This window comes from Astatotilapia calliptera, chromosome 1, assembly GCF_900246225.1.
Source record: "Astatotilapia calliptera chromosome 1, fAstCal1.2, whole genome shotgun sequence".
In the NCBI taxonomy this organism is placed as follows: Eukaryota; Metazoa; Chordata; class Actinopteri; order Cichliformes; family Cichlidae; genus Astatotilapia; species Astatotilapia calliptera.
This window is the reverse complement of record NC_039302.1, coordinates 22,217,712-22,361,890: the sequence shown is the minus strand read 5'-3', so window position 1 is coordinate 22,361,890 and position 144,179 is coordinate 22,217,712. Positions and strand designations below refer to the sequence as shown.

At 39.7% G+C, this 144,179-nt stretch overlaps 2 protein-coding genes across 3 annotated transcripts; both read left to right on the top strand.

Annotated features, from left to right (window-relative positions):
- The first annotated feature begins 29,149 nt into the window (after positions 1-29,149).
- Positions 29,150-103,694, top strand: mafa (MAF bZIP transcription factor a). Of its 2 annotated transcripts, XR_003272602.1 has the most exons (4): positions 29,150-30,678; positions 38,092-38,159; positions 93,045-93,086; positions 96,438-103,694. XR_003272602.1 is itself a non-coding variant. In XM_026169911.1 (3 exons), exons 1-2 carry the CDS (start codon positions 29,711-29,713, stop codon positions 38,117-38,119), a joined length of 996 nt encoding a protein of 331 aa, XP_026025696.1. In that variant the 5' UTR covers positions 29,151-29,710; the 3' UTR covers positions 38,120-38,159; positions 96,438-103,694. The 2 variants fall into 2 exon arrangements, 1 of the variants encoding a protein (XP_026025696.1); XM_026169911.1 differs by lacking the exon at positions 93,045-93,086 and having other exon boundaries at positions 29,151-30,678.
- A 19,357-nt stretch (positions 103,695-123,051) lies between these two features.
- On the top strand, positions 123,052-123,514 carry LOC113022381 (60S ribosomal protein L30). Its single transcript, XM_026167774.1, has one exon. It carries the CDS (start codon positions 123,122-123,124, stop codon positions 123,470-123,472), a length of 351 nt encoding a protein of 116 aa, XP_026023559.1. The 5' UTR covers positions 123,052-123,121; the 3' UTR covers positions 123,473-123,514.
- Positions 123,515-144,179: the final 20,665 nt, after the last annotated feature.

Below are 144,179 nucleotides of genomic sequence, written 5' to 3'. Positions count from 1 at the left end.
ACTTCAGTTGTAAATGCTGAAGAACATACAAAGGCTAACGATGGCTAATGACTGCTGACATCTCAGCATTGTAGACTGTTTTCTGCCACAGTACAGAATATGCCACAGAGGATTGTTGAAGTGTAGGTGTAGTGAAGGATATGTGTGCCTGTGGGAGGGGTGAAATCTGCAATGGAAGGCAGAAGTGTCCAAATGTGACCCCCTCAGCAGAACCATCCAACTCTAAAGGCTATCTAATTGACTGGACGGTGCTCTCCTGCCTCTGTCCATCCTCCCCCAGTCTCTGTGGATAGCCATCAGATGGATTGTGTGAACTTGCCCCTAATCAAGACCCATTCACCACTAATGAGAGGACGGTTAATGACCAAATAATGTGTGTACATTAGGTCAGTGTGTCAGTAAGGCAGAGGGATGCATAAAGCTTTAGACAAGCAGGAAGCTTGAAAATTAAAATAGTCAGATTTAGCTGATATGGGAAAAAAATCAGCTTTTGAAAATGAATAACAATAAACTGAAAATAAAGAAAATACTTGCTTACTTTTTGCTTTTTAAACATTTGGAACGCTGACTCGAAAAGTATTCTCTGTCTATGAAATTGGCTTGTTTTCCACTAAATTTATTTGGTAACACATTCAACATTATATTTGTTAGCTGTTATGAAAGCTCACTCATCAGAGAAACACTCTCTAAATAGCTGAACCCATTTGAGAACTCATATCAGTTGTCTCACGAAGATGCAGATAATTTTCTTGCCCACTGGCTAGGCCATAGTTGCACATCAGTCATTGCTCACAAATTTAGATATATTTTTATGTATCTAAATGTGCCATTTGTTTTAATACCATGATCACAATGTTACTGACGTCCCCACCATCAACACACTTTAAGCATGAGGAGGAAAAATGGATGTGTTAATGGTGTAAGTGGAACAATGGGATATAATTATTTTTATTACAGAGCAAGTATCTCCATGCCATCAACTGGAAGTAACACAAAGCTGATGCTCAAAAAAGGAACTTTATGCATGAATTTGTAATTAATTTGAATCGTAATTAATTAATCTGCATTCTGTTATTCTATCAGGTCATCTCTACAAAAGTTTAAGAAACAAAGCAAAGAAAATTACCAATTAGTAAAAGAAACAATATTACAAATGTAACTGATAAGCTTCCCTAGAGTTACCACCAAACTTGGTAGTGAGACCTACATTTGGTAGGGGGAAATGTTGATGGTTAAATGTAAAACAATAGCCTAAAAGCAGGCTCAACTATAGCTCTGTTGGTTGAGCAGGAAACATATATGCCAAAAACCTGCTGAAGCTTGGGTTCAACTCTGCTCTAGAACATTTCCTGTCTCCTGTGTTTCTACTCTGCTTGCACCATAATGCTAATAAAATCTAACTAAAAATTGTGTTTTTAGGCTCTAATATAACTCTCATTTTGGTCTCCCTCTTTATGAGTCCATAATATGACGTTAATAGATCTATTTAAAACTGGAAACCTGGAAGTAGTAGAAATAAGGTCAATGACAAGTTTAATGAATCTTGAAACATCTCTCTCCAACTCTTTGGGATGCTAGGTGTCCTCATGAGAATTTAGAACCAGACTACTATTTAAAAGGCCCTGGATGACCATTTTCCAGTCTCAAATACCCCTTTCAGAGTCCAGGTTAGTGTAATAAATGTCTATTTCTAGCTGATTGTGTGTCATCCTTGGACCGGATTAGTTAGCAGGCAGCGGGACCTCTGATGGACCAACATACCCTCTTCTGCCACAGGAGAGACAAGCATGAGGATTCATCCATCATTGCTTTTATGAAGACCTTCCTCAAGGGAATGAGCAACTACTGACTGCTTTGCTAGGGTTGGAGATGAACCTCTGGGGTACATCCTGGTCTTGTTTTCTTGAAACTGTGAACTGGATTTGATTTTGATTGCTTGATTAGCTAAATGCAAGGCAATTTCAAAAGCTATGCCTAAATAGATAAGAGCTGTAAGTGTTTGAGACTGTTGCTTTCACTTTCAGTAGCACACTATAGGGTTAAGCAGAGTGCTGCTCAGGCTGGATTGTATTCTCTTCCTCCACACTGTGCGGGGCCAAGGAGGGGGAAGGGAAACAGGAGATTTATGTCCTTCTGTGACACATGCTGCTCTAGGTCTCATGTTAGTGGAAAATTAGATGTTTAAGAGTCTGGCAGAGAAATACAGCTCTCTTTAAATCCTCTGCTTGTCAGCCAGTGTAACAGCATTATAACTAAAGTCCAGCATGATAATGCTTTTAATGACAGCAATATGTCACCTTTTCAGCAGATTTTCATGGTTCTTTTACTCTGTGTCCAAGTGAAGCCCTCAGCTGTTTAAAATACAGCTTATATGATGCTTTATGACTTGTCATGTTAGGCACCTACAAGAAAAAATGTAACTTGACTTGAAGATGAACTTAAAAAATAAAGGGTTTTTGTCACTTTGACCTGATTAATATTCAGACAGCAAGTTCACTGACAATGGAAGCCCAGTTTATCAACGTGCCTGCCCACTCTGCCTGTACACAGAAAGGTCTATGAGTGAAAGTGGCTCATAATGCTTTACCTAAGGTCTGTGGGAAAATGACTTGGGACATAATTTGGCAATCTTTTCCAAACAAGAAGTCACAATTCCATACTTTCCACCCATGACAGTTAGCCTTTGTCCATCCAATCTGACATTCCCATAATGCCCACGTGTTTCAGATGCCTCCCTCTTCCTTGTTTCTTCAATTCTGTGTCTGTTTACTTTCTAAAGGGCTCTCTCTGCCCTCTGTTCTCAGCCTTGCTGCCCACTCTTCTGTAGGAGAAGAATGGAGACTGTAGTAACTGCTGGACTTCTCGATGATGCTGAGGCTTGTGCCATAAGATACACGGTCCAGAAGCTTTTGAACCATCCATCCATCCATTCTCTTCTGCCTATCCTTTTTCCCATTACACAATTTTTGTTCTTCAAACTGAGTTTCATCACATTTATTTTGAATACAAAATGTAAATGTCATATTTAAATACCAAATACCAAAAAATGATCAAATATGCGATCCCCAGTGTTGTTTATCAGAAGGACGGCATTGGTTTGGGTTGTCTGGAAATAAACCGAGACCCTACTAAGGAAAATTGAAATTTTCAAGTTGTCGAAATGATCAAATTTATCTATAAATGTTCATGGCTGCCTCTTTTCAGTGATATACTAGTAGCCCAGCATGAAACCCACAACAACAAAAACTGAAAAAATTAGGGTTTTTTTTAACGAAAGGGTAGATTTAGTCTGTCAATCACAAAGGTTCTATGAATGTCAAAATTAATAAATGTATATGTGTAAAATAGGCTAAAATATCAACGGAAGCAGTAAAGTTAATGTAGCAGTACACTGAAAAAAATATGTTGTTGGATTTACTTAATTCAATGGTGGACATTTGTTGCACACAGATGTTTTGCTTTGGCAGCAACTTAAACAATTGAGTTAAATTAACACAATTTATTCATGTTCAATAAACCTGTGCAATTTGTGTTGATAAAATGTGACTTAAACATGTTTTGATGAAGTAATTTGAGCTCTTGGAATATTTTAATCCTTCACAATTTTCTCACGTTATCCCAACACGATTCAATAACTTTTACCCAATACTACTTGGTCACTTAAATACTACATGTTATCTTCAAATTACATTTTGCTATTATATTCTAGTATCAAATACACAATTTTCAAATGGAGGCCTTATAACAGATTGTATTGTTCTCTTCCAAGATGGTTGCTGGCATCCACCAGTAACCTTTCAAAACAACATGTCTAATTTCACTGCAGTAGGTAAAGAATTAAACTGACATTACTCCTCTACTGAATCTATATAAATCAACAGTTAAATAATGTCAGTTCTTCCGTGTTCTCTGGAATCAATCGCAGCAAAGAAATTAGACTGTTTCTTTTGAAAAATGTTGGGAAAGAACAATACAAAACATTCTATTTAAGGCCTCTGACATCAAGATTCAGTTAAACAACAATTATAACTAAACAATTTGAGGTAATGTTAGTTTCCATTAACATTAAATTAGGTTACTGAATTGGCAAACACCTTCCTATTAACACTACCCATTTTACCCCAATAACTAAAGAAATTAGCACTTGCAGGTCAAAAACTTTATTCAAGAGACGCAAAAATAACATTGATACAGTGACTGTCAAAAATTACAGCACTGATCATACTGTGACATCTTGGTTCAAAACAGCACACTTAGAAATATTCAACGTTCTTTACTTCAACTGAATGAAACTGAAAATACCATTTCACACGACCCATATGGGATATTTAGACTGTATAACTGTTCACGCTACATCTCTTCACTAGTAAAAGAAAGAAAAAATACAAAGAGAAATTTAAAAATGCTGCCAAACAGACAAACAGAACTTGTACAGAGCAAAAGGAAAAACAAACAACAACAAAAAACGGCTCGTCCTCATGGCAGTTGCAGAGTATATAAAAATGAACCCTGCGATCCGTTTCTGGAATTGAGCTTCAAAAATTCAGCAGAACAAGTGTGAGATTTAAATGTCCTCTCACCTAGAGCTGGTCACCTCACATGCATAACAGTGAGCTTCGTTACAGGAGCAGTTTTGTCTTAGTTGTGAGCTTTTCTTGAGAGCTGAGTTGCATCCAACTCCATTACCACCCATTGAATCACCTCAAAAGTGTAGCAAAGTTGTGATGGGTAACTCATATTGAAGGAATAAAAAAGGTCCAAACAGCATGGCTACTGCAAAGGTCACGTTATCCAGATCTTGAAGAACAACATCAGAAAAGTCATTGCCTGGAGCATCTCTGGAGACAGATGTTCATTGTGGTTTTCTCAATCTGTGCAGTGGCCTCAGTCAAGTCCTGGTTAAACACAAAACATTTCTTTAAGATTCCTTTTTAAACTCATCTCTTTTGAATCTACCAGTTCTAATGTTAGAGTAATTTAAACCAATGCAAGCAACATAGTAAATAGCTATAGCCAAAGAGTGGCCTGCCATGCTGCCATTCATGGTCTAACAGAGTTTCTAAGAGAGAGTGAAAAACATAATAATTTCAAATGCTTTACATTAGTTTTTGTTAGAAAGACACCGGCCCATCAGAAATCCAGGCTATGTCACTCAGAAGATGTTAGAATTTAGACTTTCAGCCCCACAATTTGGTTAGCTGTTGGTCAGTTGGTCTTTTTTTTTTTTTTTTTCAAACAAAAGCTAATGTAAATACTGGTGGGATTTTCCTTTGTTCATTAGAATGACAAATTTAAAGTTTTTTCACACTGATGTGACCCCTAATACAGGGGTGGGGGTGGGGCCTCAAGGGCCGGCGGCCGAGTTCACTACCAGGCCTCATGTGAACTTCAAATTATTAAAGAGGACTACTGGTCCTAACCAGTCCAATGAGGATCAAGTGGATAACTAAATGCATTTTTAAAGGTTGCAAATCCACAATCTACTCATAAAACACTCACCATGAACTCCTGCACCAAGATGTTGCAATTGTCTTTCACACAGATGCGGAGCACTTTGATGAGGGACTCCGAGCATTAATGTCATCCTTGACTATTATAACAAAGAAAACAGAGATTTGTGAACTTTTCAGTAGCACAGAAGAAAATGATCCCAGACAAAAACTCTTGACTTTTTAAACCAGTCAACATGCAACACCAGCATCTACAAAGCAATATCAAAAGTTCCTGTTTGACATCAACTTTATGGATATATAGTTTCCAGAACATTTATTTTTAAAAAAAGATAAATTTTTCTCAGTGGGCCAGTAAATGCATGACGAAAATTATGGCATCCTTTTAGTGGAATCAGTACTCACAGGTAATAGTTGACTGTTTCAATGGATGTAGCATAAAAATTTTACTGACCTAATGCAATACATATACACTTTGTAGTTAAAGAATTTTAAAGTTCTTACTGTCATAATGGCAGCTACATCCTTTAGCTTTGTGCCCTGTTCCCCCGATCACTTTGCAAACACTTTCAGCAGACTGTCAGAGAGAAACTCAGCTCCGTCAGAAACCTTGACTGTAAAGGCATGGTTGGGATGCACTGGAATGCTGCATTTTATCTGAAATGACATAAAATTATTTTGAAATAACAGCAGGCACTGTGCTTGGTTAATCAGTAATGTTTTGTTGAATAAAAACTGTGTTTCCAGATCTTATGGGATTAAAAAAAATCCAAAGATGTTTGTTTCTGATTTGCAACCCAACAACCCACAAGTTACAACCTCATTTCAGTTCAAGTGTGCATTAATGCGAGTCCAGTAATCACCTTTCTGGCAATACATACAGGTATAAGTTAAACCTATGGCAGATTTTGGATTTCTCAGTTGTATTAATAGGGTGAGTATGCATGCACCTAATAATTATAAAAAACCCATTATAATTAAGTTACAGAAACGAAAATAGAATATACTTTCTTACCATAACACCTTGAACCCACAATCCATCAGCTGACTCCTGGTGAAATGCAGAATAGAGGTCGTCTCTCAATGTGCAGCAAAAAAAACAAAAACAAAAACAAAAGGACAGCAGGTGAGGCCAGGAGGGGTAGGGATGTAAGCTAGCATAATGCCGCTGATGATATTAGCTAAAGCTGTTCAATGTCCAAAATCTCACTAACACCATGGTGCAGTAAATACACAATGTAACTGAAGAGTCAGTTGGCAAATCTATTCACACAGAAAACCAAATTATGTTATGAGTGCCTCGTAATTAGGTTTAATGTGATATTACGGCTCTTGTGCCAAAGACAAATTCAAATGAAAAAGCGCCAATTCTTTGACAACAGATAAAACAGCAAATAAGCTAACGGCTCTTTTTTTAGCATGTTACATGGCGACACTCTAGACGTTTAACTACATTTGGCTGAAATATGGTAAATATTAATTCAAAAAATCAAGACATACCAAAAACGTAGAGTTGGCTGCTCGACTTGACTGAGATGGATGCCTTTTTTAAACCACGATCCAAAGCCCGCGAGATGAAATCACGCGTGGTTTCACGAGATTTAACGTTGCTATCTTATTGACTTACTTCACCTGAACATGATATGAACAATTTAATACACCCTTTCTGCATATCATGTAGTTTTTACACTATATAGTTACATTTAACTTTAAAACATGAGGCAATTGTGTTAAATACATGCAAGATGCTTACATAAATCCAAGAGATGGCCAGTCCCTTTTTTTCAGTGTAGTTCAAGCAGAGTTTTTTTTTTCTTTTGCAAGAACATGTTCATACAATTACCAAGAAAAGCAGTTTCACTTCACAGCTGAGATGTGACTGCAGCAGAGGATATCTGTGACCTTATAAGGAAATCTGGATGTTGACATCTGCTCAATACTCTGAAGTTTGAGCTTTAGGGTACTTTCACAAATGGGTTTCCCAATTTTTCAGAATTCAGTTGAATTCAGTTCAGTTTAGTTCATTGTTATGTATATAGTATCACAACAACAGTTGCCTCAAGGCATTTTTTATATTATATATCTTATTATATATCTAATTGTTATAACCCAACAATCAGTATATCCCCTTATGAACAAGCGCTTGGAAACAGTGGGAAGCAAAAACTGCCTTTTAACAGGAAGAAACATCTGGCACAAACAGGATCAGGGAGGGGCAGCCATATGTGTGGTGAGTTAAGGGTGAGGGGAAAAGAAGCAAGCAGAATGAAGAGAAGTTATTATGGGAGAAATGTGGTCTCTCTTTCTAGTCCCTGTCAGATATCCTCACTACAGCATTTTGGATCAACTGAAAGCCCTTTAAGTAGTTTTTAGGACAACCCGATCATAAAGAATTACAATAGGCCAGCTTAGAAGTACTAAATGCATGAACTAGTTTTTCAGCTTCACTCTGAGCCAAGGTATTTCTAATTGATCAAATATTATGCAAATACAAGAAAGCATATTTGTTTAATATCCACATTAAAGGAAATGTCCAGGATTCCTTACAGTGTTACTGTAGGCCAAGGTAATACCATCCATACTAAGTATCTGGTTAGACACCATGTTTCTAAGATTCTTAGGGCCAGGTACAAAAATCTCAGTTTGATGGGTTTGTGTCATCTGGCTTCATGGACAAATAAAGTTGTGTATCATCTGCGTAGCAATAAAAACGCATGCTATGCCTTCTAAGAATAAATGATTGAACACGTAATGTTCTAATCTCTGTTGTACAAACTTTACAAACTTGCAGTCAATGGTGCACTGAGTGCACTGAGGTTTAGCGGGACAAGCATAGAAATTAGTCCACTATGAGAGGCCACAACAAGATCACTTTTTAACCTGCATTAGTGATGTTTCTATACTGTGATGACAGTTTTACAACTCATCTTTCAAGAATTTTTGAAAAAGAAGGAAAGTTGGAGATTGGCCTATAATTAGCTAACACAGCTGGATCAAGTGACAAGTAATCGTTTTTATTACCGCTCCTTAAAGGCCTGCAGTACACGGCCCATTAATAGACTTATACTGATCATATTTAAGACTGAAGCAGTAGTTAATATAAGGATTTCCTTGAGCAGTCTTGTATGAATTGGGTCTAAAAGACACATTGATGGGTTGCAGGAAGTGTTTATTGATGTTATTCCAGAAAAACTAATAAGAGAGAAAGAGTAAATATCATTAGTACTGTTAGTAGCTTTACATAATGATATATTTGTGAGGATTATTGTGAGGGATTACAAAAGTCACTGACAAAAAGTCATTGACAGAAAAAAGTTTTTCATAAAATATCCAAGACGATATTTATTTTTACTTCTTCTCTGTCAGCCCAATTTTATATTTTTATATTTTTAGAATAATGATTTATCTCTATAGAAGCATTGATCTAAAACTTTACTGTTTGCAATTGAAACACGAAAGACACTTCATCTCATTGCCTCATCTGTAATGGCTTCAGGACTATCATCAGACTTATACTGCCAGGAGATGGTTATCACCGCCGGACATCCCTGTTCAAAACTTCAAATCCAGCTCACCCTCATCAGTGAACCAATCCCTAAAACAACAATAGGGGAGATAAAAACAGTGCTATATAAACCACAGCAGCTTGTCTTCCTCTTGAGCACAAAACCTGTGACCACTGCTTCCTGGGTTAGAGATTGCAGCCGGATTTCATCCAGGAAAGGACGAGTATTCTCTTAGCTAATCCCAGTTCTATGGATGTTGTGAGAAAAGCTTGACCAAAGAAAAACACTGGACTACCATGAAAAGAACTGAATAGAAAAGCAGCTGAAATTTTTGTATAGTATATGTGGGTTTGTGCAATTACCAGTTATTTGACGCATAAAGGAGAAGACGGTGGAAAAATGTTCTTCAGATGGCATTTAATAAGTGATTTGTAACGCTATAGCCTAGAGATTATGCTGTTTGTATACCACACAAGGCCATCCTATTTAATCTCATCAAACATAACAACCCATATCATGTCTTCTCTGCCTGGCACTCCTTAGAGATATACACAGCCTCATTTATCTGGTCTGGACTGGGTCCAAAATCTTCCAGCAAAACCTAAATTTGTGTAACAAGATCTGGACCTTGAGATGCACGCCTGCCACAGCAAATTGGCCTCATGTAGAGAGAAAAAAAGAGGAGAAGTAGGGGAGGGCTGCAAAGCTAGTGAAGATGTAAGCTAGCAGGGGGAGGTAATCTTAGATCCTACATGGCCTGGAGTAGCGTGCCCCCTGATGCTAAACATTTGGCAGTGGACCAAACTGTGAGGACAAACACCATGTCTTCTACAATTAGACACAGTTCTCTCAACATAGTAACATGGTGCTACTTCAAATGCGTCTTTTTTTTTTTTTCAGAATTGTTGGTGTTTAATTTGGGTTTGCCACTGGAAGTGGCACTGGCTTAGTACATACAGTCAGTGAGCTGTAAATCCAGTAGGTAGGTACAGTTAGGGTTTTTTGTGCATGATAGAAATTCTTGCATTTATCATTGTTACAGTTATTTGTTTTGGAGTTTGCAATGCAAAATAAAAATTGCTTGATTTCAGACTGAGAAAGATTCTGTCATTCAATGATGTTTAGGACTGACTGTTTGAAAATCAAATATTCTCTCATGGGAACACTTTCTGTAGTCTCTCTTTGTTCTGTTTCCCTTTTTCTGTCTGACAGCAGATGTAGGTGTGAGATAAATGTGTTCTGGTAGTGTGTTGCATGGCTGGTTGCAAATTTAATGTATATCCTTTTTAATCTGAAGTTTCTCTTGGTTTAGGTCCAGTTCATATCCACAGCCTCTATGTACTGTTTTCATTTCCCTGGTCAAGTTTTTCTTTCCGTAAAGGTGCAAATGAAATCACTTTTCTACCTGCCAAAATATTTACAGCTGCTTAAACAGCAATATACCACGCCAACTTTATGTCAGTATTTCCTTATTACACATTTGTTTAATAATAATGAGTTGTTAATTACTACCAACTTCCTCTCCTTGTCCAGAAGTGATTAGTGAGGTCCTTAATCAACTCATAGACAGAGAGAGTTTAAGACACGCTAAGAGAAATCCACCAAAAATTCATCTGCTTGGATCGTATTGAGATGCAGCTTTTCTGGGGGTGAATGAAGCACTAGAAGTACTATCACTGTGTACTTGAAACAGTGCATTTCGGGTAGCTACTGAGCTTATAGAGTGCAACACTGTGACACTAGCGATAGTTCTCCCATATGGTGAGGTTTACATAGTACAGTAAAAGCACTTTGGTTTATGTTAGTCAAACACTGTGGTCATGGTTAGAGGCTGATAAATACAGGCAAAGTCACTGTGAACATTCATACATTAGAAATCTCACCAAGCCACACATTAACTAACCTAGGCCAACTGGGCCAGAGGCTAAACATAACCATAAAACATAATAATTTCACTCAAAAGGGTATTATACAGCAAAATCGGATCTTTTAGCAGAAGGCAAATCCATTCTCAAATATAATAAGTAGCATTTTTAGGAAATTTAATCGGTGTGCATTTACCTCCCTTTAAAAAACACTGGCTCTCAGGAGTGGATCAAAAATTCAAAGAACTTTATCAACTAGTTTGTTCAACTTTCTTTCATTTGTTATTCTATATTTGTAGCTCTCCTTTTAGTATATAATATAGATTTCCTACACTATTTCCACTGTATATTTTTTATGCACAGGCCTTTTTTTGTGCTGAATACAAGGCCAGTTCGTGCCACGAGCTGGAGAAAATGAAGAAACCTCAGCTCAGTTTATGCAGCCAACACTGTAAAATTAACCCTTTCCATTCCTCAAACTGGCTTTCCTTTGACCATTTCTTGTTGAAGAGTTATTGCATATGCATCACCCTCCGTTGTGCCTCCTGAACACAATGGGTTAACACAGACACTTCCTGTGTTGGCAGCAGTCCCAGATAAAACATGCCTCTGCACGTAGACGTGCAGACGATGAAACATCTGTGTTGCAGAATTGACACATGCATACAACATTTTACAGTTCTGCATGCGCACCCCCCACAAATCTTCTTTATTGTTTGCCTTTTATCATATTTTTAGATGAAAAGATAACAGTGTGTGATTCATGAGTTTATTTCAATTCAGATTTGGAAAAAGAAAAAGAAAGATACTTTATGTAGCAAACTGCCAAGTCATGTGAAAGACTCAAAACACTCATCTAATGTCACTTATTAACAAGATTTAATGCTACTTTTAAAAAACCAGTGATTGCAGTTGCCTTAAATGTTTGCATTTTAGTTTGTTAAAGAATCAGCTCTTTTGTGAAGTACTTATTTCCACCTTCCAGTACTTCATTACTTTGTTACTTCATAAACATTTTTGCTTTCTTTATCTGTTGCAGGATAACAGGGTCATATAGAATGCACAGACAAAGTCCTGTTAAGTAGAAGTCAGAAAAACCCAAAGGTTTACTCATGTTGCTGGCGGTGATTAGTGAATTTTAAATTATCCCTTGCTGTCTTTGTTACTGAACAATCATAATCACATTTTGAGTACTGGGAAGCTATTCAAACAAATCAAATCAACCTGTGTGTCCTCTGTAGATAAAAATGAGCGTCTGATTTGATCTTAATTTAAGTTATATGCTCATTATAACATGGGAGTCCAGCTTTTTTCTTTTGTCAAGTGTATGACATTGGTGACATTAACACTGAGCTTTGAATAATCCATGAACTTTAATAATACAGGGGTATTTTCCCCCGTCCTCCCCCATGTCTTCCAATTTGTAAACGTGAAGAATACATTGCACTTTCTACAACAGAGACCTTTTGTTTATTTAAAGGTTGCTATGCCAGACAGGCGGTATGCAACACTAGAGCTGCGGTGCCCTGAAGCAGTCACATTAATGAAAATCAAAACAATTGTGAGCAGCAGGAACAGCTGTCGTGCATACATGTTGGCGAAATGAAACTGAGAAAACTGAGAGGAGGTAGTCCCCCAGTCTCCATTGCAGTATTAATGTGAAGGAAATTTACACTACTACTTTTAGTTTCACTAGACTTTTCAACCAATCTCAGCTATATGTGCATAACTGTATCTCTCACTTGTTGCTTGTGTCTAGGTGCAGGGAGCTGGGTGTTTCTGCCCCAGGTGGAATTACTACCCTAACCATACCACTCGACTCGCTCATCTCCTGCTACAGGTGTGTTGTCTGATCTGGAAATCTATGGGAATCAGTTCTCTCTTTGTTCTGTTCCCCCATTATTTTCTGTCTTCCAGGAAAGGTACGCCTTACGATGCCAGTAAGGCATCTAGTGCAGATGTCACACCCCCATCCATCGACCCAGATCACGTCACTCACTAAACTGAAGATTCACTAAGATACAGAACTTCCGTTAATGACTTTATGCTACATCAGCACAACCACACAATGCTAAACCATGCTAAACCACACAAACTCAATTAAAACAATTAGTTATCCACAGTCCAGCTAGTGGTATAGCATGAGTTAGATTTATTTGAAAATACTTCATTTTCTTTGTTCCTCCATGCATCCTCTTGGGATTGCAGAGTAAGTTTCATGATGGGAATCCTTGAATTGGATCAGTGAGGTTTAAGACCTTCAGAGGAATAAAAGCTGTATCTTTTTATCAGACTTTTCCCCACAGATGACAGACAGTTACAGCAACACAGGAAACATTGTAGTGTTTTAACACGTACCAAGTCCGGGGTTCCCCAACATCTCAGGATGTTATATATGAACTTGCGGCATCACATCCTGCCTTCCTCTCACTGCTCTACCACATCACATTAAAGAGAACCTATGCACACACACACATATATATACAGACAAAACAGTACACAGTACACATACACTTGAAAATATTCCCACACTGTGGTGTTTCAGTTTTGTTTTCTTTGCCATTGTACTTCACCTACTTTCTAGGCTTTTTTTTAATCACTCATTGTTTGTAACTTAACCTCTTTAACCACCTTTGAAGTAGAATATTCTCTTATGTGAAAAATGTAGACCATGCTTTATTCGGCATGTAAAAAAGTTAAAAGATTGCTTAGCATGTCTGCTCCTGAATGTCCTACATTGTAATAAAAGGATGACAGACCTTGTGAATATTAAAATGTCTTTCAAATGGGTACTGAAGAGCGAAAATGGAAATGTTAATGCAGAGAAAGAGAGACAGATCCGTTTTGCACTGTCCATGTCTGACTCAGTGCTCAGTGTGCAATAATGACAGAAGTAAAGCACACCACAGTGATCAGTTGGGTAAGCTCCTAGACCTCCAATACACCCCTCTTCACTCTAATTGACGACTGTAATTTGATGGCACTCGTAACAGAGTTAGAAAGCAATTAGCGTCATGGCCCATCGGCACAAACAGTGCAGAGAGGCCACCTGTGGGTCACTTTTTAATTTGGTGAGTGCTTAGTGCTTAGCGCAGGACTATGCCTTTGATATACTCCGTAGATGGTAAATCCTGTTAGTGCTAACTTCACAAACTACCCCACCAACCAATATCCATCTAATCCACTGGTTAGGAGCTCACCAAGCCACACAGCAAATTATTAGGGTGTCATCTGGCCTAGGATTAAAATCCAGACTCCTTCGCAGAAAAAAAAAAAAGAGATGAAAAAGTGGAGACGAAAGGGAGGGGAGGGAAGAAGGACAAGGCAATGATGGGGGAGGGTGTTTAATTAAAGCGACTGATCCGTGCTGTTTGTTGAAGGACTAATTGTCTTTCCCCTGAGGAGGCTGTTTCCTCAAGGAGCCTCTCCAAATTATACTCTAGACGGTAAATCCTTCTTGGTGGTGAGGACTACAGCTCTAACTGGAAAGGAAAGAATAATTTAAGGAAATAAGTTTATTTCAAAACAGTAACAACATACAAGGAGATTTCCTTTGTTCCTTTTGTTCTATGTAAATACTGATGGTCCCGAGTGTCTGTGTTTGTTCTAATTAGGCCAACAGTGTTGATCTTGTCAGACACTGTGCTGTCCCTTTTTTGTTTTTTACCCTGGGGAGTGTGTTTAACATGTAGCCTGCAAGCAGGGTACTTGACCCAGAATGACCTTTAACCTCTAATTAAACCAGTTTGGGTTTTCCTCCCTAGCTGTTATCCTCTGGCCCAGATTTCTGACTTTCCTGCCTTTGACTGTAAACCTGCCTTTGAGCAAAACGCCACATGGTTCACCAGGACACAGTATAAGCTGTTTATGGCAGTCAGTACTCATTGTGTTTATGTGCATTGTAATGTGTTAATGAAAAATGCATTGTACCAGGTGTATAGTGGATAGAAAAAGAGAGTTTGGCATAGTCTGTTTCTCAGAAAGAACGTTCCCATCACATGTTTTTAGGGATCAGTGTTTTCTTGTTTACAAGACTTGACCCTGGTCTTGAGCAGGAGTCCAAATTATATTTTGTCTAATCTGGTCAGGTGGGGTTATGTTGCATTGCTGGATTTCAATATGACTAATTCCTTGATGGATCTAAACAGACTCCCTATTAGCGCTGATCAAGTGGTGCACCACTATCATCACATGTCGGTTTTCAGGTGGGACAGAGAGTGTGAACTGATGAGAATATGACATTTATTCCTACTCATTTTGACCACAGCTGCTCATTAATGAGTAGCACGTCATGCTGCTGCCAGTTTTAGTGTTCTTTAATTGGGTCTGTTTGGGTTTACCGCATTTTCAGATCTAATTATCCTCGTGTTCGACAGTCTTTGGGTACTATTTGGTTCAGGTCTGTTTTTTGAAAGCTAATTCAAGCACATCTGGTCCAGGGAAGTTCTTCGTGAGCTTATTTGAGACTGTTCTAAAATGTATTTTTCAGAACTTGAAATATTAATAAAATTGGCACCACAGCTTTTACTTTAGAATCTATAACCCTTCATTTAACAATTCTGATCAACTTCAGTTAACAGAAATCATGATTCACACAAAAATTATGATCTATCGGAGAGGAAAAATCCTCTAACTGTGGAAAGTTACTGCTTTCTGTTTTTTTCTTTGTTTTACACAAAAATCTAACTATGTAACTGAACTCACATAATCACCAAATCAATGTATTGAAGCATGACTGACCTTTGCTTTTTTTTGCTTTGCTTATTCAATTATCAGGAGGTAAGACTCTTACACTAGACGTAGGTGTTTCATTAGAAAAAAAAAATATTGCACAACCTTCAAAACATAATTATACATATGCTTTACATTCTCCATCAGTAGCTCAGCACTGATTGTGGGTTTTATGACTGAAGGTTAAATCATGGGTTTTTTGTTTGTTCTGTTTTTTAGAATATACATCCAACAGGTCCATAATAAATCACATGTTCAATTCCAGTATGGCTTCTGATTGGTGAAGAACACACTGTCACTAGGCAGTTTTAACCAGTTACATTTCTCAAAACTCCACCTACATAGACAAAGCCAAAGCTCTGGCCCCCACTTGACCAAACAAAAGAGGAGAAAAAGAAAAGAACTGAGAGATCCCACAGTGCTGGACAATGACACAGTGTAGACTGGACATGTGTGAAGTGTGGATGCTGTATCAGCTCTTTGTGCTACGACTGCTGAAAGCCTGAGTCACAGCAAAGTTCTCTGGGTTGATTTGTAACTGGTCATAGTAGAAAAATACTAGTTATTCTTTTCTAATAACAGGACTTGAGAGAAATATTCCAATAGACAGCACTATAATAAGTACTGGTAAAGACGTTTGAATGGCCCTTTTAAGCTAGTGCTGGATTACTGAAAATTCTTCATAATATAATATCAGAACACACTGTCCTCTTTTACATTTAGTTTCAAACGCCTGCAGACTAAATCAAGATACTCCACTGGGCATAAAATCACAATTGCATGCATATAAAATGTAGTGGTCTCTAATGCATCCGTTCTCCTGCAGTCTGGAGCTGAGGTTTGTCTATGAGGCCTGTGTGGACGCGTGAGTCTAACTGGCACTCTTGCAATATTTCCAGCCGGCGCTAATGTCTTTAACAGCCAACTGTGGTCTGAATGGGGTGCAACAGGAAACACATAGCTGTCATCAAAACACACTTTTCTGGTCAAGGGTCCTTACGATAAATAAAAACAGGTTTGATTCATGCACTGACTATATTTTCGTGATCCCAGATAAGCTTGCCAATTCACTGTCATAAACAGAGTGAATTTACAGTTCCTATTTTGCATTTTCTATGGAAGGGAGAAGGTTAAGTAAAATCCAATGGCAACATATTCTGCCTTGTACGAGAGTGAGCAGTGCTGTGTCTTCACTTCAACTGTGCATGGAGTGGGAGCAGCAGTCACAGATGGTGAACAAATGTTCTATTGAGGGAGTGTTGCACAAGAGTAGGTTCATGCACAGCCTAGCAGTGAGCTTTGCTGCTGATGGTGTGAAAAGCAGCCACCAACAAACACGACTTCTTCCATTGATCTATGGTGCAATTTCACTCGAAGAGTGGGAATACATGTTTGCTTTATAGCATGTTCCCCTTTGTTTGTGTCTGAGCCCTTGCCAAATCATTTTACTCATTGATCAGTATTGATCAGAGTAGCTTAGATATGGCCTAATCAGTCTTAAAAATTCTGTAAGAGCTGTTGTAGATTGGTTTTACATGCCATGTATTATTATTTAAAATAAATCAGCATCCTGTGTTGTCGGTCTGTAAGATATAGGTTGTAATGTAGCACCACTGAGTTTGGTTTTAAGAGAAATAATATTAAGACAAAAAATATTAAGACATTTCTTGAGATTTATGTAGGGCTAAAGCTATTTCCATTACATCTGGAATATTTCATCTCACACTGAATAACAAACCAGATTTTGCCCACAAAATTGCAGAGCAGGCCATTAACACATAATTACTTGGTGTGAATAATGGCTGCATATATGAAATGCAAGCATTTGGACAGCATTAACTTTTTTCAGGTTTATGTACCTTAAAGAAACTGAGAAAATTAACAAAATGTGTCAGGAAAGGGAGGCTGAGTGTAAGTATGGACACAATATGGTATTTAAATGATCTGGAAATGTGTATTCTCTTTAAATTTATGTTTTACACTGTTTTATTGGAGGGGCAACCTAGCATAAAGTAAATCAAATATAATTTGTTCAGGCCTCATATCTTTTATCACTGACATTTGTATTTTCTGTCTTAAAAAAGTAAATAAATAAATATTACACCCAGTTTTGTTTTTCATGGTACACCTAGATACCAGTGTACAGATTTCTAGGGAAGATGTCCCACTTGCAGATATTTTTTAATAATTTTTTTTTTAACACATCTGCTCTTTGGTGGAAAAGACAGACACACATACATGTTGCTCTATCTTTCTCTTTAGTGTTGAAAATGTTATATTTGATTCAAGTCACGTAGCATACTTGGCCAGGTCATAGTTTTCACTTATTTCTTCTTTAGAAAGCCTCTGTGTAATTTTGGCAGTATGCTTTAGATCGTTATCATGCTGGAATATTGCTCTTCTGTCAGACCTTTGGAGAGTCGGACTCGTCTCATCAGCCAAAATATTGGAATTATCCACAAGCATTCGCGGTGCCATCAATAAATTTCATCTCCCAAACACCTTTTGCACTCCATATGCATCACCATATTGTCATACTGTCACATCCCTGCTTCACTTGCAAAACTACACATTCACTTCAGCAGAGTTTGCCAGGCACATGCCAAACATGCTGGACACCATGTGCATTCATCTTTGTGAAGTTTCAGAATGAGATTTCTCCAGTTCCTCCGAGAATTCCTTTTCTGTGAAGCCTTCATGCAGACACAAGGATAGACACATCCCATAGATCCAAACCAACATACTTCTATTGCTCACATGTCATTATATAATCATGTTCATGAAATTAACCTAATTAATCATGGGTCACCATCAAAGTTTCAACAAACGTGTACTTTCGTGGAATTCATTTTCTTCTTAAAAAAAAATAATTTTATTGTTTATAAAAGGAATTTTTACTTTTCAAATTATGAAATACTTGATTGGTAACATAGCCTTCAATTGTTTCACAATTGAATAGATTATGTTGCACTGGGCGATAGTCTCTTTTTTGTGTAATGCATTTTCCAGGAGGACCCCTGATTTTGCAGTGACAAGACAGATGTGCATTGTGTTATGTATGTTGGTAAAACAAAAGGAAAACAAGGTCAAACAAATGTAGCGCTGTAGGGAAATCATAGATGAATTTGGAAACATTAATTGCTATTGGGCCTGACAGCAAACACACTACCAGGACTTGTTGTTATGGCCTTTACATTAATGTGAAAGCATGCAATGATTGAGGATTCTTCTAATGAATGAGTTAAGATTAATAACAAGATTGGACCAGGAGCAGAGGGGAAAGGCAGACAGGATAATGAGGGTTGCCCTTGTGTGTGAACAGTTATGCCATTGTCTCTGTGAGTAGGTGTTTTGGTCTGGATTGGTGGGCCCTGTGCTGTAATTGCGGCTTGGAATGTCAGTCTTGTTAGAGGATGTGCTTCGACTACTGGGTGTCATTGTCTGTGTGCAGTCCAATGACAGAGCTGTGGAGTCACAAACTACAATTTAGTTCATGACTTTTTATTAGCCAATTTAGTTCCTATGTCTCCATGGGAAGAGCATCTTGCACAGAAAGACATTTGACTAACTGCTTTGACAAGCCTGAATGTACAACAACAATGCCTAGCTTGAGTGTTAAGCATATTCTATGTAGTTTATATGCATAGTATAGACTGAATGTGTGTGTGTCTGTGAAAAGTACATGTGTGGTGGGTGGCAGAGTGCAGTAAGCATTAATACTGTATCCATACGCAGGTGCCACATTGGTTGCTAATTTACTGAAATAATGCATTAATGTGGCTGCCATATTGTTCTGAGGTAGGCCTCTTAATGCACGAATGCCTGTGGAAGGAGAGGTCAATTACAACTCATTACTTGGTGAGTTTTCTTTTCCATTTTTATTTATTATTTTACACCAGCAACCTTATCTGACATTTCTATAACATAAGGTTTTAAACTGCTTGTCACTGACTCTACAGTTTTAAAAAACTGATGGGATTAATCATTCATTTACAGTAGCTGTCTGTCCTGCCTGACTTTAAATGAAAGTTCCAAATTGGTAATTTTGTCTTCTCTTCGTAGCACTGTGGCCGATGAATATCGTCAAACTGTATCTTTTAGGAAAACTTGCGCAAAATACACAAAATAAATCCACCTGAAATTATTTGAATGTGTTATTAACTACAGTTCAGAGGCCGCTAGCTGTCACTAAAGGACATGTTAGTATCGTTAGCATTCAGAGAAATAGCTTACATAATTTAAAGTCACTTTAAACATTTACACATACTGTTGCAATGAAAAGTATTACTGATCAACTCACTCATTTCATCAGAACATGAAATCTCACAGAAATCTGGCATTTAGTCTTGTGGCAGTTGCAATACCTGATGAAGTTACATACCAAATTCAAACCTGTGACATTCTACTTTGAAGCTACCATTAAGGTACCAGCGTTCAGTACAAACAGCCTACAAATAATGGTGCTAAGTGTTTTGACCTCTACTGAGCATTAAGTCCTTAGCACCTCACTATAAGGTTGTCCTTTATTTAGGCATTCTTTTACTGAGTTGTTGTTGAGTATTTAGAAAAGTTATTCAAACCACTGCTAATAATGCTACTGCTGAGTATGATATACTCTAAAATTCCCTTCTTTCATCCTTTACTTTTCGTGGAGTACACTACAGTGGATCAATACATGGCCAGACTCCAAGCTGTTGGGGTAATAATCCTCACTTTCACCATGTTTTAGACAAAAACAAATGCTTAGCAATTATTCACTCTTTTGCAATAGCAATAATAATAAATGTACGACTTGTTTTTGTGTAAATTTTGGGTCAAACAGCCAAAAATGTAATGCATTTATTGGTATTCAGGATGCTAAACAGCATTTGGTAATGATAAGCCTGTGACATGCATTTTAGTATGACACCTACAGATCCATAGATACTTGCATTTATGTGTGTGTGTGTGTGTGTGTGTGTGTGTGTGTGTGTGTGTGTGTGTGTGTGTGTGTGTGTGTGTGTGTGTGTGTGTGTGTGTGTGTGTGTGTGTGTGTTTTTGTGCGTGCGTGTCAGGATGCAAAGGGAATTTTGATGCTTTGACACACTAATCACCACATTGACTGAATTATCATCATGTGCTGATTGCAAGAAAGCAATGTGAACTTTTATCAGTTTAGCTGCCAAGAGATATAAATGTACGCATTGTGCAATGGTGATCTATCTCTCTATCTCGCTGTTTTTCTCTCGCTCGCTTGCTCTCTCTGCCTATCTCCCTCTGTGTCTCTGTGTCTGTCAGACAAGCCCGGAGACTCATTGTTGCGCAGGAAATGCTCTCACGATACAGACTGCTAGCTTGTATACTCTAGATTTAACCCTATAATAGCAAGAGCGACATTTAACTAACCAGCTCCTGTTTGCCTATTGTTAAACCCTCATTCCAAAAACAAACTGGACAGACTACAACCAAATAGAGTTACCAAGAAAAACCTAGACAGAAGATGAAACTGAAAAAACAGGTGTTTTTTCAAATTATATTTGTATTTTTGATTGACATTATGCTTTGGAAATAGAAGATATATATATATATATATTTTTTTTTTGTTCATGAGGTCTTTACGTTTACAGACACTGACAATCTCAGTGTCTGTAAACTGCTTCTGCTTCTGCCACTCATAAAGACTGACAATTATTTACCTGCACGTCTTGTGTCTCTCACGTACAAATACAGTGGGGCACTAGTTGCCTTAGCTTAACAACATGTCTCCAGAGGAAGAGACTTTTACAGGCCAAACAGCCCTGTGAATATCTTATCGCCCCCCTCCTTACCTATGCCTCTTTTATATGAGTCCACACTCATCAATGTCCACACTAAAATCTCCATTAAAATGAATCATTAAAATAGAGTTTGCAAATGAACTAAAGCATATCTTTTGAAGAGTAGCAGGCCTTTGGCTCAGGATTGTTTAGCGCATTTTTTAGGCTCATTTAACAGTGATAGATTTATTTATCCAGAAGGTGCTTCTCTGATCTTTTTATCAGTCCTGTAGGCTGAGAATGGGCCTGACTTTCAGCCTGCCTCCTAAGCCTCGTCAGTATCTTCCCATTTCATTAGGAATCACTCAGCACTTCAGAGAAACATTCAATTACGCTCCAATGGTAATTAAATGTTCTTCAAATGAGTTCATTTAAATCATCGCCATTTGGGCTTCAGTTGGGTTTTTAATGCCGTGCTCAACACAGAGCTCAAATGAACGTTAAGCGCCTCACCCAGTGGGAATATTTGAACGGCCATGCTCACAATCACAGTCAGATGACTTTTAACCAGCTTAGCACCGTTAACAATTGAGAAGATATCATTACTAGGAAAAGATCAAGACTGCAGGATTTAAACATGCAACAACTCTGATAATATTGGTAACTCTCTAAAGCAGATGGTGTGTACTTGCAGGTCAGAAATGAGCCTCACAGTTTCAATGTCACAGTCAGTCTTATTGGAGAAGAGCAAGTGTGACATCGCCTGAAGTTGCTTTGCTCACCGTGTTAGATTATGTCTGATTTGACATGGGTAATAGAGGGGACAAAATTCATCCACTCACGTTTCATTGTGACGAAGGTTTCCACATTACAGGTTTGGAATGTATGACGATAAAAGGCTTAAATGTCATTGCAAATCCTGTGATTAGAAATGGCTGAAATCCAAGACCAGATTTTTAACATTATGGGACATTATGGAAAACGTTAAATATGACGAGGTAAAGCCCAGAATGACACTTTGTACTCTTTCTTTGGCAATAGTCTTTTTATTTAGTTAATCAGACAATCCATTATAAAGGGCACAGCTTTAGTTTTACAATAGCTAATGCACCACTATAAAAGCTGTAAAGTGTTTTGCTCTTTTGTTTTTTTACTGATGCTACCTTTAGAGCAGAACATAAGTACTGAGTACACTCGTAGAGAATAAACTTTTAATTGTTCATATTGTGTGTTAAAAGGACCACCTCCTACCACAATGGACCAGCCCTGTACAGTCCAGCATAATAAATGCAATAATTATGTGTTTCTGATATAACTGTAAATCATTTAATGACCCTACAAGCGAGAGTTATTTTTAAAAGGGGATTCATCAATATTCTCCAGGGGTGTATAAAGAAAGGTCAGAAAATCTCTCATTAGGCTTGAGCATGCGCATGGGTGTGTGCCTCTCTTTGCATTTGTATATGTCTGCATGTAGTTGGGAATAAGTTTGTGCAATTGTTTCTGCTTTCATGTATTTATTTAGATAGAAGAAATGTCCTTATCACCAGTTCACAAATATGTAGACGTATTTCATCACTTCATCACACAAGACTGATAAAAAATGAAGATCCTGCTTTTCTAAACATTATAATATTATGTGCCATAGCCCTGAGGCCACATCATTTATTGCATATGAGAAGTATTAGATTTATGTACCAACATACAACACACTGGATTTGAGAACCCTTCTAAAAACTCTGTGGATCTTATCAAACTGTTGTTTGTCATAAGCAGACTGTTTATCTTCACTAAGTCAATAGTCTGTATTGGCATATTTGACAAATACTGTGTTGAACATAATAAAGAGATAGTCTCATTAGGTTCACTGTAATGACCATGTAGAAGGTGACAAATGAATGGAAAAACAACATAAATAAGGACATGTCCAAATGCTAAACTAAAGCTAAAGCCCTTGTATAGAGTCACATGGAAAGGTATAACATTAGGTGGTATTATATCATATTATTATTTACCACTGCCATGATGATCAACTCAACAAAAATGACAGGAGTAAAAAAAGGTATCATAAAAAAATTTAGCTTAAAAAAAAGCAAATAATTATTGTTTTTTGATATTCATTGTGCATTTATTCATTTTTGCATTTGTGAAAATACACAGCAGGAGTTAGAGGCTGGATACTTTCCAGATGCTTCTGTACAACACAACAACTCCCCTGAACATTGCATGTTTGCAGCTTAAAATCTTGTAGCCTGGAAATTGAGAAATAGCTGCTTTATGGTAACGAACGTGCTACATCAGCACTGAACTGCTATATTGTATATTGTATGGAAAAACACCCCTTAATTGTTTGTAAAACAGCGAATGCAAACAATGAAGTAAACATATTTCATGTTCCATCCATCCATTCGCATCCGCTTATCCTTTTCAGGGTCGCGGGCGCTGGAGCCTGAAAAAAAGGGATTGGCCAGCTCTTGGATTTACGTAAGCATCTTGCGTGTATTTAACACAATTGCCTCATGCTTTAAAGTTAAGTGTAACTACATAGTGTAGAAACTACATGGTATGCAGAGAGGCTGTTCATATCATGTTCAAGTGAAGTAAGTCAATAATATATCAATGTTAAATCCCGCGACACCGTTTCAGACTCGCGCTCTTTAGATTGTGGTTTCAGGAACGCATCCATCTCAGTCAAGTCGAGCAGCCACCTCTACTTTTTTTAGTATACCAAAAAAAGTAAATTGGGTGGTTGTTACATTAAAAAAAGTCTAACTTGTAATTTGAACACAATAATTTCATGTTTCTATGAAATTTCTACGAAATTCAACAACTTAATTTGTTCTTGTTGACATGATACAATCTAGTAAGAGTGGTTAGTTGCTGAACTCATGAAATTCACAAGATCGCACAAGATTTCAAACTGCAGGAAAATCACTGGAGTTATAAGAGGCAGACAACTACACACGCACCACGTGCATGCTATTGCTATTTATTGTGTAATATTACAAAAAGAAAAAAATTCTGCATCAAATACAGGAAATCATAGCTTTCCTAAGGTCCTGTGTTCAAATCCACATTCTGGCTAGTTTGCAGGTATTCTGGTTTCCTCCCGCAGTTAAAAGTCATGCAGTTATTAGAGTTAGGGTTAACTGATGATTCTAAATTACCTGTGAATGTAAGTGTAAATGGTTGTTTGTTTCTATGTGATAGACTGGTCAGCTGTCCAAGGTGTACCCTGCCTTGTAACCTATCACTTCAGGGTTATTTCCCAGCCCTCCTGCAACCAGGATAAAGCTAGAAGGATGGTAGTTGTTGAAGACCCATTCAATTTTTATGGTAACCAGGATCTAGACTTTGTTGAAGATTATGTAATATGAAGACAGCATGTAGTATTTAAGTGACCAAGTAGTATTGGGGTAAAAGTTATTGAATAGTGTTAAAATAAAATGACAAAATTGTGAAGGATTAAAATATTCCAAGAGCTCAACTTACTTCATCTGAACATGTTTCAATCACGTTTAATGAACACAAAATGCACAGGTTTACTGAATATGAAAAAGTTGTGTTGATTTAACTCAGTTGTTTAAGTTTCTGCCAAAGCAAAACATTTGTGTGCAACCAATGTCCACTATTGAATCAAGTAAATCCAACATGGACTTTTTTTCAGTGTATCCCAGCTGTCATAGGGAAAGAGGCGGGGTACACCCTGGACAGGTCGCCACTCTGTTGCAGGGCTAGCACACAGAGACAGACTGTCATTCACACCTATGGGCAATTTAGATTTTTCAATTAACCTATTCCCACAAAGTGCACATCGTTGGGAAAGCTATCCACCAGTTAATATATCATTTAATTGTGATACACATTAACCTTACACATGACAGTAAACCAATACATTATGTTCATGTGAATGTAATTATGGCTAATATGCAAACCACTCTGCCAACTCTTGTACAATATTGACTAGTCTTCTTCGATTACTTAGCATGGGGTGAAGAGAATAGCATACATTTACTGGGCACATAGTATTAATTAGCAACCATGTCACTGAACTTGACAAATATTCAGCTGGGGGGGAGGGAAAGGAATATGAGAGATAAAACCTCAAAACTCATGTGTCATCCCAGGGTCGTGTGACACTAAGACAGTCTAGAAAACATGTTTGATTGTGCTGTTCACAGCACTGTAACACATTCACTGGTTTACTGCTGGTTTTTTGCCATGAAGCCAAAGAACTGATACTAACTTGTGTTCAGACACCAGAGTTCTCTGCTTACATAAAGCCCACTAGCTGTAGGCTACGAAATATTTTCCACCGGTGTCACAGTGGCTAACCAAACTCCACCTCAGACTACAACCCTGCTCTCCTCCTGACCTTATTTTGTCTTCTCTGTCCTCTATCACACCCTTCTCTGCCTCACCCTTCTTCTGACTAATGGATTAAAGTAATTGTGACATGGCTGTGCCCACATTCTGTTGGTAGGGTGAAAATTGATATTCCAGCTTTGTTGCTGTCACTAAACTGTTGATGAAACTGCATTGCAGCAGTGCAATACCAGCTCGTCTCGTTAGTAAAGATGTAAAGCATGGGTTGCCTTTCTGTCTTCTTCATTTTACAGTTAAAAGTAATGCTCAGAATGCTATGTTTTATTTGGTTTCTTGTTTGGTAAAGCCATACTAAACTTTTTTTTTAGCTAAATTGCCTGTATGGTTGCAGGCTCTATCGGCTTCCAGGTATTTGAGTGCCAACATGGATACAGTAACAGTCTCTGGTTAGCCCTGCCTGAAACTGAGGAACCCGCTTCCCACCACACACAAAGTCTAACAGATACAAAAGACAACTTACTGACCTCTGATCTTCCCGCTCAGTTGCCTCTAGAGCTAACCAGAATGAGAGAAGTTCAGACAGATAACAGCAAAAGACCAACCTAAAAGACAGTATTCATGTTAATGCTAAAATTCTCTTCTAAGGTTTAACAACTACTGACTATATACTTTGTAAAAAATAAGTGTCACCATAGACAAGGAGTCACACAACAGATGTGTGTAGAAGTAATGGAGAAGTAAATTTGAGTCCTTATCTTATCAAAGCCATTTTTAATATTCAGATCTAATCTGAGGTCAGAAAATCAAATTAGAACATGACCAACACCCTAGATTGATCATAAACCATTACAGACCGAAACTACAAATCATGTTGTTTTGTTTCTTGTTTGTTTCTTGTTTGGTTTTTAAACAGTACACTGTAAACAACTACACAGTGTTTAATGCATTACAATTGACGGTTTACATGATGCATTTTAGATTAGCAAATTTAACATAGTCAAAGCAAATGAATTGATAACATGTAAGTGGATCCATAATTCAGTGTTTAACACATTCACCTAACCTGTGAAAGATCCCCAGCTCAAGAGTGGGAAGGGACGCAAATCCCAGAGAGAGTTATGCCAGGAAGGGCAAAAATCCATGCCAAATCAAATATGTGGATTCATCCCTTGTGGCAACTCATGAAAATGTGTGTTAATTAAATAAAATGAGTGAAATAGGTGACACACAAAGTGAGTATATACACAAATAGCCTTCTTCAGTCGTGTCTCACGATTCTTAAGTTTGGAAAGCCAATGAACACATTGAACATTAATGACTACAGCATTCTAACAAGCTGCACTCTTCAGTTTCATGTGGCTGCTGTGGTTTCAAAAATCCTCCAGATTTTTTTTTCAAATTGCTGAAAAGCCTGAGCGAAAAAATGAGGTGACCTATTTAATGAGGCTGGATGGTTTCATATCTTTATAAGTCAACCTCGCGTTGCTGTTCCATCTCATCCCATGAACTTCTGTCTTTCCGGTTCGATAAGTTGTCTTCACAGCATATACTGATCTCTCTCCATGTAGATCTCTCACAGGTCTGCATCATCAATAACTTCAAAGGCACAAAAGCAGCTAAATTAGGTTCGCCACTTTCTTCTGTCATGACTAATGAGCTTTCCCTTCGTTTGTATATTAGTCTCAGTCCGCTGTGGCCGCACCCCAGGGAACAGGCCGCTGCTGTGCCTTCCTGTGAACAGGTAAGCCCAAACAGATGACAAGGCAACAGAATGGAAATACAAACAATAGGGTTTTGTTTGAATTTTATTTGAGCCATATGTAGCGTTCAATTACCATACAAATGGATACATCCACTTACCCTTTAATAAAACATTCAGTAACAGTAATGATGATGTTTTTAGACAAAACACAGCCTTATAAAAAAACTTTTATTCTGCATTTATTCTAATTTATTCAACATGTAATAAAATATTTGAAAGTCTGTTGTTTTACCAAATTAATAATATATAACTAGTATTTCTCCCATTTAAAGATTAGAAAATCAGAATCAGAATACTCAAATAACCCCCATAATGTTATGTCAACAAAACATAAAGACATAACCTGAACTATAGTTTTGGGCAGCCATAGGCCAAGTGTTGAACTCCCTGTGGTTGTAACATATCTGGTTTATTGTCAAGATCATCTTCCACATGACTGAGTTGAACTATCATTAAATAGGACGCATACAAAAATCTAAAAATATACATCATTGCAAAGATGAGATCATACGCTTGGCGAGAGAGTGGGAAACAGGCTATGATTATAGGCTTTTGTCACAGGAAAGAAATGGTTATTTGTCAGCACCATGTCAAAATAGGCCACAAAAGAAATCAACACTCTTGTGGCCAGTAAGACAGGGCCAGTGTGGCTTACATCACTATTTTCCCTAACAAACTTCTTTATTTTTTTTTAAGTGAGCTGCTATTAGTCATTAGTTAATTGCATTTTGCCTATACATTAATGGGAGACTTCAACAATACACTGTATACAAACTGTATACAAACCTTACTATTTATTCTGATTTTTAAAAGTCATGCTGTGTCCACTGGGGTAAAGAAACTATAACCACCTAACTAGACAGGACTTACAGTGGAAGCTGGATTACCAAGACTGACTCATGTTAGTGTTGTACACAAGTCAATTAAATGCAGGAGACCTCTGAACTGAGATAAAGAGCAATGTACTCAGATAAAGTGAGTTTTATGGCTTCCACAGAATATCAGTTTGCACTGAGCAGCGGGTTCACTCGCATCCACTTCCTCTGATATGACTTCTTCCATAAAACACAAAATTGACTTTGTTATGTAAGATGTTTGAAATTCAGTCGGGGTACCGTGTCTTTTTCCTACTGAAGTGAAGAAAACAACGACACTCGGACCGTGTACATGTGTTTGTGTTTTGCAAACAGTATATGTTTCATTCAACTTTCAACTCTTCGAAAATTGTGTGGACTGGATGGGGAGGGGAATCCCTTTCACTAGCGTGCCCAAAAGGTGGCAGTGTTGAGTTTTACAATGGTGTGCGAAAACATGACAACCTCTTCAATCCGCCTTTCATATTTTTTTTTCCTTTTTTTGTCAAGTTACCGCGCAGCTTCTTACATGCCACTTTTGTTTTATATTTAGTTGATAAAACATAGTTTCTAGGTTTTAATTGTGCTGTACATTCAGACAAATAACAGACATTGCCATTAGGAAGTGGACGGGTTTTGTTCAGGTAATGTTCGCAAGATTAAGACTTATGTCTTAAAATGTATAACCAGTTTATGCTACAGGGTTACGCGAACTATATAAGGTCTGTTTTATGATTGCTTTATCTCTTTTTTCTATATGTCAAGCATTACAACTCCGTTTTGTAATTAATTTAGAGCATGCTCTGTTTCGTTCCACTTACAACTCATACTTCGAAAAATTAAAGTAATAAATAAATAAATGAATAAATAAAATGAAATCGAAATTACGATAAAAAGAACAAAAGGATCTATGCTCCGACTGACAGTCAGCTGGTGTCCATTGACGGTAGATAAAAGTTTTGTTTCTCTGGGCTACTAATATGTTAATTAGCTGTTAGAGTGTGCGACCCTATTGGCTCGTCGTCCGAGTCAATTTCCCATTTCCAGCCTGACGTCAGAGCGGCTACAATGCTTAAACTCATCTGCTGTGTGATCCCACTAAAAAATCGCCCCACCAGACAGCGGGTTAGAACGTGCAAGTGAGCTTTTACTCCCTGACTTTCGGTGTGTTTCCCTCTCCGCGTGCGCAATGTATTCATGAAGACCCCGTAAAGTGTTAAATGTTTGAAATCCAAAACCGCCGAATTTCACATGCTGAAAAAGGACTCCGCTACTCGTACGCGCGGCACTGGTGTGTCAGTGCAATAGACTCTGCAAAGAAACTCTGCTCACACACGCCTGCAAAAAGGACGCCGAAAACCTAATTTTTTTTTCAGTTTCAAGACAAACGCGTAAAAATCAAACTGGCTCACGTTCTTCCCAACCAACCCAGTTTGACAGCTGCTCTTCACCCCGTTTGGAGGACTGTCAGCAGCAAGAGGATGGCATCAGAGCTGGCAATGAGCAACTCCGACCTGCCCACCAGTCCCCTGGCCATGGAATATGTTAATGACTTCGATCTGATGAAGTTTGAAGTGAAAAAGGAGCCGGTGGAGCCCGATCGCAACATCAGCCAGTGCAGTCGCCTTATCGCCGGGGGATCCTTGTCTTCCACCCCGATGAGCACGCCTTGCAGCTCGGTGCCCCCTTCCCCAAGCTTCTCGGCGCCCAGTCCGGGCTCGGGGAGTGAGCAGAAGACACACATTGAGGATTTCTACTGGATGTCCGGTTATCAACAGCAGCTGAATCCAGAGGCGCTGGGCTTCAGCCCCGAAGACGCGGTCGAGGCGCTGATCAACAGCAGTCATCAGCTCCAGTCTTTCGATGGCTATGCCAGGGGCCAGCAGTTTGCTGGTGCAGCCGGAGGAGGAAGCACCATGGCCGGGGAAGAGATGGGGTCCGCCGCGGCGGTGGTGTCGGCAGTAATTGCTGCGGCAGCCGCTCAGAACGGAGCGCAACACCACCACCACCACCATCACCACCACAGCAGCAGCCACCACCAGGCACCGGGCGTCCAGTCCAACGGCACTTCTGGGACAAATCACCCACACATGCGCTTGGAGGAGCGTTTCTCAGACGAGCAGCTGGTGACCATGTCAGTGCGGGAGCTCAACCGGCAGCTACGGGGGGTCAGCAAAGAAGAGGTGATCAGATTGAAACAGAAGAGGAGGACCCTAAAGAACAGAGGCTACGCTCAGTCCTGCCGGTTCAAGCGAGTTCAGCAGCGGCACGTCCTGGAGGGAGAGAAGACACAACTCCTGCAGCAAGTCGAGCACCTAAAGCAAGAGATCTCCAGGCTGGTCCGGGAGAGGGACGCGTACAAAGAAAAGTATGAGAAGCTCATCAGCAACGGCTTCAGAGAAAACGGATCCAGCAGTGACAACAACCCTTCATCTCCGGAATTTTTCATGTGAGTTTCGACATTATCGCGAAATAAAACTATATCAGATGAATAACTCACCCCGCGTAAAAAGTTTTCATTCTGAAACTTTTTTTTTATTATTTACTTGACGCAAATCCCACTATATGCCTAGATGAAGAACTAATTTATCAACTTTTTGATTTTTTTTTATTACATTTATTTTTTTTTTTGAAAATAAGTTCCCTCCATTCTACCACTGCTGTAGATTTGGAGGGCTTTGTTATCCGCATTTTTTTTAATCTAGAAGAGGCGTATTGAGAAAACTTTCTACTTTTTGCTATCATACTCAGTATATTACACATAGTTTGTCTGTCAAGATTTTTTTTCATCTCTGTTCATTAGATTTGCAGTGTTTGATATTTGAAAGTTGATCCAACTTTATGCCGCAGTATACCAAGTGTGCATGCAAGCACTAAGTATACTCCTTTGAAGTTCATCAACTTGGCCCTTTTTCATCATTTTAGTTTTGATTCAGTGTACAGATTCTTATCAAAAGTGCATCCATCGACAGTATGTTTTTTCCTTTTTTTCTTTCTTTCTCCTTTTTTTATTTTTTATTTTTTTTGTCTGCCAAACTTGGAGGATTGCAAGCCTGCCGTTTGACGCCACCTCATCTCATGCGTTTGCTTGTTATTGTGTGGAGCAACAAAAGACTGTATCCATTACAAACTCTTCATTGTTTTAAAGAGATGTGTTATTGAACTGCCCTGCATGCTGGACATGTATGGTTTTTCTTTCTATGCTTGAAGATGTCCTATTTTGTCGGATGACTCCAGCATGGCACTCATACTTCATTTAGGCCTCCTCACTTTTTTGGGACAGAGACAAAAAAGTGACAGGACTTCCCACCCCCTGTAGTGGTGCATTTCAGCTGTGTTGAAGTGCACCACCATCGGCTGTCATAAGACTGCAGTGAATGCGCTGGCATTCCTGGTGGAAGTTTGTCGGCGGGGACCCTGGTGCGAGGGGAAAAAGAAAAGACTTCAGTATGAAGGAAATTACCAGTCAATTTCCTGGAAGTTTAGTCTGTTGCTAAGCCTATGTTGTTATTTAAATATATTCCATTGTGCATTTGTCATCATTTGAATAATTTTTAAAGCGTAATTTAAAGACAAAGTTTTATAATCTATGATGCAAAAGATATCATGTGCTACAGCTTATGTCATATAGATTTCTAGGATAATTAATAATAAGATTGCTGCCCAAAACTATTTTTAACACTGATTAAGAGAAATTGGCTCGGCTCCAATTTATACAGTGAGCAGTATTGTGCAGTGCATAAAACAGCGCTTTTGCAGCATGTGCTATAAACCGAAGTGTGAGAGATCTGGTGTCCGACACACATTTTATTATTATATTTTAAATAACTATATTAAGAAAAAGTATATTTGGAGAAGACAATTCTCACAAGTCTAAGTAAATTACTGTGCTTTTGAAAATGTGTTTCTTGATTGAACTGACTTATTCTGAACAGAAATGCACTAAAAAAATGTCATGTGGAAAATTAGCTTTCCATCTCCCAAGAAGATAGATCTGACATTCGTTTACGACTTAGTCGTATCATTTGGAGATATTAGCATCAGTTCAGGGTATACTGTTGTTTTCTCTTAAATAAACGTAAACATTTGCAAAGCAATAAGTAATTATTCTAATCTATAATGTCCGGACATTATTAGATCGTCAGGGAGTGTCACCCTGCATGTATAAAAGGGGGGAGTACTATTCGCCAATAAATTTTGAAAATATGTTAATTAATCTTTCATCTTACATATAGTATATATATACATATATATATATATATTTTGCTGTGCAAAATTATTTCATTCACTAACCATATGTGATGTTCATATGTGCTCGTTTCTCATTTCATACAATTAAATGATATGCAATAAATGTATGTAATTGTCTTCAATAAGTTTCTCACTTTTCTTTTGAGTTGTCCTGAGACTCTTTGTTGTTTGTGAGTGAAACACACAGAAATGAAACTAGAAAACATGTCATCTCCATATTACTGCCCCACATTTTTAACACTGCTTATAGGGGTCTTGTTACCCTCTTTTTAAGGTTTCTGCCAGAATTAATTTAGTAAGAGCTTCTTACACCATTTTGGAAGAATCAGAAACAGGAATGAATTGAACATTTAAGGAAAGCAATTCAGGCTGGCAGTGTAAAAAAAAATTGTAAAATGTAGAGATGCAAGTCCATTGTTGCAATAACTTAATGAAGCCTAATAATAATAACAATAACTCACAGTGGCGTGCAGCTAATTAAACATTTCTGCTTTGACAGTCTGTTGAATGATAGAGACGCATGTTTCTTCACAATCCATGAATTAACACCAAATAAAAATATATGTATTTATTATTTCCTATGATGATGATCCTAAAAAGGAGAAACAGACCTTACCTGCTGACATTTTTCATTTAAAGTCCAACGTGATTCTATCATTATAATCAAAAAAATAAGTGTTAGAAATATTGTGTTTGCATCTCAGTTCATGAACTTCATCCTCATTTTTATTTGCAGAAGTCCAATTTGATTTTATGTCTGATAAATCATGTTAACATTATTATGAACAGTCTGGTCATGTGTGAGCCTTTCTATTTGTGCATATGTGTGTGCTTGTCTTAAGTGCTGCTTCATGTGGGAGTATGCAAGCGTGTATTTGGACTTAGGTGTAAATCTGAATGTGTGTGTGTGTGTTTCCTTGAGTGGCAGTATGTAATAATGACAACACTGTGAGTTTCTTGTGGCTGTGCATGATGCATGCTCCATATTTGTACCCTTCACTTACCCTTTTTACACATTCTTTGCTTACTTATCTGTTGTGCCCGCTTACCGTGTTTCTCGGACACTCTGCACTTACAGTCATTAGCATGTCATCGTTTGGCTTTCTCAGTTTCATCCAGCTCTTTCCTTTTTGTCAGTGGGTCTGGACGTTGGCCTGAAGCAAACATGCTGTGGGAGACGGGGCGCACGGAGGGCACAGCCATGTCAGGCATGTGAGGGGGCGCTGGAGAAGGTGCCAATTTATGTCAGCCACTGTGGTTAGCAGAAGAGTCTCTGCTCTGCTGTACCCAATCTTGCATTGCATTTGGTGTTTTTACATCATATGCTGATTTTCTTTTTAACATAACTTTTGGACTGCACTTGGACACGAACTAAACTTGCCACTTTCCAGAAAGACAAGAGGAAAAGTTCTTTGCTGAGTTCACAAGGAATAGGCTTGTGGGCATTCGGAACAATTTGTTTGTTGAAACAGGAAGACCAACGTGCCAAAATACACTTTGAGGAAACGCTACAGTTTCTGAAGACAGATTCAATCTGGATTTGTCTTCTGTTTTGCAGTTTAGCCACAGATTATCAGTGTCCAACGGATACAGACAAAAAAACGCCTTTCATAAAAATGAACCGCACTGTCAGTGTGTTAAAGCAGTAAGTGCTCAACCGTTCGTAGTCTTTGCCATTATAAATTTCATACTTGTTAAATTTGCAAAAAAGCAAGCTTCTGCGCCATCTGCCAATGATGATGTGCTACACAGCTCATCAAAAAGGAGAGAGAGGGAGAGGGAGAAAGACAGTTTTAACCCAAGATCTGAGGTGTGCACTGCTGCTGTGGTGGCTGATTTGCCCAGAGTGAGGGGAGAAGCTGAGACAATAGTCAGGCTTGGGCTGAATTAAATGATTTTGCTGATGATTAATAGTGGTGTGGGCCAGTGGCTCCTGCGATGTAAAGATGATAAATTGTGAGTGTAGCTCTGTGCAGCTGTGCCAGTGTTGGGTCTTAGCATGTACACACCATGCAATTTACAGCCAAGCCGTTCTCCTTCTTCCTCAATTTATCTAATTACATCTAAAGCAGTAGTACCGTTATAGTCTGATATGTCACATTAACCACAACAATGTATGAAATGACTTTAGAGAGGATAATCATTTGCTTTTCCCCTCATTTAAAAGACGTGTTTTTGTATTTGCCATTTCAAAGAGGAAATAATTTCCTCTTTGCTTAAGAGTCTCTTCTTTTCTGCCTCTCTTTAAACCATGCTTTCAGTGCAGTGGGTTTTTTGATGTGTTTTGAGTGGCATGTAAAAAATGAACATTTGTTTTTTGCTAGGGGCTTCTTTATAAGACTCTTAAACTTATTTAGTTTGATTGTTTCCTCATTGGAACAGATCATTTAGACCTCTAATGTCCATCCACTAAAACACAGTCACCGCACGCATACTAAACATGAAAACACACTCACCAACTTACAATACGAAAACAAAAGAATAGATTTGCTCCATTCTTTTGTTTCAGACCATAGTGTTACTTGTGCTTCTCTGTGTGTGTGACTCAAACAGTCGAGTCCCCGAGCTAAATGGCATTTTTTGCGAAGACAGATCTAATTTGTAAAAAGATGTTTCCTCTTATATCTGTGGTGCCCGTACGCAGCGGTTATGTAAGTGATAAAATGATCGATCTTCCAGCGAGACACTCATGTGGAACGCTGGCGCTATGCAGGTTGACAGCATAAGATGCAGCACAATGTTCAGTTAAGTACCAGTACGCCAGTCGACACAACCAAAAATAAGAGCCGGTTGGGGGTTTGAATTCTTACAGGCTTTAGAAAGTGCCAGAGGAACAATTGGAGCAAATCTTTTTGTCTTGCTGTTTCGCACGGTATGTCATGTATGTGTTTGTAGGTGTAGATGCATGAATCCGTGTGTGTGCATGCATGTGTATTTCTCTTGTTGTGTTTTTTGTCAAAGAGGATGAGCAGAGGTCAAAAGTTACAGCGCACAAGGCTGCTCTCAAAGTCATTAGAGTAATCCCTGCCCTGGGGAACTCATGCTCATTTCCTCTGCCCAGAACCCAATGAATGAGATGTACACACACATCCGACATAGGATAGTATCCAGTAAATTCAGCACAACTCCCTGCTATATATATTTTTTAATTATTAACATCCTATATTTCACTCCTGTCTTTACATTTTTTGAATCGCAAGAAAACAAATAATATATTTTTGACTGTGAAAAGATTATATAATAATACTATACTATAATAGCACACATACAAAAGGAGTTTAAATACAGGGTGCAGGAAAAGTGTCTATTAAATATGCTGTGAAGGGCAGTGGCACTTGGCTTAAGCTGGCCAGGTTTATTTTCACGCTGCCATTCATTCTGATTATTTTCATGTATTCATTTATTTATTTATTTACTCTGAGTCTGGTAGTATTTGTGGCACACATGGTGAACATTTAATCTTGTTCTCACACCCACTTCATTCAACCATTTCATTGTGGGTGTTGCAAAACAAAGCAGCCAGTCGTACATGGGGTAAATTCATTGTTCCTGTCTTAAATATCAACTGACTCAGAGTGGGTGTGTTAAGCTGTGGCTTTCTGTCACATTTTACACAACTGGGGTTAATAAAGACTCACAAAATATCAAAAGTGCCAAGTTTCAACTGTGTTTTTTGAAAACATATTTTTCTAATCTGTCTTAGTGTGATGAGAAATCCTAAATAAATGGAATAAGATCTTTCTTTTTTTTTCTTTGCATTTTCACATTTGTTCGTCCTACCTTTGCATGGAATTTGCTTCTGTTTTTCATTTTTACTATTTTCATTTTCAACAGTTAGAAAATGTTTTATATGAGTTTGGTTGTGGATAAAAACCACTGTCGACAGAAGATTGGAGAGAGGATGTGCAGCAGCAGTGGCAGTCATGTGTCTCAACACAACCAGGTGGCAGCCACATCTGTGAATGGTCTGTCTAAGTAGAGAAACAAAAAAGGAACATTATTCTCACATTCATAGTGTAGAAGAGAGGAATAGTACAATCGTATAAGAGAGGAATGGTGCAATAGTGCAGTTCACTGGGAATAAATAAATGCCAAGCATCAATACTTACACTTTACACTTTGCTGTCGATGATGTCTGTACATTTCTTTCTTTCGTGGCAGAAAGCTTGCTTCAAATAGACATTAAGCTGATACATGTGGTGTCATTAGAGAGTCGTCCTTGAAAGACTGGCTGCAGGTTATGTTGGTAATGAGGTGGTAGGGATTTGCTGGAGTAATTTTATATGTCTGTAAATGGACCCAAACCAAGAGCCTGTGACTTAAATAAATGCAGCAGCGCTAAAGCAAGAGGTAACGGAGTAAAAGAAAAAGTGAGACACACAGTCCTTCAAACGGGCATATGTTTGTGAAATTTCTCCCACTAAAAATCTAGCTACATGAGTGAAATCCCTCTGTGCTCCACAAATGTTTTTGTTTTCTACACATTTAAGTCCATTCCTTTGGTTCCTCAGGTGTAACTTTTAAAGCAGATCAGTATGAAATAGGGAGCTGCATGCAGAGCGATACACATGGAGCATAGATGTAAGTGCAATTTTGTTGTTTAGGTAAGTCCAAGTCATATCTCAGCATATGTATTTTTACACTTTCAGTACTTTCACCTTGAATGACAGGTGAAATAAAGCAAACCTAAGACATGAAAAAGATAATATCCTGCTATATCTAACAGGTGATATGATTTGTCAGCTGATTGGCTGCTGATCACAGTTTAGCACCATTAGGAGCTTTTTGGGTTTTTTTGTTTTTTTCTTAACATCTGTCATCACAACAGCTGCCTCACTGCTTTTGTGCCAGTTCTATGTGGCATTTATTTGAAAATCCAGTGATTTAAAATTTCTCTCACAGTAGCGTACAGGCAAATTACTTCCACCGCTGTTATTTTCCAGGAACTTTAAATCGGCCCGGCTTGGAATCTGCAAAGGGAGCTAAGAGCTGAGCTAATGTTTTTACTTGTGCTGCAACATTTATAGGGGATATGAACTGTATTTGGACCCGCCTAAAGAAACATGCCCACTTTTGTATGTTTTGCCAGGGTACTTCTGAAAGTTTCAGTCACAAGGTAGCAAGGAAACAAGACTTTATCCCTCTCTTTTTTATTTGCCACGATTCCTCCCCTGTTAGAACAATTCATTATTCAACTGAATGAGATGAACAGAAATAAATGCCTCTACAAAAAAAAAAGAAAAAAAATCTATTTTGCCTTGTCTGTGTGATGGCACGCCGTACGTACGCTTAGATATTTTAGTTTTGTCTCTTGTGTTTTGATGCATGGGTTCCGCCTGTAGAATCTATTTGCATGTAAATTTTTACAATTCCCCCAGCATCAAACATTTACTATGATACATGTAGTGTATTTCACCAAAGAGACAAGGTGAGAGTGAATCTTGCTCAGAATGAGTCTGCTTGTTTCTTTGTGATTGTTTGTGTGGGCCTTCTTGTGTGTATCCGTGTCTGATGCAGACAGAAGGGAAGAGGGTGAAAAGGTGACACCAAGCATATTTACGCTGATATTAATTTATCTGATCTGTTTGTCCAATCTTTTCTGCTTCTTCAGGTCATCAAGAAAATTTCTCCATCTGTGATTTCAAGCACCATCCCTCTGTGCCCTTGAGGATTCTTGAGGTAAATGTCTGATAACTTTGGCCTTTTTTTTTTTACATTTTCTGCTTAATAATAGTGAGCAATATCAGATTTGTTGAGTTTACAAAATATTCCTTCTTTAGAAAAATACCACAGCTTTGCACATGCTACCAAACATAGCTGTGTTATACAAGTATTATTTGTGGTATGCATTTTTCATTTATAGCACTACACAATTAAATCCATATTAACTATTCATTAATATCAGGCAGTCATATTAAACGGAGAAAATAGTCACCACATATGCTACTGAATGTTTTAAAACATAATGCATGTCTGTAAGCTTTTTATAATGGATACATAATGCATTGTATATGCTAAAGAGCACACACCTTCTTAATGTTGGCAATATCTCTCTACATCTATCTCCCTGATGCAATAACGTTCCTTGATATCGTATCCATTATCATACCTTATTTTATCCATGGAGAAGAAAAATCACACGACACATGAAGTTTTGAGTCTAGGGCAACATCCTTCATCCCCGATCAGGACAACCGGCAGATTAGAGCCACTCATTCAAATGCAAATTATATGTTCGTGTTTTGCACCAGTGACAAAGAGTGAAAAATAAGATTTGAATCTTGATATCAATTTGCAGAGACAAAGGGCAACCTGGGAGAATGTATATTGCAAACCCAAATGTTCCTGTAATGGTTTCACTGATTGTTCCAAAGCAAACAGCTGCAATGTGCTTCATCATGACACATAAGAATGAAAGAGCACTTGCATTCTAACTTTTTCCACCAACGTAAAGAAGAATATACTGTAAGTGTGTGTGTGTGTGCTTGTGTACATGTATTTGTATCTGCTGTTATTTACTTGATTGTCTCTAAGTGGGGAGCGGGATCAGTAGCTGGCCTTTCGCCAGATCCACTTAACTTCAGGAGGGGAAGCAGGACAAAAGCCATCAAGGAAGACAAGGACAAATCATCTTTAGATGAAGTGTTTTAAGTGCTCTGATTCTCCTCCCACGTCATCACTGTGAATTAGGTGCCCTCTGCTCACTGCTAAGGGGTGTCGAATATAAACAATGCCATGGGAACGGATGTTAAACGAATTAAAGTGGAAAACCATGAGGGTGTCTATCTTACGCGGCCTCGTAAATCTCGGTTCTCCTGCCATGCGCTATGCTGATGTTGTGCTCTGACAACCTGCCAGCTGAACTTAGAGGTGCTGCGTGCGGTGTGGTCTGGTCGATCCCGTTCTTAGCAGTTTCAACCATGGCAGACATTCCAGGCAGAGCCATGTCTTTGTTTTATGCAAATCCATGCATATGAAGAATGGGGGGGGGGGGGGGGGGGGGGTGATGAGCAGTCTGGCCACGTAGCTCCAGGAGGACAAGCTGAGTGATGGAGACGGAGAGCCAGGTCTTGGTGTCCTTGCCTGGGGAAACAGTGTCCTGACTCGAGCCTGGACTGCCACCAGGACACTATGTCACTGCGCCTCTACCTAACTAATCCTAGAAGAAAAAGATTTTCCCAGGCACAAATGTATTTACGCCACAAGATGCAGAGCTGGTATGAAGATACTGTAAATAGAGGTTAACATTGGTATAAAACTACCTGCCAGTGTGCTTTTCCTGTGTGTTGTAAAGGTAGGCACAGCTCAGGGGATTGCCATGCAAAGAGACACTGGAGTTCAGAGCCCAGTAGGGAGCTGAAGGACCCAGAATATGCTGACAAAGATAAAATGCCAGGTGTGTGTATATGCAGTGTAAGAGGCTGTGAGAAAGTGCAAATATAGATTGGGGGGGGAAAGGTCTGTGTGTCTGTGTGTGTGTGTGTGTGTGTGTGTGTGTGTGTGTGTGTGTGTGAGTGTTTGTGCTCACATAAAGATACAGCATACAGTCATGTGACCATTGTATGACAACGTGGTTTGGGTGAAACCTACTGAAGCAGCATCACCCACATACCACAGCTCATCGCACTGTTCAATTTCCCATCTTATCAAGTGTCTTTCGTTTCTTCACATCTGTGTTTTTCCTCTGTGCAGTAAATTATGTTGTTTTTAAACTTCCCAAAACATCTTCTCTTGCCCACCCCTTCTTAGAGTTGCTTGTTAACGGTAATGGTTAGTAGGAGGCGAATCCGTCACAGTGTGCTCTATTTCTGGGTGCCAGGATGTTGGTCTCAGTCGTTGAGGGCAGATGAAATCGATCCAGATTAACCTGTCATGTGGGGGAGAAAATGAATGGGACAGAGGGGTGCAGAGGCCATGGAGAGAAGGGGGGCAGTGTGAAGTATAAAAACAACCTCCTCCATATGGGTCAAAAGTTGTGGGATGATTTATTCAAGACTGGGTGCTATCCCACCTTCCCCCCCTTCTATCTGCTCCACCTGCCTCTTGGAAAGGAGTGAGAAACTGGAGACTGTTCAGGAGGAGGTGTTCAGGAGGAGGTGACTATATTTAGCCTTGGTGACCAAAGACACTGTGGTCTAACTTTAAAGTTAAAAATACATATATCCATGTACAGTGAGATGGACACAGTTTGCGTCATCACAAGGCACCTATCACAAATTTGTCAGCTTGAAGTGACTCGTGAAGAACGAGTGCAAAGCAATGTGCAGCTTCCAATGGATGCCTTTTCATTAAAAGACTGTGTGAGATTGAACTAAGTTTTAGTACCCCTGATTAAATTCATGCTATTAAAAGTTATCATGAAACAAAGATTTTACTTGTAATTGTGAAAATTATGTATCCTAAGAAAAATATGTGTGTGTGTGTTTGAGGGGGGGGGGGGGGGGGGGGGGGTTAGGGGGGCAAACAAATAAGCAAAAACAGAAGAAAAAGAATTGAGATTTATAGTTTCATTTGACTGTGAAGTGCTACTAGATTTAGCCTGTGTTTGGGCAGAGCTCCACTTTGCTAATTATTTTCCTGTGGCAGAGTTCTCAGCATGGCGCTCCTTTCTCACTCTGAGAAGAGAGACTCACTGGTAAGTGCTTAGTCAGCCCTACTCTGGGTGTGAGATACTGTTGAGTCTCTAGTGGACTGTAGGGAGGCAGAGCAGCGTGGGACCAAAGCCATGACAAGGTGAAGGCTTTAAAGTGAGGGCGGAACCATCATCACCCATCAGTGAAAGGAAGAGAGATAATATATGAAAGTTGGGGACACTGAAAAGGAGTTCTGTTTAGTATACTCCTTATTCTGTACTGTTAAAAGTGTTATGGGAAATATCATTGCTGTGTTGTTTTGCTAGGTTCTTGATGCCTCTTGCAGAGGCCTGAAGAACCCAGACACTGAGCAAGAGCTGTTATAAAGCTCCATAAAGCCAGCGGCTTCACTCTTTATCAACTAGCAGTGGCATGGACTTTAAAATATATCAACACATCATCATCAGATTCAAGTTATGACTTGGTGGTTCTTGACTTGATCTCTGGAAATCCTGCCTGCGTTCTGTTTCTCTCTTCCCTCTCTATTTATATTCCAATGTCAAACTTGCCCTTCTTTCTATCGCTACTCCTCTTTATAGAGTGGCACACAGCTCCTCCTCTTCTGTCTGCCCCGCTATCCTCCAAATGACTCTCCTCCCAAACAAACTTAGCTTCCTTCCCCTCCCCTCTGTTCCCAGCGTCACTTTCCCTCCCTCCCTCCCTTCACCTCACACTGCACCTGCTTCCCTCCCGCTTTCTGTTCCCTCTCCAAACGTCACTACTCTCCCTCCCCCTCTCCACTTCTATTCTCCCCCTCGTTAGCTTGATGAATGGCTTCACTGCAGGGAAAGTGCTGATTTTCATCCCTCTGTCTGATTTCTGCTGGCTGTTATTAATTTCAAACACTCAGAGAAAAGCAAGTGAGTCAATAAATAAGGAAATGAACACACTTCATCCTGCCATATAGCAGCTCTTGCAGTCATTCACCCAGGGTGCGGGTCCTCTGTGGAGGCCAAGTCTGCATTTACACTGATAGAGTTCAGGTCCCCTCCTGAATCACAACACGGCAACATATTTTTAAGGCAAGAATAAAAGTTGTCCAGTAGCACTGCATCATATCAAATGTTCCTGTAATATTTTTAGTATCTTGCTTCAACAGGGCTAGGGGGGAGACAGAATGGTACAAAGCTAATAGCTCTGAAGAGACTTCCAGTGTCTTCTCTCATCTTTTCTCTTTCACCCTATAGTGCACCATTTAAGAAATGTACACACAGAGTGAACAAAGAGGAGGAGAGAAAGAGAAGCAATGAGAAGTAACAGGCTAACAGAGTTATTGCTGTGCATTAAACAATGCTGTCGACGCTGTGTAGTTAGGGCCGTATGTCTAAGCGCACATTACTTACATTCCTGGCTTAATGCATTGTGCGTGCCTGCTAATGTCAAACACAAATAGCCTCCGAGAACAACACAATTCTCTCAGTTTCTTGCTGTCAAACAGGAAATTTCCAACCAAAAGTTACTTTTCTTTACTTTCTGTTTTCAGTTAAAATGCTAGGGTATTTAATCAGTCCAGGATCCCAGTAATGCATGCAGAGGGACAGATATTAGGCCTAAGATATTATCACACTGTTTACAAAGTGTTAAGACAAGCAATCAGGTGGGAGCTTTAGTAATGCACACACATCATTAGATGTTTAGTCTGTGCTCTAGAGCCACAAGCCACAGGGCTGTTTCTCTTGGCCATTAAAGCAATATTTGGTTTTACCTTAATAAACATACAGATTTTTTTGTAATTAGCTGATAGATTCCTGACACCTTACTAACTTTCAGCTTTATAGAGCTCCCAAGCTGAATCACTTCAGTGTTAAACAGTGTTGCAAGTGCAATTTAATGTTGTTGTTTTGCAGGCGTACGTTAGTCATAACTTGACTCGCCTGAACTTTTAGGCAGCATTTTATATTTAGCACACTTAATAGAAACTCACACATGGCTGCACAATGCACAGTCAGACAACTTGGACAATTTAGACAAAACTGATATTTCTCAAAACTGATAGTGAAAAAAAGAATACATCAGCTGATAAGATTAGGTGTATTTAAAAGATCATGAAGAAAACTGGGTGTTAAGTTAATTTTGCTAAACTGATAGAAACATATGGTGTGCGTGGACGCCAAAGCCCCTACCCCTCCTTTACGATGTAGGGACAGGAGTGCTGTAATAGAAGAAACAGTTAGAGCATTTAACACTTTGTAAATAAACATCGGGATTCTAAATGCAGTTCCATAACTAAACCAGAGGACATTTATGGGAGGTGAGAACAGACATAACATATTTTAACTGTGTATGTTTGAGAAAGTCCAGACTTGGTGTTCAGTCAGAGAAGAACCAAATAACATAATATAGAAAAGTGTGTGTGACCTAAAAGATTGTGTGTTTAATTTAAACAACAATAGGTTTTGCTTCTTTTTGCTTACACTGATTACAAATTATGTGGGAATGTATGGTGGAGGAAGATGAAAACAAAGCTGTAATAATTACTTAGCACTCTTCAGTTGCACCCTGTTAAAGATATGCAAACTTTGCTTTTATAAAGGGATGACATATGTACATGAGAGGAGAGGAGAGGAGAGCTGTATTAGTAGTAGCTGCAGGGGTAGTGGAGCCTGTATGTCTGCTTCATGGCTCTGTGAGCGCAGACATAACTATTGTGTTTACAAGGCTGAGTTGCTCTTACTGTTAAATTATCGAGGTGGGGGCGTGTTAAAAGAGGAGGAACAGAGGAAGGGGTGGGGAGGGGGTAAATATTTGTCCGTCTCTCATAGTTCTGGTTAACCAGGCTGAGGAATTCTCTTTGCATCTTATAATTACAGAATTTGGGTAGTGTCACTCTTGGAGAGTGCATGGCCTCAGAGACCTGAAAGAGGAGGCCCCTCTGACACAGCGTGGAGAACGAACCTTAAAGTGTGGAGGCGGGAGAGTGGCACGCTTCTGCGTCTCACTACTGTCAAAGAGGCTTGTGTCAGGAGATTACACCGTGAAGTTAAACACCGTGTTGGTCACTTTTTTCTTTTCATTTGCTCTCTTTTTATTTTGGCTTGGACCAGTGTGAGACCTTTCGGAAAGAATGTTGTGGCTGAGGCAAAAAAAAAAACTAAAATGAAGAAAGAACCACAGTCCTAGTTTGCTCAGTCTTTCGCGGAACGGAGGAAGCTCTTTCCTCTCCCTTGTGCACAGCCCCATGTATTGAACAACATCTTCACTCCTCTTAGTTTTTATTCCTTCTTCCTCTCTGTGGCCTGATCATTAAAGGAGAGGGATGAGTTCACAGCTGATAGTGTCTGGTTGCAAGAAGCGGACAACGGTATAGGATGACATTATCGGAAGCGGCTGCATATAGATGCTAAGACCAAAAAAAAGACACAAACAGAAAGAGAATATTATGGCGTACTTCTCTCAGTATAAACGTCTGTCTGCTTGAATTACAGTAATGACCCCTGACAAACCATAATAAGACACATGGATCTCTATGGATACAAGCCATGACCAAAGGAATGGCTCTCTGTTTACTTTCCATTTTGACATTCTGGAGAATGAGACTCTTGTTAGCAAAAACTAAAACATGATTAGTTTCCTGTTCTCTTCTAAAACTAATAATACACTACACACACACACACACACACACACACACACACACACACACACACACACACACACACACACACACACAGGGAAAAACACACACACAGAGAGGCACACAAACACACACACAAACCCATATGAATAAAAGAAAGAATATTAGTAACTTACAGCCAAGTATGGCACAACTGTTATTAGTGAGAGAGATGTGTAAGGAGGGTGATGGAGAGGGACGAAGCTTACCCTCTGTCTCTGTGGCTGAAGTGGAATAGTTGTGGTGACGGGTTGTGACAGCCGAGGGAACGAGGGAGCAGGAGGGGAATATCACTCCAAAAATCCCCAGGATACAGGGAGGGAAGAGTAATTTAGAATGAATGGCCTGCCGTATGCTCTCGAGCAGTTCCTCTTGTCTTTCTCACTTATGGATATAGAATTGCATGTGGACAAGTCTTTTTCTATCTCCTTCTCTAACACACACACGCGCTTACGTAATAGATATTTACTCTATGAATTCTTGCATTAACTCTCTAGTCACTAGATTATCATAATGATTCAGCCAATAAGTATTAATACTGGCTCCTTCGCTGGATCCCTCGGGTCAAAATTAGACATACATCACACATATGCCACACCAGAATGAGATGCGCACAAGTCCTGTACACTGACTCTCATTTCCTTCCGTCGTCTCTTGATAGTATCCCTAATAGACCTCTCTCCCAGTGGCACACTGCTGTTGCAACATTCACCTACTATTGCTTTAATGAGATGTCTGCGCCTGTATGAGTGTGTGCGCATATGTCTGTGTGTGCCTGAGAAAGAAAGATGTTAGCGATCCTTGCGGCCCTGTTTATCTCTACGCTTGTGTTGGAGTAGAGGGAGGTCAGAAGCAGGGCTGCTTGTATCCATCTCCATTCCCATGGCTGCTCTGTCACAGGCACAGTGGTCACAGGAGAATGAAAAGACTATGGATTTTTTCTCCTCCTCCCTACACTCACCAGAGTAGGAAGATTAGGCAGAAGATGAGCACAGCCTGGCCCATTCAAAGCAGCTTTAAGCCCAACACTGGAAGCATCTGACCTGAGTTCTCTGGTTCATGGAGCACAAGTACACACAAGACATGCATTCGCGCACGCACACATGCACAAATCAACCAGGGAAAGATTTCTTGGTTTACTTTTCCGGTTCAGAGCTTGGTCACATGGTGTCTGGGTGTTAAATGCTGACATTGTGGCCTGTGTACATTAAGATGCTATAAGCACACGCAAGTGCACACACCTAAAACACTGAGAAATAAGCCTTCGCACTCCCTGCTCAGCAGCCCCAGATGGAGGCTGACAGTTGCATGTGCATAAAAAGATATTTTTAGGGAAAACTTAATAGACAATAAGGTGAAGCGAGTCAGGAAAAAAGAGGGGAAGGAGGGGGCATCCACTCATAGGCAAACAGTAATAGGGAGATAAAATTCAAAGCTCTGCAGCTCTCACTAGCAATTAAAATAATTTCCGTATAATTTGAGAAAGGCCTGACCCGCCTTATCGGTTTTTAGATAAGTCTCCTCCTCCTTCTCCTCTTCTTCACCCAAATGCAGAGGGCCTGATGACTGAAAACCGACAGCGCACTGATAACCACCGCCATATGGGCTCCCTCTTCTCTGCTCAACTCATTTCACTTGCTGCTCTTCCCTCTGCACAAACACTTAAAGATGCAGGCACACAGTCACACATGCAAACACGAAGCAAGCGCCATGATCAAAAGCTTCCCTTGTTTCTTGTTTTATTGTGGTGTGTGTCCATGCGCGTGTAATTTGTATCATTTCATATTCTTTGTTTTGCACCTGGGTGGAGAAGAAAAAACGTTAAGCATTTGTTTCTTTTAACTGAATGGAAATTCTGATTGAGAAAAAAGCGTAAGATTGAAAGAGCGAAGCATATTCTAGAGAAAGTGTGGGTGAGCGAAGCGAAACTAAACAGGGCCTGAAACCTGATGCCGTCTCTGTTTACGGGGGTTTTGTGTAAAAGTATATATACTATATTAGATAAAACTAATGTTGTGGGCAAACGTGGACTGCAAAAATTAAGCTTGCCCGAATGACATATAGATGAGGCATCATTTAAATATCTTTCACCGGACTTGATTAGAGCGCTTAGAGTGGCGACGAGTAACTGTAACTACTTCACACCTAGCAGATGTATTGCTGGGGACAGGCAGTGTCAAGTTACAATATATTTATATTAACTAATATATATTCCAACATAGATTAAAATAAGTTGTGGTTAAAAGCTGGTTTTTGATACTGTGTTTCACCTGGGTTGAGTGCTTTGTTCTGCTGTGTGTGGGAAAAGATTCCTACATTGCTAAAAACTGACACAGATACACATACAGTGACACAACATGCAGAGGAGAGGAGAGAAACTAGTGTGGTTGTAAAAGATGCAAATAAAACAAACTGTGCACGTACTTTAAATAAGCCAAAGAACAGAAGTCAGAAATTTGTTTACGTGTGTTATTTTTTTAATTTACTTTTTGTTGGGTTTTTTTTCATTCCTTCAATAATTTGGATGATTAGTTCTTAAGAAAGTTACAACTTGAACACGCCCATTTTAACAGGAACTTCTGATGACAATTTAACGTGAAAGTGCATTAAACCTGACTTGAGTAAACGGGTGCCACCGCAATATGGCACCCATTTGGGAAGCCAGTAAGTAAGGGTTCCAGTATTCTAGTGATGGTTCTGCAAATATGAACTAAGTTCCTCACGTACAAGCTACATGGGAATCACTGTGGTCAAACTGTTGACACTCTTCTTGGTAGATGATAGGATGTGACAACTGACTACAGACTTTTTGCTACTTTACATAAACAGTTGTGGTGGGAAATGGTCAGTGGCAGTTATGGCTTGTGTGTCACAATGTGTCAAGTAGGCTGGTCTCAGATGGCCCATTTGGGTCATGTGTGAAACAGTGATGTGACACTGTTATTCACGAATGGTGTTTAAACCACAAGCATCTGTAAGTGTGTGATCTGCAAAAGAGAGATCTCGGTTTTTCCAAGAAACAACAGTTTAGATTAGGTGTCATTTGGTGTGCTTTATTTAAAATCAATGTGGGATTTTTTTTTTTAAAGGCGGTTACAGATTTAAAGAATGTGCTCTTGTGCATTGGGATGTTTGTGTATCTTTTTTACCTGTGTGTGCAGCGCAAGCCTCGAAGTTGGTAACATGTCTGAATCATTTGGGAGGTTGTGCTGTCACGGACGCACAGAGGGCAACGTTCCAGTGAACAGGAGGTGGGTGCAGTGACATAAGCGGGACGCAGTACATCTACTATACGCGATGCTCTCACAACACCTACATATGGAGGGGTCAAGGACATGCACACGCTAAGTAATGCATATACACTATCGTGAGATGTAATTTATTTTACATAACACTGACTATTTTGAAGACCAATTTCAAGACAAATTCTGTGCAACATTTCTTTGCACCATTATACTGCATTTAAAGTGAATACAATTTTTTTTCTAGTCTCTGAACAGATACAGTACAATAAAGAGCGAGTCTGGTTTCATATACTTGGCAGCATCCTGCGCACACACTGTGTGCGTGCTGTAAATAGCCAGAGTGTGTCGTGCATCTCTGCTGTGTTTGGACCTATTTTAGAGCTGACACAGGAAACAGGGCCATTCTGACAGCCACCCTGCCAGCCGGTACTGCACACAGCAGCCCAGGAACCTTCTGTCACACACACAAACACTCACACACATAGACACACACACACACACACACAGTCATACACACAGAAAAACTAGAAGTTTTTCATGTTAACAACCTACCAGTCCTTAATCCACCTCATAGGCTTCCACAAATCATTTAATGTCCTCTTTAAGGACACATTTTTGTGTTCACCTGTGTTTTGTTTTTGGGGTTTTTTGCAGTTCAACAATAAAGACCTTCAACAAAAGCCCTGGACCCCCGTTCTCAAACATCTCCCATCACATCTTAATTACTATCAATTTCAAACCTTGCAGTACAGAAGTGATTTCACATCTGAATCAACTAGAAAAAAAATAGCTTCTGTGTTACAGATCCTTGCATAATATCAAGAAAAACGATAACTCTGGCAGAGAGAAGCTCAGTTACTCAAGACACAGGTTTCTGCTTTCAGCTACATGAGACAGCTGGAGATCCAGTCCACAGTTAATTTAAAGTTCATTCGTGTTGTTCAGTGTGTTTGCTATTCTGCTTCCTTGTTCCTGCACCGTCCTATTTTTTCATATATCCACCAGGGTGATGTAATTTAATTCAGCATCTTTGTAATTCATTCATTTGGTAAATATTTTGAGGGACTTAGTAATATAGAGGCACAGACTGCGGGAGTTTAAAACCTAAATTAAGCTGCATCTCAGTGATATGACAGTGCTAGCTCATTTAGAGACAGTTAGTATACAGACATAAATGCCTCTTCAAAGGCTGCTGCAGAGTCCCACTCACCAGCCTCTCATGTTTGGGGTGGAAGATAAATTCTGCAGGCTGCTTCTGCCTTCCTGTGTAATTATGTGCACGGTGATGTGCCTTTACAGCCTGCCTAACAGTCGGAAATTATCTCCCGGAAATGAAGTCCAATTAATTGTGGCACTTTGCAGGCGTACATGTGTGCAGAAACACTGTAATGACACTTAACGGGAAATTGGCTCCTGTTGAAATATTTAATAAATAACTTGCGAGGTGAAACAACCTCATATGATACTGACAAACGTAGCTTGTTCTTTTGGTTTTTTCTACACACACAGACACGCATACACTTCAATTTAACAAATTTCTCAGTTGCTTGGTGTAAGGCATCACACTAACCGGTAGTTAAAAAGACGCATACTATGTAAACGTATCACAGTTTTTCCTGTGGACCTTTGTCACATGTCACCCATTTCTTTTTCGCCTCATGTTTCCAGTCACTGCCTGCTGCCAGCTACTGAAGAGAAGAAAAATGCCTGAATTTATCATTTTTTTAAAGAAAAATTTAAAAAAAAAATAGGTAGATTTTTTTTTTGACCTACACGTGGCTTTACAGTATCGATCCAACCTAAAATGAAAAGGTCTATAAATGGAAACAGCAGTCTTTTAGGGTCAGTGACACACCGTGTCACGCCACAGCAGCTCTCTATTGTAGGGCACAGTGTGTTGAGTCAGTACTTTTCAGAGAATAGCACCTTTTGTTTTTGTCTCTGGGAGTCTGGGTGTTCTGCCCAGAATCACCGTCCAGACACAAGCCATTCGGGAATTCGATTTTTCTTTCTAATAAAAAAAGAGATTTGTTTCTTATTATGCTCATTTTTTTAGTTGCTCTCTGAATATATTTGAAGTTTTAATTCACTTTTGACATAGAATATTCCCCCTGTGATTTCTTATTTCTGAAATTATGTGATTACTAAATGTACAGCAAACAGTTACTTTCTGTACTCTCATACAAAAGCTGTTGGAGTGGATTTGGTTGATTGCTCAAGCACTCCTCAGCAGCAACGTTTTACAGGAAGTGAGTGGATTTGAACGCCCATGCATCTGATCATCATCATAATTGGCTTCAGATTAGCTGCGACATTCCTTTAAAAGTTGATGTGTTCACCTAATTTAAAAATTCCCATCCTACAAGACAAGTTTTCTCAAATGTGTATGAAAGGATGCGTGAGTTTACATTCACCTCTACATGTTTATAACACTAAATGACATTAGGGCCATTGTGATCTGCTTGGTTACACATAATAGAGTGTATCTGGCCAGCGTGTGAGTCTGTCAATATGTGTGTGTGTGTCTCTCTCAGTGTGTAAAGACCCGTTCAGCTCGGCAGTATGGCACATAAATGGCCACAGAGGGGTGCGAGTGTCAGCCAGAACGCGTGCTTGGCAAGCACAGAGCTATGCTATTAGCAAGCGCTAACAGTTTTATTATTAGAAAATAAACGGTGCGCTGCAAAACTCTGAATGTTATTAGCACCTCACCATCTGGGTCTGACAGCTGTGTTCAGCCACCATCATGGCTGTTCTGCTAAAGGCTATATCTGAAATCGCCACTCTTTATCTACAGCACTTTCACAGTCGTCCTGTGTCTGTCAGTTTCCTCTCTTTCTCACATTATCTCTTTTTCTTCCTCTTGTTGTTTTTCTTGCAGACATGAAGATGGGTAGATAATTCGCCAGCGCAAACTCTTGATTTCTCACACTGAAAGAATTCAAACATTTTTTATTATATCAATAGAGGTTTTGTTAGTCCTGTGTTTCAAAGTGTTTCACTAAGATTTAATTTAAATAAGAAAAAAAAAACCTAAACCAAAACCACAGGAAGAATTCTGCTCTCACAGAAACTCAGTCCTTGACTATTGTTCTATTTTATATAAAACATGTTTTACACACAACAGACAAAAAGAGCGTGGAAACAATAAGTCTCATAATGCTTTGTTAAAAGAGACATACTGTCTGTGCTTGCTTGTGCGCGACTTCTTGCACACTAAAATGTGTTCCCTTTTTGTAAGTGCTTGAAAGTGTGTCTGCAGGGATACCTTTAGATTTCTTTCCCCCGCATGTGTGTTTTTCCCTCCTTGATCACACAGCTTCTGCAAGGCTTTATTTAAACAGATAACCTGCTACTAGAAGCCCCCAGCACCCCCCCAAAACCTCCTAAGTCCTCTCCTGGCCTTCCAGTCTTTAACAACAACCCCCATCGAAAGGAGACACCTCCAGAAATTAGCACTCTTATTGCAGACACTGCAGAAAAGCCTACCCTCCAGTGTTTCTCTTTCTCGAGCAGAAAATACTTTTCTCCACTAAAACAGGCCAACTGCTTCTAGGCGTGCATCTCCTGTGCCCGACCTAATCTACATGCATACTTACCTTCCTTTATACTTATGGGCGTCGCTACCGAGAAGCGTGAAGGACTCTGGATGGCATAAGAATCTATTTCACATATAGATGCACAGGGCTTGCGCACAGGAATAGGAAAGAGAGCAAGGAAATAGGAAATATGTTTTCAATTTCACTGACCCTCCATTGTATTGTGCCACGGTTATCCGCTGTCTAATTCTATTTGTTTAAGTGTTCCTTCACTGTCTGGTGGGTTTAAAGAACAGCGTCAAATAAGCTTTACAAAGAAAAAAAGTGGATGATAATAATTCATTATTTTATTTTAAATGCGATTCTTTCATTTACACAAGCAGCACATATTGAAAAATCCACAGCATGGGTTTTAGATAAGCTAAGAGGTGTCCAGTACACCTCTTAAAATTGATTGAGATGGACTCAACTTTTCTTCTCTGTCCAGGTAAAAGTGGTTTATTTTTAAATCTTCAAAAGCAAGTCTTCAGGATTCAGTTTTGGTACAAAAACTTGGCTTTAATTTGTAATAATTGTGGGAAATGACATATGGATGCAAGATAGAGAGCAATTTATACAGACTTTAAATGAGTAGTGAGCAAGTGAGTCATTCTGGCAGAAGAAAAAGACAATATTTGGCTCTGGACTTGTTCAAATAAGTTACACAGCACTGACAGTATGCTTGTATTTTCTTCAGCAGTATGGTCTAAACAAACAGCTTTTGAAACGCTATCAGACACAGGGAAAGCAAGCACACTCATTTCACACTGCCTGAGGTTTGCAAAAGGACCATTTTGTTTTGATGGTGTGTGCGTTTGTATTTTTATGCAGCTAAACACATCTGTGTGCAACGTGGTAACACACTTGACTTGAGCCTGACCACAAATCATAGTGATGGTTGGTGAGCACCACATAAGAGAACAGAAATGAAGCAGATAAGATTTGAGATCAAACAGACCTTCCCCAGTCGAAACTCCCCTCAAGGGGCAGCACGGCTACAAAGTGCTACTTAGTGTATGTCTCATTTAGTGGAGCCACTACTACAACCACTAACGAGGTGATAACACAGACAGATGATAAGTTATTAGGAAAATGAAATAACACCTGTTAAGTCACTTTTCTTTGCTTTCTCTGTCTCTCTCTTTCTCCCCATTATTGTGTCATTGTGCAGTATTTAATGGCATCTTTCAGAATAAATTCTGTGTATAAATACAGACTGTGATTTCAGTACTTTAGTGACAACATAGAATGCTGGTCTGAACTGAGATCTAAGCTCAATTGGTCCAAACACAGCAGACAATTGGCCTCCGAGGACAGATGAGGAATGGCATTGATGAGAGGTTTTTGTCACTGGCTGGGAGCCAGAACTTAATGTGGATAGTGGAGTATTTGAGTTTGACAGGACTGAACGCTGTTTGTCTGACAGCTTACTGCCGCATATCTAACTCTAGATAATATCCAAAACCACTTCTGCCCCTTGTGCTCCCCAGTAGCTTCTTCTTGTTTTTTTTTTTTAAATGCATGCTGAGATTTTCCCTCTCCTCTATATTCCACATATCGGTGTAATTGGTGTAATTCTCATCTTTAGTTTCCAACACACTCCAGCAAATGAAAAGGTCTCAGTTTCACTACAACCTAAGTGTAGCATATTCCAAGTCTAAACATGCACATATACAGGAGAACGTACTGCTGCACAGATTCATGCGTTGTAAAATTATGAATGAATTTGTGGAATAAGTCTGCTAAAGCGAGCCCTTGTGAGAAAACTATAAGAATGTGCCAAATAAAAGGGGTTGGGAACCAGTGCTGTTAATATCGTTGTCTATGTGTGAACTGCTATCCCTCCAGTTTTTGTTAACTCTCCCCTCTGTTGCTGTTTAATGTATCAGAGGTAGCCACCATCCTTCTAAGAACTGGGTTTTGGCTGACTCTATTAATGGCAGAGTGACAGAATCAAAGGCGGCTTTATAACCGTTATCCCCCTGTTGACAGCCAAATTGTTCTGTCAGAGAAATCCTGACTTATCTTATCCATTGTTCCTGTGGTACAAATTCAACCACAAAGCAATGGATACAATAGCACACTCTTACACTTTAAATAACTTGAATTCAGCATCCTCTCCTTTTGTGTTTCTTTTTTGCAGTGTAATACTCTAAAGACATTTAGGATTTCAAAGAGGACAGATTTGATAACTTGCATCTCTGCTGGAGGAAATGTGCAGAGTGTGCGTGCGGGTATGAAGGGCGATGTATGTTGCGAGTAGTGGATTGAGAAAATGTTATTACATAAATGGACTATGCAAGACAAAGACGCTGATATTATCATAATTAAAAGTGAGCAGCACCATATGGTGAGGGAAAGAAAGCAGCTCATAAACAATCAAATTGAAAGCCTCTTGGTAAAAGAGAGGTAGAAGAACAGACAAAGTCTGAATGTACACTTTTCTATAACCTTCTCCTCTCCTCATCTCTTCTCATCCTCTATGTGAGTGCATGCTTGGTCAGTGCCCTGGTCTGCTAGGGGTCTACAGTATGCTCCAGGAATAGTCCAGTCACGTGGACGCACTGTGGGATCTGTTCCCCTGGCAGGAAGCTGTTATATGGTTACAGTTATTTTTGTTGTCTGTCTGGGGATAGTTTTTACTGCGCTCCAGAGGATCAATAATTGTCATAAAAGGACTGCGTCACCTGGTGCCTTCTTTGAGCAGGGCATTGAGGCGGTGTGTGTCTGCGTGTTTACGTGTTTGCAAGTATACACTGTGGGCAGGTATGAATGGGTGAAATGCTTGGGTGTTTGTATATTAACTTAAGAAGGGAGAGGGGTCTGTCGATCTAAGCGTGTGAAAAATTGTGAAATGTGTTTGTTACGTGAGAGGAAATGAGCTGCAGACAGTGTGGTATCCGTGGTTATGAGATGTTTTTTAGATGTGTTACATTTGATATATAAGGATGAGGTGACATGGGTCAGTCAGTGTGTTGGTGAATTTGACCACAGCGTGCACTTTTGTGATGGTTTCATACTTGCGATAACAGTACATATTGCCCTTTACCTCTTTGACCTCTTGTGTCTGTCTGCACTTTTTTTTGTCTAGAAGGCCACACCACATCCCCGTCTGTAGCATGTCTGCCAAGTATCTGTGTCTCTCTTATAACTTGTCTACTGTATACAGTATATGTACCACCACAGCCCTGAAGCTGAAGTCAGCCCTGGGGACTCAGAGAGGAGGTCCTATAACGGCACAGGCAACGGAAGCTGGCTTCTAGCTAATTGGTTCCTGTGTTAGCGGCACACAGAGACGGTGTCAGACTCAGCACTTTCCCCCCTCGTTCCCTCTCCTTTTCCCTTTCTCCATCCATCCATCCCTCCCTGCCTGCCAGCCACAGATGCCGCACATTTAACATCCCTTCAGGACACATTCATGAGCTAATATGTGCATTGCTTGATGCCTGTGTGCTGTGTGTTGCCAGAGAAGTTAGGTGTGGCTCAGGAGCTAATAGTTTGGCAAAAAATAAAAACAAAAATTGCAAAAACAACATAAGAAATTTGGGTGAAAAATAAATAAATACTTAAAAACATGGTTTAAAATTAAGAATTTATTTTTTAAATCTATTTCCTCTTTGAGGAAATCTACACCTCGGTCAGTGATATTCACGGTGATTGCTGCTAATCTATCCATCTATGCCTGCAATCTTGCCCATCATTGTCTTCTTTGTCCTTTGTATCTGTCTCAACCCACAGCCACAGCCCTCTCTATGGGTACAGCTGATGAAGGTCATTGTCTAACTCTGTTTATGTCCACCCTCCCCCCCTTCCACAAACACATACGAACACTCCTTCAACCGATGGTCCCAATGACAGGGAAGGCAGACTTCTAGTCCAAGTAATCACAGCTTGTAGGTGTTTGTGTTCCAAAATGCACACAGATGCCTCCACTGTGAGTGCGTGTGTGTTTTCATACTGTGGGAGGAGATGACTATGAAGGGTATCCCACTGAGTGTGAGTGAATTTGAGGAAAGCGGGCCTTTTCGCGACCCAATCACAGAGTAGGTGTCTGGTTGGTCACCGCCTAGTGCTGTGTGTTTATCATCGCAGGATGTCCTCTCACAAATGGGCTCAAACTTTGTGAGCCACTCGCTAACTCACATTCATAAGGTATTATCCTCTACATTCTTGTGTTCTTGCCAGAGGGTAAAATACTGTAGCACTGTCTGTGCTGTATTTTCTTGCAGTTAATGTTGATGGGAAAAAAAATAATCATACATATTCTAGATACACAGAGAAGCTTAGCAATGCTTTGTCCAACAACTCAACAACAATCAATTTTTTTTTTAAAAACAACAAATGCACATTCATTTAAACATTTATTTTCAGTATTTAATCCTTCAAGTTTTCTAAACATCACCATAAATGTTTGCAGTCAGCAGGAAGAAATATTGTGGGCTTGGAAATGTTGTCAATGAACATTTTTCATTAACTGAATTTAAATATATCCCTATGGTATTGCATTTCCTGCTAAATGCATTTGCTAATTAAAAAAAAATGTTATGCATGGAAATATGTTTTAGGCTGATGTGCTGAAACAAAGCTTTACAAAAATCTATGAGATGGAATTTCTTCCACGAGACACTTTGTGCGACAGACCCTTGTCTCCTGTCACACCCTTTAAATCGCTATGATCTCCCTCCACCCTGACGACTCCAGAGATGACCTCCTGTATGAGGGTGGCAGCACAGGCTTGGCCCCCTCTCTGCTCCACTGCATTAAACATTGATGGAGCTGTAAGGGAAAGCTGGAGCCTGTCTCACACTGTGGTCTGGCCCTCACCTATAGCAAGTCTCTTCTCTGGCTGCAACCTGTCTCCTTTCAATTTCTCCCCCTCCTTTCGTAATCTTTACGTTTATTACTGCTGTGGTTATTTGAATGTGGTTGAATGAAGCTGTCTGCAGCAAGTGCTCCTCAGTATAAGGAGACACATCAAATCTCAAGAAATGATAAGTGTGTGCCTGTGGCCAGTTGCACTGCACAACGTGACTTCCTGGAAATGACTGCGTGTGTGTGTGTGTGTGTGTGTGTGTGTGTGTGTGTGTGTGTGTGTGTGTGTGTGTGTGTGTGTGTGTGTGTGTGTGTGTATTTGATTTCTGTATTTGCATCAGTGTCTGTGTGTGGTACATTTATGTTATGCATTATGACTCTTAACCACAGAGCACAGCTATATGAAAGGAAGTGGTAGGAGACAAGACGGCAAATACTTTCCTTTCCTTATCAGTGTGTGTGTGCTTGTATGTAGCAGAAGCGGTGCATAACATCAGACCATCAGCACCCTGCTATTTTCACAAAATGTAAAAAGATGCGCAATTGCTTCTAAAGCACTTTCAGATGCATATGAATAAAAGCTTGATTAAATCATACGCACAATGCAATTATACCTTGAAAAAATAAAAATAAAAGTGTATGAAATGTGGGGGCCTGCAGTGAGGACGGCATCAAAGTAACAAGCATCGCTAACAAGTGAAATTTACTCATCCATTAGGCCAGTTGAACAACATGTAGTGACAAGTTCAAACATGAATATATCCAAGAGAGATTTAGTTACTGCCACCCTACCTCACCCATCTGTACCCAGTGCAGACTTACCATGGGAGATCTGCCACACAACCAACAAGTGGTAAAGTTCAGCTGCATACCAGACCTGTTAAGACTGTAAATGTATTTATAGAGTGCAATATGAGCTGGGTTCGGGTGTTGGACAGTAAGAGAATGAGACTTTGTTATCTACTATGTATGAGAATCAATGTCTGGTGTTACTTTGTGTTAATGTGCGAGGTCTGGCAGGAAGCATGTGCCTTATATGTTTGTGTGCATGTGTGTGTGTATGTGTGTTCCTGTGGTGAGGATGAATGTGTGGGAGAAGGCTTGCGTTAATTAGGATCATGCCTGATTATGTGGCTTTAAGGCATGGAGAGTTTGTAGATAATCACAAGTGGTTTGTGCTAGTGTGTTGGATCCTGAGAAGGTCTACTGATAGATCTCTCTGCCAGTTACCTGCTTTAATAGTTCACAAGCGAACGTCCATTCAACACATGTAGGAGTACAATAGGACTGTTTTCAGCTCTGAATTACACAAAGCAGGGATATGATACATCCTGCAAGTGCTGAGTAATATAAGAGCAGTGCACTTTTGAAAATAAGATCATCATGATGCAGTGCAAAAACATAGAGGAGATAAAAAGTGTAAGACTCTAATAAAACACTCAACCGATGCGGTACATTCCTTACTTTTTTTTTCCTAGGTATTTTAAAATGATCTGAATTGGCAAAACTAAGCATTCTCATTAATCCGAGCATCTCAGAAGAGTTATCTGCTTTAAGATGAGAGAATCACATGAGAATAAACCTAAGTGAAATAATCACAACTCTGAGCAACAGCAAACGCGGATGAATAAATAAGGCTGACTAAATAAATGATCAGTGATTGTTTGGCTCTAAGTGCTGTTGCTGTAGCTCAGCATCCTGATTTAGTCGAAGCCTTCAGCCATCCCTCAGCGGCGCTATGGTCTTAGCGGAAGAGAAACGGCTAAAAAGCCCCATTCTTCTTCATACCTTCAATATTCAATGAGAGTGCTAATTGCAACGTGCTGAAAGAAAGAAAAAAGGGAGGGAGGTGCAGTGGGGAGGTGGGAGGAACATACTGGCTAATGGTCCGTAGGGGGAAAATAAAGAAGAGGAAAAAAGGGGGATTTAAAAAGTTAGACATATCCTCAGGAGGTTCCTTCTTCTGGGTTTTTACCTGTGCGTCTCTTAGCTCTAATACTAATGCTCATTAACCAGTCTGTGTGATATCCGCCATATCACTGCTACTGTTAGCCACCATCACCGGGAGCACTCTGGTGAAGCGAGTGCATCGAATGGTTCCACATATGCTCCTCTGTTGTCAGCCGGAATACGACCCCCCCCCCCCCCCCCCCCCCTCTCACACACACACACACACACACACACACCTTTTTGGGTTTTTTTTTGTTTTACCTCAAAAGTTAGTTGGATAGATAGCTTGGAATATATTCGCTCAAGGTGCACCCATTTGTGAAGAAGAATTTGGGGATGCATATGCATTAAAAAGTCTTTGTGTGTATAAAATGCAAGCGCAGCACTTTAGCTTTCCCTCATCTTTCTACCCCTGTTTCTCCCTTTAATCTTTGGCTGAGTTATAATACAATAAGTCTCTATAATCACTGAATCTGCTTCTCTCGACTTTGCTGGGATAAATGAATGGGCTCAAAAAGAGGTGAAGGAAACAGGAAAAACAAAATAATGCAAATTTAAACTTGATATTAATCATTATAGAATAAAAAGTGATAAAATATCATTACGTTTAATACTTTTTGCATTGCATTCCACTTATGACCACCAGAGGCAGCATTTCCAACATGTCTCTCTTAGATATTTTAGCTGTGGTGTTTCCTTGTCCTATGTCTTGCAGTCAGCCCTTTCACTGTCCCCTGGTATACAGCAACTGAAATACTGCTGATAGGAAGTTTTCCTCATAAATCATGCCATTCACCAAACAAAGCAATAAAGATGTTTGTTTGCATTATTGAAGGAAAACTATTGCCTGAGGTCAGCTTTAAGCAGTGGCGTGTGTGTGTGTGCATGTATGCATTCTTATAATACGTGTTTACTTCTTTGTTTTCCTGCCAAGTATTTTTTTTCCAGGTCTAAGGAAAGCACATTTTGTTCATTTTCTATTTTTTCCACACTGGATCAGGTAATAGTATTTCAGACTGCTCAGCCAATCAAAAAACAGCAGTGTGTGTGTTTGCGAGCGCTTTTGAGTGCTAAAGTGGTACTGGGAAGGGGGTTCTGTATAATGCACAAACTTAAAATATACGTTTGGCTGCATGTCTGTACTTGTGCATAAGAGCTGGTCCGCTTTTATGTTCCAATGGGATCTTTGGGGATTATTTACAACTCTTGACAATTTTATAACAACCCATTTGGTGCTATTTATATTGATCACACATGCTGCCAAGTACAGACTCAGAATAAAGGCTCTTCCTGAAATGTATTCATTCTGGGCTTTCTGTTTTTTACTCTTTCCTCCTCTTTTCACTGCCTTACTGCAGTTTTGACTTGCTTCAAGTTTTTTTGTTTTTTTGTTTGTTTTCGGTGACACATGCTCTCTCCTAAAACTTGTCCCTGGAGTTACAGTGTGGCCCTCTTATTAGACACACATCATAGTATATGTCATATAGACCACTTTCAGTTTGCAAAAATATATTTGAGGTAAAACTGTGTGTTTTTCGCCACGCTCATGCTAGACTCAAAAAATGAATATTAGTAGTATATCAGTACTGATCAGTGACGTCTGCCTAACCCTTTGCCTTCTTTGTGTTGTGTGGCTTCTGTCTTTCTATTGGTGTGTCACACAGATACCCAGATAAATACACAAAAAACACTCTGTGGTTTTGTGTTTTAATTACTGAAGTGAGTCAGGAAACTGAAAATCACAAAAAAATGTTTCTAAAAGCATGTCTGACATAAATGAAATACTCCATATTGTCTGTTTGACAATATGTCAAAGGTCAAAATGTTGTCAGTACCTGTGCAACATAGCTTACACCTACTTGATAATTAGAGAGCAACCCAACCCAGGTCTCTATCAATAGGACCCTCTGCACAGTTGGTCAGTAAACAGCATTCCAGATTAAGCCTGAACCTGGTACACTCGTTAAAATCAAACCCAAGTATTTGGTTTCCCGTCATGACACTTCCATGTGATTCATCACTGCATGTGTTTGTTCAAGTGTGATGAAAGTTTATAGGCAACGTCTCCAGCTGTGCTGTAACTTAACCTAGTCCATGGGAGTCTGTTCTGGGCTCTCATGGCCTTCAAGCAGTCAGCACTTCATCAGAGGGAGAGTCTGTGAGTGCTTTGCATGGCAAAAATACTACTTTTATACCGAAACCAAGAGGGAAACTTAAAACACAACTTGAGAACGTTAAAAGACAAATAAGAACATGGGAGACAGGTAAAAGGTGTGGACTGGAGGGCTTACATATAGGAAACTAAACAGCTTATAAGAAAGATATTACTTGCTTGCTGTCCACTTACTTTAAAAACTTTTTACGATCTTGTTTATGCTGCCTCCTCATCCTTGCCACTCCTCCCTCCCATTCTGTCACAGAATGAGTGATGGTAAGTGGCTTCCAAGCGGGTACTGCAGAGTGAGGGGACGAGAAAGTACCTGCTTTTGTTATCTTAACACGCAGCACCATGCAAGAGACAACCATCAAACATCCTGCACCACACTTGACAAGACCAACCTCTACTGATGTGAAGGGAGATGGGATTGACATGCTTGGTAGAGTGCGCTGCATCCCTGGGCCCGGTAGCTTTATGAGTCCAAGTCGACGATAAAGACACAGGCTTCCATGGCCTCAAATGCTCCCCGGGTTAGGGTTAGAAAAGCATATAAAGCAGGGACAGGATGCCTGTTTAGTCAGAGTTCAGTGTTATCTGAGTAAGCTCTTCCCATTCACAGAAGCAAGAGTAACCACAGCTCACTAAGACTTGAACTTTAAATAATATCCGTATCCACATATTACCACTAATTTTCCATTCAAGGTCACACAGATGCATCAAAATGAACAATGCAGCTTTATCTTTCCACGGGCACAAAAATAGGCAATTACACTACACGATAGTGTATGCAGGCACAGTTATAACCATACACAGTATAAAAAATGTAAAAAGCTACTGTGACATCACCTATTGATTTTGGACTCTTCAGTGTTAATGTTTTTTTTTCCTGCTACCACATTTGGATGGCAGTGTCAGTGCACAAACAAGTATCACCACCAGTTAGTGCAAAGTAAAAGACCAATGAAACACTAAAATTTCACACACTAAAACTGAAAAACAAAACTCTTGGATAGTTTGTACCACACAGGAAGCATATTTTTAGCTAGATAATCTATTAAGGATGCCCCGAAAAGCACCAAGATCACAAACACTGTGTAGTGAAGAGGTCCAGCTTTGTTGAGTCAGCCACATGTCAGACCTACAGAAACTGCAGTTTTCTGAACTTACATTAGCTTCATTTCTCAGTTTTGCCTATTAGTTAGCTTTGCAGAAAGGTGAAGATAATGGTCAAGTGAGGTCATGGTGAAAACACCAAGTAGTAAGGCTGACCATGCAGCACTTGGTAATTGCTGCTGGGAAGTGCAGCCAACGGCTGAAGAAAGATGAACATGTAAGGAGCAACAAGAGAACTATCAATAATGGGGTGAGGCCCACGAAGGTAGGACTGCAATCAGGTAGGCAGGATTTGTATGGACCTGATGCACACAGTTACTAGTAAGTAGACTACATAAAAACAAAGAGCTAGGACCTGAGTGTAACCATTGAGCAACACAGGAAATAGAGGGATAAAGTACAGGGAAAAGGGGAGAAAACAGAGGGCACATGCTGAACAATGGCAGCCACAAATGCAGACGTGAATACACTGGAAGAAAAGATTATTTCCTGCTTTTCACATACCTGTGGCATGTCACTGACAGATGCTTGTGTCAGTGTTTGTTTTAGCAGCTAGGTTTTTGGATGACAGGAGGAAGCTCTGGAAGAGCTCTATCAGTGTTTAGACAGATACCACTGGGCCTGAAAGACACGCAGGCTATCCCCAGGCCATCAGGTCACTACTCCTGAAGTAAAAGTATCTGACCACAATAAATGGACCTTGACCAATTTATAATGCCAGATAATTGGATGTATTAGATGGGTAGTTTTACTGGCTCAGGGCAGTATTCACTTTGCGCAATTGAAAAAAATAACAAATTTAAGAAGAAAGTTGTAATATATGTTTAATCAAAACTAACTGTACGGGCCGTGCTAAACCCTGTCCATTTATAGCTAATACCATTAGGTATGAGTAATTTAAATGAGTAATTTAACATAACCAGTGACTGACGTGACAGTCTGTTTGACCTCGTTTTCAAAGCTTTCTTTATGACTGGAAGTGCCCCTCTTTGCAGGAAGTTGAACAGTGTTTCATGGAAGAGAAATCTTCATTTCCCTACCCTCATGTTCGGGAGTTAACAGGACCATGATGAGGAGCAGGCAGAAAGAAGATGAGGAGCACAGGCAAGATTAGACACAATGAGAACACACAAGTAGGCCTACATAAACATCTGTTCCTACTGAGAAACTGATGAAGAACAGACCTTTACTTTCTGTAGGTACAGAGACACACAAACACATGCTCCCAGCTGCACTTAATGCACAGCGTACATGCTCATGTAGCACAGATGACGGACAAGTTTTCAAAACATTTTATGGATATAGTTCAGCATTGTTAAACTGGAAATAACAAGGCTGCTGGTACATCTAAATGCAACTGAGAGACGGTGGAGATGTGAGTCAGTGCCACAGTCCAATCGCACCCTGTTTTTCTAGGCGTGTGAGTGAGCGTTCCCTTGACAACCTCTGACAGTAAAGTGTGAATCATCAGTTGTTTCATCATCATCACACTCCTCCCCCGGAGCACAGTATGGGGGCTGTGACCGCTCCAATCTTGTTTTCTAGTAATGTGTTAGCCAACAAAGCTTCATACACCTTTCTTCCTACTTTTCTAACCCGCCCTCTATTTGTATGACTTTGTCATGCTCTCAATAAAGTGGATCAGCTTCATCTTTATATGTATTTAAAGGAAATCCATCTATGCACAGCAAATTACATACAAATTTATTTAAGTCTTTGACATTTACGCTAGGCTTTTCTCCAGAGTAGAATTTATACAGATTGTGATCGGGTCACTTTCCTTTTTTCTTTTTTTTTTTCTTTTTAAGATGATTTAATTTCAGGAACATTTCTCTCAGAGAGGAATTAGACTGGGAATTGGAATTAATTAAATAACTCTGTGGGTCAGTGATGAATGGTTTCAAATGGTTCATGCAACAAGAGAAACCACAGCCCCGCTACTTGTCTCTAACAGCTCCTCAAACTGGAGGGGGAGGGGGGGGGGGGGGGGGTACGGGCTGAGGGGTGTGGGGTGAGGGCTTCCAAAGGCAACCTGTGGTAAAGGTGGTCACACTGAGGTTCACAGCTACGTGTGAGTGCTGTATTGCTTTTGTTCAGATGAACTTGCGCACAACTGCAGGCACAAACCTACATCCGTGTGGGGCCGAGAAAAGGGAGAGAGGCAGGTAGTGAAGTTTCTGTTGCCACAGATAGTGTATCAATTCTCACCGCCTCAAAAGTCACCGGAATGCGAGACTGCAGCTTCTGCCACTGCTGTGCAAACAAAAACACTAACAGACTCTGAACATCTAAAATGCCCGCTGACATGTTCCACTGAGCGAGCTAACATAATGAATGTTGGTTTTCAGCAAACTGTCTTGACAATAAATTAACTGGATTTATTGCAACGGTACATAGTGACCTGGGCTTTCTGCTGTTAGAGACAAAACACTAATGCATCCAGTTATGTAGCTGTATTGCCTTTGTAGCTGTGCGCATTTGCGCCTGTTGTGGAAAGGTGTTTTATTTATAGTTATATTGTTTGACATTTCTAAAAATGCATTATACGTGAAAGGGGTGCATTAAATTGCCTTGGAGAAAAGTTGATGCATGAGATTTAGGATGGAGTGCAGTGTTTGTGAGCGAAACATCAGCGGGCTGTTTTGGCGCCTGCACACCAATGCTGCCATGATTCACTCTTGTCCTGTGCACAAATGAAAATAAAATACCCAGCTCATGTCAGTTACAGCGGCAGTTGTGTAGCCCTTTGTAGGTTTTATGTGTAGCTGTGCATGAGATCAGTGGATGCAGAGGTGTGGGCAAAAAAAAAAAAAAACTCTGAATAGGTGAAGAGAGGCCAAATAATTGCAAAATGAAGCAAAAATGTGAAAAAATTTCACAAAAAAAACTGGTCACAGTATTTTAGCGTTGATAAATTCTACTTACTAGTATAATGAACTGTTAAATATTGAATTTTTTGTCTTGCAGTAGTGTTTGTTTTCTTCTGTAATATGATTGTCCGATATGAGCTGCACCTTCCCAGCACTGCGGAAAGGATGGTATCTATTTCTTCTCCTTCCTGCCATGGCTTATAGAGCAGGCATCCATATCTTACCCTAACCCCATCATAGTTCTCTCAAGCCTGATATCTTTGTCAACCGCACTGAATAAAACGCTGCTTCCTGTTTGGGTTGTCCAAGCAGTGCCAGCTCTCTCTTACTGGCTGCTCTAATGTTCCTATGTCAACTTTGACCCTACTTAACTGAAACCACTGTTATCAGCCTGGTTCGCCCCAGTCACAGGAAGTCATGCTCTGAACTCAAGGCCTAAGACAGGGTTATGAAAGCACGTTGAAAAAAAAAGAAGTGAGGGGTGAAAATCTACTCAGCAGAAACATTTTGTCCTTTCAGCCTGCAGTATGCACGCGTGTAGTTTTAGTGAAAAACTGAAAAACAACAACAACAAAAGTTCTATCCTGGTTAGTGATGATGCTATTGTGAACAGAAAATAGGTGAAAGAAAGAGCATAACCTGAAATGATGCTGCTTTGACTGGGTTGGATTATTTATGATGTTCAGTATGGGTGTATGTTTATTGTGTTGCAGTCCTTTTCTCGTTTAGATTAAACAAACAGCTCAAGGTTTCAACTGCTTCCAGAGTCTGTCTGGTATAACCATCATCTTTTCATTCACGCTTTCAGAGATGATGTTTATTTGACTTCCTCTTCTATCCTCCTCCATTTCTGGTGTACTCTAAACCGCTACACTCCCACACGGAGTGCTGCAGCCCAGCAGCTGGTAAGACAACGAGTAAAAAAATGTAAAAAGACAGACCTCTTTTGGCTTGGCTACAGGGGTAGTCACACGCAGCTAGTAGGTGCTAAGTCTCATGCTGAGTCTGAGTACAGAAGACTTATGCTCCAGCAAAGCTCTGTCTCCTTGGTTACAACACTGCGTTGTGTGCTTGTTATGCTGTTAAACATCCAAAGGTGGACTAAGTGACAAATTATCTGATGGGAATCTTTGATGACGAGTAAGAAATTTTAAAGAGTAAAAGTAGGAGTGTCTGTCTCAGCGAGGGTGCATACATAAGGGACAGCGTAAAAGATGAAGAGACTGAAGTTTGAAAGGAGGGACAGACAGCATGACAGACCACTGAGTGTCTATGAAAGTGAGCATAGCACCGTCTCCATCTTTCTTAATAGAAACACGCACTAGTCCATTATGGGTAGGTGTTTGAGAATAAATCATCTAACAGGGCCCTTTTCAAAGCATTACCCTGTCAAACCTAATCTAACCTACCTCTGTCTGCCTCTCTCCTCCCCTCCCGTACCATCCCATGCCGCACTCCCTCTCCTCCCTCCCTTAGTGAGCAAAGCCGTTTGCCGCCTCAGGCAAGGGCTGGGAACATAAGCAAAGTCAGAGCAGAGTCGTAGATTCGAGTCACCACCACAGTGTCTCCTCTCAGACTGCATGCTTTGCCTCGCAGAAACAGGCCAGCATTATGAAGAGAACACTCTGGGTGAACACCATCAATTTGTGTTTGCTCACCCATCGCAATATTTAGGCCTCAAAAATGATGCACTTTGTGTTCCAAGGACATTGTGAGTGCGGGATTTGTAAATGAATTTGTTTGTGAATTTAATTTTTAGAGGAAGAATGCCGGAGCCTTTGGTGAACCAAAAGAAAACAAGTTAATAGCGTTTGATGTGACCACTGCTGCATTGAACAGAGATGAGAACTACTTTCCTCATGTCTCCTCTGTGTCTGTCACACAGTGTGGTTTTCACCACAAGACACATCCCCTATCCTTCTGGGAACCATAAGGCCAACCTCTATAACAGCATGGCAAAGCAACAAATAGACTAGTGCAGAGACTCTGAAAGCCAGAAAAGTTTTTGGAAAAACATGCAGAGCGATGCTATCTCTTATGCGGCTTAAAGAGGGGACTATTTGACTTTAAATGCTCAGAAGCTTGTCTCTTTCTCATCTTAGCTGATTTTTTTTTATCAATTAAGTTTGAGAGGTGTACAAAAACTTTTGTTTTCTAATTTGTATATTCAGAATTAACAATGTAAGGTTTGGCAAGGATTCTGATACATGAGAACTGTTTTGCACAGCTTTGCACTTCCGTTCTCACTTAAGGACAAGCCCCATTGATCGGTTGGGATATCGGGCAATAAGCCCTGTGTGTTTTTCCATGGTTCCCTCCAGAGCTAAAGCACGCTGATGCACAGGGCTGCTATGACTGAGATGGCTCGGCCCACTGACTGACAGCACTGGATAAGGGATAGTGTGACTGTCCTCAGTGCCATCACAGCTAGAAGTGATAAACACCAGAAACCTGATCCAGAGACAAGAGACGCCTTTGCCTTCGACAGAGCTCAAACTTAATGCACTTCTGTTCTTCTTAGCCAAGCCCAGATTTGCTTGGCTCACTCTAACTGAGCCCGATATATTCTGGCCAGGTGGAGGTCAGTGGAGGCTATTCTGGTAGTTTTTTGCCCACTTCTGATTGGCTCTTCCAATTGCCAGTCTATCAGAGCACTAGATAGACAAACCATCAAACTTTCAATCTGTGTGCTGCCTCTGCATTATACTGGGCCTTTCAGTCTCCATTATTCCAAAAGCTTGTCCTATCCAATATTCCTAAAGGACATACAGGACCTGAGCATTCTCTCCAGTCTGGAATATTTATGGAAAGTTTATTTTATCTGTTTTTTTTATTGCTACTCTTGTGCAAATAGCCCCCCATAGAGTCCCTGGTCCCTGCCCTTGCAGTAATGGCAATGTAAACATGGGAAAGTAATTTGAATTCTAACAAAGTGGAGATTAGCTGGTGACAGTTTGTGGCATGGGCGATTATTTCTAAAATAATCCTGTTTTGATATGCATCTGCGTCCTGGCAGGGATTTTCAATTTGTTTTCCCATTGCCGCATGTAAACAAGCTCTAGTGTCTCCTTATCATGGCGTCGCACGGACAAGGAAAGCGCGTATTCCCCCCACCACCCCACCCTTTCCATCTCACCACACAACCTGTCTCTTCAAGCCTGCATCTGGTTAGAGTCGCTGAGCAGCCGCGCTTGTCTGGGTTTCAACAAGTCTCTCTATCGAGAGCAGGTAGGGGGTTTTATGTGTGTACCTGCAAGTCATTTGCAAACATGAAGTCCTCAAAACGCACCTCCTGAATATGTTCTGCTTGAGGGGTTCTGCCCATTCCCCGTCTGAATAGGCAAATATGCAGCATGGCAAAATGGCCTCCTGTCTGCCAAAGGAGGCATCCTACCCACAGGTCTGGGGCATGTGATAAATGTTTACACTTTTGATTGTCAACCAGCAGTTCGGAAAGAATTGACTATTAAAATGAATTACTTGCCTTAAAAAACCACTTTAAAGTTACAGACTTAATCCAAAATATTACTGGAAAATGCTGTATTAGAAAGATTTATTGTTGCAAGTCTTATCTGTCACTTCTGTAGATGTAACTAGTGACGGGCTTTCCACATGGTATCATTTCACATGGTGCTTATAGAGGTGGTAAAATCATGGTAAGTTCTGAGCAGCAATATATTAGCTGTTTACTTGTCCTTCTTTCATGTGGATAGAAAGCCAGGGAGCTATTTATCTCTCTCTGATTGATTGCTCCTGCCTGAAGCTAATCAGCATGTAGCTTGTTGTGTCTTAATGTTTATGGGGATTAAAGGAGGATAAACATGGTAATCCCTAGTGTTGTGCAGGACTTCCAATTATCACGCTGCTTCACCAAAAATAAGGTCACCATAGATTTAACCTATTAATACGATATAAGCCAGCCAATATCCCCCTGTTGTTCATTTCACCATAGCTAAACGTGACATTGGACCCAGATCCAAACCCACAAGAACAGGCTAAAACTTACAGGTGACTCATCTCCACGACAGTAGGTTGTGACTGGAGCTGACCAGCTGGGTTAGGCTGTGGTCACTGACGTGCCAGAGGCAGGCTTCCTTACAGATAGAGATAACAGGCAGAGGTGAATGTCTAGTCCATGCTGACAGTCTGGATCGATTAGGGATGGATCACTTACACGTACCGATCGTTACAACCCCACCCCAGCACTCAGGTGGAGCCATGGAGTGCACAGCAACATAGAAAGGTGATGGTCCTGACTGAAGTGCGTCCTTGCCCAGATAGCTGTTCTTTGGTGGAGGTGGCATTTGCGTGAACTTACTTTTAAGAGTCATTTCCAAAACTGTTGACAAAAGTATCCTGCGATCTTTGACTGACATAGATTGCAGGATTGATATACCTTCACATTTCATACCATTAAGGGTGTAGGAAAAAACAGAGTGGACTGGCTTTCAGTACAAACCACCTCCATATCCTCCTCTCATTAATCTACTCTAATATATTCAGTGCAAAGAGCTGCTTTCCTGGGGAAGAGCAAGCAGGCCTTAAATTACAATACAGAGGAGTGGAATCATTACTACCTTTAATGTTCCCAATCTAATTGAGGTATTAATTTAAGTAGAGTCTCCAGTGAGGATTATTCATAACTGCTTTTTAATTTAGAAGGGTGATCAGCAGAAATAGTCCCAGATCAGAGGCAAAGTTCCTCCCCTGGTTTCCCATTTCACTGCTTTTGAAACCCCCTGACATTTACATGGTGAAGCAGGAAGAAAATACAGCAGAAGAGAACAGTCTGGGTTTTTTCTTTTCTTTCTTTTTTTTTTTTTTTTTAGGAATAAACGCAAACAATAAATTAAATCTACTTTGGTGTGTTTCTTTTGTAATGCTAAAGATTATGTGTTGCTCAAGGCACAACTAGACACAAGTGTGGCACTGACTATGTAAAGTATGCTAATCTAAGTATTACTGAATGTCTCTAGTCGAATGATAGCAGAGAGGCTGATGTGTTAATTAGCTGCTTCTGATGAAGCATAAACAGTGGATTGAAACACAATATCAGTGTTCTGTCTGAATGAGCCCAGTCAAGTGTAACAGAAGCTTTAGCCGAGGAGAATATATGTATGTATACATTATTCCTCCTACAATGAAATGTTTTTGGAAATCCATGACAAGTTTTCGCAGACTGTGTTCTTCCGTTTGAAATCACTTACTTAAACAGTGAGGCTCAGTGGGGAGGATTATTTGTGATGGAACTCCATATTGAACCACAGCAGCCAAATTTGGCCAACGGGGAGAAATCAGCAGCCCAAGAGAGAAAGGCATTTGACTTTAAAACACACACACCCCCCAAAAAATGCACTTAAGGGACGCGCATGCACGCTTACATTCACATACCAAAACAAGCACACTCACACACACATGCACATGGACCATGCCCCAAGGCACTCGAGTCACGCCGATACTGTCGCAGTCCCCCTGTGGCACAAGAACCAGGCATGGCATGCCATCTGGAGTTGGGAGGAGGGTTTGTTAGAAGGGTGTTGAAACCGAGTGGTACATGCTTCGACCGTGCGGCTGACCATCTGGCTTGGCATACTGTGTATCAGTAACTTTGAGCATTCCTGCAAGAGGGAGGAGGAGGGGAGATGGATGGATGGAGACAGAGAGGTAGATAGCTGTAGGGTTAAAAGCAGCCAGAGCACAGTGGCACCAAGCTGATGGATGTATTCTGTGCTCGCTCTCTCTCTCTCTCTCTCTCTCTCTCTCTCTCTCTCTCTCTCTCTCTATTTTCTCTTTTGCATTTGTGTTGAGAAAGCAAAGTTGTCAGTTTTGCAGGGACACAATGAGCACACTCTGTGCTCATAGAGATTAAATAAAATTCTGCATGCAATACACAACATTAGGAACAGAAATACTGATCACTATTCTTTAATAAATCCATTTAAACAAGAAATTCTAGAGTTTAAAATAGTTGAGTGAGTGTGTGTGTGTGAGTGTGTGGTTCACGCTGGTTTAAATAATCTGAGGTATGATAATGGTGGTTTAGACAGTAAAGGATATGTTTTTTCAAAGATAAAGATAGCCGTTGAGTTAGTAATTATGAGGTTTGATTAAATAAACTGTTCTAGATTATCTTTACTGTCACTTTTAGATCACTCCACACAAGTCTTATTGCAGTATCATGCACTTGTACTGAGAAAGTGGATGAAATATGAAAGTTTGGCAATATATCCAGGCAGTAAGCAAAGACTGTTGGTATGGTTAAAAAGTAAACGTAGCTTCAATATATTATGTGTCAGCACTCAATTTCACAGTTCACAATATATATATATATATTGGAATCTAATTTTAAATGTTAGATAAGCTACACTAAAATCTGATAAGGTTTTTGATTTGTTTTCATGGCCCAGACCTTCCAAGGACCTTTTGATCACACCTCTCAGTCTCCAGTAAAAACATGCTTTTACCAACTAAACCATCATTATCAATACAGGTGTCACTGATGTCAACGATGTGAAATTACATATAGAACTGTGGCGAGAGACAAAAAGTCTATTTTTAGCTGATTTCTCCATTGATGGGTTAAATTATTATCATCAATATGAGATTAATAATAAATTAAATCAAGTCACTACAGTTTCAGATAACCGGCACTTGCAACACAGGCATTCCTGGACTTCTGCATGCTTTGAAATCAATGTGGGTGTGTGTGCAGAGTGGCGATACTGATCCTTCATTGTCATCTTTATAACATTCAAGAAGAGAAGTGTATTCTGACAGAGTACATGTCTGACAGTTCAACGGATATTTCAATTATAGCTGAATGCGAGTGTGCAATCAGGGACACGCTCCTTTATTTCATATACTGAAAAGCCTTTTTATAACAATTATGGTAAATCTAATTCGTTCATTTTCATATTCCAACATGTGAAAGTCTCTTTATGCTGGAAATGAGAAGTAAACCCCTGGTGTGTAGTCCTCTGTCACTTGTGTGCTAAGTTTTTCTTTTGTTGTTTCATTTACTTATTTATTTTTGGATTTTATGTCACACATTGCGGATTATGAAGGGTGCATGGGACTACCCTAATGGGCGTACATTAACCTCCTCTACCACACTATCCCAGCAGTGATGCTATCGGTCATCGATGGCACAGGGACGACGAACGATTGGACTATGGAACAGATCGCCCAGTCCTAATGACACATGAAAAGCTTGGCAATGACATGAGATGCTAAATGGCTTTAAAAGCACATGCTATGATGGAAATCACAGTCGCTGAGTTATAAACCTTTTTGTTGGCTGCTTTTGCTGAATTTTGTGCAGCTTTTTTTTGTTGTTTTCTTAAATAAATTGTGTAGTTTACACACATATTTTAAGTCAGAAGTGGGACATTACTGATCTTATTTCCAAAAAATAACGTTCCCTTAATTTATTGAAGTACAGGGGGAAGTTTGGAAAATGTAATCATTCATTTATTTTTAGTGACTTCTGATCAAAACAATGCTTTTTCTTCTAATCCAGTTCTTACTTATTACATAGTGTGCATAAGCAAAGCAAATGACTGGCACGATCGTGGCTCAAGAGTTGGCAGTTCGTCTTGTAATCAGAAGGTTGCCGGTTTGAGCCCCGGCTCGGACAGTCTTGGTCATTGTGTCCTTGGGCAAGACACTCCGCCTACTGGTGATGGCCAGAGGGGCCGATGGCGTGATATGGCAGCCTCGCCTCTGTCAGTCTGCCCCAGGGCAGCTGTGGCTACAACTGTAGCTTGCCTCCACCAGTGTGTGAATGAATAGTGGAATTGTACAGCGCTTTGAGGTTCTTGAAAAGCGCTATATAAATGCAATCCATTATCTGTGATGAAAGTGAAGACAAAATAAGTGCAGGAAAAACCAGTGCTGAGGAACTCCTGCTTGTGGCAGACCTGAAAAGAGCCGACAAGAACGCTTAAAATCTGTGTAGCTTGAAACTCCATAACATTTTTTTTTTTTTACCACAAAGACTGACAGAGATAGTAAGGGAAGGAAAGCGCGAGAAAGAGATAAAGAGAGAAAAAGAAGATTTCGCTTGTGAGCTTATGTGTGGCCTGACTCGTGTCCGCATTAAGCCAAGTGAGGTATCCACTTCCCCTTAATATTTTATGGTTTCCTTCAAAGAGGTCCTGCTGCACGTACTAAAGTCTCTGTAAGGGTTCAGTGAAAGAATTCAGACTTCCTACCTGGTATCCTGGCCCTGTATAGAGTTACCCTCCCTCTTTTGCTGATCTCCTTCCACACACACTTAACTGTATTTCCCCAAAACAGTGACTGCGCAGTTAACCTGAACCCATGAGGAGAAATCCACCGAACCATACTGACTGGATATATGATCAGACAGCTTCTTAGCTGAGGTAGATAAAAAAACATGAGAAAAAGCATTCACTTCAAAAACATGAAAAAGCTTTGATCTTATTGGCATGAGTACGTGTTACGGTGTCATGGCATGCTATATATTGTAAAGCTGTCAAATAATGAAATGTGTCAATGAAAACAGATTCCAGACACTGTTAATTCGATCTTGTTGAAAAACTCGGGAAAATACATTTTTAAAAAAAGAAGATGCACTATATGTATTTATCTTGGTGCCCAATTACTGACCAGTGAAAGGGACCAAAGATTTTCAAGGAATACATAAAATCTGGCCTTGCTTTAACTTCAAAGCCAGGAAAGGGTATAGGGTTCCTAAACACATCATGAATATTGCAAGATTGTAAAGTCACTCTTTCTGATCTGAAACAGAAACTTTTGAAGAGCTCCACCCCCCCCCCCCCCCCCCCCCCCCTCCTCTAGCCCTCCAACTTACAGTAGCAAAGCGGATGGGCAGTCCATTAACTATTTAAATGCACACAGAGATGTGAGAAGTACTGGCCAGCATTTTAATGAAAAACAGAAAGTGAATTGGCTCCTGGCGGGACCACTCTGTTTCTGATTACCATTACTACAGCTCAGAGTTACATTTTATAGGTCTGGATGTGATTAAAGTTACATTGCTATTTTCTTTTCGTCTTTTTCAGTCTGCATATGCATGCTCTTTTCTACAAAACCAGATGTGGATACATAACCTTCGTGGCAGATCCATTTCAATGTCTGCAAGTGTAGACGGTGACAAACTGCTACCAAATACAAATAGGTTTGAGTCAAAGCCAAAGTGTCATCTGTCATTCCTATTTTCTAACCCTTGGAGCGGTTCTCACCCCTCCAGCTTTCATGGTCCTATCTTTTGCTTGATACAAAAAGCAACATCTTGTATTTATGTTGTGCTCTGGTTTGAGACTTGGTTTCTGTCAGGATGAGACATAGAGGTTGAAAGATATATCACACTCATTCTTTCAGAGTTTTCCTGTAGAAGCGGGTAGCTTTTTACATTCATTTTTAGGTTGGTCCTTTTTACCTGAGCGTTTGTTTTTTTTTTACCTTACACAAACATATAAATCACATAAGCATGAAAAATGCACTTAACATAAGGGATGAATCAGTGTTGTATCTGCACATAACAGACAAGTTAGCAAGGACCCAAATTTAAATTGTATCTTTAAACACTTTTGTTACTATCACCCTTTTACAACAATATATAATTTGTTCCAGCTTCTTTAGTTGAATCCAAAAAAATTGTGTTTTTGTTCCAGTAATGTGATTATTGTTCAGTGAAACCTCATCAGCGATGGTCTGAGTGGAAGCCTGGCAATCAAGTGTTTGAAAATTTGGGTTCCAGTTGTTTTGAAGTCAAGCAGAGAAGCAGAGCAGTGAGTGTCTAAAGCCATCTGTAAAACATGATGGAGGCACTATCGTAGTCTCGGGCTACATTTTAGTCACTGGTGGTGGGATCTTGTCATAACCGATGGAATTATGAACATAGAAAAGTACCACCATACAAAACCATCTGGAAAGCCTGGGATTGGCAGTGGCTTCATTTTTCAGCATGACAATGATCCAAACACACTGTTCATTATATATTCAACTAATGGGTCCCAAACTGAACAAAAGCTGAATACAAACATTTTAGATTGTAAAAGTGAAGCATCTCTAAAATCACCCTCTGTTCTAAATGCACCATGAAAGAAGGTGCTGCACATGTAGGGTACAGTGCACCACTAGATTATGTGCTTCAGTTGCAACCAAAGTATGAATCTCATAATACATCCACTCTCTTGCTAACATGCTTACTACTTTCTCTGGTGTGTTCCAGTCACAGCACAGACTGGAGATTTTGAGAAATGTTAACTTGGTCAGGGGGAGTTCACACTAAATAGAAGCCTAAAAGTAGAAAAAAGATAATAACTCATATAGAACAAGATTACAATCTATTTCTGACTTTGCTGTGAGCTCTGTTATTGTTCCACACATGAATGGTCTCTTCTTTATTCTTCTTATATCTTTCATGAATGTCAAGTTTGTTTACATTTCACGTTGTTTGATGCAAATTCATGTCAGCAAAATTTAAAATCTTTTTTTTTAAAATATCTGGAAACACAATACGACTGAATTGTGTGATAATAATTACAAAATTCAGGCAACATTCACTTTCCTACAAGCATATTATTTCTGCTATTGTAAATGATTTAATACTATAATATTTTGGAGCTAGAGAAGAACATCTGGACATAAAGCACAGCAATATGTAATCTGATGCCCACTATCTTAAGTATGTGTGTAACAGATCCATAAAGTGATGCAAAAGGTTTTACATATATTCTGACCGTTTCTTTACTCAACAAGTCTATTAATGCATCTAAGAACAGAGAGTGAACTTTAATGAAGCATTATTTCAAAAAGTATGTACTGTCTTTTTAAGAAAACGATCCATCTAAAGCACAGTTCTGTTCTTTATTTTCAAAGCATCTGACTCTTTAGTATTTTTACCCGAGATGTTACAGCAACAGCCACTTGAGCTCCCTCAGGCAGGGTGCTAAGTGGCTGAGAGGACTGGGAGCACTTGTGCAGAAGACTAAAGACGTGCCTCTGTAGACACGCATGCATCTTTGCACCGCTCCTACTTCACACACAAGCTCTCCCCAGCAGAGTCAATAAACGGTTTGTTTTAAGTGTCTCTCTCACTTTCATTCACTCCGTGTATCCTTTGCTTAGCTCTGTGCTCATCTTATGAAATGCCTTTCTCTCTCTCTTCTCTCTCTTTCTGCGCTTCTGAAGCAGTGCTCAATCTTGCGCTGCAGCGCAACAGGAAGCCATTTAGAGTGAAGTCCCCACCATTGTTCCAGTCTGTTTCTCTCAAAAAGCTTTTATCGCTTCTACTAAGCGCTCTGCCAGGGGGAGAAACAAAGATTTGTTGATGGTTTGCTGCTACTAAAATTGCACCCTGGAGGTCCACACGCTTAACATGTGGAACATGTAATAAATTAGGAAAAACGATATGCAAACGTGGATGATGGAGGATGTTCCTGTGAGTGATGACAGTGGGGCATGTACCATGGCAGGGACACTGCCATTTCCTCTTTGCTATCTAAAATCCCTCACTCGAGCTTTCCTGTTGATCTTAAACCTTTTCCTTCTTTTTTCCTTCGCTTTCCTGGAAACAATCATGTCTGTTTAAGCCCAAGTCTGTAGTTGTGAATGTCACAACAACAGTTAATAATGTTTATTTAATGTTTAACTTGACACAGCACAGCTTACAATTCATGCATAAATATTGCATTTGACTTGTAGAAAGACAGTAAGAAAATGCAAGACAAAAGGACCCATCTTATCAAGAACCAAGCACTACAGATGTCTGAAAGACACACAGTGGAACTAATGATATTGGGATTTGGTTCTCAAATTATTATTTTTAATCACCTCATTTAAGGAGTATATTATGACCATTGGTTTCTTAAACACTGAATATCAAATTAAGCTATGAACAAAAGAAAACCTTTTTGGGGCGGGGGGTATGTGAAGAAAACAAAACAAAATGAAAAAATCTGAATCACAATGGGCAACACTATAAATATAAAAAGTGCCTACAAACTTTTTTAAATGTGAAGATTTACATTTTATTGACATTCATTTTCTTTGTCACATTATCACAAACATCTTTATATAAAATATTTGGATAAAAATCAGGCAAATAGATTCTGGAGTCATCAGCATATTACGCATAATATAGTCTCACGCTTAGAAGGGTGTGCCTTTCTCTTGACTTGTTCAATTCTGTCTTATTTAATGCTAAGAATCCAAGTCTGTTCCTTGACCCTTGCTACGGTAAGCTACTTTTGGATAATCAGTGAACATAAGTTAAAGTTAATTGCCATGTCACAATGTCACAGACACCACAGACTCGCCATTGAGGACTATGTGTGGGAGGCAGTTGTAAGAGGATTACAGGGACCAGATGTCTGTCTGTTTAGTTTGGCTTTAGTCCAGGCAGGTTCAGGTCGGACTGACCGCCAAGGTGAGTTCCCAGGAAAAAGAAGAAAAAAGAAAAAAAAAGAATTTATGTTCCTGAAAATGCATCTTGTTTTATTAGAAGCCACGGTGTTGCCAGGTACTGACAGTTACACTGATGAAAATCATAAGACCAGTGAGAGCATGTAGTACAGCATATGTTACCATGCAGGGGTAGCAATATCACCCCATAACTTCAGGACAGTGCTACACTAACAGGCAAGCAATTTCTTTTTCTTTTTTTTTTTTTTGCATAATATTACACTATAACCTTTATGTAAATAATTTAAAATGCTTCCTGAATTATTCATCAAAAGTGGCTATAAAGCCAAGGAAGCACTCAATCTGGCGGTATTCCATTTTTTTTAATGTTCTTTACTATAGTAACTATATGTATTTATTGAGAATACATCACTGCATTTCTTTGTTGATGCCCAGCTAAATGCATAATGTGAACATATACAGTCTTCTGAGCACAGATGAGGGCTCATTGGTGTTGCCACTATGTCTACAAGTTATGGTTGCACAGTAGTGCACAGCTGCTTATGATATACAAATATGCTTTTAAAGCTGTACTCATCTATAGTGAAGCATGTTTATGTGACGATGAAGAACCTCCTTGGGTTTCAACATATCTGTTGTGTGGTGAAAACCAGCTACGACTGATCTATAGCTGCTCTTACAGCAGCATACAGACTTTATCCTAGAGATAGAGTCTAAACATATACTGTTGCAGTTGAGAGACCACACAAGATATTGCAGATGTGCTCCCTACTTAATTCCCCCAACCTCCAGTTGACAACTTTGTAATATCCATGCTAAAGTCATCCTCTCCTGCCTGCATGTGGCTGAGTAGAGACTTGAGTTGGATACCGTGAAGGTTTTGGGACTGGAGCAAAACCTTCACCTACTGTATAGGATCCTGAAGGTATATTATGTCTACTCTGTCCATACCAAGGACTGAAGGCACCCATCAAAGCCTTTTGTCAGCCTGTCACCATCTCTTTTCTGTGTGACTTATGTCCCCTCAGGCATCTTTGGGGCTCCATTACCTTTGTGTGTATTGTGGGAATGCCAGGACCTTCCCGTGTGTAGAGCGTGTGGCTCAGATTGATGGGCAAAGGTCTAACTGTGACCTGGCTCACTTTCGCTTTGAGCACATACAGATTTATATGGTGCAGGGATGGGAGAGGATACAGAGACACTCAAGGGAAACATTTAGATGACTGATTTACAAGCATACAGTTCCTGAAAAATCCTTTAAACGAGGACAATGGATCTTTTTGTACACATACACAAAAAATTGTCATTTAAAACCTGTTAAAATGACAATCAGAAGACTCCAAGCGGTAAACAGACTTTAAAAAAAAAACTTTTATGTCACAGCGGCAGTGTTGAAAGGATGACTTATGATCTAAAGGTTAAAGTTAGTTTCACTTACGTATTGGGCAGCTGTGCAGTGTTTCACTGCTGGTAGGAGAAATGTGCCACATTTGTGATCTGTTGATCCGTGTTTTTTTTATAGAAATTATAATAAACACTCAACAAGACGCTTATTATTTGCACAAAAAGAGAATTTTGCTATACTGTCTGGGAAAACTATGCCAGCCTACTTTCTATAGTCGTGGCTTTCTCTCCATTTCCACATTGAAACACTTGAACACATTCAGTTGTCAGTTCATTGGGTTGAGGAGCGTAGTGTTTTTTTCCCTCCAGAGAAACTGTACAGCGCCTTGAGCAGAGAGCTAAAGCTTTGTAATCACTGTCCTGTCTCAGCCTCTGCATTTGTCTGTCTGTGTTTTTTGTTAGTATTGGAGCTGACAGCCTCTCAGCGCAGGATGGGCTTTGAACCTGGGGGCTCCTCTCTCTACCAGAGGCTAATCGCTACTTCAGAACAGGGGACTGCCCCTAAACAAACATTTACTGTTGTAAAAAGAGGGTCAGCCCCTAACGATGTGGGTCAGCGGGGCCTTTTTACTGCACAGCCTTTATGGAGACGGATGCCAGAGATGGACAAATATCATGACATTAGCTGTCAGCAGCACCAGAAGGGGCCAGATCCAGTCATACTTTAATAGCTGTTTGTTGGTGGAGAGGAAGAGCCTCATAAAAGAGGAGACTCTTATCTTCTGCGGACCCTGTGTGCTTGTGTCACAGCCAAGATTGACCACAATGAATCACCACCAGACTGATTCAGGCCAGAGATGGACTGCACTCCGTCTAATTGCAGTGCATACTTCCATCTACAATGGCCTACAGAAGGAATTATAAAGTTACATTAGCATTAGAGTCTAGCTGTCTTTATAGCATATTCCACATAGGTTATTTGTCAACACTGCATATACATTAGTTTAGGTGTCATGTAATACAATGATATTTTGGACAGCATAATCAGTTCATCCAACAAGGTTTTATTTGGTGACAGCGCTGAGGGTCTTTCTCAGCCTGAGGATGTACACTCCCCACCTCCACATGCTCACACCTTTAACGACTTCTTAAATGTCACTGAATGTCAGGCGGGGGGATAAAAGCAGAGGACCTCCTCCTGCTTGCCAGTGATCCTCTGTAGTTTTTACTATGCTACAGTGCTGCCGGGCAGGACATATGCATTCAGGTGTGGCCCAGATTTCACCGGACCGGCTGGTGACATGATTTAATGCATTCACTACTAAGGAGCCAAGTGAGAAGAACTCCTTGTCAGTGGAAGAACACTGATTGAGCACAGCATGCACCAACAAATGTATCCTTTGTGCATGACACTTAGGAGAAAAATCATCCATCACGCGTGGTTTCATACAGTATAACACTTCAAAATAAAAAGTAGGCACAGAACCAGGACCTTCACAAAAACCACACTATTTACTTTCCTTTGTTTCAGAAAGATTTAAAATCATTGTAAGTTGACTGTGTATTCCCTGCGGAATGGGCTACTGCTGTGATGAAATAAGCATCAACTCTGCTCAATTTTCCATTGAGCTAACCAGGCAGCTCATCTCCATTAGTGTTAGTCTAACCAGCTCCGCTCTGGATCTCTTTAGCTGTGATCTCGCCAGAAGCCAGCTGGGTGTTATATGTGTGTGTGCGCATGTGGGTTTGTGCGTGAGCTTGTGTGATTTTGTGAGAGCTCAGTACTCTGAGCCCTACAGCTGTGAGAGATCTGAGTGTAAGGCCATGACGGGGCTCAGTTAAGCTCAACAGCGTGAGCCTGTATCAATTACGCTGCAACAGCGATACGGACACAGTGTGCGGTCTTCAAAGACAAAGACTTATGACCGCCCAGCGTCTCAGTTCCTCTGGCCACAGAGTCAGCTGGATAACCTTCAGACAACACACACTCAGTAGGGGGTGGAGAAAGACACAGAGAGACGATTTTAATACTATGTGCTAAAAGCATTACAGCTTACGCACAGTTCTTTTCATAGAGATGTAAATCTACTCAAATAAGAGTTCAGAGTTTGAACATTAATATAGCGTTAAGTATTGCATTTTACATTAATTGTGCTGAACTAGAAAACCACAGGCAATTATCTAACTTTGCCAATGTTTACAGTCTAGACTGTAAAGTCTGTTACAGTACTCTGCAACAATCCTACACATCTTTGAGTACATAATAGAGTAACTTTTGCAATTAAGGAGTTTGAAGTGAAATAACATAGGACAATGAAGGACAATGGTACCTGTCTCACCTCTCTGCAAAAAAATCTGTGGTCGAGCACTCCTTTGAACATCCTATGGATCTAGGTCCAGGGCTGGAGACTAGTGGTATAGATGTATAGATGAGCTATAATCCATGCAGGTGTTTCTCTACCTAAAATCTTCTTTCCAATATCTTTGTACCTGCACATCCAATATTGCTCAAAAGGCAAGCCAATTCCTTTGAGGATATCGCCAACTTTGAGAAATTCCAAAGGCAAAACTGTCACGCACATTATGTCTGGTATTTTCCTCTACTCCAGTTAAAGAAATGACTGCTGTATCAACCAGTCAGCTGTGGACTGTAGGGAATGTAAAGGTGTATGTGTGTGTGTGTGTGTGAAGAGTGGTAATGAATGAAGGTAAATGGCAGGGTATGAAGCACTTCCTATCGTAATTTCACACTTGTCAGCTCTTGTGAGGAAACTTCACCTTTACACAAGGATAGCAGAACAGGCCAGACTATAGAAAACAGAGAGAATATGTCTTCATGTTGTGAGATAAATTCTCTATGCAAAGAATTTCCCTTGCAAATATGTCCTGTTTTTAAATCCAGTAAAATAGTGGTGTTTTGACAACATTTCAGTTGTCAATCAAAGGGTATTTAATGAATACACAATATGCATTTAAAAAGTCAAGCCAAAAGACTGTAGCATTGTATACATTGCTTTATAGAAGCAGGTGGCACGGAGTTAAGTTGTCGTGTACGTGCACAGGCACACGCGCACATGCCCATGCACACATTAAGTTGGGTGGTATCTCATTAAACTCTAAGGTGGGTGCGTTAAGTGCAAGCACATGATATCCATTAAAGTCGCTTCTTAAACCACATTAATAAAATTCATCACTGCTTGATGGGAACTGCTTTTCATTATTAATCCTTGTGCATGTATGAGTTAAATCCTCACAGTGACTGTGTGATGAAAGGACCCTATCATGCTCACGTTCCAGGACCATACAGCCGATAATCTCCAGCTAAATTGAACCGTTCCTTTATTATTTTTAATTATTTATTATTATTATTTTTATTTTTTGGCAGTCAAGCTCCAGTTAACAACAAGAACAGGGACAACAGTCACCCCGAGCCTAATTCCTTCAGTTAAAAAAAAAAAAAAAAAGAATTGTTTTATGCATTGTTTAACATACACAACAATAAAAATTTATCCTCAGTGTAAATTTTAGCTTCGGTCTGTTCAAACATTTATTTTCAGTCAACGCATTTACTCATAATGTATTAAATGAGAGACAGACGTTATACAACTCTCTGCTGATGCAGCACTATCCATATTCATGTTCCATGCTTTTCACTGAGCCCTTCAAACTTTTGTAAGTGCATTACTAGGAAAATCATTATCGCTTCTATAACATTTACTCCAAACAAAGCTTAAAAGCTAAATTTAAAGTACAAAAAGAGATATTCCAATATTAATGATATTGATTAAATATGGACGGAGCTGAAAAATAATCAATTGATTCATTTGCACATGTCAGCTTCTATCTATCTGTTTAATATGTGATGCGAGTTAGGGAGCATGAAAAGTAAGTGTTTTCGTTTGTGTGAGCACGAGAGAAACAGAGCAGGGATGAGGAAGGGGTGAGTAGAGGGAGGATATGGGAGCCTTCTCGGGGGACCTTAAACAAACTGACTAAAGTGGTCCTGTTTTCTGATCAGGCACAGAGAGGAGAACACTTAGCACTGCTAGAGACACTCTAAACAGCCACTGAGGAATTAGCCTGTTACTGGGGAACTTCACAGCTCCAGTACTGGGCTGTGTCCCTGACTAAGTAATACAGAAAATAGAACAGACAATAAACAGCAATAAACAAGTGCAAGCATGCACACGGCTATTCATACTCCACCCACACTCGTTCACACATACACAGGTGCAGCAGGATGTTCTCTGTGTATCCAGCACTCTGGATAGTTGTCTCAAACCAGCACAGATAAACATATAAGTACAAAAAACCCAGGATACCATATGCAGAACGGTTTCTCTGAGGAAAAGTTGCAGATAATGAATGGGCCCCTCACACATTTCATAAAAGTGTTGCATGTGACTTAAAGAAAAATATGTTTCCACTGAGGAAAAGCGATGACCTTATTCCTTCTCCGTGTCCTCCGTGTACAGTTTCCCCGCATCGCCAGGTTTGTGCAAACAAAGATGAGTTTAAACTTGGGCCCCATGATGTCAACACAAACACAGGATAGAAAGTTCATCTTTAATTAGGTGTCCCCCCTTTTCTAAAGTTCATTTCAATTAGTCCCACCTCGGCCCCACTTTCAGGTCTCAGTGATTTGTCAATGCCTCAACTTTTATGTAGTGCAGTGTGGTCACAATGCAGCATGCAAACAGGCGCGTGTATGTTTTCTGCATGCGTGTTGCTGTTTATTCTGTTTGTGTGACCTCGACCAAAAAAAGAAAAGAAAAAAGGAACTCCTGTGCCCTTGACATTTCTTTCTTGTTCTTATGATGAATTGCAGGGGTTATTTACTAGTTCATAGGAGAGAATCCCAGATCCCTGCTTTGTTACCAAACGCTCAAAAAGAATGTAGAGACATACATAAAAATAACTGCTCTGGAACTTTAACTGTTTTAACTGAAACGCTAGTGAGAAATGCACAAGGTGTACTACTATTAACCTCAAATTATTTTGCAATTTTCTAAATTAGGACATTAATATTTCTAGAACACTTAATGATTTTGTTAATATCAAGAACATGATTTGTTAGTTAAAAGACTTGGACAATAAGAAAAGGTCTTCTTAGTCACATCAGAGAAGCAGTTCAGTTGCTGATTTGAAGTTTAATAGAAGTGTTGTTTATACAATAAGCACTTTTAATCAAACGCTGTCAAGTGCCAGTGGGCTGTGTACAAATCAAGCATCAAGAACTGTTAAAGAAATATGTCTCATGATTTACTGTATATCAGCGTCTCATGTAGGAGCCTTGATAAATAGCCTATAGGTACTGTATAGGATCCTGAAGGTATATTATGTCTACTCTGTCCATTTTGTGACACCCTAACATAAGCCGATCAATCAGCTGTAATGAAACCCATCAGGTCACCTTTGAAATTTATCATTTTTTTTTGTGAGCGTAAAATGAAACGCCCCTTGATGGTATGGATGCTAAATTTAGATTACCTATGCTATATGCAAACATATGTCTCCCCCTCCCCCCTCACAAAAAAGAGGGGGGGGGGGGGTTGTGAATTATGCTGAGATACCGAGGCCATATGCTCATGAACTTGTGGAAGGCGAGTCTCAGATGAGACATTTGACTTTGTTTTTGCTTTTTTTCCCCCTTTGCACCAACTGTTCTGTTTAAACATAAAATTATGCTCTTTTGTTAAGAGCAAAGTTGAAAATGTAAACGTAACATATAACAGTGCTTTGTTGCTCATCAGCGAAAGAAAAATTGAGCAATCACCTGAGTGTTTGACTCGCTTTCACCCTGTGGTGTGCTTTCCTCTCTTGCTAAGGTTTGAGGTGCTTAGCATCTCTTGTTTGCACACAATCCGTCTGTGATTATTGCCCGCTTCAGGCTTCATGCACAGTGATGCGTCTTTTCACAAAGCAGCTTAATTTGCATAGATTTTGCCAAGAACCTCTCAAGTCTTTAGGAGTGTGCTTAAATGAGCAATCATAATGACAGATCTTCCAGTTTGGTAAAGGCATGCGATATCAGTATCAGCTGAGTTGCACGCAGTAAATTGGCTCTTCAAGTCAGAGAAGGCTCACAAGAACTTATAAATAAAATTGTTCTGATGTGGTGGGAGGATTTCCAACACTTTAGTGAATTTTCCACAAGTTTTCTTGAATAGTGAGCGCAAACCTGTCTAAGTGCACTCCAGGTCCAACTCTACGGTTCACTTTCTGCAGATGGCACACAAAAAAGTCCTTATTCGAGCATTTGCAAAGAAATAAGCTTCTCTTATGTGTTTGTTGATTTGTTTATTTATTTCTTTATTTTGTTGTTGTCATTTTTTTTCTGCTGAACACAGCTGCTTGGGCTCCGCCATGCATAAAGGCCCAATATGGCTATGTCTGTAAATCGGAGTCCGGGGGCCACAAGACAGAAAAGAGGGGAGAAACACCCGGCGAAATTTAGCGCACGATGGCTCCCAGCGGGCATCATTTGGGGACCAGAGAGATTTTTTTTCCTCATTCTCTTTTTTCCCTTTTTCCTGCATGGTGAGCAGGTTGGAAAGCTCAACCCTAACGTTGCTGCTGACACAACCACTCAGGGACGGCTGTAACAGCTCTCTTAGCATGGCACCTGTTATTGAGCCATCAGAGGGAGAAAGAGAGAGCGAGAGAATGAGAAAGAAAGTATTGCGGGGTGGGGGGGTGGGGGGGGGGGGGTAAGTGTGGAAGCAGGAAGGAGTGAAACTCAATTGTAATTTCAGGGTTGTCACAGTTCTCAGAGCCTGTAATTCTGCTGTCGTATTGGCGAGTGGACATACTACACTGACTCTTCGTGCTGAGACTGATCTCATCTTCACAGTGCTGCCTTCCTAAATTTTCATTCATCTCAAATCAAGTAAACAAACTGATTATAATTAGAGTCACATCAGGTTACTTTGTAAACAGAGAGCGGTGTGTGTCTACGTAGCGGTCACACTCCTGCTCTTACTCTTTCTCCACTGTTGTGTTTGTCTGGCTTAACACATTTTCTTCCCACTGTCTCTTTTCCATTTTATTGCATCTAAAATTACTTGGACAATCCAGTCTGCCTTTTATGCAACTCCTTTTCATTTGTCTTCATCCCCTGAATACAATTGGCTTTTGGAGTGAAGTGATTCATAATGCTTTCATCAATGATTCTAAGACTCCCTATGTCTCAAGCCTTACGAAGATAAATGAGCTAGTGTACAGTCAAAGAGGAAGTAATAATAGCAGTGTTTTTCATTCATGATCTATTTTCTCTTGAAATGATAACACGATAGAGAACAGAGACGTTTCAAGGATTTCCATAACAGGTCAACATAACTGATAGTTGAGAGAAATCGTACAAATATCGGTGAAGAAAACAAAGACAAACACTAGTCTTGTTTTTTTCAGTTTGAGACAATCATAAGAGGTGCAAGGCAAGTTGTTGTCCACTCAAGCAAAGCAGCTGCATTCCTCTGCAGAGCAATCAAAATGGATTAAACCAACCACGCTCCAGCTGCCTCCACGCAAATCAGATATGCCTGTGATGATGATAATCAATCCATAATAAAATAACACAACATAAATCTGATAGTGTTGTTCCAACAATTTTAATAACATAGATTTAAATATTGCCATGTGCACTGGAGTGATTTATTGACGAAAAAGTGCTATCAAGCTTATATACACCCCGTTCCTGGTTGCCCGCCAATAATGCCATTAACTGCATTGTTCAAACTCATTATGTGATGAGAAACACAATAATAATCGCAGGACTACAAACGCACAATTTCTCCCATTGAGCTAATCACTTTCGCTAGCATTATTAGTCTCTCTTCCTCTCTCTCTTTCTCCCTCCCCAGTTCTCTTTCGCCATAAATCCTGGGAGAAGCGGGTGTATAAATCCCTAGCGCTGAATTAGTATTGTAATTTCTGGTATCCATGCATGCTTTGCCAGCACAGACTTTGGAGTTATTAATCTGGGGAGACAGGTGCCACAGAAACAATATGCTGAGCGGTTGGCCTGGATACTGGGCCGACCCCACCCAAGTTTAAGTCCTCAGTGCATTCAATTAAAATTACAAGGCATGGACTGAAGCCTGCTTTTAGAGAAAATAAACAATCAGAGAACTGCAGGGATTTTTATATGTTTTATTATTGTAAGTTACTTTAAAAAAAAATGCGAACTTATAAAAAGTAATATGGAACTTAAAAGTGGTGGAAAAAATGGCTGTTTTTTTCTCTTTTGGCATATGCATTGAGACTTCTTTTAAGTCCTATAATGTGCGAGTCAATGTGGTTTGCCACATTTCTGATAGAAAAACTGTTACCGCACACATTTGGGCGACCGACGAACACAACAGATGAAACACTTTGTTTGCTTTTGTTTAGGCATGAACTCTTCTCCTAATACAAGCCTTTTAAGTGATCAAAAAGGCCTGGCAATATTTGGTGTTGTCTGCGTGAAGAGGGGGAGGCAAAAGAAGTGTCATCGAGTGATATACAGCTCTAGTCCTCTGTCACACAGCGCAGTGTCTGCTGGGAAATAATCTGACATCTTGCGCTCGACACATTCAAGCGATGAGTACAGCCGGGTGGAGGAAAAAAAAGGAGGCGGGGGGAGAAGGAGAGATGGAAAGCAGAGTGATGGGACAAAGAGGCGAGGGAGGAGAGAGACTCCGGAAGAAGTAGGAGTGCGAGCAGAAAAGTGAAAGGAGAGAGAGGACACAATCAATTCACCAGCCCCGTCTCCATCATGTCATCGCCTGTCAGCATAGATTTAAGAATAAACCTTTTGAGAGACCTTCCAGAGCTTTAGTCTGATCGATGTCCTGGCAGTGTTGGCCCAGATGTCACTGACATGAATCACATGGCCTTCCATCAACTCATCACTGGGAACTATCTGACCCTACTCTTCACTATTCTAAGTTTGTAGTGGCACCCATTCTGTAATCTTGTCTTATATCTATACACGAGTATCCACATATAATCCTACACAACCCAGACAAACTAGTTCAGATGCTAACCTTGCACCCATTACTAATAATATCCCAATGGGACAGAAAAGTGAAAGCGCATATGGGCAAAATCATTAGAAAAAAACAGAAAGACGGAGAGAAAGCAATAGTGACGGGGTGAATAAATGAAGTCATTAAGCATGTGTTTGTGGGAGCCTGACTCCCATATGACAGTGCAGGGTGGCAGAATGCTTCCTCCGCCTTTTGCCATAAACAGACAAACAGATTGACTTGATCGTCTCTCTCCTATGGGCGGCTTTTCGCCTACTTTCTGGGGACCACTTAGGACTTTGGCTCCCCTGACTCTCCAGAGAGAATGCTGCTTGTGCCACTGCAGTGCATGGCATGGCTTCTCTTAATTAATCATTAGCTCTATCAGATATCAGACTGATATAAAAGCTGATATTAAACCATTTAGTCTGTATCCACAAATAAAATGACATGTATTGTGTTAATAATTTACTGAAAGCTGTCAAAGAAATAGAAAATGTTTATTTAAGGTGTAAATAGTTGCTCTCTTTTTCTTTTTCTTCCTTAGTTTACCAGCTACAGTATAGTATGGAGGATTTTTTTTATTATCACCACATTTGCCTGAAACCATTTGATGTAAGTAAAATGTAAGTAGAATTCCAGGCCCAAATGTGCATACTTATGGCTTTCTGCTGACCCAGCTGTCAAGGATGTGGACTGGCAGCTTCAACAAGAAACACTATCCTGTCTGTTGTGAATTTCCGGACTGAAAACACTGCCTTTAAAAATAAAAACTCATGAACTCATGAATCATCAAATGTTTATATATATATATATATATATATATATATATATATATATATATATATATATATATTTATATATATATATATATATATATATATATATATATATATATATATATATATATGCCAAGAGTATCATGTTTGGTCATACTCTTGGCATAAATAACATTTTTGTTCTTCGAGTCTTCAGTAGCGAAATTAGTGCTCACCAAGGTGATTTTTAACATAGGCAATACTGCTCTAAATGCCTGAGACAGTTTAGGTTCATTGCTAAAAAATGTTAATGACTGGGCCCTATAATAATAATCCAGGATAAAATGAAGTGTTAAAAATCATATCTGTCAGCAGAGTGGAACAAATTCTCCTCTCTGGCCAATGGAAAGAGAAAACCACTGTGACTCCATCTCCGCAGCGCATAGTGGAAAATCTACCTCTGAGTTCAAAACCTTATGAAATCATGAAAAAAAATGTTCAGTTTCATAGATGAAACTGAGATAAAATTGACTCTTTCCTCTCTCACCGTGTTTGTGTAAGATACGTGAGCTGTTATTTTTACTTCCGTTAGTTCAGTCCTTCCCCACCCTCTCACTCTGTCTCGTTATGTGAGTGATGTTACCCATCAGTGTAGTGCATGTGTTGTAAAACTGTCAGCCACTGAAAGATTGACTGACATGGTCAGCCCTAAGATTACCACCATAGAACAAGCAGGGGTAGAGAGAAAGAGATACAAACTGAAAGACGTGCAAAGGGGGGGACATGAGGGGAAACAGGTGCGTTTAGACAGCCACGTTTTATTTTACTTTCTTCTGTGAGCACTGATCAAATCCGGCACTAAAACCATAAAACAAACACTGTTAGCATTAAAAAGAGTGAAAAGAATGAAAAATAAAAGACTGATCTACAGACAAGGAGTGTTCCCGTGCAATTTCCAACAGCTGTTGATTCAAAGGGAAAAACTTTATTTGGTCCAGATGGTCTCAGTCAGTGGCAGAATGAGAGAGCTGACTTCATTGGCTCCAGCCATGTGTTTTTCCTCCTGATAGAAATTAAAATGGTCGTTCGTTTGTCACCGCTCACTACACAGCTTAAAATGTAGCAATGAAACGTTCCTTGGCGATAATGCACCATAATTACTCAAACGCCTGTTCTTTATCTGCAGCAGAGGGAGGACAGAAGGAGCATTTCCTCAGATGAGATTTTAAAACCCAGAGAGCTGTCTCAACCCGCAGCAAAAGATGGAGAACACAGTCAAAAGCGTTGTTCTTTTTCAGCTGGAAAGAGACATAAGCCTGTCATCTTCTTGTTCAAACCGAGGAAAATGAAAATCCAAGTGTTGTACGACTTGTAATTCTTTTTTCTTTTTTAAACAGGACACGTAGACAGTTTGATCAGAGCTTCTCTAGCTACAGAATGAGCCTGAGTATCTCTGCCTCCGATCAGATGTAACGGGCTGTAGTAGTGTGGTGTAGCAAGTATCCCGCTGTGATAAATGTATTTATTTTAGCAGTCTGATGGGTATTGATCTCTTCAGCGGCTCCTCCACAGGTTAACATTATGGGACCTTGGAAAGGAAGATAGTAGGCGATTCTCAAAGAGCACACATCTCACACCTTACAAATGAGGTGAAAAAAAAGTCTGTTGTGGAGGTGTGGAAAGGTTAACAGTGGCCGTTTGACTGCCAGCTAAACGTAAAATCAGTCATTTATCGGAAATAAAAGTAAGAGTATCTTAGCAGATGCCGATGCCGAGATGAAAGACCTAACATGACAGAAGTTGAGTCACAGCAGCGTGAAACTGACACACAGTGGCGAGAAAAAGAAAAGAAAAACTATCCACATGACATTTTTTAAAGCTGTAATGTGCACATCCAAAGGCACTCATGAGTAGGCAGCAGAGGTATGAGATGAAGTAGAAGAGGTAGATGTGACCTGTGGTTGTTTGACTCAAGCATCCACTACAGCGAGGATGCTGCTTGTAGAGGACACGAGTGGAGCTCACTGAATCATACAAAAAGATATTTTGAATGGCTGATTGTGACTGGCCTAAAACTCAGCCGTGGGCGAAGTCCAGTCATAATGCTTTGTGAGAAATTTCACAAGCACTTGCTTTTCAGTTCAGTTTCACTCATGTATTTTTCTTTTGATCTCCCTGTCTAAGCCTTTTCATGTTAAAACTTTGACAAATGATTCACTGAGCTTTTTCTATGCCTATTGAAAATGTCAGCTGCATAGCCAAAAGAATTGGAATAATATGAATAAAAGTAAAACTATGACATTAAAACATATATATATATGTATATGTATGAAATGCATTTGCATGTATAACTATTAGTTATACAATTAAATTTACAATTCCCCAATTTAAAAAGGGTTTCAGTTTTATTGAGTGAGCATATAGCATATAGTAATATTTTACATATTTATATTTTAAACAGAAAATGAAAATAATGTCGTCAGACTGAAGTGCAATGAAGCAAATTTTTATTTTTCTGTTCTGTAGATATTTATGTTTCTTAAATTCAAATGAACTCTACTACTCATGTGTAAACTGAGCTGAAAGGAAAGGGTGTTTTCTGGCATAATGTATTTTACGATGACTTTAAAGAAATCAATGTGTGTGCGTGCACTGGAATCAAAAATTTAAATATAAGAAGATAAATGTGGAAAGGCAAAAGAAGAAAATTGTATGAATGCTAAAAGTTATTTACCTCAATGTTTGGCTGTGCGGATGACGCTAAATAGCCGCAGATTATGAAACACTAAAGGAATGTGGTGTTGCCCTCATTGTGGCTGATTCTTTGAACACAGGATCTGATTGGGTAATCCATGTCTCCGTTTAAGTTTTCTTAACAGGGGGACTGTAAAAGGTTAACCAGAATAATACAATGTTCACAGACATAAATGCTGAGCAGATATTATTAATAATAATAGTAGGGAATTTCCACACTTAAGTCTATTGTGATATCAAATCAAGGTCTATTCTGATTAGTGATGATTTGCGGTCGGTTATGAACACGTTCATGGTGATTTTATTGCGCATGCAATAAAGTTGTACATTCCTGGGTCACCTAAGTTTGCTAGAGACCATTTAAATGAATTCACAGAAAATCTGAGTACAATCAAATCTTGTTTTTTTTTCTTCTTTTTTAATCTTGTTTCGCTGTTGTCTTTCTCACTCTCTACTCTTTCATCTGCTAGAGCTACTTTTAGTCACAATGTCTAACTCATATTTCAAAAATTCATTTAATGTTACATTAAGAATTTTTTTTTATTACATATTCTCTTATCTTTTCATGGCAAATAGATGTTTAAGTGGGGAGTGTTTTAGTCGGTGAGAATTTTTTCTCTTTTTTTCAAAAAAGGCTATCACCGAATGTACCACAAGCATTTGCATCTCAGGAAATGTGTCACCCTTATGGGACAGTCCCAGTACCAAGCACTGAATGTGGTCGATTGTTTCAATTCTTTTACTGGAAAAAACTATACGATTTTTAGAGATTACACTGTGCAAGCTATGGCTCTAAACTACATTACCTTTTTATTATTTTTAGTTTTCATTATGTTACTCGACGGTATGCTATATGTTTCCCTCTTCCAGTAATATTGCATTAGATTTCCAATATTCATGGTGTGTTTTTCCATCTTTCACAGATCAAGACTTCATGGGCTTTTTAGATGAAAAATTATCAATACAACATGAAGCATCAGCAAAAAACCAGTGACACATTGCCAACATGCTCTTGTTCCCGGTGCCAGCATCAATAATTCAAACACTAGCTCATAACTTTATTTTCAATGCATAATTGAGGCCAACCCGTGATGGTTGGTCTTTCTTTATTCAGCCATTTATATGTTGAGCAATTTTTAAACAATAAGAGCAGCAGTCCATTAAGCTTTTAACATCTCCCTTTCATATTCCAGTACACGCTGGAAAGTATGGACAGTGGCCTGTGCTGCTGCTTTACTCTGTGCTTTGTCGTCAGTGCTGTAAGTGGTGGATTGCTTTCAGGTGCTTTTTTTTGTCTGTCATTGTATCTAGTGAGAGCATGAAAATCTTAAAGTGATAACTGTGGGGAAAAGCTGTGGTGTGGAAGTGAAAAAAGTATAGACTCCACATTTAAAAAGTGTGGTTTGGAAAGGAAGGGGTCTCAGGCTGAGGTGAGAATTTGCACCTGCAGAAGCACTTCCATTTGTGCAGGGCATGGGTGTCTGTGTCTTTCTAGTAATTTACAGCATGTCTAATTCATTTCAAAGCTATTTTCTAGCTTTCTAAGTTGTTTTCACAGCTAAATATTTGCAGTGGAGAATGCAACTTGGAAGGGCACAACCACTACCCTGTGACTCATTATATGACCTGGCTACATTTATTATGTGTTTTGTACTACTGCTTAATAAATATTGATTTACTATTTTAATTACATGTTAATCTCAAAACACATAGGTACCAGGGTTATTACTCTCTCAAGTCATACTGCAAATTTCCTGTTTGCAAATATTTGTTGAGGATGACATCCTGAGAGGGCCATAAAAGTGAATAGCAATCATTAAACAGAGACTAGCTTTCTACAATATCTGCAAAAGTGTCAATATCAGCAGCACAGACTGACCCAGTCTTTAATCAATTGCTTTTACACTTCTTTGTCAAAAGCAATAATTTTCAGGGCATACACGCAAAAGATATAGGTAGAAATCTCAAAAGCCCCTTTCTGTATTTAAATATGGATTTAAGAAAAGAATCTTTAATGTTTATTTCATTTTCTCCTTAACTTAATAAAACCAAATAATCAGGTTTAAATTTCCTGACAAGCTTTTGAACTTTCCAAACAGACAGAATGACCCCAACCAATTTAATGAAAATGAATAATGACTCCAGTATTGTTTTGAGATAAGTGTAGTAAAATGTTAGTACAGTCCCAGAGCAACTCGTGATTGAACTGATATTAAATGAAAGCATGAAGAAAAGACAGATTAAAAGGTCCCTTTTTATTTATTTATTGTATGAATGAAATTATCCTAACCATTTAAAGACTCTTTTTTTTTGACAGATTTGAAGACCTGTTAAAGCGGCTCTTTGAAACTAAGTCCAGGTAATAATTCTCCTAAAGGTTGCAATCTCTTCCGGTTGCTGTTCACAATGATGCAAATCGAATCAAAGGAATTTAAATAACAAGCATTAACTAAGCTGTGTGTGAACTTCTTGCTGTTGTTATACTAAATTATTTTCCAAACAAGAGGGACTTTTTCAGGCCTTCCAAGTTATTGAGTTTTAAAATGGGAGAAAACAATGGGAAGGTAAAAGCTATTTTTTTCTCTGTACTAGAAGGTTTTTTTCCTTCTCTGTTGCACATAAAAAGTGCTTTGCGTGAAACCAGTAAACAGTAGTTCTTTCATAAGCACATGCTTGACATTTGTAGTTCAAAGACAAAATACTTGAAACTCAAACATCAATCAAACAAACTCAGATTATACCCTGGTAAAACAGTTCCCAGGAAGGAAAAGGAATAAATAAAATACAAACATGGAAATAAAAACTCATAGTTCCAACAGTATTCCATGTTCTTATTACTATAATTTATCATTGTATACTATCTGTAAACATATACTGTATATATACTGTCATAGTTTTTTTTTTTTTTTTTTTTTTTTGCTTGGCATGAAAACCTGCAGACCCCTTCCCTTAGGCCCTTTCTGTATATGACTCCTAAAAGGTTATCATACAGCACTGGTTCTTAAACATTTCTAACATGTCCTCTTTCAAATGCCAGAAAAAGCTCAGATCTTAGAGTTTGTATCAATGTTTAACTAAATTAAAATATTAAAGGTGAATTCCAGTAAAATAAAGGTGAGCATGACACAATTGGCTGGCTGTAGTTAGTTCATCATATTTGCCTCGTATTTTTTCTTTGGTCATTTTGCCTGAACAAAAGTAAAAAAAAAAACATTTACTTTTGATGAGGGTGAACAACACTGAGTGTGTGTTTGGGAATAATCTATGCAGTATGTAGTATTCACATGGTTTGTTCCTGAGATCAAGGTGGCTGGTTTAATTGAGCCTGTACTGGACCCAGGGCTGAGAGTGCAGGCAGAGGAACATCGATAAACTATAAAATGGTTCCAATATGGCTAATCGATGTGGCTTTGTGAGCAGCTCCCTTGGGACTTTGATTTTCCTCTAAAACAACAATCCAGGATCTCTGGTCTTCAAAGCCAAACTCCATCTTTGCTGTTATTGTAGTTGTTGCTTTCCCCGTGTTTGAGTGATGTCACTGAGGTCGATTTCATCCCTGTCCATAAAGACTCTCCCACACTTGAATCACCCAGGAGACAGCTTCGCTTTGTCTGTGCAATGGTAACAACAACCAATAAAGGTCAATCTCCCATGGTAATGGCCAATTGGGTTTGTTCCCGTTATTGGCCCTCTGAGCAGTGGTCAACAGATGGAGAGCTGGCATCACTGACGCAAGTTACACTCCAACCTTCTGTATCCAGGCACTGCTGTGTGATTCTACTCATCTTCTCCCTCAGCTTGTGTTGGCCTGTACATTACTCTATCATGCACAGCTTTTGTATGAGGAGGACCGTCACAGTAGAGTCACAGGAGTGCTGCCAGTGAGGGCTAACCGTCTAACCATTTCAGCTAATTGCCTCATTAATGATTCACTGGTGTTAGGCTGCTCTAGCACTTCGCTGTGGGGAGCAAATTGTTCTGATTGGTTTGCCTCTGTCAATTATTGATGAGGCAGTGAGCTGAAGTGCTAACACCTGGCTTTAGAAGTCCAAGTGGCCCTGCATTCCCATCACATCCTCTGTTATCACACACCTTGGGACTACATTCTGTTTGGAGAGGATGTAGTCTTGACGGTAGCAGTTCTCTGAGAATGGACGTAGCATGCCCTGGGGTAATAGCTGTGAGCATGTTAGCTCAAAGAACACGGCTAGCTGATGTGCAAAAGCTGGACAAAAAAAGACAGTTGTAGTGATTTGTGCCGTAACTAACCGAAGGCAAACGCACGAAGAGGCACCACTGATGAAGCTAGACTGTGTACATGTATTTATATGCAACTACAAATAACAGCAAAATCTAAAATACTTGATTATAATAATGGAAAACTACTAGAAATCATAATCATAAATCATATTCTTAAGTGTATTTTACCATCACTCATCATGTCCTTAGGAATCATGTTAGGCAAAATTAAACAAAATATAAATAGATAAAAGTAAAAACATTTTCCACAAATGGATACAATGTAAATACAATGACATAAAAAATGTATAGATTCTACCAGCATCAGTGGAGCTGTGATGGTATGCAAAGCAATGCCAATACTTTGTTTATGGTGATTTATAATGGGTGCAGGCAGTACCTTTACAGTAGGGTCATGTAATTGGATCTCCAGTAGATAGTAGCTGAATTCCACTATAGTCTCTGTGTCTAATGGCCCACCCACAAAGACCTCCCTCTGGCCACATGAATCATTCTTTCACAGTGCACAAGATGCTGGAAGGTCTCCCGAAACTTTTTAGAAACACACAACACAATAAAGAAAATGTGTAAAAAAAATGTTTATGGTTCAAAATGGTAAATCACAACCAGACTAAATAATATTTTTAATAGAATTAAATTAGACTCACCCATGTTGTTAGTGAATTGCCTCATCTCTCCTTGGCCTTAATTGAAGCTGATTATAGAGTCACCCCCCCATGCTGACGCCACTGTCACTCTGAATCTCAGCCAAGTGGGCTTTCCATGTACACTCACAGGGTGGTCATTCTGCCTTTGTTTTTACACTGGGACCAGTGACAGCAGAGCCCATCCCACACTTCAAGTGCAGTGACTGTTGCTTACTGTGTGTCACAATAAACCCTGGACAAGCACGCACAGTTCAGACAAGGGTCCTGTATTGCTCACAATGTGGACTTCACTCACAGTCTTGAGGTGTACTTTGTGTGTGTGTGTGTGTGTGTGTGTGTGTGTGTGTGTGTGTGTGTGTGTGTGTGTGTGTGTGTGTGTTTACATATCTTTGTGGGGACCAAAAAGTTTACTATACTTGTGGGGACCAACAGCCCTTATGGGAACAAAATGCCTGTCCACACGAGTTTGAAGGCATTTTTGAGACTCAAAATGTGGTTTTAGTGTCAGAGTTATAATTAAGTTATGGGTAGGTTTAGGGTAAGGGTTACGGTTAGGCATTCATTTTTGATGGTTAGGGTAATGGTGAGCAACTAGGGAAAGCATTATGTCGCTTAGATGTCACCACAAAGATATGAAAACACAACTGTGAGTGTGTGTTTGTATGTGTGCGTGCGTGTGTTCACGGCGTACATGGAAAAGCAACACTAGTCAATTGCAGTATGACTCCCACTTTAATTCTTGTCTTCCTTTCTTGTCCAACCCCTCCTCCCCCCTTTCTCTTTCTGTCTCTCTCCATTAACAGATAACCTAATGACTGAGCAGTGATGACATCAAAGCGACTGACCAATTGCACCGAGACACCTACAAAGCACAACATTCAAAATTATTTCCCGAAGAACAACAAACAAGGCCCGCTGGAATTCTTCAAAATCTCTACAGCGATTCTTGAAAAGCCTCTTACTACCCCTGTTTCCTTTCCCAATATTTTACCTCCAGCTTTTTTCTACAAAACCACAAAAATAAAAAAGAAATAAAAATAAAATAAAACAAAAATAAAAATCACAGAGACTCATAATCAGGAGATGGTTGATTCTCTTCGATGGGAAGATCACTGATGCATGCTTCTGTAAATAGATCACAATAAAAACCCTATTCTTATTCCTAATATAGGAAACGTACCGAGTTGCTCTCACCAAATTCATAAACCTTCATTACTGTGAATAGAATACCCATGGTTCAATATTTTCCATATAAAATCAGTATTCTTACCTATTCAGAGCCAATGTAGCTATCATTTCAGATATTGCTTCTCTAGTCTTTGAAGTTAATTTAATTGTAAAAACTGTACTTACAATTGTTCTTATTCTCAGCCTAGTCTTCCTCTCCAGTATCCACACTAGTACGTGTAAATAGAGACAAATGAAGACAACCGCATGGATCAGACTTTAGTGTATATTTACCACGCTCTTAGATCACAAATCTCAGTATTTGGATATTTCAGACAACATTTTTGAAAGTTTAAAATAGCTGAAGATATTTTCTGATGGCCAGTGATTTAGTCTCAGATACCTGGATACTGTCTGAATAGATCAAATTTATCCGGCCACATTACAATGATTATACAACAGAAACTCCTTTGCTATCATCAGTGAATTCCATTGAGAAACAGGCAAATTGAACAGAAGAAGCAGGCAATTTCCCAAAGCCATGATTCTAACATAGCACCTCTAAGTATTAGGTTTAATATTTGATGTACTTTTTTTTTTCTTTTTGTTTTTTTTTTATATATAATTTACAGATTTCTCCCATTGTCTTCTTATTTATTATTTTCTACTACAACAACTGCCCTGCCCTCTCATGCCCACTTCGTAACTGTTGTAGCAAAGCTGCTGTTAGCCTGAGAGGGACACGTTTTTTTCTTTGCATGGTTTGAAACTGTGCTCCAGTCCTGAGCCTACACAGGGGCAAAAGAAGACCTCAGTAACTGCAATGTAGAAATGAGGATTCTGGCCTCTGCCTTCAGTTGACTATGAAGCTAACCAAAAGGACTGACTGACATCGTACCAAGCCAATGAAGAGATGACCTCAAGGATTAGGCCCTCACTGGTGAAGACAGAAATCCTTTTGCATGGACAACAGGGATAATTTCTAGCTTGTTGAAGACCTCATCTCCACCGTTGTGCATCCTCTACCTCTCAGTGTTCTGCTGTGCATCAAGAAATCCATGTCTTCACACTGACCCCCCTCTACTACCCCACGTTTCTGCTGCATGTCCCTCTAGAGCCTCACGAGGAGAGTTCAGCATTAAATGCTTTGGATGGATCTATATGGCAATGGGAGAAACCAAACCAATGCCCAACAAGTACACACATATGACGCATGCATAGAGATGCTCAATCATACACAATGCCTCTCGAATATGTTGCTGTATATATGTACACTATGTCAAGTATGTATAGTCTCAGATGCTGTACTTTGCATGTTGATTTGTAGATGGAATGTGACCTTTATTCAAACAAGAGGATGAGCAGGTAGTGAGTGGGTTGACTCTCTAAACCAATGCAAGCCCTTTGACAGCTTTACATCTCCATATTTGATGGCAGGAGATTTACAGTAAGGTGACAGAAACAGTTTGATGTCTACTGTGACATGTTGTCTTCCAGCAAACAGCAGTTCTGATAAGGTTTAAACTCTCTGAAGGAACACATACTGTCCCTGCTGATGTCACACAGAATCTGGCCACAGCGAATGTGGGTAGAAGAAGAGAAGGAAAACTGGGGCGCTCCAATTAAGTGGCTGCGCACAAAGTGGCATAGGGCATCCTGCCAGCAACTGTCTATTCATCCAGTGTCAAAGGGATTTGCACGTCTCAATGAGTGTATGCACTGACAGAGAAGTCCAAGAGCAAAGCAGAGGAGGGGAAGGAAAGGAAACAAGGCTGGGCTGAAAGGAGTTTTTTTTTTCTTTTTTTGTGTAATTTCACAGCTTCTGATCAAAATTTAAGGTTGTACTAAGCTGATGTTGACATACTTTACTGGTCGGTCCACTTATTTGTCAATTTTTAAAAAATTTTCAATAACCCCTTGACCCCATCTATTACTATCATACAGCTCTCTGGGCTGTCATGACCTAATGTCCTGTCTAAGGTTAACTTTGTGTTAATGAGTATGGCCCTCTGCTCCACCAGATGTTCACCCTTGTGGCCAAATACCCAATACCCTCTATGCTTCTGTAATGCCTGCCCACTACATCTGTACTCTTTCTGGATGCAGCTGCAGAAATTTCTCAACCATCTAAAATGCAGTTGAAGTAGGAAACGACATCAACTCTGCAAAACAGGTGCTTTCTTTTGGAGTAAAATTAATAAAAGACATAAATCAAAATGCTGCACCATAAAAATAGAATTTTAGCAGAATACATGTGGTTGCCTAAAGTAGGTCTTACAATTTATGTGAGCAAATCTTCTTAAATCAAATATTGTCAGAGCACACCAAAGCTATTTACAGTCAACATGTAAACTGACTTGAAATTTGGACTTCTGACTTAGTGGTGATTAGTTAAGGAAGATTTAAAACACAGAAAAGGATGAAGATGTCATTCAAATATGAGACTGTGTGTGGTCTGAGTGTCAAGGCTTTCCACTTTGTTAGAAGTGAAACAAAGATGAAGCCGTATGTGACAGGTAGATGTGCTTTCCATGTTTTTGATTGCAGTGTTTAAACACCACCCAGCAATAAAACTGGACAGGACCAGAACAATATAGACAGCTATACACCTGAACACACAAAACGTGTGTAAATGCCTACAAGCACAGAAGCACATCCTTGATCTTTTTGTGACAGACGCACACACACGCGCACAGCAAGCTAATCTAAACAGCAAGGCTGTATGTAAACAGATCGTCGACATAATGGGATTGTTCAGTGTGCAAACAATAAGCTGTTAGTGTAATCACAGGTCAAAGATATATTACCCAGAGGGCCACGCTGTATGTATATTAACATGATGGATACGCTGGAGAGGAGGGGGCAGGGATATCAGGGATATAGAGCTCTACTGATTCGGATTTACCCCCTACTGGGTCTTGCCCGCTGCCTTTCTCTCCTCTGGCTCCTTCATATGGGCCCCACTTAATCAGTCTTCTTCTCATCTTGCTCCTCCCCCCATTCACCCACCCCTTTCTTATACACCAAATTCTTCTATTTCTTCACAACGCTCCCTCTTAACTACTTCAGTCATGTCTTTAACACAGTATCTTCATTTACTTATTTCCTCTCCCTGTCGCCCCTGGGCAGATTATGATCAGCTTCGGTAAAGTGGTCAGTCCATCTCTGTGGTCAGTGGGGTATCAGGATAAAGTAGCTCCACAATCTTATTTTTGGATTAGGCCAAGAGAGGTCTGGCTTATACTGGACTACTGAGGTGCTTCACCCATGTCTAATAAAAACAGTGAAAGAGCAAGGCTAGAAAATAAAAGACAGCACCATGTTGGGGAAGAACAATGCATGTGATAAAGAGAGATTGCTACATGTTCCCCTTAACTATGTACTGTGCTTGTGTGTCACAGTGAGTAGCAGCATACTAGAGCCATTTCGGGCAGGATAAATGCCGCAGAGCTTACTTTATAAGATCTCACCTTATTAACTTATCTCTACTTTATTTGATTATGATCTAGCCCATTCTCTAAACTGGTTAATAAGTCCATGTCCTCCTGACTAAACACTTGATTAGTGTCATCACCGGCTAGCTTGTGTGTGTGTGCTGCATATGCCTGTGGATCATTGAAGCAGATGCACACTGGGGCCAAGTGACAGAGTAAACACATAGACAGAACACTGCAGAGGAAAAACAACCTGAATAAAACGGGCCTGTTTGATTATTTCAAGTCTGTCTGCCTTCTGGATGTGTGGCTGAAGATATGGTGTAAAGCTTTTGTGTGGACAACCAATGCTCAATACAGAATAGTGAAAAGGCAATGTTACATCAACTACTTCATTACAGCTGCTGGCAGGTCAAATCCCGTTATAAAACTATCCCATGAGTGTGAGACAGTTGCTTGTCACAGGCAGCTAGTTAATCCTATGCCAGCTGCTAAGCAAAGTTCTGTTACCTTGCCTTGTGAGTGATTGGTTGTTGCTATGACAATCGTGCCAGCAAAGATACTTCCCAAGCCTCAGGCATCTTAACCATCAAGTATTGACACTACGCATACATGTGAATCCTGCCAAGGACACAATGCAAGTGATAGCTGCCCCCACCCCTGGCACACAAGAGAGAGAGATCACTGTTCTGAACAGGGAATAGCAAAATGTATCATAGAAAAAATGCATGACTAAAAGGCGATTTATTGGAAAATATGAGTATAAATTTGACAAGCTAAGATTTTCTAGTAAGACCCCAAAATGATTTTTAGTCAAAAAAGCTACAAAAGACTCACTTAACACTGTATAACAGAGTGGCATGGTATATGGAGCTCTTTAAGTAACCACCAATCATGAAGGATGGCAGTACAATTTCCAGTGTGAATTTTAAATTCTTATTTTGTGTTTGTGTAGCATTAAGCTACACAACTATAAACTTATCCAGATGACCTCTATCCTCTATTTCTATGTTAAGTAATACTGCAATCAAAGTTACATACAGTAACTTTGATGACAGACACATGCTTGACAGCAGCTCTTCTCACCATGCAACTCTGTACTGCAGAAATATGCAGCAGCATACATATCCATGCCCTGCTCTTCTTTCTGTCACACACAGCTCCTTTTCATACACACAAAAACACACACTTTGGCTGTCTGTGTCTATGTCTGATGGAGTGTCATGATTAGCAGTGACCTCAAGCTAGACAGGGATGGGGTAGTGGGAGTGGGGTCAAAGGTGGTAGGATTACAGTGAAGCAACCCGTGTCAAGTCCTCTACTTCAATCCTGACCTCCAGGCTGACCTGAGCCTTTTGAAAAATTATTCACATGTATGAGGTCAACATACTGTGGGTACATCAACACATTACTCACAGAATATCTAACTCATGTGTGTATTTGAACTAAGAGAGGACTCTTAAAATGCTTGAAATGTAACACATGAAGTGGTGTGGACTTTGACGTAGGGATACAGTGGATGAAGGTTGGTCTCACAACCAGACAGCAAGAAAGACAGAACAGCCCTCCTTATGCCACATAGCTAATGGCAGGGATGAATAATAGAGCCTTTAAAGCCCTTACTGCCACCTCATTCTGGCCTGCACATAAGCTTGAGCTCTAGGTGGGCAGTTAGCCATCAAGCCCCTCGCTGAGATGAGATGAGCTCCCAAGAAGATTGGGGATGGGGGTGAAGAAAATCGGATTAACCAAAATGCCTCAATTGGAAGAAATGCTCTGGGCTGACCTCATTGTAATACCATTGATAAATGCTGTAAACCAAATCTTTAGCATCTGATTAGATAATGGAGGAAATCACAACCTTTGTCTGTGGGATGCAATGGTTCAAAACACACAGAATGTGAGTTTTTAAAAACAAAAAAACGAGAGACAATAGGGACTTCTACAAATAGCCAAGTTTGCTACTATAGAAACAAATAAATGGGGAAATAATAAATTGCCAGGAGCTGTGGACAGGTGGCATTTCAGTCTACACCGTTTAGCTGTGCAGTCTGGTTTCTGACAGCTTGATTTAGTCTCCCACACCTGAGCCAGAAAACAGAGAGAAAATTAACGGCAGGGAAAACAGCTTAACTAGATTCCAATTTGCCTGCTTTGAAACACAATTGATGAAGCTAATGCACATGGAAAACACAGAATGCAGTTTTTGGTAGAGTACCAAGCTTACTTTGATTGTGCGAAGTCTGTGCACACTAATTCAGGGTCAGACAGGAAGGTAATAGTACTAATTTAATTTACCCCTGTTTTGTTCTATCCTGCTTCGGGGGGTGGGGGGTAAGGGTTTACCTTTAGGGTGTAAAACTGAGATTATAGTGGCTCAAGAGGAGATAACATGCTGTTCTCCCTGCTGTGATTCGGGTGTAATCCTTCAGTTTTAGAGAAGTGAAAAGTTTGTAAAGTCCAGAAAGTTATGAATACATCCCTTCTGGGCCCCCTACAGAGCAGAGAGTCTGAGACAGCAGGGGATAACCATATGCTATCAAAGTGTTCTTCAAAGCTCCCATCTTTAGTCGACTAAATTATACAGTATCATCACATATACCTGACAAAAATAGAAGAAACGTAATTATGCAGCCTAATGTACTAATGGGGGAAAAAACATTACTAGAAAAAATATGTATTTCGGAAGTCTGGCCACTTTGAAAGGTAAATAATTTTCTTTTTCACTCGAATGCGTTTGTTTAAACTGCGTTTGTGCTCCAGTAGTGTGGGTCAGCTCATCATTTTGTTTTTACATGCTTTTAAAATACTGCTGCTGGTGAACAATTAAAAATTTATGATTCCTATCACAATGAGCTCCTTCACTGTTACCAGAGGTTAATTTGTGCTCGCCCCTCATTTCAATTGTACCGTAGTAAATGTCCACATTATTTCCCACATGGGCCTGGATGAGGGGTTTGATTATCCAAAGGTAGACCTTGGTTGGCTCTGTTATTATCAGAGGGGCCGTAAGCTGCAGTAACAGCTTCTAGGGTCTTATTGCCATGGCGATCAGCCCCTTGCCACTTGGCCTCCGTGACCCTAGTCAGAGATAAGCTTTATGGGAAAGCACATTAACATGCTCTGGCAGTCACCTCCCTCCTTTATCAAAGGCAGTTCTGTGAAATCAAGTGTTTATGGACCCCCAGTGAGGGTATAGTGCTGCTGATTGCCCATATTAGAGGTTGACTGTAAATGAGCTCGAGGTGGACAAAGGACTTGTAGCAGTTGGGAGAATTGAGGATACGTAATAGTGATGTTATCCTCACTAAATGAGCAATATCTTTAATGACTGCAACACCCCATGAGCAGGTTACTAGCCCCTGGATTACAAATGCTGTCTGCAGCCTAAATATATCCATGTCTTCCATTCTTTCTACAAAAACTGACAAAACTATAACAATAAAAATGCAAAATCTGCTTTTGGATATGGTGTAACATATTTTGTAGTCATTTATTCTATTCGCACTATACTGTAAGTGGCAGCTTCTTCTTCGACTGTCTTCTCATTTTTGTTGCACTACATCCATTAAATAAAACATTTTAAAGGCCTTTTTTCTACATTTCCAAGCACACTGATGTGGGCATTTTTCTGTGGCTATGAAAGGCACAATTCGAAAAAGAATGTGTCAGTGCCGAGTGCCTGCTTAGAGCCTGATCGCTGATATAAGATCATCTCAGTATGTCCGCAATGATGGATGGTGATAGCCCAGTGTCTTTGTACAAATCAGGAGGCCCTCCTGTTGTCACTGACTGGACAGATACAGGAAGCATGAAAGAGAGAGACGCAGCCACAGCTTAATGTCCTTCTCTGGTGCTGTGCATGCTCTTTCCTATTTGCTTTTCCCTTCACGGCACGGTTAACATCGTAAATTAACCTTTCCAAGCCCCCTGTGCTCAGAGACTAGTGCGCAATACAGACAAAGGGAAAACTAGATCTCTGTTATGCAATGCGGTAGCACTGGTCAGAGACAAAGCCTGTTACAGAACTGAGCTATTCCTTTTGCAGTGAAGGGGAATAAAACAACACACCTTGTTTAGTCGAGCAAACATTCTCTTTTATGTGCATGTCCCATGTACTCAAATCGGTATGAGGCTGCTTTTTGTTCTCCATCCTAGAAATGTAAATGAAACACATGAAAGAAAATGTATTGTAGTCTTTTCTTCCTAGTTCAAGTCTGTAAATAGGATGTAAATACCAAACAGCTATGCATGCTAATATACAAGCAATTTGTTCAGGTACTTTTGTAATCCCGACTTCTCATATGGCATGTAGTGACGACAAGAAGCAAACACTGAAAATCATAAGAAATTGTAAACACGGATATGGTTTGTAAACAACTTCAAAACTGAAAAGTATATGTCTTTGCTGTTAATGTTTTCTTACTGATAACTAATGCATTGGCCTGCCATTTACTACACTGCTCTGCTCATGTTACTTTTTATCTTTTTTATGTTTCGTAAGGTAGGGCTGAGGCAAAAAAAATAAAAAAATAAATCACTGGTTTGTGGTCTAGTTGGGATGGGGACTAAGAAGCTGAGGGGAAAGCAGTCAGATCATGTTTGTAGGTCTTTTGCTTTTTTGTTGATTTGTTTTTCTTTTCTTTTTTTGAGTTTCTTTTTTCCATTGCCACTGCATGTTTACATGCATACGCTTAATAATTAATGACATATTCTGAATGTCTTCCACAATAAATCAAGTGTTGTGGCAAAACTACTTAAAAGTAGTGAAACTGCAGTGCAATTTTAGTTATTTCACCAAAAAAGTCTTATCACCAGCTTTAGAGTGTGCTCTTTAAAAAAAGGCATTAATCTGTTTTCTATAAAAGAAATAACAATTCTGTAAATGTCTGTAAATTCCGATTAACAACAAACTACAAAGCTGGTACAACAGGCAATTTTGACTCCAAATTGTCCAACTCATGACATGCAAGGGAAAGAGTTTTTGATATTTTTTTTCTAATATTAAAAGAATAATAATGTCCAATGAAAAATGATAATCTATATTTCAAATTTGCCTCTGCCCTAGCAACTCTAATGTGACATTTTATGAAAACAGAAATAGGGAGGAGTGAAAATAAAAAATTGTTTTTGTTTCTAGAGGATTTATTTTCAACCATGTTAGAACCATGTTAAATCCCAAGGCGCTCATAGTAGATGGAAGTGTCTAATTTTTAACCTGTGCTAAAGATATTTTGAATTTAATAAATAATTATTGTAAAGAGAAAACATGTCTGTCTTCTGAAGTCTCTCTTGAATCCTTCTGCGTACGAGTGATAAAGTAAAACTAAACAGTGAAGGGAAACTAAACACAATTACAGAGTTTAGTTATAAAACGCATTAATCCGATGTTGTGTCCTGATAAACGCTAGCCCTGGTCTGTAAGGGAGCCTAACTGCTAGATTTTTCCTCTTTTTTATATCTTTGGTGGAGTACAAGGAAAGCAATTGACACAATGACCTTTGACCCCTGGCACCCAGTTGTATAAGACGGAGTGGAGACCTCTCACTTCACCTTGGCTTTGGTGAACCAGACTGTCTATTATATGCCACTTTAATATCGCAGAGATTCCCAAAATATTTGTGAGTTCTGTGGCATCTGTTTAATTATCATCATTCTAAGATTACTCCTTGCCTGAAACTAAAGGAATGGCTAATACTTTTGTGAAGGTTATCAGACTCAGTCTTCAATTAATTAAAAGTCTCTTGCACAGAGCAAGGGAAGTTTGTGCTTTGTATGTTTCAACAAATTGTTTACAAGAGGACACATTCAATTAGTTATTTCATTATCGCCCTAGGTGTAATCAATTGACAATGCCAATAACAAAGCCAAATCAATTTGTGAGCTGACTTCAGCAAATTTCTGTAAATGACTGAAGAGCACTTCTAGGTTCGTGTTTTTCTGCACCGTTTACACAGAAACCCCAATCACGGGCCATGCTACCGTACAGGCCATGAGAATATTTGCAGATTTGAGTGTTTCAAAGATGTTTGATTCGGTGGCTTCGGTCAGGAATTCCACATGTACACACTGTCTTCTGCAGGGAGCAAGGTTCTGTATTTTTCTTTGCTCCTCTTTTCCCCTCGAGTGATATATGGCAAAGAAAGAAAGAAGCACTCGCTTTCCCTCTGTCATTCCTTTCTCTCCCCTCCTGTAGCATAGATAAACAATGCGAGTGACAGTCTCTCATCACTCAAGAGGCTGAATCTCTGGCCCTGACCCGATAACATCAAGTGTGTGTGTCACCTGTCAAGTGGCTTCTGTCACACTTCAGTGGGAACTCAAAAACAAGACTCTGTGCATGTGTGTGTGTGTGTGTGTGTGAAGTCGATTGGGGGATGGTGTTGTGGGTTTAAGAGTGCCTGTTGGCATGCAAGCGCAGGCCTCTTTAGGCATGAGTGGAGTTGAGAGTGGCGAAGGGGGGGGGTTGGTGCTTCTGAAGGTATGCCAGGAAACTGAGAAAGAAGGAGGGGGAGGCGTAACGACCCAAATGAGAAGGACTTGTGCAGACACTGTGAAACTATCTCATTTTGTAGGCTCCGCTAGTCTCATTCTCATGTTCAGAATGGACAGGGTGATCTGGGAACGCAATTATTTTCACCTATAAAAGGCAACATATGCCAAGATCATAAAAGATCTTATTGGACAGTAATTTATTAAAGCAAGTCATAGAAATGGAGAGAGGTAGGGCACTAGCTATAATACGAAGGTGTCGTTCTGCTTCTCATTAGGGGCCAGTGTCAGTGAAATTCAATACTCCAGGTGGCTGACAACAGAGGGTTAGAAGAGCTAAACAGAAAGATGCCCTCTCTTTATAAGATCCTGGGGAAAAGGGAACATTTACTGCAGCTATATTGTATTGAAATTCCATTCTTGATTCGTTTTCTGTGTTTCACTGGAAACTTCCAAAGTTGAATATGTGCAGGACAGGCATCCTTACTATGATTTATTTTTCCATTTTATTGGATAAACACGCGTTTTCTTTTTCCAAAGGTACGAATGAACTGTAGAGCTTTGAGGCTAACAATGATCATCATCCTCATTGCAACAAACAGCTGCTACTAAGCAGAACTGGCATCCTCTTAAATGGATGAGTGATCTGAGACAGCGTGTTTGTTCCTATATTTCGAACGTTTAAATCACTGTTGAGCCCTGAATGAGCAATAATAAACTATCATTGTGATCCTCACAATACTGAATGATGTGGATTAGCCAGTGGGGAGCAGATTGTATTGAGGAACTTATCAGCATCTTCTCATTATCTAATACACGAAGTGAAGGGGGAGATGATTATGCTATGGCACATTTAAACCAGAACAATAGAAGCGTGTGTACCTCTGTTCATTTGTTGCACAAAATGAACAAGGCAGATATATGCTATTGTCTGAGGTTATTGTAATGTTAAAATACAGTTTTTTTGTTAATGTAAATGATTGTAAATGACTCTTCTTTCAGACAAGAGCAGGTTTTTGTATTCTTCACTGAGATAAATACCATCACAAATGAGGCGCGACAAAACAAAAGCAGAATACAGAGAGAAACGGGCAATTGTGATCGAGGGAGGGAGGGAGGGTTTTTGTGCAAACCTATTGTGTAATGTTTGGCAACACGCTTGCATGTTTGTTGTCGTCTTTCACACTGACAACCACGTTCTGACACACTCAAAATGGAGGAACATCCTGCACTGCCTGCAATTTTTGCTCGTTTTAACCAAAAATGTGGCATATGTCAGCATGGTGTGCAGTGTGTTTTTAAAAGAATATAATGGAACATTTCTGGCCTCCCCAGAGCTCTGATCTCAACGTTATTGAATCAGTGTAAAATCGTCTTGATAGAGCATTGAATGTCCTTCAAAAAGCCTGGAGAACAATTGCAGAAGACTGCTTACAGAAATTAGAAGGAAATTTGCCTAAGATAGGGTGTGTTGAAGAATCAAGGTGGTCATAGCAAATATTGACTTTCAAGCTTAGTAGAATTGTCAAAAGTTTCTGCCTTATACACTGGATTTCCATTTATGCTTGCACATGCTTCAAAAATTACATAATAATGGATTTAATTGGAATTAGTTCCCATTTTACTAGAAAAAAAAGCATGAAGGTCGGTTCTAGACTTTTGCACAGCATTTAAGGATTTAAAGTTGAACTGCCAACAACTAGACAGAGATAAAAGTCATATCATTCCATAACTCCTGTTGACATTTCAAATAATCATGTTATTAATTTATCAACATCAATGATTTTTGCCCTCATTTTTCACTTTAAAACGTTAAGAAACTACATTTTAAAATAAATCTGTTTATCTCAAGTATTCCGTAGAACAAAGACAATCTAAGAGCCTTACATCTCTACAAAGTGCTAATACGTTATCTATATTACAACACACAGAAGTGAAATTGTGTTACCAGCTAATTAGTCAAATTTACACATTTATGCAAATTCTCAGTGTGTATTGACATGATGTTTGAAGACATTTGCTTTTGGCAACTTCTAAATCTACGTTTTCCCATAACCTTTGTGTTCAGTTCAATCACGTATTGATGTAAACTTGGTCAAGGTTGCACAGGCCATTTGGTCAGCCTGTCGAACACGTCCAGATCATGTCTGCCCGAACTGTCCAGAGAACACAGAAAGCTCTAATCCCTTGTTTGCACTGTAATCAATGTCAATATAGATCTCAGACTAATTACATAATCATACTTGTATCAATAACAGATGGAACTGATTTCTAGACAGTCCTTTATTTATAAAAGTGGTGTAGCCTCATTATAAGGTAAACACAGAATGTATCCTTGACTTTCAGATACAAATAGTACATGCAAATTCTGAAAGCAAGTGAAGGAGCTTATTTGAAGTCCCTCAATGAACTTCATTAGTCACAGCCATGCATTCTTGAACATACAGATGCACATCTTAAGTCAGAGTCATATATGGACACACACATGCATCCAGTATATTCACACAAGCACACAGCCCCTTGGACATGTCTCATTAAATTCAGGTGAGCAGATTAATTAAAATGATATTTAAATCCCTCGGGGCTGTAAATCTGCACTACTGGGGGTATATGTCACACACGCATACAGACACACAGACATACAGATAAAGCATATTGCATGCTGCATAGAAATGAAAGGTAAAGGTAAGATGAGTCATTTGTGGGTAGGCATAAACAATTATACAAGCAATGAGTAAATCAAAGAAAATGAGAAAATATAAGAATGCAAACTTTCTCTACTTTGTCTGGATTTTACATGAATAAATAATTTGATTACTTATTAGATCAATGCTGAAAATGTTAGTCTCAATTTTAAAAATCTTTTCTAGCATAAGTATCAACTTTTGTTATTACTTAGAACTGTCACACTCTGAATCCTTCTGCTATGAAGAAAAAAGAAAAACAAATAGGGGCGAAAGGAGAAAAAACTCCACCACACGGCATAATTATCAAAATTATTTTTTTTTAAATGCTTGTCTTACTGGATCTTTTTTGCGCATGAATGCTAAAATGTTTCATTATTACGTCTAAACCACTTAAGGCTACTTCACCACATGGTGACACTGGGGGTTCTTGAAAGGTGAATCAGCCATCTGTATTCATATTGACATGGGGTGTTTATACACGATATCAACAAAATGTCATTGCATACTAACACAGAAAGCTCAAGTGTTACGTAGGAGGTGTGTTTCGCATATGCTCACCTACTTTCCCACCAATCACATCGAGATAACGGATATGAAATGAAACTTCAGAGCACTTAGATACGTGCCTATCATCAAAAAGGAAATGATGACAGGAAGTGTCAGGTGTACATAAGTCTAATGTCTTTCTTCTTCAAGTTAGCCTCTGCATTTTGAAACAGAGTATATTTTAAAGTTAATAGCAGTTTTAACCGCTCGTATTTTTCACGCTTGCTTCGCGTTATATTTATTCATATTCAGGTTCAGTGAATTGTTTGAAGTTGACCCGAAGAAAGAAAGTGATTAAACATGAAAAGTAAACGAACAAAATAATAAAACCATCAACTGGTATGCTCCGAGCCCTCTCGTGACCTTCACCTGCTGGAAAGGTGGAGAGGCAAATTGCATTAGAGAATGGCACGTCATTCATCTGGGCTGTACTTGGAGGATCATTTAGCTAATTTAATGATTAATAAGTTTAACACCTCTTAATAATTTCATTTGGCCCTCTGATTGAAATCCTGGGCTGAGCGCAGCGGGAGGCAGATGAGGATGTCTGCGACTCAGACTGCCTGTTCGAGGCTGAGCAGAAACAGCGAGGTGTAGAGGAAAGAGAGAAGAAAGAAAGGAAGAAAAAAAGAGAGAGAGGGAGAATCTCCCTGAGGACGACAGATCAGTCTATTACCACCATGACCTTTTCCCTTCACTGGATATGCCATTAGAGAGGAAATCTGAAAGTAAAGCCTTGATTAACACAGTTATCCAACATGTTAAAAGAAAAAAAATGGAAAAGAAAAAATATGTTCCCTCATTAGGAAAATGTTCTGCATTATTAATGTTAGAGAAGCCCGGCTAAGTGGACCTCAGAGCATTTAGAATTCTTGCTTTAACCAGAGGTGATCACTGTAGAGACTCACAAAGACTATATGATACAACATGATTGTGCAACAGAGTGACAAAAGAATTTACTGGAAATCTTGAGACTAATGAATCTTCAGTGATCCAACCTTAATTCTTGGTGACATTTAGTCCAATTTGATGATGTGTATGACCTTTTTAACCGCTTCCTGATCTTGACAAACCGGAATTAAAATACACTGAAGAAGAAGAAAAAAAGACGAGCGTCTTCATTTTCACCTGTTACGAAATAAATTATGTGGTCAGAACTTTCCACGTTTTTGGCGAACGTGCATGTTCATTTTTCTAGTACATTTGTTTCCATCTTCGACACACGGAGGAAGTAAAACATCAGCGTGTCAGTTCTCACGATCTAGCAGCACAACATCAGCAGTTAGGCAAGAATGCTCTCGACCGAAACTCATGACAATCATCCGGGGGTGAATCTAAGCACAGTGAGCTGAAGTTGTGGTAAGATTACAGTCAGACCTGATCACAGAACTCTGATGGGTGTCTCGTAGGTGGGATGACTTAGCTCTGAGCCAAAGCTTCACAAGCTCGCACACATTCATTTTATAAATACCCTTCACCTCAAGCGCTATATATGCCTCTTACTCCAGTAGCAGTTTCACCTCAACAGTCACATCTACACAGTCTGTGTAGCTTAAGCTGAAAACAGAAGAGTAGCCACAAACTGCTCCAGTATCATTGGAAAATGTGTCCCTGAGTGTTTTAGCCACTCGGTGTACTTGTGAGATCTTAGAAGTCCGGAAAAAACTCAGCAAAGTCGTTGATGTACAACACGGTAAAAAATCATGTTCGCCAAAGCATTAAAGTCAGATTGGATTAAAATGGGACCTTGCCCCTTCTCACCTTGGTGTCCACATCTATTGATAAGCCCATTTGCTGTGGCCCATATCAACTAACTAAGCAACCTTGTAAAGCCCACTGAAAAACACAATGACCTTGTCTTTTTCTGTTCTGGACCAAATGCTTTACATCATCCCCACCTTTCTCTCCTCATGACCCAGGCCACACAAGGTCATGACAGATCTCTCCCCCCCCCCAATGTTCCTTTACTACTCCTTAGAGAAGCAAGCTCTGTGAATGAGCAGCCAAACAGTAAAAGACCTCCAGACAACCTTGGAGAGTCTGTTCCAATCTATACAGCCAGCAGGTGATGTTTATCTCTAGTATAGCAGGAAGGAGTCCTCTCTAATTGTTCAAAGCCACATATTGTCACGGTGGACAAAGAGAGTCTATTAAGTTCATGCTATAAGATTCAGGGGAAGCAAACCATAGCATGTGATATGTCAAAACCATGCCAGCTGGCACCACCTCTACATGTGTACACACAAATTTGCAAATGTTATTTTCAAATGTCTTCATTAATAAAGCCATTTATTATGTCTTGCACAGCTCAAGAGGCGAGGGATCTCTCTCCCTTAGCATTCACAACTGGACTAAACCCAACAAAGGACCAAAAATGTGAAACATTTTGCAAAATAAAGCCTGTTTAACTTTATTTTTTAAACTTTTTTTTAACATTGTAAAAACTCCTTTCTGGGCTCCACAAAATTCCTGGCCTGCAACGCTTGCCTTGACTAAAAACAAACTTTTGCACCTAAGGCGTGCAAAGGTCTGTGGACGGACACAGTGAGCGGAAATGGCTATGGTCTCTGTTAGGTTACATGCTGACACGCATCGTGTGTGTGCTTAAATGCCTTGGTGAAACTCTAACCTGTTCAAAAACTACTTAGGAAAACAAACACAGCTCTCATTCCAAATAAATGTCTGTTTGAAATGAAATGTTGAACAAATATTTTGGATTTGCTTATACAGAGAGAAAGAATGGAATACATTTTGTAAATGGACTTTGAGCTGAAGAGGGAACTCACTTTGAGGGTGGCGCAGATCAAAGGTTGTGCACTGCCTGTTTGTAAGGGCAGAATACCAACAGCCACATTACTCTGGCAACAGGACCCTTCCTCAGCAGGGTGCACCTGGAGAACACTAAGGCCAGTGTTTTGGCCAGAAAAGTCAGAGGCTTCACTTTTAACTGCTTCTCTCCCAATTTTCTTTCTGAAACCCAAGCTACTGTAAGACTGAAGAACATAAGAGAAAAGTCACCCAACACATCTGAGTATACATTTTCATAATTTATATGTGTATACATGCACAAATAAAAGACACAAAAGCACTCATAATCTTGCTGACTTGTGTTAATTGCCATTTAGTTGCTGCAATTTGCTCATTTTCAAGTGAGTCCTACTGAAGTGAGTCCACGGAGTGTTATTAAGTAAGTTATTTAGCAATTATTATTCTATCAGCAGCTTTTCTTCGTCTGATTTGTGTTTATTGGCGATGCAGTCAAGTTTGTGTTGGTGCCCTGGATGTTTGCTTTTTTTTTTTTAATTCTTCATTTCTGTTTTAATTGCCTGTTTCCACCTGTAGAGAGAGGAATGGAGAGGTTTTCCCCTCTCACTGACAAACACAGTAGGCTTTGAGATGTCAGCTGCTCTCTTTAACAGGCCAATGATAGTTTCCTCCTGTCACAACTCCGACTTCCTGTATGAACATAACCTCATTAAAACTGCCACCCTGGTCTGTGGGCGGGCCTCTTGGCCCTCCCCTCCAATTAAGAGCAGCAAGGGCTGTCGCACTGACAACTCCCACTTTGAGTTAAAATCCTAGCGCTCTGGGGGCTAACGCCATGTGTCAAAACATAATTATGATCTCACCCGTACCTCAGTCCAAAAGAGAAGAGGGAGTAGGAGAGAAAAAAGGAACTAAAGCAGAGTGAATGAGAGAGGAGAGTAGATGGGGGTTGCAGGTTTGGGGTCAGCGAACGGAGGCAGTGGAGGGAATAATGAAGTGTGAGAGATAATGAGCACATCTGACCATAGTGCATTATCAACCCTAACACATATGCTTGTGTCTTCAAAATAAAGTGTAATATTTATTCTGAAATCATCGCTGTTGGGCAAGGGCATGTTCATCAATTGTGCGCTGATTGTTTCCTCCCAGCGGTGAAGGTTAAGTTCAGCGGTTAAAAAGTCACAGCCTGCCTCTGTTAAGGATGTCTGGAAGTGACAGAGGCTGATACTTACCACGTTTGAAACCATAAACCGCATATACACGTGCAACAATCGACATATATCCATGAGAATCCACTCCCTCTAATCTCTCGTCCCAGCAGGTGAGACATGTTTTCCATGCCAGCTGATCTGCGTTATCCCTATTTTATCTCAGTGGATAGCACATAAAGATGAAGAGGCTGAAGAGAGTGGAGGATGCAAGCGGGAGGTCACAGAAGACTGACACTAAAGGCCACCCCCTGTCTGCAGCACACAGTGCCTCAGTGACCCAGTAACAGAACACTGCAGGGGCCAACACACTCCAAGCTGTGCCAACTGTCACAGCTGCCAGTCAGCTAGCCTTGATTACAAACAAATTATAATACCTATGTACCCCACCATGTGAATCACACACTGATAAAAAAAAAATCTTTAATTAAACCCGTGCTTTAGAAAATTAATAAGGCAGTAATTGAGTCATAATTTACTACGTGCAGGGATCCTTCCTCCTTTCAATACACAAGATGAATTATCCTCTTTTATTTCTCCACAACCACTCCCATGGTTTTTGTCCTTTCCCTTGCTCATCTTGTGTGACCGGGGTGAGGTGGGGCTGGAGACATGAACAGACAGGTGCTCAGGTGTGTGATGTTTGACATTCTCACACAGCATGCGTTCATCACATGCAGGAGATGTGTTTGACAGCAGCGACTCCCTGACCATGATTACATTATCTCTCGGTGTGCTGCTGAAGGTCAGGGCACAGGCGTCGTTGCAGTGAGGAAAACCAGATTTTTAAGGAAGGCAGAATTAAAACAAACACTAAATAAAATATTAAATAAAAGCATTTCAGTGTGTTGCATAAGTCTGTTTACTGTTAATTCAGATTGAGAAGCTGGTGGTTTTTTTCTTTGTCTTGAAACAAAACCTATTCATGCTGAAATATGCAGTTAAGCAAAGCGTTTAATTGTTAAAGCAAGGAATACACCAAAAAAAGAAGAATATATCAAAACTTTGATCAGCAAATGCAACCAAAAAACATTCGCATTATTGTTTTGAGTAATCATTACATAAAACAAGTAGAAAGTAAGTGCTTACACAGTGAGATGAATATCAAGGTGATGTATGATGCAAAAGGAAACCTGCATCTTTTTTCAGGATGATGACGGGCATACCCATTTATAAATCACTTAGTCAAGTCAATCTGTGTCTGTGGTTGCTATTAAACACTAAAAACAATGCATATTTTATAAGGGAATGTTTACATTCTGTTAATATGGCCTAAAATGCCCTTAACTCTTAAAGCATCCTTACTTTCGTCATAGTTTGTCAGCTTTTTTGGACAAACACGCATCTCGAGGAATGAAGACACAGCTACGTAACCTGTTTTTTTTTTTTTTAAATAAGAAAAAACCCCTGAACAAAACTGCAGAAAGTCACCTTGGAGAAAGGCCTGACAGGAACAGGTGAGAGAGAGCAGAAGAGTTCTTAAGTATCAAATTCCTACATTAATGGAATGCAAAGAACAGACGATATGAATGTGCAGTTAAGATTTGGCAGAGGACAAAAAGTGTCCAAGACAGACAATGAGATGTAAAGTGGAACGAACAGATCATTTAAGGCTCCTTCATCTCCCAGTAATTAACACAGTCTAACTTGGCTTCAAACAAGAGGCTACTCAAATTAAATATGAAATATTTGTCTGGAACTCATGAATTATACAAAGCTTGGGATAATAATACCCTCATTATTTGCTCACTTTGGTTTTTCCTTCTGTGCTGTTCATTTTTGTTGAATATCAACAAATCAAGCAGAGCAAAACAATAAACATTAGCTGAATAGAGATGTCAGTTACAGTGGGTCCAGATCCATTATATGGGATCGCCCCTGGGGTGGCAGTGTGACTGGAGAGGGGAGGGGGGGACACCGGGATAAATGGGTCCAGTGTTTGTAATAGAGAGGAGCGTGGCCGCTAGCCAGGGATTTGAGTTAGCAGGCCTTGTCCTGGAGAGGAACACTTCACAATCTGCCAACTGGGGCTGTCCGTGCAGGGAATGGCATGAGGACCGCTCTTTTCTCTATCTCCTTATCCTTGTGTGTTTGTGTGCGTACATGGTCATCATAGTGCAAGAGTGTGTGCATGTGCGAGTGTGATTAAGGAGAGTCCTCTGGAGCACGCTACTCAGTCCTGCTCTCTTGTGCGGCTGACAAAGCAAGCGCGGCTCAGCTTGTTCGCAGCATTTCCCGGTTGAGCTCTGGGGTAGCCATGGTGAACTTGGGCTGAAATACAGCATAGTGGGAGCCCCTGCATCTGATTTGAGAAAGTCTTTCTTGGGCTCTAAACAAGCAGTTTTAACCACTTCTTTTCGCAAACTGGCAGGACAGTTGGATTTTACCTTTACACATACACGTGCTCATAAGAGCAACAGAGAAACACACACATACACAAACACTAATTGCTGTAAGTGAGTGAGTGTTTGGAGTGGGTGGACAGGTCTGGCTGAGTGGACGGTTTCACGCGTTCATGCACTGCTGCTTGAGCAGCATAATGAGGTGTGACGCATCAGACTAAGTGGCTAATGGGGTGTGAAGTCATTAGAACACTGCCTGTATCCCTCTAGCTCTCCCTGTCTCTAACTTGATCTCTCTATGCAACTCCATCTCATTTGTTTTCAGTTTCTCCACCCTTCCTTCCTATTCACATGTTTTTTGGTTTTTTTGCAACTTCTCTCATTTCTTTTCTTGCAGTGGCCATGCCAATCTATTTTTAAAGTGATCAACAAGTCAGCATCAAGAGATTGACTTGAAGATAAGACAATTACATTTTATTTTTTTCATTCTTCTAATAAACTAAATAAAGAAACTTGGAGAAAAGCTTCCTGAGGTTTGGTTTCAAAGCTGCTGACTATAAAACTGTTTAGAGTTTACAATACATATAAAGTTTATTGAACAACAAATTTTAAAAAGTAAACCTAAAAAAGATAAACTAACATACAGCGAATAAGAAATTGATTACAGTTACAACTCACAAATGCTTCCCTGTAACAAATGGTTATAAAACTGAAGAAAAAAAAACAGACAGGGAGACACTACCATCTGTACTTTGGGATCAGACATAGTTGTTAACAGCTGTAAGAACAGAGAACAGATTGAAGTCAGTGAAACTTAATATCTTTGTCCAGCTGTCATTTTTATACTTTGGCTTCTTTTAATACTCAGCTCACTCTTGGCCACAAGGGTAGATCGATTTATCACTGGGACGTTTGACCTGTTACAGTAAGCAACATTAGAGAAAAAAAAAAACATGAATCATGGATCCTCCAATCGATAGTATTTTGGCTTGTATTTTTTGGAAGCTAACTGACTTAATTGAAGTACAACTTATCTTGTGGCACCAATGCTGCACACACTCTCCACACAGTTGTTCCATGCGTAGTTGCTAATAGTACACAGGACTAAAAAAAATCTAATCTAATGCTGCCTTAGAGGTGATGACGTCTACTGCTCTGTAGAAAGGCATATGGGATACACACTCTGAACATAGTGGAAGAATTTGTCATTTTATGTCAAATTTACGTCAAATTTATGTTTTTTTCTATAACCTTAAGAGATGTCAGTGTTTTCTTTTGTTTTGCTCCATGTGTTGTTGACATGGTTCTGGTATCAGGTACAATAAAGCAGTTATACTTGTTATACTTGACACAAGTTAAAAATTGTACTTTTAGTATTTTTCTTTTTCTGTCAAACTTCTAAAGAGGTTTGTGTCTCATCATCTATGATATGAGCAGGTTACAGATGAGCCAAGTGATCAGAACAGGCAAAGAAGAGGTAAACAGAAAGCGGAAAGTAAAGCACATATAGAGCAGTTACCATAAATGCAAGGAAAGTGGTCAACGTTTTCATATATATACGTAACTGTTCGCAGTTTCGTGTATTACCACATGTCAGTCTATCCATTGTGCTGTATGTTTAGATAGCAGCTTCTTCTATCGGAAATGCACGTGTATGGAATCATTTCACAACTGGCCTTGTTATTTTTTCCAGGGTTCGGTTAAGTGTGCCCGTCTGTGAGAGAGCAAACCTGCAGCTGTGGCACAACCCCCTGCATAATTTAATTAACCTTTAAGCAAAACAGAGCATGTACAGATCCTCCCAGTAGATCACAAGCAGTGAGTCCTCCCACACATTCACTGAAAGTTACAGCTGTATCATGTCGAAGGTGTTAATCCATAAAATTCTTGTTTTCTTTATTTTGTGTTCATCATCACTGCTTTACTGTTTTGCACTCAGTTTACTCAACACGTATACTGGGGCTCAGTAGAAGTGACAGCTAGTAAACAAAAGCCAAACCCCTAGACTATTAGGTAAAATGAGCTGCATTACCCTTCCCTGTAAGTTTCAGTGGAGAAGTTTTATTTTCCCTCTGACAAGGTAAGAGCTGAGGTATCTTTTCATTGTTGCACATATTTTTGTTTGTTTGTCTCTCAGTCTGTGAGCACAAATATGCAATAGCTTCCAAGCTGAATTTAACTTGGTGGGGGATGGAGCATGGGCAAAGTCAGGACCCATTAAATGCTGGTGCAGACCCAGAGCACTTTTAAATTACAAAATAAGGCAGAAGCCTTGGTGCAGAATGCATTCACCGAGCACCCAGGCCAGATAAACACGCAAAAATCAACAGAAAGTGAATGCGACCTGCAACAATTCAGAAACTTGCTTTCCAGGATGGAAAATCGTCATTTTGCGTGTGTGTAACTGTGCACCCACACACATTCACGCCCGATAGTGTGAGAAGAGAGAAGTCTTGAAAAACAATGAAACACCATATTCCCTCGACAAAGGCAGACACTGTCCCCAGGCACTGATCCAGGTTAACTTTCACATTCTATCATATAACAGTGAGGTCAGGAGCTGTGATAGGAGAATCTGATTCCACACCAGCCCGTGGTGATTGCCCTTCCCACGGAGCATGTCTCCTCCCACCAGGGAGAAGGAGATAACACTGGCAGGCCAGGGAAGCTCACAGACTGGAGAAATCAACAGTTTAATGCTGCAGACTTCTCAGAAATCCCATCAGACCTCATCAGTATTGGAGGGTCTTTGATGACCCATAGCAGCAGTTTGCATATCTTTGTACATTTTTAGTACATCAAGTACACTTTAGAAAACAGAGAAGCAATTTTTTTAAAACTATTCTAAGCATCCTTTACTTGTCAGTTAGTAGACATCAGTAAGAAGTTCTCCATTTGTTTAATTTCTGTTGACACACTGTATTTATCCACCTTATCAAATGCAACAGTAATAATGATAGTATATGCATCTCAAGTAAGTCAGGCTCCTAGCTAATTGAAAATAATTATCAATAAGGTAATTATTTTTTTTAAAAATGTTTCATCCTGGTATGCGCAAGACTTTAAATGTTGCCCCTCTTCCTACATTATTTTATTACTACACTACCTGCTGCTTACCCAGGTCTACAGCTACGACAGCAGCAGTGCCTGTCTGTGACAGGAGAGAGAAGCGCCAACTTCAGTACTTAAGAACTCATGCTCCTCTCTATTACAAACACTGGACCCAATTTATTCAAGCAGAATAAATGGTTGTATGCCAGCTGTGTTAGAGTAAACTAATACGAAACCATATAACCAAAGCAATGTGCGACTACATTTTGCACAGGTGTGTGCAGGATCTTGACTGCTAGCACTGCTAATGTTGGCTACACTGGGCAAAATAATCAGACATCACCTTTGTACAGCATTATACACAACGCACGGTGACATACATTTCAGCGGAATTAAACCACTATTTGTTTCAGGTTAATGTTTTATGTCAGGATCAGTCAACTAACAGCTAGTAAATAAGTCACGAGGAGCATCCCTAGTTTCATTAATAGACCATATACATACCCATTAAACTCTCATGCAGAGGGCTGCCATTAAATGTCTCGCTGCTGTCAAACAGACAGTTCAAAACGTCCAAACTGAACAGGAGAACTCTAGTTCACTATGAAGAGATGTCCCAGTAACAAAGTACTGTGGCTCTGATTCTTGGTAATTCTCCCCCTCAGCTGACTGGTTTCTGGAAAACAAGAAATCGCACAAAGCAGCGCAGCTACTGGAAGCTTTCTGAAGCATTGAAACAATGTTGTTTTTACAATAAACTTTAAACAGTTGTATTTGAGTCTGATTTATAGTCAAGACAGAAATGATCTACCTAAAAGTGCCATTTTGCTCCTCTACCAATCTCCATCTGGGGATACTTACCAGCTGACTAGATGTCTTAATTGCCATGTCTTATAACTTGTGATGCAACAGTAATTTTATGTGCAAATAATGATAAAAGGTACATTCAAGATGCATGTTGTAATCAGATTTGTGCATAGCATTTTAAGTCAATTAATACACAAGGGATGAAGCACAGCAACTTTGAGTCATAACAGTATGCCTAATTTTGTCAATATGAATTGATAAAAATGCACTTGTACATGAATATATCACTTTTTTTTAAAAAATATACCCAATCAAAGAAGAAGTTTTATAATGTCACTGTATGTTATGCATAAACCTACATGTGTTGGGGTTAAAGAATCTAAGACAAATTCACTGTTTGACCCTCGGGGGTATTTTATTTTTTTGTTTCTGTGTAAAGCTGGTTAACACTGACCTATTAATCATTCAGGCATACAAATTGCTCAAAACTCAAGAGATGATCCAGTGTTGTGTTTACATATAACAGTCAAGTTGATATATTAATTCTACATAGAATAATGCCATTTACTCAGTTAAAAACAAGAGTTAGTATTTTCATATTACATTTGTGGACAGCTTTCTCATCTGCCTCTTTCTTGTTGCCTTCTGCTTTTCCTTCACTATACAAGTCTTGTAGCATGCATTTTAACCACCGAGGAACCTGCAGGTGAAATGTATTTATACATTAAGTTTAATATAAACACCTATCAGATTCAGTGAAACACAACTTTCTTTCAAAATACTAATATCATTTACAGGACCTATACATGTGTGGAGTCTTTGTTCTCAGTGCAAATGTGGCTATTTAAAAGATTCACAGCTTTGCATTTAAGCCTTTTTCTTTCTTGCTCAGCAATCATATCAACCGTATATTTTTCCACACACAGCTGTGGTATTCCTATGAGCCAGCCAAGTTGGGTTACATGTTTGTCTAAACATTATTCACTTGCATAAGCACAAAACTGCATTTCCTCAGAAAATAAACAAAACCAATTACATTTCCAGTCCAGTGCACCGCCTACTACCAAGGGCGCAAAACATGTGTTCTTTAGCAATACACTAAATATTTCACAGGAAAAGAACAACTCCCCGATTAAATGTATGTCCTTAAACTCAAGGAACCCAAGGTTACAAAATAATGTGGGAATAAAGAATTAAGACATTTACATTAATAGAAGTGATGTTAAATTTTAAGTGAAGAATCACAAAAGTTATCTCATTAGTCCAAAAACATTGTAACACTTTAAAACAATAGAATCAGTTATTGAGCTTCTTATGGAGAAGATTAAATGTTAATCTTGTCTGTTTTCTAAAATCAATATAATGCATCTAGTATCAAAATTTTTTGTTAGTGAACAAAGACAATAAAATGTGTTTTAATGTTGTGCTAAAGCTGATTTTTGGAGGTGGAGGAAAGTGACATTTTCATCGTGAGAGCAGGCGGTAAACGGTTTAGAAAAAATGTCGCAACCACAGTACTTGATCAATATACTTTTCATTTTCATATCAATAGTGAAAATGATTAAAAAACAATTACCTAGGAAAACAATTAAAGTATGTGGGCAAAAAGAAATTATATGATTTAGGAATTATTATTCCAACCTATTGTCCATTCACTCTTTAATACAGTTAAATGCTGAAACTGATATATAAATATATCTATATAGAGAGAGGTACATATAAATATGTATTAAAAACAATACAGAATCATAGCAACATCAAGTAGAAGGAACACAAGAAGCTCAAGATGTGAATAAATGGAGGGTGAAGTCAACATGTACACTTTTAAGAAGTGGGCTTCATTTGCAGTTTCCTTTGTTAGTGAGGTTGTGATTTTTCACAAATCCAGTAAGTGGTTGCACACAAAATTAAAATGCACAGTATTTGTTTTTATTATTATTAAAATGTTGCAATTCACACAGTACATGAAAAAGGATTTTAAAAATTAGCACATTATATTATATTTGGAAACCAATTTCACCAAAGTCTAAATTAATATCAAAAACGCTATTATGACTACATCGTTTCCGAGAGCCTGACATATATTACGGGTTGCACTCTGCATATAGAACACATTTCATTTCCAAAGCTCTCCAGAGAAATTCATGTGTAATTAGATCAATACTTACATTTGATTATTTAGCTTTTAATATGAAAAGATTAGAGGTGCCCCCAAAAGGATTAAATGTTCATTTGAGGACCACTGGTGTGTGGCCATTACTCTTGTAAGGATTAAGTAAACTAATTAGGCAGAATTTGCATCTGGAGTTAAATGTGTGCTCCCATTTAGTGAATTGGAGAAACCATGACGCTAACGTTTTCAGCTATCCTTCTTTCTGTCCATTCATGTAGGGCAAATTTTCCATCAATTTTTAAACCACGTGAAATTAAGGGATCACGGCTAGAAGACACTAATATGAGAAGATATCATTAGGGAGAAGTGAGAAAGACTGATTAGTTAGTATAAAACAATAATGCAGGGTTGATACTGGTTCTGTCCGCCTAAACTTCTGCTGTCTGAAGAGTTAGGTCATCTGTGAACAGCCACTGCTGTGGAGCAGGTGTGTAGCCATATGCATAAGGCTGCAGTAGTGTGGCCTGGGACGGAGACAGAAAACTGGGGCCTCATTAAACTGGTGCTAACCTAAGTAAGCAGCAGTTCTCAATAGGCAGAGAGCCACTTCTTAAAGGGCAGGTGGCACTCAAGCCAAAATATTACAGAATAACACAGAGATATAGCACAGACAATAATCGTGTTCCCACAATTTTGAACTTGGCATTTGTTAGGTATTTTAGTACCATGGTAGCATTTACTGGATATTGTTTTATAGTGACATTATGCAGGAAAACTCTGTCATTCAATAAGGCCCCTTTGTTTTAGTTATTTTTCTCTCCGAGGCCATATTGGAGTTAACTCACAGTTGGCCGGTCCGGACTAAACCGCAAACATGGTGGCCGCAAAGAAGACGAAAAAGTCTATGGAGTCCATCAACTCCCGTCTCCAGCTGGTGATGAAAAGCGGAAAATACGTCCTGGGCTACAAACAGTCCCAGAAGATGATCCGTCAGGGAAAAGCCAAGTTGGTTATCCTGGCCAACAACTGCCCAGCTCTCAGGAAATCTGAGATTGAATACTATGCTATGCTGGCCAAGACTGGTGTCCACCACTACAGTGGAAACAACATCGAGTTGGGCACAGCCTGCGGCAAATACTACAGGGTGTGCACACTGGCTATCATCGACCCTGGCGATTCTGACATCATCAGGAGCATGCCGGAACAGCAGCAGCCTGCTCAGTAGATCTGTTGTTATAAATAAAGTTGGTGTTAACAGAAAAAAAAAAAAAAAAAAAAATTGAAGGAAACTGTTTCCAGGGCCTAATCCGTGGATCGACTTCCTCCGAGGCGTGGACGTCTATCAGCAGAGAATGTACCTTCACCTATCAGCAGAGAATGTCCCTTAGTCTGTAACACAGTCAAATATATTCTCAAGTAATATTCAAGCATGCCATTCAGCGTGTTAGTACGAGCTCGGGAGCAGCTTGGGAGAACAAGAAAACAGAGACTGCTTCAGATTGTCTTCCCAAAGTGACTCAACTTTATTCACAAGTACAACAGTTTATATAGAGGGTAAAATTCATGAGACAGCAGATTTATCAGTTTAAACCAGTACAGACCAAGATAAGGCAGTGTCTTCCTGCCCATGGGTGAAGAAGCATCCTTTGTGTAGTTTATTAGTTCAGCTACAATTGTGATTATCTCAGCGACATATTTTCAAGGCACAAAACGAAGAGTTCTTACATTAGTGAAATCTGAAACAAACCATTTGGCCTTCAACAGGCGTCTAAAAGATTAAGAAACTAATGTAGCTGAGGGAGTGATCTCTGTGGTATTTCAACCTTGTACCAGCCTGTGATTCTCACACATCAATTCTTGGGTCAAAGAGAAAAATAACTAAAACAAAGGGGCCTTATTGAATGACAGAGTTTTCCTGCATAATGTCACTATAAAACAATATCCAGTAAATGCTACCATGGTACTAAAATACCTAACAGCATTTATCAAACTACACAGTCCCTCCTGGTCCACCCTCTCATTCTGTGTCTTTAATCACACATTCCTTCAACTGTAACTACCAACTGATAGCAATAATAGCAAATGATTCACACTTGCAGTTTCATTACACCAATGGTCCCCTTTCTATTACATGTCTTCGTGTGATGTTCACAGCCATAACAGGCAAAGTGAAATTCACTAGCCATGACAGTCTTACTGTAGTCCATATGTCAGAGGATGGCTCTATGGCCTAGCCACAGCAGAGGGGTCAATCTCTCAACCCTAATGGCTCACTTTGGCTCACGTGACTGCCAAGTAGTCTGGAACACTCGTTACAGCAGATAGGAGCAGGAAATGATTATCAAGAGGTCAATTTATGCAAGGGAGAAGGAGAATGACAGAGTAAGAGGTCAGAACTCGTCCATATCTCTAGGCATTAAAGATTGACATGCAGAATCTGAGATGGCCCCCACGCTCCCTCGCTCCTCACCACACACACGCACTTCTCCATTTAAATATCTGACAGACGATGAAAGTGCAGCCATTAAAATGTCCGCGGAGCGCTTCAGGAATGAAATGGGGGAGATAAAAGAATTCCCCTGGGTAATCAACGGAGCTATGAATTAGCTGTGAGTTTTAGACGGGGAGGGGGTTAAAGGATTGGGTGCATGTTTTACTCATTTGTCATTCATTTCCTCTGAAAACATCCGCCCAAAAAGGACGCTAAAAAGCTATCTGCTCTCATACCTATATGGTTAAAGAAGACAATTGGCACATGATGACATTTTAAATCAGGGAGACAGTAGATGTTAAATGCAGATGAATGACTTAAATTTCTTCTAAAATTGTTGACATAATTTCTATTTACACAGATCACCCTACCAGCAGATCATGTCTGATCTCTAACCACTTAGATAAGAGTAAATCCATTCAAATGTATCATTCGGCAGTTAAATTGCCTGGAATACATGCAAAATATTTGTAATACTTGTATGTGTGAATGCCTTTTTCTTGTTAAGCCGCTTGGCATCCTTTAGAAAATGAAAAAATTAGAGAAAAGGTTGAATTAAAACCGATCGCTTCTAGGCTCAGTGAAAGATAACAGTGGGTATACATTTGAATCCCAGGTATATCTTGGCTTTATAAGTAAAAGCTGTGTTTGGCTGCCGTCTTCATAAGGGGTCAACACAGTAGACAGGTTCCACATTTTGCTTTGACGGATCTTTACACCAGATGTCCTTCCTGATAAAATCCGAAAGCAATTTTTATGCCGGATAAAACCAGGGATGTTTGGCTTGTAAATGCGTAGATGACTGCATAATGGGCTAGGGCTGTGCTATATGACCAAAATCTCATATCACGATAAAAGACATTTATCGTCCCGACAACAATATATATCACAAAACTTTAACATTTTCTCTAAATTCTGTGAATCTTGGGCAACTTGACTTGCGTGAAGTGTACCTGGAGTGGAGTGTTATATAAGTTGAAACGGCCGCAATTTTCTTTGTGAGTATTTATTACATGGCGTGTTCTAAGGTTTATTTTTTAGCACCTGACGGCTCTTTTTAGCTTCTCGTCCGTAAACACTCTGCATACTCTTTTACCGGATTCAGTTTATTTTTGAAAAATCTCAACAGGATCTTCAGCTTTATTGTGAAAGGTTTATGTGGAATATTAACAAACGTATGGCGGAGCCACGCGATGGTTTTACCGTCGTTGTTGCTAACGGCAACGCATAAAAACAGTCTCTTGTCCGTCAGTAGTGTGGTTATATTAAATACAAGAGAAAGCGAGAACTTGACTAAAATGAAACGATAGACGTTTTCTTATCGCCATCCGATATATATCATTATATCGAACAGCCCTATAATGGGCCCTTCTTAAGTATCAATACTTAATATGTTCCCTTTTTCCTCATAGCCCACTAGGGATGGGTACCGGTGTCCGGTGCTGTGATGGCACCGGTTCTGACATAAACGGTAGTAACCAGACCGAAAAGCAGCGCACATTTCGGTGCTTTATTTCGGTGCTTTTTTTTCCTGAGCTGTGATACACTTCTTGCCAATCATTTTACGTTTCCGAGGATAGTAGGCGGGTTCAGGTACGTACGTTCTTTTAGAGCAGAGCTACAGATTAAAAACGCCCAAGGCGAAGCGGTCAAAAGTCTGGCTGTACTTCACAGCAAAAGATGCAAACTCAGCAGCCTGCAACAAGTGCTTTAAGCTGATACTGTCAAAGGAGGTAACACCTCAAATCCGATGAAACACCTGGCGACGCATAGCGTTTTTTTTAAAAAGCCGAGAAATGCGCCGTATTTGATAGCTTGCTGCGAGACCTCACACCGAGCACATCTACTTCGGATGTGGTGCCTGTTATCAGACCCGGAGTTAGCAACATACCCAAAAACCCAAAGAGGAGAGTCCTGGCCCCTAGCCCTGCCAGTGTAGCAGAAATGATGAGGATGATGATGGCAGCAGCAGCCGTTCTTCTCCGCGTGAGTAGCTTAATGTTGTTCGTGTGTAATTTACGTTGAGTAGGCTAACGTTATTACATTAATGCATGTAAGGTGAACTAGCAAACACCTCGTAGTTACATGCGGCTGTCTTCTTGGTTGATGGCAGATACTCCCTTCACCCTGGCCAAAAAGGCTAAAATGACCAAAGAAAAAGAGGGGAAACAGCTGAACATTAAAGGTTTTTGGACAAAGTTTGTGTTTTTTCCATTGTTTAAGCACTGCTTCCAGCCAAGAGTCATACCATATATGCCCCATAGCTGCAGAAAAGGCTAACATTGTTATCTTTTTACAAAAAAACAGCTGAACATGAGAGGTTTTTGGACCAATTTTGTGTTCTCCATTCTTTAAGCACCGGTTTGAGCACCGTTTAAGCACCGGCACCGTTTCAAAAGTACCGGTTTGGCACCGGTATCGGATAAAACCTAAACGATACCCATCCCTATAGTCCACAATTGATTACAGCTTTCTTTTCTTGATTGGTGGCAGGTGCTAACTGGACAGGCATTAACAAATCTTTTTATTTAGCTTGTCTAAGCAGAGGACAAGTATTACCACAGTGTGGCAGAAAGAAAGACTATTGTCAAACAGAACCTCAGAGTATTTGGCTTCCCTCGAGTCTCCATGTTTATTTCTGAAGGAGGATCTTGAACATCTGTTCAAATACATGGTTCGGGTTTAGGCCAGATAGACTTGGTATAACTAAATGGTGTCACGGTTTGCCGGGGCAAGCCGTGTGAATAATAATGGATCCAACTGCAGGCTGCTGAAGTGGAGGGTGAGTTTATTTGCAACTAAAAGGTACAACAGACAGGGTGGCGAGGAACAAAACGGTGAAAACTCTAAACTGGGAAAACTAAATAAAACACTAACCGGAATACAAACGTGACATGCAGGGAGAATGACCAGAGAATCAACACAGAAGGGTGGAAGGGAAATAACACAGACGAACCAGCAACTACCATGACAGAAGACACAACTTAAATACACCCAGAGAACACAGGGAGATTACACGCAGGTGGGGAACACAGCTGGGAGTGATTATCGTGACGAGATTAGGGAGGCAAACTGAAAACACTCACATAAGACGCAGACCTTCACAATAAAACAGGAAACACATACACGCAATGACATAACACACCAACTAAACACAGACTGGGCGACACAGAACATAGGAACATGAACAGAAGAATACAAACACCCAAGGTAACCAAAACCATAGAATACTAATAGACTAAACATAAACACGGAGTCGCAGACTCCGGACCATGACAAATGGATAGTAGTGATAGAATGGAAATATCCAACTCTGAAATAATTTGAGCACTTTCTTCTAAACTCTTAAACCTGATTGACTCACCTCTAAAATAGTATGAAATCTCGAGATAAACTTGATCTATTTATTAGAAAATACGGCCCTGAAGGCAGAGAAATGATTTGAAAGCTGTGTTCTAATGAGACATGGAACTAGACACTGTTCCTGCTGTATGAACTCATTATTTTCCCACTTTTCACTGTATTTGTGGATTTGGTGGGAGTCTCTGTTCTTTGGTATATGCCACTGGAGCCCATTGAGAGATGACTTAGGGATGCAGTTGGGTCCTTGACAATGATTCAAACAATGTGTTTGGTTATAGGAAACATTATTTTCTGCTAATCACTTCTTTTCTGCAGGTGACCTGTCTGTTATTTACTTATGGGACAGTATATTACATAGGGACAGTTTGCAGCAAAGTGTTAAGCTGCTGGGATCAGTGCCAACTATCTCACCTCAGGCAATAGTACACTGATGTGGGGAAAATGTGGATTTCCATCTGTTCTTTGAAGGTGAGTTGCTGCTTGAAATGACAAGATAGAAAGATCCAGGATTCTTGCTCATGAGTCTAGGGCAGGAGCTGCATACAGTTCTTCTGGCCATGCCCAGTGGCTCTCTATGACACAAAACCAAACTGGAAAGATTCATAGTCATCTAGACTGGTTTACTTTTATTACCAGTGCTCACAAGGATAGTTGATCTGCAGCTGCACAACATTGAAAGTAGCCTTTATTGTTTTTGTTGCATTTTCAAGCTGTTATGCAGCTAAATGTTTTGTCTGTTTATATGTTTATTTGCTTTAATCAAAGCAGGGTAATTTTAATCTAATTAACTTGCGCAATCACAGCCATGACTCAAAGTGGCCTGCCTAGCTTTACAGCCACTCTATTTCAAAGCAGGCTTAAACATGCTAAAGCAGGTACTTTTTCCTGCAACTCGCAATTGTGTCATCATTTTCATTATTGTAGTTCTGCTTTGCAGAGTAATCACATGTGGTAAAATATTAAAATTACATTAAAATGAAATGTAATTAAATTTACACCTAATAGTAATGTTAATAGGCTAATTTTGTCTTAATAGGCTATGTCACCTTCATTGTAGGGGTCAAATATGTTTTGTGGCTCCATACAGATTTGTTTCTTTCTAGCAATTCCTCAAAAACATGTCTCTTGATAGCAAAAGTTGCCAACCTTTGGCCTAGGCTTTTCAAAGTGACCATGCACATCTGACTACTGACACTGACTGGCCAATGTTGTCACGTGGAGGTACTCAAGGGTGTTCAAGGAACTGCTGGGATGATTAAAGCCTTTGATTAGGATGATTTTAAGATATCTCCCATTAGAGGAACTGTGGGACCATCCTACTGGGAGTCAACCCAAGTACAGCCCCAACAGAGAAAGGGATTACTTCAGCTCATCCTGGGATTTCTCAGGAGATGGAGATGTGGTAGACTGGTACTTTCAATAGATTTCTATTCTTTTAATAGACCAGCATAAGAAAAGGAAAATATAAGGGAATTTTTGTCACATGCATCTGTCTGTATCTGATGTAGTCTACTTTAGTCTAATTTGCACACACACACACACACACACACACACACACACACACACACACGTACGTCACTGTTCACTAGCTCTATAACATCTTCATAGTAGTTCCATTATGTAATAAAGAAAAATCTAAATTTAAAAAAACTGAGATTTTCCTACTTAATTTATTGTGAGATTTTAGGTTTTTCAATTTTATTCATCCAATTATTTATTTAGTGATGGGGGAATACTCCAACCATTTTCAGCTATCAAAAATACACATGGGTTACAACACATTACTTTATTTTGAGGGTTTGAGATATAAATGAGCACACAATTGGTCATACTGGATTTTTTTTTTCCCGCAAAGGCTTATCATGTTTTAACACCATCATTTCTCATAGTGCACATAGAATGTGAAACTAAATATCAGATAAAACTGGCTGCAAGGCAATTTAAACCAGATGTGATATCATTCAACCGCCCAAGACTGTACACATTGTATGCAGTGAGCAGTAGTCCCCTTCATGAACAATTTATATATGAAATTGGCCACAAGAGTTAAAAGTAAAAATAACCTCCTATAAAGAAATCTATCCATTTTAATGTGTCAGTTTAGCTAGATGCATTGTCTACTCAAATGTATTTAACAGTTTCCTACCAATCTTTTTAAAGGCAAGACATATACATATATATATACATAGATATATATACATATATATACATACGTGTGTATTAGGGGTGCAACGATATTCGTATCGATATTGAACCGTTCGATACAGTGCTTTCGGTTCGGTACGCATATGTATCGAACAATACAAAATTTGTAATTTATTTTATCAACTTTCCTTCTGACGATGCTGTCTGTGTTGAGCGCTCAGTGAATCTGCGTTCAACTGCTCCGCCTAGGGTCGACAGTGCAGCCTAGGCGGAGTAGTCGAACACAGATTCACTGAGCGCTCAACACAGACAGCATCGTCAGAAGGAAGAGCGCAGGGCAAGCTAGCGAGACAGAAGTTAAGCTCCCCTTACAACATGGACCTCCCCCACTCTCATTCAGATCTGGCGTTTGGAATTATTTTGGTTTTCATGTGACGTATGACCCTGAAGGTAAGCGAGTCATGGACTAAAGTAAAACAGTATGTTGGATGTGCCATGCAATGCTCAATTACATGGGTGGGAACTAGTGTGTTAGCGCAGTTAGCTCATTAATGTGTTGGCCATCTAGCCCCATGCACGGGGCGATCGGCGGTAGCTCGTTAACGGAGATTTGCCGTGTTGTGGCATTAAGGTCATTTCAATGAGATTAACCTGAAAGCACTAGTGGGAACACAACGAATATGACTGCACATTTACGCCGACATCATCCTAGTGCAAAGACAAGTGGAAGCAGAAAAAAAACAAGCAAGCATGCTACTAACTTTAGCCGAGTCATTTAGACAGCTGTTTAATATGCTGCTGAGAATATAGCCCAGAAGAAGCGGATAGTATAGCTTTTATTTTGGAAAGAGGCATTTCTCTGTAATAAACTCTCTTTTCCAAAGATGAGTGATTCCTCAATCAGATACAGGGCTCGCAATATCGCTAGCCCGACGTCCCGGGGCTAGCGATTTTTTCAGTCGGGGTACCAGAATCTATCTCTTCCCTGCCCGTCGGGCTTTTGTAGGAAGGAAAAATATATGTCAATGCTTTTGCATTCTTTCGGAAATGTAGCTGGGTAATTATGTCATTGGCATCGGTGAGCCACTGTCAATATGTGACATATTGAAATCGCGTTTGAATTTGCGCTTGTTTTTTTGCTTTCACTTTGCAATCGCGCGAACCGTGTATAGAGAGCAACAGTACTGATCTGTGAGTGATGATAATTTGTGCACCAATTCCTCTGACATCGTCTTATTAATTGTTAGCTTACTATGCAAACATGACAAGTGAAATCTCCCGCAGCTTAAACATGTGAGAGGTTGATCGCGCAGAGAATCGCTGAGCTTATGTGAGTGCGTGTGTAAAAGCATTTCAGTTCTGCTGAGCCAAATAAGACAGGTCAGGGTGAAGAAGTGACAGCCAAAGAAAAGCTTACCACAAAACGGAGAAGTTATGACAAATCAGACTATAAGGCAAAAAGAAAGTGCAGCTTTATGGTTTCATGGACAAAAGAATTTCTGTGGCTGCAAAATGAGGAGCTAAATAACCAGGGCTGCACATAAGTGGTCCGCAGGTGCGCATTCGCTGTCAAAATAAAAAACACGCACAAGGGTTAGGGTTAAATTTAAAAACTGTACTTTTGAGTTAAAATATATATTTATAATTTTAATAAATGACAAATTAAAAATGCATGAACATTTTTTTTGTATCGAAAAAATATCGAACTGTGACACCAAAGTACCGAACCGAACCGTGAATTTTGTGTATCGTTGCACCCCTAATATATATATATATATATATATATATATATATATATATATATTTATATATCTTGCCTTAAAAAAAAAATATATATATATATATATATATATATATATATATATATATATTTATCTTGCCTTAAAAAAAAAAAAATACACACAGCCTGCACCTGGGGTCTTGCCTGGTGTGATAGACCCCAGCCTCTATGGATCTTGTACTCAGAGCTTGTTCTTGTGCTGGCATGATTAGTGCCTCTGTGCTGTCTTTCAGTCCAGCTTTGTCCAGCCACTGGTAGGATTTCTGGATATCAGCCACCTCCTCTATCTGCCGGTGGTACATACCGTGCAGGGGCCTGTCCTTCCATGATGGTTCCTCGTCTCCCTCCTCTTTCTTGGGTTTCTGCTGCCTGAGGTATTCACTGAGCACTCGGTCAGTTGGGGCCATCTTCCCAATGTATTCTTGGATGTTCGTTGTCTCATCCTGGACTGTGGTGCTGACACTCACCAGTCCCCGGCCCCCTTCCTTCCACTTAGCGTACAGCCTCAGGGTGCTGGACTTGGGGTGAAACCCTCCATGCATGGTAAGGAGCTTTCTTGTCTTTATGTCAGTGGCTTCTATCTCCTCCTTTGGCCAGCCTATTACCCCAGCAGGGTACCTGATCACGGGCAGGGCGTACGTGTTGATGGCCCGGATCTTGTTCTTACCATTCAGCTGACTCCTCAGGACTTGCCTGACCCTCTGCAGGTACTTGGTGGTTGCAGCCTTTCTAGCGGCCTCTTCATGGTTCCCATTTGCCTGCGGGATCCCCAGGTACTTGTAACTGTCCTCTATGTCTGCAATGTTGCCTTCTGGTAGTTCAATCCCCTCAGTTCTGACTACCTTCCCTCTCTTTGATACCATCCGACTACACTTCTCCAGTCCGAACGACATTCCAATGTCATTGCTGTATAGCCTGGTAGTGTGGATCAGTGAATCGATGTCTCGTTCACTCTTGGCATACAGCTTGATGTCATCCATGTACAGGAGGTGGCTGACAACTGCTCCGTTCCGTAGTCGGTATCCGTAGCCAGTCTTGTTAATGATCTCACTGAGGGGGTTCAGGCCTATGCAGAACAGCAGTGGGGACAGAGCATCTCCTTGGTAGATCCCGCACTTGATGGTGACTTGTGCTATGGGCTTGGAGTCCATATATATATATATATATATATATATATATATATATGTAGAGCAAAAAACATTACATTTCATTACTTCAGGATCGATTCTCACAGTGAGATCATTAGGTTTTACTGACAATTGTGCAGTGAGGTGCGCTGATCGTGTCTCCTCATTCGAAGTCCTAACACTAAAATGTATAAATCTGATACACAATACATATACAAGTTCACAACCAGCAGCTAAGGTGTTAAAGCTGCAGATTGTCTCTGGGGTGGGCTGGACTGATGCTGGTGGAGGATGACTGAGGTGAAGGGGTTAGGAGAGGAGCGAGCACAGCTACAAGGGCCTCTGTCCCAGGCCAGGCTGTGAGCTGCAGCCCTGTGCTGATAAGACTGTAATAGTCCTCCTTAGAGGACCCAGGGCTCCGCTCCCCTTATTAGTCATTTATCACACCTGGCAGCCTCACTGAACCATAATTACTCTTCCCTTATCCCCCCGCACTGTCATGTCCATGAGAGCGAGTGAGGCAGAGGGGGAGGGAGAGAAATAGCTGTGAGAAACAGTGTTCGAAGAGAGTGGACTGAGAGAAGGACAGAGGAGTTAGAAGGAGAGTAAAGAGAAAGAGAAAGTGCTAGTGAAGAACAGTCATGAAAGGACAAACTGTAAACTAGACATATGAATAGTGTGTACCACACTACCAGTTTAACAGAAAAAAAACACATTTTTTTAAACACAACAAAGGGAGCAAAAAACTACTGTGGTACAAACCTTTTAAAACCTGTTTTATTATAACATACGGATGCAACAATGAATGGAAATTCAATCATTACAGATATGCTCTTTTCAGACAGATCAGCCTTCCTACTACAAATCATACACTGTTATTCTTACCACAGTTCTTCTACTGTTTGATAAAACAGGAGCTGAGAAAATTCTACTGGGCCATTAAATTCAGAGCTCTGTAACACTGAAATAACACGATTTACAGCTGGAAAAGTATGTGCCAACATGGGAACATGTGTTTCATATTCAAAAGATTTGTCATTGTGGATTTACAAAAAAGTAATTGCACAAAATTATTCACATGCATTGTATCACATAGCGTTACAGTATACAATATACCCTATGCTGTTAATGCAACATGGAGACAAGAAAAAATAAAACACTTTAGTTAGCGTATTGGATAGAAACACAATGGACATAGCCTGTTAGCTGAAATCAAAACGACACCTCATATCTCAGTACTTGCAGTGGAAAGATCTCCTGCTCATGCCAAAAGTTGTTAAACTTTGCACAACCCTTCCTGCCCTTTCTGTTATAAATACAATGCTAAGCTTGTCAAAAGTGCTTGCCACACTAACATTTCTTTTACGAGTGAGTTACTAGGACATTTTCTCTGCAATGGTTTTACTTTGTTGCCACGTGCCTGGCTGTCACGAAGGCACCCTCCTTGCCACTGTAAGCAGATCCAGATGTGAGACACATGCTTCCAATCCCAAGCTACTACACCCCAAATCACCTGACCCTTAGCAATTGAAATCACGTCTCAAACACACAGTTAGTTACATTAGCAAAAGGGTTTTGACTTTCAGAAAAGAAAAAACAAAAAAAACAGCATGCCAGTGTATAATCTTTCTTCCCTTGTTCTGGGTTGTCTAGCTGTATAAATCTGTCTTCAATTTTTTTTTTTTGATGATTTAAGTCATTCGTGTAGCCTGCAAAGATCCTGTGCTTGCACAATAGCAATGCATGTGGCTCTGTGGTTACAGGAATGTGCACACACAATGTAGAAAACTGACACTACAATGTGTTTCTTTAAAGAACACACACTTAATAAAAAAAAAAAAAAGCTCTAAAAGCTGTCTGAAAAATAAACATAAAAAAATTAAAAAATTTGCTCTTTCTTTAACGGCAACGCTGAGCACATAAATGCAAACAAATTTGTGTGGACACACATCAAAATTGCCAAGGAGGAACAGTTTGAGCGCACAGACTCCCTGGATGCCCTGTCCAATCTTGGGTCCAACCTGAAAAAATTGTGCCAACAGTTGTGTCATCCTTCACAGATGGGGACCACATCAGGGTGCATACAGCTAAGTCCAGATGTGTGAAAGAAGGGAGAACAGAGGGACTGCAGCAGGGAGGAAGGGTAGGGAAAGTGAGAAGAGAAATGGGATTGCATGAATTTTGCTGTCATAAAAAAAAAAAAACCAACAGATGTGCAGGTCCCAGAGGAAAGACATCTGGCTCCTCTCTCGCTTTCTCTTTCTCTCTCTAACTTTTCATCGAGCATGTAAGGTAAGAAAATTTAGAATGCTCTTGGCTTCTTAAGATCCGTATTGCTGGCTTCCTCCATTTTAACAGGGGTTTTATGGAGCAGCTTCCTTAATAGCCACTCACTTATAAAACAAAGCTGTAATGACATGCAAATGACTCAGGGAAACACTGTAAAGAGGATGTGATGTATGGCCCGTCTGTGCATTACAAGCACACACACTGAAACAGTAACACACAAACAACAAAGAAGCAGTGCTTCACAGAACAATGCAGAAATAGCTTTCTTTTTTCCCCCATCTTCACTATAAATACCAGTACAAAAGGGATGCAGTGCTGTGCAAAAGTCTTGAGCCACCATTCATTTCTTTATATGTTGCTAGGAAAATGAAAAATACCTGCAGCAATTTATTGAAACATGCAAACATGGAAATACAGTATATAGGCAAAAGCAGAGTATGTACAAGTCTAATGAGCTATATTTGGAATCATCTTGTTGGCGTAAAATTTCTATTTTAGGCCTGTTAAACTATGAAACCTTCGCAATCTTTAACAGATTCAGCTAAATAAATGGGAACAAATGATGGGTTTTTGTGGCAGGATGCTGGTAACAAAGTCTCTAAAGATACAATATAAAATTGGTTTCTTTGCTAAACTGACACATGCTGATTGAGTTAAGTGCCTTTTTATACTTGTATGATTTATAGGTCAGTTGTAAGTGTCCTTAATAAACAAATAGTCCAATGCAAGGTCTGGATTCAAATGAGTGAAAATTGCTTTGATCACTGCCCTGGAAGCATCAGTTTACCAATAATTAAAGACTAAGAAAGTGGCAAGTGCATTGCTTGTAAGTGTGTTAGCAGCAGACATTCCATCAAACATCGTCCTGGATTATGTGGATTATTAGTTCGTGGGACTGGTGATGTGCCATTACTATGATAAAGAAGTTTATTGTAATTATTACACTCCTTACATATTTCTTTTATAATAAGCAATATTTAGCAGCATTTCCCAGAAAGTCAAATGCATAAAGAAAAAAAGAAAGTTGCATTTACTTGCAGTGTATTCTCAGAAAATTACCTCCTAATTTAAACAAACCAACAGAATCATATCTTATTTTTTTTCTTTCAGGTGATCCTCCTCCTTTCCATCATTTCAGTCTAATAAAGAAGGTGTGTATGCATGTCGCTCGCAACCTGCCAGAGCATCTGCATCCTGACTCCAATTAGGAGAATAAACCAGAGGGAGGCATACACACTGTCGGGAGTTCAAAGGTCAGCTGACAGGATGGAAAGAAATAAGGCTGACAGACAGCAAGTACAGTAGATAGAGTAGCAGGGAAATTATTCACTCTACAGTAAAACTGACTGAAGTAATAAGCCAAAGTCTCTCTCACGCTCTCGCTTTCACTCCGCATGTCCCCGTCACCTCTTCAGTCTGTTTCCTCTTCCCTCCTCTCTTCCTTAGTTTTGTTCTATTTATGACTTCCTCTGAAATCTCAGCGTCTCTTGCACACTTATGTGGGCCATAAATCAGCCACTGAAAAGGACAGCGGACAGGAGGAGAGAGAAATGGAAAATCGGAGGGAGGCCTTCAATGTTGTCTGAGCAACCGTTTAAAGGCCCACCTGAGAGCTTTAAAACTGAAACCTGCTGGAAATATTAGCCGACACAGGCAGACAGGAGAACCAGCAGCATGTAGCATTAGCAAACGACGTTGTGACAAGCCATCAGTGTCAACTCTGCTTTGTGACACTGCACAAGTGTGTTATTAATTCTTCTCGTGGGTGATTTAAATGTAATTTATTTCATACTGCATAACAAGAGCCATAACGGGATTTTTTTTCTTATTATTTAATGAAATGCTCTCCAGCGTTGCAGCAGTTTGTTCACTGGTGGCTGCTTTCAGTGGGAGGGAGCTTGGCCAGAGCAGTTCAGCAGATGCAGAGAAGAGACTTGTATGGGACTCTGGGGTGATTAATTTTTGAAGTGTGTTGTAAAGAGCTATGAGATCCATAAACAGGAGAACACACAACAGGCAATCCCAAGATAGCGAGGGCCACAACACAGCTCACAAAGCACTATGGTCACATATAACCACAGCCAAGAATGATATCCAAAGCTTATTGTTAAAATCAATAGGACCTTTAACATACGAGAACACTTGTGACATTTATGGGACTGCATTCTGTTTTATCTAATTTTAAAAGGATCCCATTCTTTCTTTATTCCCCTTGTCAGAGTCAGAGTCTTTAATACATCTTTAAGGGACAAGATTATCTGATCTCAAATTTTCTAATGAAAGCTACAGGTTCAGCCTTGTCTTTCATGTGCAGTTCCTTAAAACTTTACACTGACATGTCTCACCAGGGTGTCTTTTAAAACAGAAGGGGTCTTCAAACAATACCCTGCTAATCTCAGGAAGAAAAAGAAACCCTTGAAAGAAAGAAATGGGGGTGAGTGGAGTGTGTGTGTGTGTACTGTTGTTTCATTAATATGCCCCTGAGACTATGGTGGCAGTAGCAGAAGAATGAGAGGTGAGTTATCAGCCCTCATCTGTGAGGAAAGCCCCTCACTCCCCCTCCCTCGTGTCTCACTAGACTGTGCGTCCATCAGGCCTCATTACTCTAATGGTAGTGGCAGTGATTAAGGCTTCCTGGCTGCAGACCCCTTTGTTTGTTCACTTGTGTTTCGCCTCCATAAAGACAGTTTTCAGGATGCCTGTGGCCCAGCTCCCCCCTCCTTATGTAGAGATGTAGCACTGGCAGAACGCCCCTAGACCTTGAAGTTATCACATGGGGGTTCATACAGGTTATCGCAAGAAAAAAGGAGGAGAAAGCCAGGAACTTCTCAGGTCCTGCATGCATACTGATAATATGGTGAGGGTGTTTAGCTGCAACAATGCTCTCCTTGGACTCTTTTTTTTCTTCGAGTCACTTATCATATGCCTGCACACTGTATGTATATGTAAAGAGTCCTAGGACGTGTGCTAGATTTCTCACTGCAGAGCTACAGGCTAATCGAGCACCATCTCTCGGCCCAGCCCAATCCCCAGCCTAATTCGCAGACTACCAACAGCAAGGTGGAGTTGGAAGAGGTCAAGCTCCACCCAATCTGGCCCTACAATGAGCACTAATTATGATTTGCACATATACAGCTGGTAATTAACGGTGCAATAGAAAAATCTAACTCTAGGGAGAAGTTAATATTGTGGAAAAAAAAAAAAACCTAAGACAGAATAATGGTTTGGAGCAAAAGCCAGAGCTTTCAGGGTCAATAAATTTAACCTGGCTAAATCATCATAGTAACTTGTGCTGCCTAATCTGCTCTGGATAAGATTATAAAAACTCTTAGTTTAAAGTCAGCTTTAAAAGGTGCCACAAATTTTGTATTTTTCCAGCTGAATGATCTGAACGATACATTGATTTTCAGCTGAATGTAATATATATAGACCTGTTAAACCCATCATGGCTTCAAATAAAACTATGGAGTTTCAGTATAAACCGCATCAAGTTGCCAAACTGTAGAAGGTGATGCAGAATGGTATGAATATGTTTCATACTATCCTCAGTTTTGGTACTCTTATTGTAGCAAAGAGCAGAACAAATAGTCAGGTTATGCCTCTGACTACAACGCTGCAACTGAAATTGCGAGCCACTTAAGTAAGGAAGGCACTTGATTTATGCTTGCTCCAATTCTTTTGTGAGCTAAATGTTACAAACACAACAGTAAGTTTATCCCCATGTGAACCTCAAATTAATTGCAAGAAATGTTTTTAGGACTGGTCATAGAGTTATACTTCCCAAGTGGAATCATGTGGAAGAAACACCAAGGTGCAAATACTGTATATACTCACTGGACCTCAGTATATATGAATCTGTCAGTCAGATACAGGATGCCTTACTGGATTTTTCCAACTCCTGATAATGACTGATTGGGATACTGTCAAGCCGGATAACACAAGAAAAACTTGGAATCCCTCTTTTTTCAAGGTGTCTTGTTCTTTATCCTTTATTAAACTTTTTATGAAATGCTTTATCACTTTTCTCTCTCTCTGTAAACTATTGGATATAACAATTAGAATCTAAAAAGGAGTTTACTTTTAACGGCCATAAAGCACTATCATCATAAAACACACACACAAAAACCTCCCAGGAGACAATGCTGCAACAGGAACCAGGTACTGCCTGATCCCTCTCCATCCACTACATAAGGGGAAAGTGTAGACATTCATTGTTCTTTGTACAACATTACTAAAGCAATCCTGTCTCTGGACTCAGTCAAGTGTTCAGTGATGTGAGGCACTCTGCCTGGCCTTCTTCAGTTTCACTCTATTCAGTTCTCTTTTACCCTGCTTCATTCATAATGGATAGCTCTTTGGGTTGCTGTCACCAAGAGTCTATCAATGACTGAAAATCCATGGATCTCAGAGACATCAGTTGTCACTTACTGACATAAAATCCACTTGTTGTGTTCACGGTGAAGACAGATTAAGGTAAAATTAAAGGATTGCAAAATAGGCAAACTATGATTACGGAAGCATCTGTGGTTCTGTGGGTGCAACTAAAACCAGGTAATATAAAAACAAAAGTTGAAAAGAGGTTGCATTAAAAATCAAATGAAAGTAGGTAAGTAGGGAGAAGAACTACAGACATCAGGTGCAGTCTTGCTCAATGGGAGGCCTAAAATGTAACAGGCTTTTAAAAATGCTCATTGTGGCATGCACCTATAACACCCCAAGAGGACCATCAGCTGCCAGGCGCTGAAACTTGAAAACGATGACCATGCAGAACAATGTCTGTCATGGGAGGCCATCAAAAAAACAACACGTACACAAAAAGCAAGTAAACAAGCACAATATGTACACAACGAGCAAGTGTAAACAAAGAGCGGTATCTGTTTGTCCTACATCTGAGCAGTGAGCGTCAGAGCTGAGGACCTGTACACAGCTGTTCTTCCTGTGCTGTCAGTGGGCTTCACCAGGCTGGGGCTGTCCCAAAGGCCTGTACTGGGAGGCCTGGATACAGTCTGACATCTGGACTACACAGGAGGGAGGGATCCTTCCCACTCTCAGATTTTTTATTTATTTATTTTTTTTACTGCCTCTCTTTCTATCTCAGTCTATCCATCTTTGTCTCTGTTAGTAACTCCCACTCTCTCTCATTTCCCTCTCCTCTATTTTCTGTATCCTTCTACGGAAGGGTCCACAAGTCGCAGTCGCTAGGGAAAGGATGATGAACAGCTCTACAACTGAGCCAGCTGACTCCATAGCAGCAGAACTGTCCCCTTGTTCCCTTCATTCTCCCTCTATGCACTTTCTCCCTTTAAATTTTTCTCATTGCATTGCCTCAGTTCACCTATCTCTTATTCCACCCTGGCAGGGCTACTGAGGGAAAGAGCTCAGGGACAGTCTACATATGCAGCCTCAGAGGAGAGCTGTGACATGTAACAGCTTTCAAGTCATTAATCAGTATTGGGTGTCACCATCTCTTTATTCCCACAAAAAAAGATTATCATTATATGTACTGAGAAATACACATTTTCTATTGATTTTGTTGCCGTTTTTTGTTTTTATTTGTTGGGATTCAATACGTATAAACAATTTTTTATTTTATGGCAATGAGTGCAGATCTTCAGACCTGCATGGTACAATGAGAGCTCTTTGTGGAGGCAAACTACTAAATAACAATATTCAGATCTTTGTCCTTTATTGACCTCTTTGTGAAGGTTCACAGTCCTCTGCCTACATCTTGGCTTCACCTTAATGAGCTCAGCATCACTGGCTACACTGACTTTGTTTTCACTCTTATAAGAGACAAGAACTTATGCTTAAGCCTCCATAATGCTTTAAAGAGCTGCCATAACCTTCTGTTATTCTTCTGGTTCTTTGTTCTTGTCTCCTGCTTGATAAGGCATGCCAGCGCCAAGGTCATGGAGACAGGAGAGAGAAGAAGAAGGGGGGTGGGTATTTCTCTGGTGTAAATGAATAGTTCTCTCTCTCTCTAGATGAAGAGGAAGAACCTCATCAAAATGTTGTCTCTTCCCTTCACAAAACGAGACTACATTCAAGTCAGATGAATGAGAATTGTCACGCGCAAAATCATAATTACAAGCCCACATATTCCCTCCAGTACCGGGGAATGACTTTATCAGGCACCCACTGGTCTGTTCTTGTGCGTTTACTAGGGGAGGATCCTCTAAGCCCTTCTCTTGTCTGCAATCTGCGATTGTTGTATTCCAAGGGGGGTATCAAGGCTGAAAGGACCAAATTTAACAAACCTAATTATCATGCTTTAATTAGTATCAGGGGTAAACCTCGGTGGGACACCTGCAGACTTAATTTATATCCTGACAAGCCAGGAACAAGTGTTAATGTACCGTATTTATGATAATGCCCCAAAGTGTACAGGAGGAGCAGGAGGAAGCTCACCTCAACTCTTCCAGAACAATGTGAGAGGCAGGTAATTACAGGGAAAGGGTCTGAAGTGTTCAGGGATCAACCCCGTCCCAATGTTGATGCACAACAATAAAATAACCTCAAATGTTATCTGTGGTATTAAGATGACTTCATACCTGGGCATTAAGCTGTTTTTCTCTTGGAAGATTCCAAAGGTAAAACAATAAAACCGTTTAATTTTTTTTCCCTTCCATATCCAATAAAGAAAAATGAAATAACAAGAAACGAATCGACAAAGATTAAAGAGAAAAATTATAAGGTGGCATCATTCCCTACTCTCTGTTTTTCTGTTAAGCAGGTATATGGGCCCCACATCGCCGAGCTGAGAAATGCTAGCCTGCACAGAAAATTCTGCTACCACAAATAAATGGGACAATCGTTGTCCTATTAGTCAAAAATAGATGTGCCGTTTGTCTGTTGTGCTACCACAAGCAAACCTTTGCAATTGAAAAAATAGGTTAGCAGGGCGGGGAAGAAACCTGGAAAATTAAGCATATTCTGTATAGTGAGTGTTTACATAGTTGAAAACCACTACAATCTTCCGTCCGGCCTTGATGTGCTGAAGACAAAAAGAAGCGGCAGACTTATTTCCACTGATCAATTATGGAGGTCATGTCGCACGGTGTTGAAATGTCCTATACAAAATGAGAAAACAACGAAAACATATATGTGTGTATATATATATATATATATATATATATATATATATATATATAACATGGACTGAACCACCACTCACAACCACTAGCACTTTATATAGCCTCTGTAGAAACTATCTACACCCTCACTTATCTTAACTGCACTACTGTATAGCTCTGTGTAAATAATCATTCTGTACATTCAATAATCTTTAATCCTACAACTGTTTACAACTTGCATAGTTCCCATTTCTGTATAGCTGTATATCTCAGATTTCTGTAAAGTTATTTATTTCATATTCTGTATAGTTTTTCATATTTATATCCTGTTCATAGCCTGTACATAGCTTGTACTCACTACAGCCTTTACATACTTAGTTATAGAATATTCACAACATACTTCATACCGTGTACATTATAACATACCATAATAGACCCATTTCTGTAGTATACTTACATATCTATACTATTGCTAATATATATTGTAATATATCTATATCACTAAAGCACTTCTGGATGGATGCAAACTGCATTTCGTTGCCCTGTACCTGTGCATGTGCAATGACAATAAAGTTGAATTCTATTCTATTCTATTCTATTCTATATATATATATATACACACACATACATATATATATATATATATATATATATATATATATATACATATATATATATATATATATATATACACATATATATATATATATATATATACACATATATATATATATATATATATATATATCCAAAGAAATGTCAGAAGGAGTCCGAACCACAAAAGAAGCACGTATTCTCAGAAAAGTGGTTGCAGGAGGTTAGCTGGGTTCAAACAAATGATGCATGCACAGAGATGTGGTGCGGAATGTGCCGTGAACATCCCACTCTAGCGGACAAAAACAGTGCCTTTTATATGGACGCAAACGCGCGTTGCAACTTCTTATCTGCTGCGCATCTTTTATTTTGACAGCGAATGCGCACATGCGGACCACTTATGTGCACCCGTGTAAATAACATAATGTTCTGCCGGGTGTGTGGTTGGTTTTCCCTCGAATTCTGAGTCGACAAGCGCCTTTCTTACTGGGACCAGTCATTTTAAGAAAGGCCCCCATTAGAACCCATGAGAAATGCAAGAAATGCATTATTGCTCAGTCTGCAGTATCTTTCCCAGAACAAACACTAATTGCAAATAACATACTAAAAATAAACCTGAAAAATCTGTTTAGAACATCGTACTATGTTGCAAAGAGTGAACTACCACTGGCAAAATTTAGCAGTCTTTGCAAACTTCAAAAAGCAAATGGCCTAGATCTTGGTTCCACTTGCCTCTTACCCGTGACTTCAATGGAAATTTCAAATTCAGGATCTGACACAGACTTACACAGTTTTTACAAGTTCATAGAAATTTCTGTTCAATTAGAACCAAGTATTTGAGTTGATGATTGTAATTTTTTAAAATATTATACTTTAATGTATAATATTGTAAAGGAAACAAAACATCAATCAAAAAATTGCTCTCTTTTTTATTCGGGCTACTTAAATTTATTTTGGGCTACCAAACACTGAAGAGTCCCTACCCGAAGGGCTACCAGGGATTTTGAAATTTTGCGAGCCCTGAGATTTTTTTTTTTTTTTATTACTTTTTTGTTTCAGCAACATTAAAT

Bases quoted from the DNA above. Each gene is read 5' to 3' on its own strand.
- mafa (XM_026169911.1), top strand. From the start codon at position 29,711: ATGGCATCAGAGCTGGCAATGAGCAACTCCGACCTGCCCACCAGTCCC. The intron at 30,679-38,091 runs GTGAGTTTCGAC...CTGCTTCTTCAG, and splicing joins TCATCTCCGGAATTTTTCAT to GTCATCAAGAAAATTTCTCC.
- LOC113022381 (XM_026167774.1), top strand. From the start codon at position 123,122: ATGGTGGCCGCAAAGAAGACGAAAAAGTCTATGGAGTCCATCAACTCC.